The 118,990-nt window shown below is 39.8% G+C and overlaps 5 protein-coding genes, 3 long non-coding RNA genes and 2 pseudogenes across 13 annotated transcripts; 5 read left to right on the top strand and 5 right to left on the bottom strand.

The window, feature by feature from the left end:
* The first annotated feature begins 2,693 nt into the window (after nucleotides 1-2,693).
* On the top strand, nucleotides 2,694-5,719 carry LOC121055289. Of its 2 annotated transcripts, XR_005812408.1 has the most exons (5): nucleotides 2,694-3,230; nucleotides 3,311-3,922; nucleotides 5,088-5,178; nucleotides 5,423-5,499; nucleotides 5,698-5,719. It is a non-coding gene; the product is annotated as an uncharacterized LOC121055289 (long non-coding RNA). The 2 variants fall into 2 exon arrangements; XR_005812407.1 differs by lacking the exon at nucleotides 5,698-5,719 and having other exon boundaries at nucleotides 5,423-5,684.
* A 742-nt stretch (nucleotides 5,720-6,461) lies between these two features.
* LOC121055288 lies at nucleotides 6,462-9,928 on the top strand. Of its 4 annotated transcripts, none has more exons than XR_005812404.1 (6): nucleotides 6,623-6,647; nucleotides 6,738-6,779; nucleotides 6,861-6,955; nucleotides 7,041-8,303; nucleotides 9,182-9,256; nucleotides 9,839-9,928. It is a non-coding gene; the product is annotated as an uncharacterized LOC121055288 (long non-coding RNA). The 4 variants fall into 4 exon arrangements; XR_005812403.1 differs by having other exon boundaries at nucleotides 9,176-9,256; XR_005812406.1 differs by having other exon boundaries at nucleotides 6,633-6,647; nucleotides 6,861-6,891; nucleotides 9,176-9,256.
* A 1,146-nt stretch (nucleotides 9,929-11,074) lies between these two features.
* Nucleotides 11,075-15,017, top strand: LOC102711374. Its single transcript, XR_001551055.2, has 7 exons — nucleotides 11,075-11,178; nucleotides 11,523-11,970; nucleotides 12,064-12,205; nucleotides 12,535-12,691; nucleotides 13,258-13,311; nucleotides 13,390-13,837; nucleotides 13,913-15,017. It is a non-coding gene; the product is annotated as an uncharacterized LOC102711374 (long non-coding RNA).
* Nucleotides 15,018-24,268: 9,251 nt separating this feature from the next.
* LOC102710724 lies at nucleotides 24,269-27,771 on the top strand (annotated as a pseudogene).
* Nucleotides 27,772-37,435: 9,664 nt separating this feature from the next.
* LOC102710433 (protein C2-DOMAIN ABA-RELATED 11) lies at nucleotides 37,436-40,673 on the bottom strand. Its single transcript, XM_006660394.3, has 3 exons — nucleotides 40,354-40,673; nucleotides 38,899-38,994; nucleotides 37,436-38,081 (listed from the first exon to the last, which is right to left on the bottom strand). Exons 1-3 carry the CDS (start codon nucleotides 40,483-40,485, stop codon nucleotides 37,794-37,796), a joined length of 516 nt encoding a protein of 171 aa, XP_006660457.1. The 5' UTR covers nucleotides 40,486-40,673; the 3' UTR covers nucleotides 37,436-37,793.
* Nucleotides 40,674-48,150: 7,477 nt separating this feature from the next.
* Nucleotides 48,151-60,888, top strand: LOC102710147 (protein ROS1A-like). 2 transcript variants are annotated; one of them, XM_040527840.1, is made up of 18 exons: nucleotides 48,151-48,462; nucleotides 49,513-52,379; nucleotides 53,012-53,102; nucleotides 53,197-54,712; nucleotides 54,855-54,934; nucleotides 55,842-55,926; nucleotides 56,016-56,107; nucleotides 56,190-56,258; nucleotides 56,332-56,368; nucleotides 56,447-56,529; nucleotides 57,071-57,505; nucleotides 57,608-57,644; nucleotides 57,740-57,797; nucleotides 57,881-58,020; nucleotides 58,270-58,335; nucleotides 58,444-58,558; nucleotides 59,315-59,353; nucleotides 60,175-60,888. In XM_040527840.1, the coding sequence occupies exons 2-18, from the start codon at nucleotides 49,628-49,630 to the stop codon at nucleotides 60,309-60,311; spliced, it is 5,832 nt and encodes a 1,943-aa protein (XP_040383774.1). In that variant the 5' UTR covers nucleotides 48,151-48,462; nucleotides 49,513-49,627; the 3' UTR covers nucleotides 60,312-60,888. The 2 variants fall into 2 exon arrangements, with proteins under 2 accessions (XP_040383774.1, XP_040383773.1); XM_040527839.1 differs by having other exon boundaries at nucleotides 48,151-48,687.
* A 1,882-nt stretch (nucleotides 60,889-62,770) lies between these two features.
* On the bottom strand, nucleotides 62,771-65,846 carry LOC102709868 (probable L-type lectin-domain containing receptor kinase S.7). The gene is made up of 2 exons (XM_006660392.2): nucleotides 63,864-65,846; nucleotides 62,771-63,138 (listed from the first exon to the last, which is right to left on the bottom strand). The coding sequence occupies exon 1, from the start codon at nucleotides 65,844-65,846 to the stop codon at nucleotides 63,864-63,866; it is 1,983 nt and encodes a 660-aa protein (XP_006660455.1). The 3' UTR covers nucleotides 62,771-63,138.
* A 6,285-nt stretch (nucleotides 65,847-72,131) lies between these two features.
* LOC102707801 lies at nucleotides 72,132-79,069 on the bottom strand (annotated as a pseudogene).
* Nucleotides 79,070-86,295: 7,226 nt separating this feature from the next.
* On the bottom strand, nucleotides 86,296-90,506 carry LOC102709589 (pentatricopeptide repeat-containing protein At4g14850-like). The gene is made up of 2 exons (XM_006660391.3): nucleotides 90,000-90,506; nucleotides 86,296-89,369 (listed from the first exon to the last, which is right to left on the bottom strand). The coding sequence occupies exon 2, from the start codon at nucleotides 89,283-89,285 to the stop codon at nucleotides 86,652-86,654; it is 2,634 nt and encodes an 877-aa protein (XP_006660454.1). The 5' UTR covers nucleotides 89,286-89,369; nucleotides 90,000-90,506; the 3' UTR covers nucleotides 86,296-86,651.
* A 4,884-nt stretch (nucleotides 90,507-95,390) lies between these two features.
* Nucleotides 95,391-109,430, bottom strand: LOC102708920 (protein ACTIVITY OF BC1 COMPLEX KINASE 7, chloroplastic). The gene is made up of 18 exons (XM_006660390.3): nucleotides 109,283-109,430; nucleotides 107,955-108,582; nucleotides 107,581-107,724; nucleotides 107,155-107,280; nucleotides 106,542-106,629; nucleotides 106,068-106,161; nucleotides 105,495-105,588; nucleotides 105,131-105,185; nucleotides 104,158-104,249; nucleotides 103,890-104,060; nucleotides 103,674-103,730; nucleotides 103,510-103,593; nucleotides 103,331-103,415; nucleotides 102,966-103,027; nucleotides 102,655-102,729; nucleotides 97,161-97,265; nucleotides 96,539-96,680; nucleotides 95,391-95,793 (listed from the first exon to the last, which is right to left on the bottom strand). The coding sequence occupies exons 2-18, from the start codon at nucleotides 108,564-108,566 to the stop codon at nucleotides 95,720-95,722; spliced, it is 2,160 nt and encodes a 719-aa protein (XP_006660453.1). The 5' UTR covers nucleotides 108,567-108,582; nucleotides 109,283-109,430; the 3' UTR covers nucleotides 95,391-95,719.
* Nucleotides 109,431-118,990: the final 9,560 nt, after the last annotated feature.

The raw sequence follows: 118,990 nt of genomic DNA, 5'->3' as shown, positions 1-118,990 counted from the left end.
GGGGCTCCATAAGCCGGTGGGAAGGCTTGCTAGGGGAGTTGATGGGCGGCGTGGAACTGCTGGGCCAGCGGTGCTTGTTGCTGTGCCTGTTGTTGCTGCAGGCCGAGGCGCCCCTGAGGAAGCTGGGCCAGGGGAGGCGTCCGAGGACCGGGCCACATCTGGATGGACCCGGTCCACGGGTTGTAGACGGAGGGCTAGGACCAGCCATGGAGGAGCCGGTGGAGGGAGCACTGCCGCTAGGGGTGGTGTTGCCGCTGGAGGAAGAGCGGCGATCCTTCTGCTTCTTTTGCTTGGAGTCACTGGACCGAGGAGCGCCACCGTTGGTTGGCGTAGACTGGTGAGTTGAGGTAGAGTCAGTGGCGACGAGGATGGTGGAGGGAGCAGGGGGTTGCGACACCATGTTGATCTCCTCAAGAAGGAGCTCCTTGTAGCGCTCGTTGAGCCCGCGGATCACGTTGAGGACCAAGGTGCGGTCAGTCACGTGTTCATCGAGGTCAGCGAGGTCGTCAGCCATCTCTTGAAGCGCTTGCAGTAGTCGGTGATGGAGAGATCACCTTGGACGAAGGTGCGAAATTTGGCATCGAGGTGGAGGGCGCGGGTCTCCTGGTTGCCGAGGAAGTGGCCCTCGATGGCAATCCAAGCTTCATGGGCGGTGGTGCGGTGATCGATCACGGCGTCAGCAAGGTTGGCGGAGATCGTGTTGTAGAGCCATGACTTGATGACGGTGTTCATCCGAGTCCAATCAGGGAGTGCAGTGAATACTTCGCTATGGCGAGGAGGAACTGCACCCGCCAGCGTGAGTAGTTGCCGGAGGAAGTGTCGAGGACGACCGGCACCAGGCTGCGGATGTTCTGCACGGAGACAGCCTGGGCGTGGAGGTTGAGGACGGCGGCGCCCTCGTGGAGAAGCATGGCGTGAGGGACGTCCATGTCGTCGGGGCCACCGGCAGCTGGGTCGACAGGATCGGCGGCAGTAGCGGTGTCGGCCCGGGCTTTGGCCGCCTTGGCCGTGGCAGCGCGAACGCGTTCCGCGCCGGTGTCGTGTTCGGCAGAGGTAGCTACAGTGTCCTGCTCGGCCGCCTGGGCGGCAGCGAGAGCAGCAGCGCGGGCGGCGTGGCGAGCTTTGGCATCCTTTGGCTTCTCGGCGTCGGCGTTGTGGCTGGCATGCTCGATGGGGTCGACAACGAAGGCAGCGGGGGTCCCGACCATACCGACGTGGCTAGGGCACGCAGGGGCAGCGGAAGGGTGAGAGGGAAAAGTCCTGGTCTCGTGATACCATGAAAGACAGTATGGCTGGGAAATAGATTGATTGATTATGGAGGAGCCGGGGGCTCAAATACATATAGGCAAGGATATCCCTAACAATAGGAAAGCTATAATCTAGGAGATCCTTGCCAAACATAATCAACTAACCAAAACCAGGGGGAGGCAGCAGCTGCACCCTATTAGGGTTGCGGCCAAACTTCCCTGGGCCCATGGGCCTAAACACATCACGCTAACAACTATTAATAATAGGTGCTGGACAGCCGATCGTTTGGCTACGAGGGGGCTGCAACACTCAACTAGCTGTCTCCTTTGTGATCAAAGTGATGAATCCATCCAACACATTTCGATCTCATGTGTTTTTTCTCGCGAAGTCTAGACTGCAATTTTCCTATGGCTAGGCTTAGCCGAGGTTGCACCTCAGCCCCCTACCGATCGCTTCCTAAGGTGGTGGAGCCAAGTGACCAAGAATCGATCGAAGGAGATGTCAAAGGGGATCAACTCTTTGGTGACTCTAGTGGCTTGGGAAATTTGGAAGCACCGCAATGACTGTGTTTTCAATGGTGCCAGCTTAACAGTTGAGACGGTCTTACAAGTGGTAGAAAATAAAGGATATCTTTGGTGTATTGCAAGAGCTACTGCTCTTCAAAAGCTCCTAAGTAGGATGGCAAGTCTATTCATCGATCTCGCTATGTTTCAGCTGGTGTTTTATTTGGGTTCTAGAGTTTAACCATGCTTTTCGCAGGGATAATACAATATTTGGATCTTCTAATACGTTCCTGCTTCCTACGAGCCATAAGCGCACTCGTGGTATGGCCAGTTTTCCTGATGTTTACTCCTAATGTTCTACATAATAATTCTATGTGGCTACTACTCTTGATGGTTTATTATTAAGCTCATGTATAATGTCCAAACTTACTTTGTTGCTGACAGATGTTGGATGCAGCAGTGATGTTCGTATTCAGGGTGCACACCGGCATATAAGGATATTTACTTCCCTAAAGGTTTTAATTCAGTTCCACTGCGTTTTGTACGGCGACAACAATCTATCCAGCCTACCGGTACAACACATGTAGACTTACTATACCATTCTCTTAGAAACACCATGAGATGCATCTTTACCATAAATAATTCTCGTTTCATGGTTTTATTTATGCGCATGATTCCCTGCCCTATCTAACATATTTCTGTTATCCTAGACCAATTGGGGTGACATTTATTGTATAATTGTACATATTTCTCCTGATCTACCATATAGTGCACCAAGTGAGGTCCTCGTCGTCACTTCTACATCCTCAAATCCAACAGCCCATATCAGTCTATCTAGGAATCAACGACTGGGATCATCTGCGCCGCCCTCACCCCTCGCTCGCAGACGCCTCCACTGCGCCGCTCTAACCTCTAGGTCCTTCCCTCGCCTGCAAGCGCCTCTACTGTGCCGCCTCCACCGATCCCCGACCGACGCTGCTGCTCCCTCCACCGCACTTCATTAGTGCCGCCCTAACCAACCAAACTTGGCACCACCACCACCACCATCACCACCGTCGTCGTCTCCCCTCGCGATTCCAAGCCACCCATCCCCGACCACGGGCCACGGCACCGTGTGTCCGCCGCTGCTGCCGGTGAGGTCGCCGGGGAACGACGCACGCGCGTGCCCGCGCAGGCCAGATCTTGGGAAGGAAGGGTGACTGGTAGCCAGGAAAAGGATGAGGAGGGGAAGGAGGGAGGATGTCGCGGGCGTCGCTCTCGCCGTCGTCGCGAGGGGTGAGGACGAGGGCGTCGAAGGGTACCGCAAGGGCGGGTACCATGCCATCCGCCCAGGGACCAGTTCGCCGCAAGCTGCTACGTCGCTCGGCGCAAACTCGGCTAGGGGAACTAAATACATCCACTCTGAATCACCTACTTCCCATTGTCCTAAAGACTCACATTTGGTTACTTCACCCGCTTCATGCCTTGTGATTTGTGTTGGTACCTAGCTTCATACATTTTCTTTGTTATATTTTAGCTAGATTTATCTCTTGAAATAATTTGAAGTTATGGGTGTGCAGGAGCTTCGAGAGTGCAATGAGCAACTTTGGTTTTGGTTGAAGTGCATGATGGCTTTCCAACATCCAAGTTAACCATGCAAATTTATCTGAGCCGTCGTACAGGTCCCATGGATTCCCAATGGCAGCAGCCTCTTCATTTTTATTTAACAACTGATTTGGTCACTCTTAACTCATGTATTGGTAGCTGTTACAATGGATTGACAGAATATGAGGCAAATTTGCTAAGGCAACATGTGGATCAGCTAGATATATTAATCTGTGGTAGGCATGAATAAACACAAATGTAATGAACACATATGTTTAATATCTTTAGGTAGATTATACCATTACATTTTGCGTCAATTATAATTGATACAAAACATGTATTGATTTAAATATTGATTGCATTTTTATATAAAAGTAAATTTGACAAATAATACATTATCAAGCATATTCTGTCACCATGGCGTTAGCACGGGCAAATTACTAGTGTTGAATTATGCTCATACTAATGTTTCCCTTTTAAATTAGCATTGTTCAATCCTGTGCTGAACAAAGATGATTATTTTCCTACAAGCTTTCATTTGCCATCTACGTGTTCAGTTCGATGAAGTATGTCTATTCAACACCTTGGTAAGGCTACACCAATGTATCCACTTTGTACTTCCTATATCCATTGTTACCTTTGACAGCCCCATTTGTGTGCTTGCCTATGTAGTTATCACCTATTAAGGAAATCCTTATTTAACATGCTATATTCCGGTTTCACCTGTCTAGCCTCATTTGTGAAATTAATTTGTGGCACTTGCCACTTAATAGCATTATTTAAAGTATAGAATTAGTTCTGATGCTACCACTTTGCTTCTTTACTAGAGCAACAACAGCTACATAGTGCATCTATTACTCTAAAATGTCGGAAACGCCCACCACTGACTACCACCAGTGACTTTCGTACTGATTTCTAGCTCTCAACTGGTTGCCTGGGATGAAGCACCAGTTAATCATAAGCACTGCTTTGAAGCCGTTGATATGACATTTAGAGATATTCTATTTGGAGGCATCACTGTCGTACTTGGAGGGGACTTTAGACAAACACTTCCTGTTTTACCCAATGCTAAAAAGAATCAGATCTTCGATGTTTCAATCACTGTCGTACTTGGAGGCATCACCTAGGAAATATGTTAGGCTTATTTTCTATACCATAAAAATTGAAATTCCAACTGAATAGATTTCTGGTCTACATATTATCGGTACTTCTGTTTGCCTTTTTTTTTATATAATCTGACATCTAAGGAATTCTTTTCTTAGATCTTACAACTATAGTCATGGTACATCTTCGTGACCTTATGCGTTTTTACTGTTCTTGCATGTCATTAATATGATTATTTACATAATGTCATTTGCGCATGTTGACTTAATCTACCTTATAAATATGGATTTTAATCATGTCTCACTTCTTTTCCTTGCCTATTATTTTCCTTTTGTTGATTTATAGTAATAATTTTATTTTGTGGGATCTCTCTTAAAGCTGCACCCGTACTATAAGGTTATATCCCCTTTTAAAAAGATGACTTAGTTCAGAAAATCTACTTCTAACAGTACATGTCTCGGTAATTATTATTTGTATTTGTGGTGCTTAAGCAATATACATTTTTTTCTGTTTTTGAATTAGACTTGGCTCAACTTTAGCTATACCAACAACTTATATAACATATAGTATATGCAATGCTTTAACACTCCGATTTCATTGTGTTAGTGACTAAATTGACTGTTTTGGGACATTTGGTTTTGCTTTCAGCTTTCTTCTTCAAAATGCTGTGAGCTCATGGACACCACTTCCACCAAGTCTATAAGCCATTGAACATTGTTGGGAACTTTGGCTGCACCAGGTTCAATCATTATTCTGAAACCTCCAATCTTATGTTTTACTATGCGTCATTTTCTCCCATTTTGTTAAGTCGTGCTGCAATGCTAGATGAATTTTCAGATGATTCAGTCATTCACATGTTACCTTTTAATTTAATAAATGGAAATGGAGATTAACGTCAATAGAGATGCTGGATAGGGATTAAAGTTCTGAATATGTACCTTCTCACTGTTTGAAGTCATCATGATTTGAATTTGAATTTGAAGGGACATTTAATATGAGTTTGCCTATGCCAAAATGGAAATGGAGATTGATCTCAACACAGATACTGAGCTGCTTACAGGTATTTAAGTTCGGTTGCTTCAACATGTAACTAAATTATACCTGAACAACATTAATCTTCATGTGTTCCATCGCCAGTTCAATAATTTTAATATATATTCCATCAATTGACTTACTAAACTATATACATCAGCCTACTTCCAAAAATATTTTAGATTAACAGCAACAATATTACTCATGGTTACCTTGAATAGCGCAGGGTAATATTGAAGACAGAAGAACAGGATACAAGATTGACTGTTGCACTCTATTTGTGAGATGAATTTTAACCATTGCCCAGTTAAGCCTCTGTTTAGAAAAAGAGCCTGTGTGTCTGTTCAGACTATAGTGTAAGGCGATTTGGCATCCTTTTTTGTTTTGGGGGGGGGGGGGGGGGGGGGCACGAGTTAAGCTCTATTTGCAATTTGCATCTATTGTGTGGTCAAGTGAACTTAGTACTCAGTACTAATGAAGGTGTCTACAATAATCATACATGCAGATTCACCATTTTGCTTGCAAATTTGGATCTCTACATGGTCTTTATGTTTTTCTTGCTCCTGCAGCAACACGCGGTTTTTTTTTCTAGTTTTCTTTTGTTTTCCTGTAGAAAATTAACTTGAATTTTGTTTTGTTAACTCTTTAAATGCCATGTCAATGCAGGTATTTCTAGAGATGGACCAGTTTTATGCAGCCATACAGGTTTGCTGCTGTTTCTTTCATGCTTTATTACAGTCAGCTTGCCGCGTGAACTTAGTGCTCAGTACTAATGATGGTGTCTGCAATAATCATACATGCAGATTCACCATTTTGCTTGCAACTTTGGATCTCTACATGGTCTTTATGTTTTTCTTGCTCCCGCAGCAACACACGGTTTTTTTTTCTAGTTTTCTTTTGTTTTCCTGTAGAAAATTAACTTGAATTTTGTTTTGTTAACTCTTTAAATGCCATGTCAATGCAGGTATTTCTAGAGATGGACCAGTTTTATGCAGCCATACAGGTGTTGCTGCTGTTTCTTTCATGCTTTATTACAGTCAGCTTGCCGCGTGAACTTAGTACTCAGTACTAATGATGGTGTCTACAATAATCATACATGCAGATTCACCATTTTGCTTGCCACTTTGGATCTCTACATGGTCTTTATGTTTTTCTTGCTCCCACGGCAATGCGCGGGTTTTTTTTTTTCTAGTTTTCTTTTGTTTTCCTGTAGAAAATTAACTTGAATTTTATTTTGTTAATTCGTTAAATGACATCTCAATGCAGGTATTTCTAGAGATGAAGGACCAGTTTTATGCAGCCATACAGGTGTTGCTGCTGTTTCTTTCATGCTTTATTACAGTCAGCTTCCTTGTTTGTCTTCATCTAAGGATGCTTACCTCTTAACAGACAGTTGCAGTGATACCTGCCCTTCCTCAAGGTAACATAAGTCTAACAAATTACCTACTGCACTGAAAATCTTCTGTCATGCATTTGTGTTGAAGGTATCCAGTAGCATTTTTTCCTCTCTATATTTTCAAAGTATATATATTTTAGTTTCAACTGATAGTGTTCGCATATAATTTATAGGTACTTTGTCTGGGAGAAAAACTGAGGAAAAGCTCATGATACCATTGCATATTTCATAAGTTTTCTTTTACTTTGTGAGGTAATTAGTTTTTTTTAGTAAATTAACTATTTTAATCCCACCTTGGCCTTTGCTTTTTCTTTTGTGGGAAGATTTTATGTTCTCTGTCCTGCAGACTACTGTTGATTGGTCTTTTTAGCCCTTAGCGTCTGACTTGTCTTTGGGAGGAACATGTGACATGTTGTGTGCAAGTAGCTACTTTTTTGAAGCGATTATATTAGCTATTTTTTTTTGTTTAGTCAAAACTTGCTCCCTTTGAACAATATCAAGTAGGCATATTTAAGCTAACATAAGCTGACATTGTGGGTTAATCATGCTTGGATAAAGAATATCAAGGATCTCAAAACCCTGAATAAACTCATTCTTTCTTGAGACCACGCCAGGAACTCCATACTGATTTATTACCAGAGTCATGTCTATTTATTATGTCTTTTCGAAATTTTTAACTTTACTACCTAAGAGCAGTTGAGAACATCTTACGTTAGTGCTGCTTGAGAATGGAGTCATCATCTTTCTTCTAACTTTACCAAGATAATTCCTCATTAAATTGGTTTGCTTCACCAATTAGTATCGGTTTCTATTTACTGTCAATTGTACTAACCATGGTTGTTACTCTTTCAAAAAGCGTGATAACCATTTCTGTCTTGAATATCTACATTTCTATCAGTAGAGTTGTGTCCTATTGATGGCTCGGTCGTTAGGTTCCTCAGTTATTTTGCTTAAACACGGAATACCTTCAAACTAGAGCAGCTAAATGGTGGCTGTTTGTACAATTAAGTTCAAGCAGCAGTAATGGTGTTGATGTGTTGGTCAAATTATTAAAGAGTATTGTAGTGTACATCCATATAGAATTAATATCGTTGACAATTTGAATTTTTTAAAAATTAACAATGGGTTTTGATGGACCTGTGCATTGAATGTTTTATACAACCTCCATCCATACTATCAACAAGAGGAAACTCCTTTTGACATCATCAAAGGCTGCACGTCAGCGGCAGATGTGAATGGTGCTTTCATACCAATCTGCCACTACTTTATGCTTGCAGAGACACAAATTCGGATCAGTGTTTTATTAATCTAATTTTTATATGCTATTGTCCCTATTCTTGAGCTCTTGAAACCCTACGTAACAGTATGGTTTGGTCTTTTCGTCCCTGTTTGGTGCACCAGCTGCTTGAGGAAACCCCGTGCAAGTGTGAACTCATGTGAGTATTGACCGCTCTTTCTTCCATAGTTGATTGTATGTTGCTTAAGCAAAAGATGGTACCTGAAAAACACATTGGCAGGCTGGCTACAATTACACTGGTAGTCTTAAAAGTATTACTCCCTCCATGTGCTAATGTTTGACGTTGGCTAGCCAACATCATACAAAAAAGTTTGGAGGCAGTATAAAAGACTGGTTTCATGGTTTTCGCTTCTAGTAACTTCAAGCTTTTTTCCAGTTTAACTATATATTGTGATACATTACACATGATTTAAAAACCATCATGAAGTTGGCATCATTTATTAAGAGGAAATGGTTTACAAATGCTTTGAAATCAAACCATCATGGCAGTATCACCTGGACTTGAACATCCTAGATGATAGGTGAAAGTGTACTTAGTTTAAACTCTTTCCTCCTATTTTTAGTCCTATTCCTATATGTCAAAATTAATTCAGCTAGAAAGAAGGTTCTATGTGCTATTTAGTTGGTAGTGCAACCTCTAACTTTCAGTAGATACAAATTTTAAATGCAGCAGAGGATTGCATGGTTTTATTCTTAGACATAAATAGAATTGTCATGTAAGCAGTAAATTTTATGATGAAAATCATGTAATCTTGATGGCAAATTGTAACAGTTACTCTGATAGATCTATTTACCCGTCCCCCCTCCCCCTCTTTTATTTCTGCACAGATGCAAATACAATGCTGCTTGACATACTTCGATTAGAGACCGTATCAATTGAGCATATATGGTTACTATTTGATTAACAAAATTCATTGGAGATTGTCACTTGGTCATTACTGTTTGAAGCATTTTTGCAGATGCCTGCAATTTTGTATCCAGATCATCCTGGCTAATCATAGTGTTTTTTAGTTGCAGTTATACTGGTTTATGCATGAGCTGATTTGCTTTTGAACACTTCTATTTGCCATCTTGATGTACATGTTTACATACGTAAGTTTTCTTAATCATACAATTTTAATAAATTAATTGACTGAATTGCATGTTTTGAAAGCTCATTGCAGTTGCTTGTTTTGAAAACTCATTACGGTGGTGCCATAAATTACTTCAAATGGAATTAATAAATATGAAACTTACATATCCGTTAATAGATAGCATTTGGTCATCTATGGTGGGTTATGTGTACTTTCAGAAATTCTAAAGAGGATGTTTTGACAAAGATGATATTTCACTGTGCAGCTTAAAAAGATGAACATAATTTTGTGCTTGGTTTTATTTCATATGGATCAAAACGTGCCTTGCACGTGCACAATTACTAGCCTCACGTTGCTCGTGGCCTGTTTTTAACTTAAACTAATCCTTGTGTCCGCTCCCTTGTATCTGCTCTTTTTTTCATCTCTGGACTTATGTGCATAAGGATAGGGTTCTGTTGACATCGACAGAGGTGAGGCAATGCGAAGATAGAAATAAACACAGGATAGTTTATTAGGCATCCTGGGCAGAAAGCTTTTCAATTGATGTTCAAGAATGGTAAGACAGACAATTTTGACATCCTTTGCCTTACAAATTTTTTAGGTCCACCTGGCTGTGGAAAGGGTACACAGTCACCGTTGATTAAGTATGAATTTTTCTTGTGCCATTTAACTGCTGTGGCTGCTAAAACTCCACTTGGGATTAAGGCTAAACAAGCTATGGACAAGGTACGGTTCAAGAAACACAGAAAGATAGCAAATTATAACCAGAAGAGATGGGTTTCTTGATTCCTTTGTTTCTTTCCTTATCTTCTAGGCAGAGCTTGTTTCTGACGATTTGGTTCTTGGGATTATTGATGAAGCCATGAAGAAAACTTCATGCCAGAAAGGTTTTATCCTTGACGGTTACCCTAGAACTGTTGTTCAAGCACAAAAGGTGAGTTCTGTGGTCAATATGCATCACTAGAAAAAATATAGCTTCCTTTTATTATTAGCGCTGTCTAAATAATGGATAGATTCTATCATTTTATCACTTATTGAAAAAAAAATGGGTGCTTGATGAAATGTTGTCCAAACTTTGCAATTGATGATTCAATATTGGAAGAACAAATTACTGGTCGTTGGATCCACCCATCAAGTGGTAGATCTTACCATACAAAATTTGCTCCTCCTAAGACTTCTGGAATTGATGATGTAAGTCACACCAGAATACTTGGTCTCGCATGCATGTCAGATTTGTATCATTTTCATTACTTCTACTAGATTCGGTTCATATATTGTTTGATTGCACCATGCGCCTGTACCATAATTTCCCTTTTTGTTGTTATAGTACTCTGCTTGTTTCAAAATTAAAAAGCTCTGTTTGATAGTAGTAATCTGTTTGATAGTCAGCTTAAAGATTGCACCATGCGCATGTACTCTGCTTCAGTTCATACTTGGTCTCTGCTTGTAGTACTCTGTTTGATTACGCATGAATATTTTGTTCATAGACATTATTTTTGCCTACAAATTCCACATCGTTTAAAATTCATGTGTTAGAGCTCTTAATATTTCATACTTAATATGCATGACTGTATAATGCAGTTATATGTCTTGCCTGACGTTTCAATCTGGGAACTTTAACTTCCTGATTATTATTTTTAATCCTGAATTTTGTTGCGGAAGCTCTATTGTTTTTTATCTTTCATTATGTAAAGCAGTTGCTGCCTTTTCAGTTTTAATTTTTGGAATGGTTTCCTTACTCTAGGTGTTTGACTACTACACCAAGAAGGGCATAGTCGCAACTCGCAAATCTTCATGCAGAAAAGCCCCCAAAGAAAGTGTCTGCTGAGGTGCAGAAAGCCCTGTCATGAAGTGCATGTTCTTCAGCCTAGACATGAAGTGACTACTTCTGATGATCCTCCAGTTGTGTTTGGTAGCTTGGACAATGAATTCATTCAGAAGGTACTGTTGTGTAATGCAGCTTACATTAAAAAAAAGAGTAATAATCATATAGGATTCTATGTCTTCATGGTTCCCCTATCTTTAAGGGTCTAAGTCTGCATAAGAGTTGCTTCCAGATGGTGCTCCTAGCTTTTGTTGTTGATATTAAACCACTGCATTCGCGTAAAAATCTTAAATCACTGCATGATTAGATTCATTGTGTACCCTTTCTGGAAGTGCTATGATGTTATGCTTATGTAGTAACATTCCTATGTAGTAACATCAGAAGTGCCTTCCTGCACTGTAAGTCCTTCCCTGAATTAATCAGTTCGAAGCATTAACTTATTTGTTACATGGTTGAACAGTCAAACCTGCGGCCAGGGAATCTTCTTCACTTTGCTGTCAGAGATGGAAAAGTGAAATGTGTGGATGGGAAGATGGAGATTAGAGCAGGTACAATAAGGCTGACTCATCAGCTCCAAAAATTGCTAGCTCATATTATTCCTATGTGGCAGTGTAATGATTGAGGGGGGAGAGAAGAGTGGGCGACTATATTGTCGCCAGGCTATAACACCTTTTTTGAGGGGGTAGCGCCGGTTTGTAGCTGGAAGAGGTGCTAGAAAACGTGTAGGATGTTTTAATCTCTGACATTTTACAACCAACCTTTTGTACTTGGTAAGCTATAAGCTAGCTCTTCCTGAGCTGGACAAAAATTAGAGATGGTAGTGGGCTCTCTATGACCATGCTCTTAGTGAGCTGCAGTTTGTTGGAAAGCCCAACCGTGCTCGTGCTTTTGCTGACAGCCACTCGAAAGTAAGTGGGCACTTGAGAATGCATTTTTCTTGGGAAAAATACGATCTCATTCATGACCTGAAGCCATGATTTTATCATGTTTTGTATATGCAGGCCTTGTTTCAGTATGCTGCTAGGCATGCTCCTCTGAGAATTGAAGATCTTGTTGCCTCCATTCATTTAGTTTTTTTAGGAGAAGTCCGAGCCGTTGCTAGGTACTATGTGATGATCTCTAACAAGTCAAATATGGTGCAAGGTATTAATTGTGGCATACCTACTTCTGGCACTGCCATATATTGTTTTGAGCAAATAGACGATAGCTATCATATTTTCCATTATCGCATCTGCATCGTGTTTTATGTTACTATTGCTAATACTTGCTCATGTTCTACTCTATGGTTACTCGTGCTAAATTATATTTTATAATTGAGCAATTCATATTTGAAAAGATACTTTGAATGTTGTTATTTTATAATATATTATAAACACATTATGGTACCGTAGCGTTAGCACGAGCACATTACTAGTTATTCATAGTAAACTAATTCAAAATACGGTTCTCTAATTTCATTGCATTTGGTGTAGTGAACACTCAAGGCAGTTCAAAGATTCCCGAATTGAAGTTCTGCAAGCTCAAGATGATTTAGTGAAGCCTATGTTGGAGGCAACAGGGAAAGAGCTGCTGTACATTAGCCGAGATCACCATGCATACGAGAATCTTCTTAGGATACATATTGTTCAGGTATGGCACAGTTGATTTTGCATCTGTTATTTTGGACATCGAGCATGAATTTGTGCTTCTGCTGCATTCGTTTTTTGCAATTTTGAATGCACCAACAAACACATGAGAACACACATGCTGCAAAGGAAAGGCAATATGGAGAACAATATTGTGAAACAGTAATTAAGATAATTCCCTATGGGTGATTCATAATTCAAATGATTGTCTTTTGGGTTTAAGTAGTCAGTTCCAGCACTTACTATCAAGCCTCAGGAACTCACTGTTTTTTCCTCCCTGAAGAAATATAATGTCTATCAAGTGTTCTTTCCTGTGATGGGACTAAATATTATTCATCAATATATTCCCTCATTTGAGGTGCTGGCAAATTGACTTGGCATGGAACCTAATACTTAGCTTGGACTATTGATTTCTTTTACATATCAGTAACCTGGAGATCAAGATTAAAATTACTGCTAAATGGAATCCATGGTATCATTTTTATGCCAAATCTACATATTGCTGAACTCAGAAATGCCATCCTAAGAAATTTCAGCAAAAGCTTCTCTTATAATTGTCTTTACTTGCAGCCAAAAGACTGGCATGAGGAATATATTGAAGATCCGGATGAAGTTAAACCAGAGGTCTGCAATTTCATATTTCCTGGTGTACATTGATTATAAACCAAGCCTGTCGAGTAATCTTTCACCTACCTTTTCCAGGCCACGACTCTATTCCAAAAGAGATTCCTGATCCAACGGACAAAAAGTTTTGTACTTAGAGCTATCCTACAAATCCAGCTTCTAGTATTCAAGAATTTCATTGACATATTAATTTATTGAAATGCATTAATTAACATTATTTATATGGAATCATATGTTCTTTATATTATGAGAAGAACCGAGTGCAGACAAAGGTTACATCTTACCTATTCAAGCTTTTTTCATTAGGAACATCCTCACACATTCACATTTCCTATCTTCTATTAGCAATATTGAATCCACTATGACTTTAATGGCTCTATGATGTGTAATAAAAATAACATAGTATGACATGTATTTTCTTTTTTTATATATTAAATCAGCCTGAGTCATGGGATGATGGCAACGATGGTGTATGGAAACCTAGATGATACCAAACCTAGAGTACAGGGGACGATGGAAACACAAGGTATGTTTTTTTTTACTGATTAGCTTCTGATTGCCACGTTTGGTAGTAATTTTTCTCACATGCTTCTGTGTACAGAAAATTAAGAACCCTAACTACAAGGGAAAATGGCAGGTCCCATGGATTGATAATCCAAGTTAGATATAATGATCATTTCTGTGAGCACTATGTTAATGTTTTTCATGTTCCTGTGTACCTTGCCTAATACTGTTTGTATCAGGCAGTTTAATCTATATTTGATAACATTAATTTTCATTTCTCACTGCATATCTAACTTTGAGCTGGACCTCACTTGCTCACCAATGTTGAAGTGAAAATAAAGTGATTTATATGCATATTTCACAGAATTTAGGGATGACCCAGACCTATACGTGCTGAAACCTTATTGCTGATTAATAGGTGTCTGTAAGTGCATGCACACATGGTTAGTAAATTAGATATGCATGAATTGTCATTGTTTTTTTCCTGGTAGCAATGGAGTGACTTGTCACTGGTGAGAATGGAAGTATAATAAAGTTTGTATGGAACCCAGTTAGCTTCTCATTTTAATTATATGATGTCCAAATTAATTCAATCCTGTTAAATTTTGTACCATATAAATGGATAGCAGGAAAAAAAATGATATACACAGGTGGCACGCCACTGGTGCCCCTAATATCTAGTAATACATAAGGGTGGCGGGCTAGGGAGGTGGATGGATGGATGGATGAGAGTCCCTCCACTTGTCTGCTGGATCCCACCCCGGAAAAAATATCGCGTGCACCCAACCCTCACCGCCCTCGCTTTCCTCTCTCCGCACCCGACCCTACCTCACTTTCTCCGCGTTGCCGATGGCCTCTAATGCCAACCCATGGATCCACCTGCCTCCACCAAGGATGAAGATAAGGAGACCGAGCCCTAGGAGGAGGAGAAAGCGGAGTCGGAGATGGGAGAGGAGGAGCATGGTCAGGGGCTTAGGGCGGAAGCATGCGTGGCAGAAGAGGAATAGGGAGGGGAGGTGGAGAAAAGTCAGCGCCCTCCCGCTGTCGAGAGGGTCTCTAGGGAGAGAAAGACGGTTGAGCGCAACTCCGAGCTCGCCTCGGGCGTCACCCTCGCTGCGAGCGCTAGCCGCCGACCTCCTCTTCGTGTTGACGCTGAAAATAACAACGTATCACACACGAAGGCCTGGGAGTTACTCTGATACCACTACAGTGCAGGACCTAAATTCTTGGATTGCTAGGCGTGTCAGTCTGTTTGATCCTGTAACTGACAAGATATAACATATAAAATTAGTTAAACCAAAATCGCTATTGGCCAGATAGCCGATACCGCTTCAGGACCCTAGCCGATGAGCTAGACAATCAGCTTTATAGGAATTTCGTGATGATGAACAAAAATATGCCCGATCGGCTAAATCAGGAGTAGGATAATCACCAAATAGCTCAATCGGCCAATTAATCTTAAAAGGTCGGACTTAATCGAGACAGTCTTAAGATTAACCAGCCGATCGGATCGATCTGATGCTTATTCACACAACCAGCCGTCGATAGGAGACTAAATATGGAATTTAAGGTAAACTGGATTGATATAGTGGCTACTAGTACCAAACAATATTAACTAAACACAAACATGCTCGCAGTAGACCTAGAAGATCGGACTAAACCAAGACAGTTCAGATCTAAATGTAACCATGCATAGAATCAGTAAAACATTGCAACGCATGAGTAATCAAATACCAAACCAGCATAATTTGTTAATCTATATACTAATCTTAGCCAATCAGACGTGTTCCTATAGCCGGATCGAACCAAACGTACATAGATCGAACCTAACCGAGACAGTATGCAGTTAAGCACGATATAACTATAGGAAGCGTAAAGATCGACAAGTCTAACAAATAAACCGACATATTACTTGGGATAATGCTGGCTAGAACTCTAGCGATAAGCCCTCACGAGTACTCAACCCAATCTGACAATACAAATTTGGTCAACTAGATTGATCGGACCAAACCAAGACAAAATCAAGTTGAACAAATTCATATTGATAGATCGAATAAAGGAACTCACGAGGACTTGATCGAGAACCTATCACTACTTCAAACTACGAATAGATCAAAGTAATAACAAGAACTCAGATAAACCGTCGACTAGCTAGGCAGGAGATCGAACTTAATCAAGATAGTCCTGTTCTATTCTAGCCAATCGACGGATTTGATGAACACGAACTTACATTGCGAAGCTAACAAACCTTGCAACGAGAGCTCGCTTTGTTGAAAAGGTTGGCGATGCGCCGAAGTTGAATTGATGAACTGGTTGTTGTTTTTACAAAGCTACGGGATCACCTATTTATATCCCAAAATCTAACTAACCTAACTAGATATGGATCCGCATTAGCAACTAACCTATCACACTCGGACTCTAATTAGATATAAAATCCTAAACAAACTCTAAGATAAAAACAAACTAATTTACACGGACTCTGACTAGTATCGAATTTATCTCTGTCTATGGTCCCAATAGGACTCCAATCCTTGTCCGATTCAAACTCTATCGGTTGAATTCGTATCGTCTTCGGCATGTTCTTCCGGCCGATTCTCTTTTCCTGTCCCTGTCTGATTCGACCTCTAATCGCGCATTAAACCATAACGACAATTACCCAAAATCTGGTGTTAACACCGTGCTAGCCGGCCCGGGCGCCATGGCTCATGTCTCGGTCGTAGAGTCGGCGCGCCTGCGTTCCAGCCTCCGGTTCCTCTCTACGGTCGTCCTCGGCGCTACCTAGGGGCCTTCTTCTTGAAGGGGCGTGAGGAATGTTCTTCTGCAATGCTGAGATACGGCTCAGGCGGGTAGGGTAAGATGGTGATGTGGCCGCCGGCCCCAGTAATGGAGTCGTTGATGTTGAAAATAACAGCGATCACACACGTAGGCCTGGGAGTCGTTTCTCAGAATGCTCTAGTGCAGGACCTAAATCTTAGAATGCGCAGCCGCAGTCAATTTGATCCTGCAACTGACAAGATGAACGGTAAAACAAGCCGATCGACTATCTGTTAACGCCAGATTTTGGCAAATTATCGTTATGGATTGAAACACAACTAAGGACTGAATCGGACAAGAAAGGACGAATCGGCTAGAGGCAGGAAATTGGACGTGGCATGGATGCAACCAATGGAGTTTGAATCGGATAGGAACCCGAGTCCGGTTGGGCCCTGGGTGTAGAGATAGATTCGGTGTTAGTTGTGAGTCCGTGTAGATTAATTAGGCTTTATTTTAGAGTTTGTTTAGGATTTTTATATTTAATTAAAGTCCGAGCATTACTAGTTAGTAACGGATTCTTATCTGGTTAGGTTAGTTAGATCCGGAGTATGAATATGTGTGCCCGGGGTCCTTATAAATCATCTTCACATTTATACCCTCGGGTGGATGCTAGACCGTGTTGGACACAACATACGACTTCTACTAGATAAAAAGAAATAACAAACTCCTATGTAGATTCTATCTCTAACACACAAGTCCCGATCGGAATTACACGGACTCTGATTATTCCCGAATCTATCGGTAACATTCTAGACCCAATCGGACTCTATTTCTTATCCGATCTAGACTCCATCAGCTGGATTCGAGTTGTATTCCACCTGGTCTTCTATCCAATTGCCCTGTTTCCTGTCCGATTCGGTCTTTAATCACAGTTTAATCTCTAATGGCAATTATCCAAATTCTGGCGTTAGCCGTCGACTCTGGCGGCTACCCCGCTTCCATCCACCATGCCCTCGACCCCATCATGCTGCCGGTGAGCATTCATTTATCTTGTTATCCTGTGAAAATATGTGAAAATTCCTTTCTATTTTGCCTAGTTTTTAATGTGGTACAAATTATAATCCTGAAGTGATTTCCCTAAAAACTTCTAGAGTGGAAATTTGTTAGGTGCTTGACATTCAGGAGGCGAAGAAGAACAAATGCCAGCTCACAAGAACACCATATGGGAGGCGCTTTGCTAACAAGGTGTAGATTTTTACTCTAGATGTACATGAAAGATATGAAATCCTTTACATTTTGGTTGAAATTATTGAGATCACATCTTTGTGTTGTCAACAGTACATCAATTCAAACTTGGCGTTTTTGTTCGAATTGATTGTGGCACAAGTACAATTAGTGGGATTTAATGTATCACTTAGTCGATATGATCTCTTCCACGGGCACCTCTTCCTTGCTTCTAGGACATGAAGGCTCGGAATTCTGTAAGTGCTATCAATTACTCTACGATTTGTGCCCAACACTCTCTAACACTGACTGCTCCGATTTCTTATGATTAAGTATCAGAGAGAAGTTCTATTGAAATTTATGATTAGAATGGATGGTAATAGCACTATTTACTATATGTTAAATGACTATGGCATTTGCTATGAAATGGAAGACATAGAGAAAACACTTGGATTTGGTAAGAAGGAACTCACCGGTAAGCTGCAATGATTTATCCTGCCTGAGTTGAATCTATGGCATCTCTTCTGAACCAATGTTTTGACTTTTTCATCTAATGTGATGTAACACAAATAATAAAAAGAAAGCTACTCCCTTATCTAATCCAATCACAACCATTTCTTACTTAATTTCTCCACCAATCAGAACCATCCTCCATTTAATTTCACCTCTCTTCTTAATCCCCATGAACCACCACGCCCCCCCCCCCCAAAAAAAGACATATAAGAGGAAGTGTCAAATCAAATATTCTTTTAAGAGTAGACTGTTCTGCGGTTAGAACAATGGCAAGTGGCTGCAATTTTCCGATTTTGTACAAGAACATGCAAGAGAACAACACTCATTAGTCATTTCTTTACTCTGACATCACAAGAGATGAAGAGAATATGTCAGCAGACTCTTAAATGTTTTTTGGTACTGATGATCATGCATTAGTGTTAGGCTGTCTCTCACCGGAAGTTGCATCTAAATTAAGATGACTTGTATGATAATATGTTCTTCATAGTCCTAGGGGTATGCAATTACAATAACAGGATTACATCTCCCACCAACATCTAATTGAATGCCTCTTTTGTTTGTATGAGCTCTAGATTCTCATGAGTTTTTAGTACAACTAAAGATTGGGGCGCGCTATCGCGCGCCGCTTATGGATAAGCAACAACCAAATCACTGCAACTCTTGTGAGAAAGGAGGGTTCAAAACAAAATAAAAATATAGAAAAGTAACAAACAGATAGAAACCAGGTATACTAAAATATCATCAATCCATTTCCACAGCAACAAAAGACTGGTATCTTCAGTCACATTAAATGAGAACTCAACACTCTTAAAGAAACCTGGAACAACTTGATGTCTTAGTACAAAATATGTTGGTTGAATTCTGGAAAAGAAATGTTTCAAGAAATATGATTACCACTGGGATCAGCAAATCTTAGGCATAAATAAACATGGCTGGCTACACCAACGTTTCCTTTAAGCAGAAACTGTCACTTCCAAACCATGAAACTGATAGATTCATGTCCATGTTCAGACATATTCTTGACCAGAGATAGTGAGATAGGGACATCATTCTTGAGGAAAGAGCCAGCCAGTAAATTTTGCAATTTCAGCCCTTAGGCCCTCAGCACCTTCAGATGCTTCCTGACAATTGTTGAACAACACACGTTTGAATGTAATCACTTTGATATCTGGTTCTTCTTGAGGGAACGATGGGAGCTTCTCATTGAGATCAGAACAAAGCTGAACGTACATTGGACAGAAGGTGGGTTCAAAAACAACCTTCTTAAATACGAGGGAAATAACATCCTGAACCAAAAGCAAAAGATAGATTAATCACAAAAGCTAGCTAGAAAAGGAAGCTTGAGACCAGAGAGTTAAAAGCCAGTGAACCTTTAAAATATCAGCAGTAGTAAGGCCAACCTCCATTAGTTGGGTGGCCCTTGAGTAGATCGAAATTTTCTGGTGTCAGTTTGTTTAATATACTGCATAAGCAAGAGAAGTAAGCAGATTGTAAGACAACTTTCAGAGAGTAAATTTCAAAAAACTGTAGTTATTCTGTCAAAACTATCAATTCGCTACAACTTTATATTGGCATTTCATAAAACTGCAATAATAGCAAACGATTTATCATAAACTGCAACTTTATCCCTTTCGTATGTATGATATGTGGGTCCAACTTACAACATCAGGTTTGTATGACATGTGGACGCAAAACTTTTTGAACAAATAAAGTTGCATCTTTCTGATAAATCATACACTATTGATGCAGTTTTCTGAAGTTTCTATCTAAAGTTGCACCAAACTGATAATTTTGGCACAATAGTTACATGTATCTGAAACTTAATTAGTCCATAAACAAAGAAAAATAAAAACATTAAAAAAAGGAACAAAAAATAAAAAAGATTGCATGATAATTATGTTACCCTTTGACTGTGTTCAGGACTCTATCTTTCTCTGAGACATTGCCTCTTTGGGCACACCAATGTACTTCAGCCTTGATAAGAGCAGGAGTCGGACCAACCTTTAATAACAAAAATGACATGAAATGATGATAATATATGAAGAAAAATATAACTGTATAAAAAGGCATACATCAGCAATGGCCTGATCACAATAAATAAAGTATACAAGTTGCCAAAAAACAACACATTATTACATGTGAATTGATTGTATAACAAAATAATAGAATACTGCACTTCTAAGACTTATTGACATTATTCTGTAGCAAAAAAATGTTTATAGGCCGATACTTCTTTAGTGGTCTACGTTTCAGCACTGATTGGAAGATATGGTAAAAATTGTATGTCAATAGCACATGCATGGCACTAACAATCAATTTCGTATTACAGGGAGCAAAACATGCTTAAACAACACCATTCAGTTGGGTCGATCATCCCAACAGCTGAAGCGACTGCAAAACCAAGTTGCTCTACTAACTTGATGAATAATCATAGCCATTGATTAACCAAGTAGGTTAAATCAGTAAATCACACATGGTCAACGGAGGGAGGCAACCTTAATTCAGAATCAGTGGCAACCAGAAAGCAAACCTACTTCCAAAGTAACATTGTTCAGCGCAGCACAAGAAATATGAGCTTATTCACGTTGCAAAAATAGGAGTAATAAGTACGGTCAAATGGAACAACAAAAATAACAACCATGTAATTGTTGTCTTAACATACTTAGGTTTTCAAGCAAATTGGTGGTTTAATTGATCCTGCCTGTTAACGTGTTCTTGTTGCCGGCCACTTGAGGCAAGTGCTTCTTTAGCTTCACGAATGTTGTCCCGGGACATCTCTTCATTAGCTGCCGGAGGCGGAACTGTTCGTGTACGTCAGTCACGATTATCTGTCTCACCATACCGATTGTGTGCTGGAGTTGGAGTTTGTGTCTACACTTGCACCTGAACAACAAAAGATTACCATTTGAGACAGAATTGGAACCGGAAGTTGAATGAATCAAAAACACGAAACGTGATGACAAGACAGGAAGTTTGTTCAGCTCTAAGATTGTCACAGCTTTTACTGTTGTTCTTTCAGCTTCCTAAAATATTGTACAGTCTGAACACTGAAATGACATAGAAAGATCAGCTTTGCAATTTCTTATGATGGTTTACAATTTTACATACAAATTTTGACCTACTGGGCCTTGTAAGTGATTGTCTTCCGTTCATAACCTTCAATCTAGACATATGGCATTATCAAAATTTTAAGAATAGAAGTTACCTTTGCTCGTGGGCATAAGCTCATTATAATATAATATGAGCACATCAATGAAAACAAACTCTCAAGGGTTCTTAATAAGCAGTGCCGAAGTTTGGACTCAGGAACTTGAGCGCAAAGATCACTATATGTAAATCTGGAAAGGAAATGAGAAACATATTAGAGAGGTGAGTATTCACGAAAACTTGTATGTTTATCCTTGTAGTTTGTAGGCACAAAATTCCCTCTAGAAAGCTGAGGCAGTCTTATGTGTACAATATGTACTAAATGATACGTAGTAGCATACATCTTATACAAGTTTAGATGATCAGAAATGATGTACATACTAAATTTGAACTGGGGTATGCAGTCAAACCATGTAGGGAGCAGACAAATACTATTTTTGGCAGTAAACCTAAATGCACCACAATCTTTCTCAAAAAAACATATAACTCTACATAATAAAATCCAGACCTACCAAACTCAAAAATTTTTTTTAGAAATTATATGTAAATTATGAAGCATAACCCAACTAAGCTCACAACTTCAGTTAAAAGCCTTGACACCTATCAAACATTGAAACTCAGTCACTAAGGAGATATTTTTAGGAAATAACCCCATATAATATGTAAGCACAGAAAAGTCCATAGGTAATTTTTTTTGTCTGAGTAAAGTAATCCATAAAATTCAAAACCACGTACAGTTATATTTAAGCACAGAACACAATGAGTGGAACCAATATAAGTGCTGAGTACTGAGTACATACTTATTTCTCTCAGTATTATTTCCAATCTCCTGTAATTATTTTCCAATTAGAAAAAGGATAACATCACATATCAAGAAATTGGTCTATTAACTGGTTGAATCGAGTACCTCTTCCAACATTTCCATCATGACAAAATGAGTCTGAGAGAGTACCTCTTGCAGAAAGAAACTTACAGCCGGTCGGACCGAGAAGCAACCTAGGCGAGCAGGCCGCGGACAAGGCGACACGGTGCAGACCGCGAGGTTACTCTCCAGCAGAAGACGCCACCGGCGCTGACGCCGATGCCACCGGACGCAACGGCCGGCTCGACCGCGCCGGGGCAAACTCGTAGATCTGTCGCAGTTGCCGTTGGGATACCACCCAGTCCACCGGCAGCCAGCCGGGGCCCGTTGTGCCAACCTCCGTTGGCCCGAGATCCGCCACGGCGGCACGCAGATGTACGCCGGGGGCGGCACCGTGCGCGACGACCGCAATATTGTGATTGGTGCCAGCCACATGTAGTCGGCTGACTGAACCGCAACGCAGCCAACCAGGCTGACAGCAGACTCCACCGGGTCGGTCTCCAGTAGAAGACACCATGGCCACCGATGCAATCGGTCGCAAAGGCTGCATCGCGGTGTGGCAAGGTCGTACACCTGCCGTATCCACCGCGGGCAGACCACCCGGTCCACCAGTAGCCGGACAGGGTCTGCCGTGCCGACCTCCACTGGGCCAAGATCTGGCGCGGCGTGCCGCACAGCCTCGTCGGGGCGGCGGCATGCGACACCACCGCTAGGCACGTGCAGGCGAACCGAAGGAGGTAGAACGCAGGCAAGCAGAGCGGGAGCGAGGAGCGAGCCACAGCGGCGGACGAGGAGGGAAAAAAGAGCAGGAGCAGTGGGAACAAATGAACGAAAGCGTAACCAGAGCAAAACGAAAAAGAAGGGAACACGGCCGTAGCGAGGAAGACGAAAAACAACAGAACGCACCTGCAGCGAGGACGAAACCGACGACTGAGCGGGGAGGATCGCGCCGACGCAATGCGCAGAAGCGAGGAAGAAGCCCTGCAAAAACCAGGCCACAACATTGAAAGAACAAGAACATGACTAAAACAAAAGGATAAAAGCAACCAAGCAGCGAAATCTTGCCCACAATAAACCAAATCGCCGACCTGCTCAGCCGGCCGAACCCATCACGAAGCAAATGGAGAGTAGGGAATGGGAAGCAGAGTAAGCAAATGCAAGCAGCAAGCAACCAAAAGAACCAAACAGAAGAGCGGAGAGAGCAAGGAGAGAGACGGTGGAGGCAAGAAAAAGGCGAGACCACTGACGGGAAAGAAGGGAAAGCATAGCCGAGCAGAGCACGGCAGAGCAAAATCGCGAGCGCAACGCCAAGCAGCCGAGATTGACGATAGGGACCAGCCATTTAGGTGGGCCACCTACCAGCAGCCGCTACAAGCTACGTGGAACGTACCCCACCAACCAGTCTGAGCAGGCGAACCAATCAGATGCAGACACGAAGCAGCCCCTCCCTAGGATGCAGCGACCAAACCGAGGGAGAAAACAAATCCAAAACCGGAGACATGCAAAACCAATAGCTGAAATGCAGGACCCACAAAGGCTGGACCGATATGACAGTGGACCAACAGGCAAAGCAGCTTGTACCCAAAAAAAAGTCACTTGGGAAACTACACCACTCACAGCAGTGTCCAACAGGCAAAACAGAAGCCTAGCCTGACATAACAGTCCCCTCGCTTCTCTACCCGAGCACACGGCAATTTGGGAATGAAAAAAGATACCCCTACAGTTCCAGCCGACCGTACAGAAACCGAGGAGGCATCCAACCAGGCGAGCATGGAGAAACCAGGAAGGAATCGCTACCGTCGCGAGGAAGAGAGGCGGGTCCACAGGGCAGACAACACAGCAAAGGAGCGAGTGCATGGTCAAAAACCGGCACTGTTCATGTCCTACTGGCACTATTCATTTCCGATGTGGCTGGCATGCGCGAGCGGCTGCCCAGCGCGCACTTAATGTTTTCTAACAAGAGGCAGGAAACCCCACCCAGCAGTCACAGGGAGCAGCGTGGACCAAGCGCACGCAGGAGCGAAAAGCACCACCAACAACGTGGCAGCAAGGCGGCAAGGCCACGATAGCGTCGAAAGCTCTGTAAGCGTCAAAACAGGGGTGGCTTTAAGATTTTAAATAATGCATAAATGTTTATCAGATTTTTCGTGAATACTTCCCAGCTTGCCAATTTTTCCAGATATCACTTGCAGTGATCCTTGGCAGTGACTTTTTTAATGGAGTTAACGGTTTTGGCCCAGTAAGTACAAAAAGGCCTTCATTTTCGTTATCTTAGTATAACGTTCATCTATTTTTTAGGATGTAAGGAGTTTATCATTATATTTGAAATGGTTATCTTTTAAATATTCCAGGAAACAGCATGCTGGCTTGTTAAGTCTGTAGGGGACAATTAAATTCTTCATCAATTTTTGTCTAACGAGGTTAAAGCTACAAGAAAATGTAGGGGGAAAATATTGGAAACAAGGTGGATGACATCTGCCCCAAAGCAAGTTCCTACGGTAAAAAAAATAATCTGCTGTGGTTTTTGCTAAAATTATTTAAGTAGTTAGCTCTGTTGAAAACATGTCATGGACAGGATAAGAAATTTTCATTTATGCACTGCCCTTATTTTACAGAGATTGGAATGACCCAAGACATTGATGGTCAATTTCGTGATGTAATAAATGCATACCTGGAGCCAAAATGTCACTCGCCTTATTCGGAAGCTGTACAGAGGTAAAAGAGTTTGTGGAAAACTACTTCACCATATGGTTTATTTGTCTCAGATAGTCAGGTTCACATTCAGCCCCAATTGTTAAAATGATGCTTTGCTTTCAGTATGTGTTTGCCTTTTTTTTCTTGTCACTTTTGGGTGATTCATGGGGAAATGATAATAGGCAGTTCATGGGAAATGATAATAGGCAGTTGCTAAATGGTTTTGTGTTGAAGATTTGTTTCTTCTATCTCCATAGGGTACGTGGACAATATCCATTTTTTTGCCCACAGCTTCAACAAATATGTAAGGAATATTTTGATTGGAGCCTAGAGAAAACTGGTATTTATGAAATCATCAACTGTTATGATCAGCTTTATTAGTTTATGCAATAGGAAGGGAGCAATATAATCTAACAATAGATATAGAATGTCCAGACTTGTTTTCTTGTATATGTCTCCAGATCAATATATACTTCCCAAGATAACTCTGAGAGAACTTCGGAGGTTTTTAGACCTTCTCTCTGCATCGTCAGCAGTAGGAATAAAGCCCTTGTTGAGTGAGGTAAAAATCTTTGCTTTGTTTGAAGCAAGCACTTTCCATGTACCTTTCTCAAGTATAATTATCTAATTTACAGTTTCTAATATACCATGGCTTGTATCTGCAATTGTAAAGCAGAGAAAAGTTCATGGGAAAGAATGTTATGAGGTTTCGTGGAGAAATATAGATGGGCTCCAAGTTTCAGTTGTTCCTGAGGATCTTGTTAGAAGGTAATAATAATTCTCCTCTCTAATCCTCTCTAATCTTGTTAGAAGGCATGTCACAGTTTTGTGGTAATGTGGCGGTCACTGCCCTCTTCTCTCTCCCTTTCCATCTCTGGGCTCCCCTCCTCTCCCTCTTCGCCCTCTACATCTCATGCTGCCACCCTGTGGCAGATCTGCACAGGAGCATCGGGTGTGTGGGGTCAACCAAGTTAAGGCTAGGAGGCTAGGGGAGTACGAGGGAGAGCGATGGCTCAGTCATGACTATGATGACGACAACGGCCCATCGCAGTAGTTGTGCCAAGGTTGTTTTTTCTATTGGTACTCTTTGCCTTTTTGTTCTCTAGGAGAGCCAACCCATCGCTTAGGTCATTTCTGTAAGTGAACTAACATGAGCGACTGTTAATGCATTACAGTTCCAGCAAGTTACCCAGAATAATTGTCCATTCTCTCTCAGCAATATGCTTAATTAGTTTAGATGCCTAATATATACTTGGTTTCAGTTATCTCCTAGCATTCTAATTTATGACTTTTCCTATCTGCATGTCGAAGAGACGGGTACGAAGCAAGAATGCATAAATGGATTTTTGCAACATATCATCAGGTAAATTTCCCATGTCTGTAGAGATATTTTCAAGTCCAATAGGAGATGTATCCCTCTTCAGTACAACTTAACTTAAAACATGATCTAATTTAAGAGTCGTTGGAACAACTGTCCCTTGGATTGCATGACTAATTACATACAAAATAGTTCCATCTACATTACAAGATCATATAATAGTTTCAACATCTTTGACAAATTACAAGGACAATGCTATATTTTGTACTCTTTAGTGGCCACTAAATAAGTGTTTCACTTCTGTTTAGCTCACTCTTTGTGATTTACATAGAAACTCTTTAGTTAATAGATTTATTTTATAGTAACCTACAGGAACATTATTTGACCTGCACTTGTAGTCGCACTATCTTTGTGAGTTTCCGCGGGGCAAAACACGGTCAAAAATTGCATCTCTATTTTTTTGGATTTCATAGGGCCAATAAGGGTGTTGTTGTACATCACTGCATGGTCCAAGAAATGGGGACATGTATTCCTCGCTGCTGTCGGCGTATCCTGTGCCGCAATGGTCGCCATCACTACTGACAGGGGGCCTCTTGTTCGCTGGCGCTATGCCAGGGCAGCCAAAGGGAGCGAGCTACCTGTGGACTTTTCATGCCAGAGTGACGAAAACTCTTACCACGTGTGGCTGGTAATTTTGTTAGAAAGCCTGCTATTCAGTTTTTTTTTTTTTGCAGTGGATAATCCTATTTGTACGGGTTATTTGATTCACTAGAGTTTGCCTTGTTTGTTTGGAACTTTGAAAAAAAAAATTACTGGTTTTTTAGGACTCTATTATTACCAATTTAATTATCCTCATTTGGTTGACAAACTAGAATGTGTCACTTATGAGAGTGTTCCTACCTTCAGTGCTTGGCTTTGAAAATTGATGTATTAACTCCTAGAATAATATTTGATCTTTTCATCGAAGTTTCTTAAGTTGTTGGTTGTACTCCATAGGCCATACTTCTCTTCATTTTGTATGTGTGAACCAGCTGGTAATCTACTAATGTTAATTTCTATAGATAAACTGTTAATTTAGTGAATTACATGGGCCGATTTATTTTTGCAGTCGATGGAGTTTGGATGGTGGATTTTGCTGGGGCCATTCATGGGATTCATTGGAGTAGCGTTTGCGAATTTAGGTGGCGGTGGCCGGTGGGTTCTTCATGAACTTGATCGTTGGTTTTGGTGCAAGAGTGGTCGGTGGCGATATCTAAATGTGAGATTGGTTCCTAATCTTACTACATTTCATCAGTTCATGCATGGATTATCTCAAAGAATTATGTTGTAAAACAAATGTTGTAAACTAAAATTACATAGTATTTGAATTAGCTAGCTCCTACGTTTTCTTGGGAATTTTAAAATAAATCTAGGCATTTTATGAAATAGTTTGGCAGGCACCCTTTTAGACTGACAAATTTGATTTTTTTAAACCTAATTTAAGGATTAAATTAGGTAATTTTAAGTCTCTTATGTCCCATGTGTTCAGTTTTGGAATCCATAAGAGTACAATTATAGAAGTATTCGTCTTTAGATTATTTTTTATTAAGTTGGGCATGTTTCTGCAGCTTTAAAGCTGCACACCCAGTAAAGTCACCCACAGAAGCCCACCTGTGTCATGCCTAACCTTTTTTTGTCCCATTCAAATGTGCCTTTTAGATCAAAATTTAGGTGACCATTCAAGAACTGAGGACCATGAGTTCTTATTTACGATGATATAGCCTGCCTCAGTAATAGTGTACAGCTGTGATTATTGTCTTTGCAGAATCGTTGTGCGCCCTATCCTACCTATACCTCTCTCAATATGAGTAAGTACCCATTTTAAATCATGCATATGCATTCAGTTTTGGCATTTCTTACTCGATTTCCTTTTATTATTTTTGAATTCTATAATTTTCTATTACCCACTCCCATATGTATTCAGTTTTGAGAATTGTAGATGTTGAATAGGTCCATAGTTCAGTACTTTCTGATTTGCCAGAGTCTTTATACATGACTGTTTTACAGCCATTATATTCGATCATAGGTAGGGGAGGCCAATCAATTACTTAAGCTGAAACATTCATAAAATTGATGTCAATCTATTTTCTAGAAGAATGGTCTACTTCTGAAAATTGATGTTTACAAATAGACGTTTTAGGGCTGTCAAATTTCACGGTATCAGTCATCAGTGAAATGTGTAAACAAGGTAGCTTTCTGTGTGATGCTCTTGCACTAATTAAAGGTGTTAGCTGTAAGCGAGTGAAGCTTTACGGTTGATGAGACGTGCACACCTGTGATTTCTGTGCTACTTTTAGCACGTTAGTCAAATTGGCATGCTAGATTCCCTGCCATAGAATGTAAGATTAGTCTTAATATTTGCATGGCCATAAGATAAATAAACATGAGAGACAGATAAGTAAAGATGAGTTACAATCAATTCTCCTGGAAGGTGGCTAGCGTAGGCACTTAGACTTTTATAGCAGCAGGCTCGTAACTGGATGGGAGGGATGAAAACGGATTAAATACGGTTGGAAACTAGCTCTATCATATTCGTTTTTATATTTTTTTTTGGAATCGAAATCGGAATCGAAAACTCAGATATGAAAACGGAATCGAATATTATCGAATACAAATACGTAGTGAATACGAATCGAAACGAATATGGTAACAAATATTAGTCGGAACATAAAAACCTCTTAAACTAAGCTTCGCATATCAATGAAGAAATATAACTTGCTATTTTTTAATATAAGTATATAACTTATCAATATTTTTAAATATAAGTGATTACTAATACTATAAAAAGAAATACCCGTGACGGTTGTGTGGTCATGGACGCCTAGACTGCTTGAAGCCAGTTAGTCAGAACCAGCTAAGGTTAACACTAGTTGGGCCGTTGAGATGGACTTCTTTACGTCGAGTTGATTTGATTGAATGGTTAATGCATAGGTTCGGATATCCGGAAAAAAATCCTGATAGTATCCGACGGATATCACCCGTACCGTATTCGTTTCCGTATCCGAATTCGATTCCGAATCCGAAAATTTTCGGAACTATCCGACCGAAACTATCCGAATCCAAAAAATGATCTGGTCGGACGGAAATTGTCCGAATCACTTTCAACCCTACTGGATGGTATGTTCCAGGCGAAGATTTCATAGTGAAAAATGTCTGTCTAGAAGGACTTTTGGGGTGATTGTTTCGCTTTTTCTTCTTCATGAAAAAAGCCAAACGACATATTTATAAAACAAAAATAATTTATGAATAAAACTTTTATATATGTATTCTTTGTAATCTAAAGGCTAATGCTGAAAAATAAGCTTCAGTGAAAAACCCAAAATCAACTCCAAATTTAAAGTTGAAAATCTAACTTTTCGATTATAAGCATAACTGTTTTTTTACCTTCTGTGTACTAGAGCATATAAAGATTGCTCTTTTGTTTTGAGTTGCGCGCTATGATCAACTAATTGACATATACTTTTAGAGTTCTATCCGTTTGAAATGTTGACCTAAACTTTTCCACTGCATATATGTAAGATTCATGAACGATGAAAATCATCAAATTACAATCCATTGTTTTTATTACGTTCTATTCATTATTGTGTGGCAATATCTACATCTTGTGACTAAAACAGTCCCAGTTTCGAATTCTTGCTGCTGTAACATTTGGAATAACTTTTCTTCTCCAATTAAGTTTTTGTTCTGTTCCATGAAACGAAATTTATGTGAATAAATATATTTCATTGGAGACTATATTGATTGCAATTGTGCCTAAACTTGGAGATAACCAAGAACTTCTTCACATGTTGAGTTATATATCCACCGTTAATTTGTTTTAGCTATCTGCTTCTAATTTTATCAGTTTCATTCAGGTTATATGATTTGGAGTCAAATTGGTTTTGTTACTGTGTAGAGGTGTGCTCTATTGTTCTGTTACTACATTAATTTGGCTTTTGAACATATATACTAAATCGTTGGTTTAATTTGTATGAATTGTATGATTGGGTCGATGTTGGTAGTTTTAAAACATTATTGTACTGGTGCCTTTCTTTGTATCCTCTGTTCTCAGACATCATCATTTTATTTCTATTTGCATGTTTATCATCAAGGTCAGCGTGTGGATTTCAGAATGTACTTGGTTGTGAAAGTTTATCATCTTTGTAGAGTTTTTCAGATTTTAGGCCGAAGTGAGATGCTATAAAAAAAACTGCCTTCTAAATATTCAGGCTAACAGTCTACTACTAAATTAAAACTGAACATATGCCTTCTAGCATTTCAATGCTATGGTTGTTTAGTGTATAGGAAAAGAGGTTGGAATTTGCAGTGCCTAAACATGTTGGGTTAGCAAGTGGAGCTGATATTTCAAATGGTATTACCCATCGAATCTTTATTCCCTTGCATGCCACAACGCCCATGGTATATGAGGCATGATAGCACATGAACTTCAAGCTTTAGTTCACCCTCCACTTCATAGAATTCGAATGCACATAGACCACCTGCACTTAAAAGGTTCTTTCCATCCACTTGTTACTTGGAATAATGGCATTGCTTTCATACTAAATAACACACTATTGCAGCAGAATTAAAATTACATACTTAATCAAAAGCATTTCTTATATTTATCTACTCTCTAAATAATTTTAACGTTCGTTAAATTTGCTTAGAAATCAATTAAGCATAATTATAAACTCTCTCAACAATTTTCACATTGGACAAAATTGTTTAGAAATAGATGCTAAAATTGTCAATGCTTAAATTTAAAGACAAAAAAACAGAGTTCTTTGCTTCTCTTCGGCCCCAAGGGACCTACTTCCTTCCCGTCCTCCAGCCGGTTGGCCCACAGCCGCTTTCTCGCATGCTCGCCCGCTCACGTCGGGTGAGCGGACTCGACCCCAGGAGGGAGTCCCGACTAAGGGGACCCAAGAGGGGACCTGACCTCGGAAGCGAGGGTCTAGGCAGGGGAGCCGGCCTTGGTCAGAGCTTGGGTGGCCTCGAGCCCTAGGTCCCGGGCGGAGGACCCGACACCGGGCGGTCCTGATCCTCGGAGGAAGGACCGACCTTGGGTAGCCCCAAGCCTTGGGCGGAGGACCCGACACCGGGCAGCTCGGGGTAGCTTTGTGTGGGATTTACGAGTGAGCGTATTAGTTCTTAATCCACATCATACTACTATATGGCTTCTCGGCTGCATCCTCTAAAGATTGACAATATTTTAGTATACCCTAATTTCCATCTATTTGTTATTTTTCATATTTTTAGTTTGTTCTGCCCACTCCTATCTCATAAGATTTGTAGCAATTTATTGGTTGCGCCTGTCCACATGGCGCGCAATAGCACACCCCAATCTCTAGCAATAGGGAGATGGTCCATATATATTAATGATGTACTCCTTTCGTCTTTTATATGTTATCGTTGACTTTTAGGTCTATGTTTGACCGTTTGTTTTATTTAATATATATAAATAATTAACTTTTTATTATAATTTAATTTATTATTATATGAAAGAATGCATATTTATAGTCAGCTATAACAGAGAGAGATGGGCTATATATATTAATGATGTAGTATATATTTATGTATAACTACTCACTCCGTTTTTTATATAACGTCGTTGACTTTTTAGGTCATGTTTGATTGTTCGTCTTATTTAAAAAATTATATGATTATTAATTATTTTGTTATAATTTGATTTATTATTATATGAACTTTAAGTATGACTTATAACTTTTCATATTTGGATTTTTTTTAAATAAGATGAACGATCGATCTAAAATTAATAACATCATATAAAAAAAGAGTATTATATAAGTTGCTTCTATATTAGCTTCTGATGATATATAAAGATTTTAGAGCTAGTATCGGTCACTTCTAGTGACCTCGTCGTTATTGGGGTCGCCAAGTTTTCATGTGACTAGAAATAATCAACAGCCTTTCGGAGGCGAGAACTCTCATTTTATGTTGTGCTTAATTATATGTTTTTAGTAGTTAACCTCTCTGAACCTTGCTACTCAATGTTTACATAAGCACGATAATTGGCTTAAGTGGTTCTCCACCCACATGGGAATGAAATGACAGAAGCATAGAAAAGGATAAGGTAGCGAGGAGACTAAGTCATCATGTGTGGTAGCAATACCAAACCAAATACATTCAGTGGGAACCTAAACTAACCCCTGACTAAACTTTTATTTAGGGTTACCAGTGTTATCCTTTAATAATATAAATAATAGGATAGGGGCCAAACAGTTTCCTCGAACTTGACTAGATCTCATTGGTTAGAAAGCAGTAAAGTTAAAATTCACCTTTATTTTGTGAAGATAAGGATACCAAAAAACTTGAAGCTCACGAATAACTCAAGATTGACTTGTTCTAGGCTCGACTCGAGCTTGGCTCGAGCTCCTAACGAGTCCGAGCTAAGCTTGTGCCAAAGCTTGCGAGCATTGTCAAGCCGAGCTCCAGCTCTAAATGAGCCTGACTACTTACTTTATTGTTTATTTACTAAACTAGTATCAAATATGTCATTTGTATACATCCACATGCTGAATTAACTTTGGTTGACATCATATTTTTATCTTCATTTTTCTCATCTTTCATTAACATGGCTAATCAAGATATTATTCTTCAAATATATGTTATATCACTTATGAGCAGAGTGTGATAGTCAAGCTCGAGTTGAGCCTGCATCAAAGCTCGAAGGTTACATAGGCTTGACTCAAACTTGTGTTGAGCTCGAGCCTAGGAAGACTAGATCATTTGAGCTCGACCCATTGACAGCCCTAAATAGAGGCAAGAGAACCTCAAAATCGAGCTACTTCCTTCTTCCTTGTCTCTATCCATTTCTAGTGCAGTTTCTGAGAACATCTTCAAGAGACTTCCTATTTGACTTGTCATACCAAAATTTAGCAATTATGTTGAAAAATTATCCTTCAAGAGATTACCTATTTGGCATGTCATGCCATTTAAATAGCTAAACAAGCTTATTCAATGGCTAAATCTGGCAAGTCATTCTTACATACAACAGGATTGCTATATATGGATCCCACATGATTAGGCTCACAAGTCATTCTCTCGGCCTTTAGGATTGAGTGGGGATGGAGAGTCTATTAGAGTGCATATCAATTTCGAGATAGAATTTTTTACATAAATGACTAAATTAAGATTTGGAGAGTTAAATTTTAGTTATTCTCTTGGAGATGCTATGAGTTTAATAGAAGAAGAGCACTCCCCTTCATAACGCTTCTTCTGCAAGTATTTTGCTAGTGATATTTGGGCAAAGCTGGTAGGGAACTGCAACCAAAGATAGTTCTAGTGAGTTCAGACTTTAGACTCTTCCTTTCATCCATTAAAATGAAGCACTCATACTTCGCACCTTCGGTTGATTGTTTGAATGCCTTCGGAGGGACAAGAACTTGTTAGTTGTAGTTGTTCCAAACTTCCAATGAGATAAGTCGCTTCTTCATTTCCCTTAATCTGTCAACCCAAGCTCTATCGGGCATGGCTTAACTCATCTCCCTAGTCTCATCATCAACAAAAGGTTCTCCAACCTACGCTATCCATTCTAGTGCGCCGTCTTTCCCAACTCCATGAATCCTCAAACATGCACCAACCAAAATCAAGTGCAAGAAGCCAACTGAACATTCTTTAATTCCTTTTTAAATTGAAAATACTAATGTCCATGGTCCACTAAACTCTGACTTACTGTCGCATTGTCACATGTCCTCTAGGTTTGAAGGGATGTAATGCATAACTACCCGCAATAGCGTTAGTGCGCTCAATGCCTCAATCCATTGCTTGTTATCGGGCAATCTATTGGGTTTCAAGGATAGCATGTTATGTCCATCATATTTCCTCTGTACTCCTCCTGCTTCCATAGACCCCCTACCTACTTCCTCCTCTTGCTTCCCTAGATTCACTACCATTGTCATTGTCATCTTCATTGTCGCCCACCTCAATCCAGCATCATGCCTTCACGCTGCCTCACCTTCTCCGTCTCCGATGGCTCATGATGTCAGATTCATTGTTGCCACCTATCTAGTTGCACAACCTTGCCCTAGCCCCACCTCTCATCCATAGTATCAAGTGGCTTTCGCCAACGGATTTGTTGCTACCACCCCAGTCTCCTAACCAATTGGGTCATCATGCCCTAGGCATAGGCCCTGCCTACTGCCTCCCTCCATCTTCGTGGCTATGTTGCTGCCACCTCGCCTCCTAGCATTTCCGCCTCCCAATGCCAATTCAGCCATCGCCCTTCTTCCTTCCCGCAACCCCTCAACATCCCGAAACATAAATCCTAAGTTTTTGTACCAAAGTTTCATCATCGTCGCCACCACTAGTAAGTCACCATCATTGTCAGCACCTACCTATGAGTTAATCTTCTTCGTCTCCTCCGGCTTCTCCCTCCCCTTTCCGCGCTCCAGTTGGAGCTTTAAGATGATTCCCTAGACATTGGATTTCAATCTGACAACTAGTAATTCCCTTTTTCTATAATTTTTTAGGCAAACCTTTTTCTATACATCACACTGGTGATTTTGGAGAACAAATGAAATGCATTTCTTGCATTCATATCTTCTTCATGATTTGTACTCTAGCTTCATCTTCAGTGACCACGAGTGATCTCTGGTGAGCCTCGAATTCTGACTAAGAAGCTACGTATTATATTTCTAGGGCTAGGGAAGATAAGAAAGGATTGGGAATTAAGGAGACGTGCGAGATGTTCCCCGGCTTAGGCCGTGTTATTACGTGGGGTAAGTAACCGGCGCATAAAACATAGCAGATGATTAGCATATAATTAATTAATTGTTATTTATAAAAAAAAACTTGAAAATGGATTGATATGGTTTTTTAAATCAACTTTCTTATATGTAATTTTTATAAAATACACACTGTTTAGCAGTTTGAGAACGTGCAATCAAAAAACGAGGGAAACTAAATTACAAAATACATGCACATAAAAAAATAAGGAAATCTGGATTAGTTAATCTTGGTAAAGAACAGGAGGGATGGCCAGGGCGGCGATGGACCGAAGGTGTCCCGGCCATGGCAGGACAGCGAGGCAATAAACATCGCATTGCACGCATAAACCTTTACCACTGAGCTACGTGTGTTTATTTTTATTTACTTAATACTTATATACTAGTTACATAGTAATTACATGCAAGTTATATTATAATTGCATATACTTGTATATTAGTTATATTCGTATGATTTTAGTAAAAAAAATTTGGGTGACTTGCCCTATTCTTTTTATTCAGTAGCTTAACACGTGCTTTATGAAATGGCTCAATCCTTTTAGCTTAGTACTCCTTCCGTCTTTTATTGACTTTTTATTGACTTTTGAGTCTAACTAGTACCGTCTTTTTAAAAAATACGTAATTATTAATTATTTTATTTTGATTTAATTTATTACTAAAAGCACTTTAAGCATAACTTATATTTTTATATATTTTTTATAAAAGGATAAAATAAGACAAACGGTCTAATGTAAATTTAAAAGTTAATGACGTTAAATAAAAAGATTGAAGGGAGTGCATTTGAAAAAATAAGATGGTGGCAAATTTTGGCGGGACTAAAGTGAGGGATGGGGATATACAGTAGATTTTGGCATAGTAAAATGTGTCTGAAGCTACAGCATGAAACAGTAGTGATTTACACCGTACCAAAACATTGATTGGTCTTATGGTACTCGATCGATCTGGTACGTCCATCCGAGATCGGACGGTTGAAAATACGCAAAGCTGGCCTCTAAAGGCATTTGATCCGGATTCAAATTTGTTGAGACAATGAGCCGGCCAAACACTTGCACAGATTTTAACGTTTCAAGCAGCCAATTTTGGGAAGGCTAGATTTTACCAAATAAGTAACTTTTATTGATATTTCTTATAAAAGCTGTTTTTTTCTGATTATTTGAAGATACGCACATACAGTATTATTATGTATTTTCACGAAAAAGCACATGCCCGTAAGTAATATCGTCTGCTACAGAGGTGAAGTTGAGCGATTTACCTGGCCTTTTGTTAAATACCTATTGAAAGCAAGAAGAAATCCTCCGTCTTCCCTCACCCTCTCGACCAAACGAAAAATAATTTATGAATAAAACTTTTACATGTGTATTCTTAGCGATCTAAAGTCAATTCTGAAAAATAAACTTCGGTATAAAAACCTCCAAAATAAAATCCAAATTTATGATTGAAAATATAAATTACTTATAAGCGTAAGCGGAAACAAAAAGATCAGGGTGCTCGTGTGTTTACAACTTCTTCCTTTTTGTTTGCAATTATCTCTTGTTTAAATTCCTAGCTTGCCCTAGAATACTAGGAAATCAACTAATTTGAAAAACTTGGGTTCCAACCTAGGCAGTAGGCTAGATTTATTTTCCCGCATTTAAGTTTTAAATGTAACCCTGTTATCTATAAATATTCATCCTTGCTTTATAGCAAAATAGCATCAATAGAGACAACCGTACTTCTTTCTTATTCCATTCCCAGTTTCACGCCAAAGGGACCAACCTAATCTACTATCCATGGAGGCGATGTTTGGTGTTTCATAGAAAAAACAAATGATATATTTATAAACAAAAAATAATTTATAAATAAAATTTTTATATACGTGTTCTTAGCATCTAAATCTATAATGAAAAAAAAGAAAATCTAACAAATAACATTGACAAACACTTAATTCTAAGAAATGCCATCGATGAGTGTGAGTTATACGAAATAATATCATACAAACAAATTTGTCTAAGAAATATTATCACCGTTATGGTTCCGTCAACTTTTTCCGTTAAGTGCTATATTATGAACAGTGTGTTTAACAGTAAAAAAAATAGATGAAAACCTAGCGACAATGACATTTCTTAGATAAATTCGTTTGTATGATGGTATTTCTTAGAACTCGTATTCGTTGATGGCATTTGTTAGACTTATACGTTTATCAATGGTATTTTTTAGATTTTCTAAGAAAAACTCAAAAATCAACTCTAAATTTAAGGTTAATAAAATAAAGACTTATAAACATAAACAAAAGAAAAAGAAAAGCCGAGGATCTAGTACTCTCGTTAGAAATACATAACTTTCACATGAACGATACAACAATTCAGAGTAAACAATTCAATGCTTGCATATATGTGAATTGTAGAAAAAGAGTGTTGTTCTCTAGACTGGGCCAAAAAAAGAACCAAAAAAACCATGATGATTACATTGCTGTTTCAAGCATTAATTAAGGTTTACTACTTTAACGGCCGTTGACTAACAAGCAGAAAAAACACAAAAACATTCTAAACATGCACACACACGCTACTGCCTACTATGTCTGTTAGTAGAACTGTCTGAGAATTGCCGATTTAGATCAGAAAGCGGAGACACATTCACACAGAGCACTGGCATAAGCAGCGCCACAGCACCTTGGCCATCTCATCCACCTGCCGGCCAAACACAACCAACGTGTGCCACTTCCTCACTTGGCGTCGGCCTCGATCCACTTGACGGTGACGAACAGCTCGCCGGACTCGACGTCGCGCAGCCGCAGCCTTGCGTCGAGAACGATTTCACCGTCCGCGTACGTCACGAAACTGTCGCAGAGCAGGCAGTTGTCGACGCTGGCAGCAACCTTCCGGAGCTTGGTCTCCCCCGTCGTCAGCCGCAGCGCTCGCCGCAGCTTCGCTGCCGCGGCCACCGGCTGCAGCTCAAGAAATGCGTTGCCCATTTTGTCGTCGTACTTGAACCGGTCCCAGTCGAACACCTCCTGCCAATGATAGCATAATTAGTAAAGAGCTACAGAGTTGTTCAAATAGACCAGACAAACGTGTATTTAATTACTCTTAGAAAGCCCCCTAAGTTGTACTTGTAGATATTAATTAACTGCACAGAGAGATGTGTGCTCGTGTTCTAATTTCGCTCCAATATTTAAATGTGGCGTTCAGTCACAAGTAGAATAATATCAATCACAACAAGGGGGCCATCTGGGGTGAAGGTTCAGTACAAGATTGCGAGGTTGGATTACTTTATAGGACTGACATCAGCTTGTGGAATAGTTGCTAGTATATTAGAGCAAGTTCAATAGTATAGTCAACTACTAGCTCCAATTCATCTATAGTTAATCTAATAGTCAATTCATACAATAGTTACTTACAAATCATTAGTATATGGTCTCACATGTCATACACACACTTTGTCTTGGAGTCCATGTGCAGCTGGCTACAAATTAGTAGTCCACCTCTCTTCTTTCTCCCCTCTTATTTCTTTAAAATATACTTATAGCTGGCTTATAGCCTGCTATTGTACCTGTTCTTAGCACCGACAAGGTGACAAGGCAGAATGTTTATGACCATTTCTCTTCTTGGTCAAGGTATCAGCAAAAGGATCATGCTGAATCATAGAGGAAAAATGTTATATGACCATTTCTCTTAACATTGGTCAAAGTATGAACAAAAAGAACATAGTGAATCATACATGAAAAAAATCATGGAAAACTAAAGGCCTGCTGAATACCATCTCCAGATGAGATCAAGGATCTTTGTTGAAATTAAATTTTGACTGGGTGAAGGAACATAGAAACCTACAAATTTGATGACTCCAGCTGGTTCTTCAATGGAGAAGGACATCTCTTCGTTCCAAACTGGATTTAGGCAGCTGTTGATGACTTTTGTCTTTGCATTCTGTAGGGCCAAAATAAGAAAGAATTACATGTCATACATGGACCCTTCAAAGACAGTAGTCAGTCAAGCACACCTGCTTTGACAGATTTCACTAGTGCTAAACCAAATTACCTGCTGGAAGTGAGCTTTCAGCATAACAAAACAAAGGTCAGAGAATGAAGGGTTAAGAACACTCGGTTTTCATAACAAGCAATAGAGATAGGAAATTATTCTTAACTCGGTTTGAATTAAACCAAGATCTATTTTTAATGCCAGGGCTTCAGTGGGTAGGGCTGCAATTTGATTAAAAAAAATTTGTCCTCTCATAGACCATTTCAGCTTAGGTTTTGCTCAACAAACGAGTACTATAAAAAAAACTAAGAGTATAGACTACCTCAAGTCAATAACATCTATTGCTTTTGACAAGTAGAGGTGTTGTGTTCAAACTAATCATATCTGGGAAGAGAAATAACACCAAATTTCATAGGGAGGAAAAGGACATAAATTTAGCTATAAAATATATTTCCCTCTAAAAGAGAGGCCTGAACATTCCAAAAGTGGTCCTACCGACAAAGACAAACGGCCAAAAGAAGTGCATCCCTGTCACGTTTAATCACAGGCAAATATCATGGCATGGTTAACATGTGACAGGGGGTGAGTTTGGCACTAATATTCTCTAATACCTGACGTTGAAAAGCACAAGCGAAACTAAAGAGGATGGTCAAAAAGCAGGGAAGTAATTAAGTCAGCCGCATCACGCCACGGCAAGCACAATCTCAGACGAAGTGGAGCAGTTCTTGTTACTTTTAGTTGTCCTATCCTTTTTTTTTCCAAAAGACCCAATTTCACCTGCACTATCAATGCAATACATATTTACTGTTCTTCAGAGCAAAATAGAATAACCGTGTTCCAAAATTATGTGCAGTTGTGTTGCATATCCTTCAAAGAAAACGTTTTCGGTATGCCTAGATACAACAAGGTTAAAAATAGCAGTTTGCTTGCGAAAGGTCCGTAGCCTAGTGGTTCAAAAAAAATAGCAGTTTGTCTCAATGCAATGAACAAAAGACACTTTGTCTGCAGCGAAGAGAAGTGCACACTCATCATCCATCTGGTCTCTTTCAAGACTGCAAAGAAGCCAAAGGTAAAAGAAAGCACGTGCTTGGACCATGGACCGCTGGACACAACACAATAGCTGAATCAATCAAGCTATCAAAGTAATTAATCCTCACTAAGCAAAGATCAATTTCCTCCTAAGAATAATCAGCCCAGCTAAAAAAAAAGAACATATGTAGTAGCAGCAGCAGCAGCTAATTCGACCGAGAAAAAGGGGAGGGCGAATGGACGCGGCAGCCTGGCGGGGATTAGAGCGGCGGGGCTGACCATGCCGGCGAGGCGGACGACGACGTAGGGGTCGCTGGAGCTGAAGTCCCGGACGGCGAGGTTGGTGCCGGTCGCCACCACCACCTTGAGCACGCCGCGGCGCGCCATCCGCACCGCCTTCTCCTCCTCCATCGCCCGGCCCGCGCGCTTAAGAGAAAACGGTCCTCTCGTCCTTGCCTTCTCCGAGAGGGAGAGGGGGAGGGAGTGGATGGCTAGCTGGCCTGGGGGAAGGAGGGAGAGGGAGAGGGAGAGGGAATGGGAAGGGATGAAGAAGACGGAGAGGAGGAGGATGGAGGTTTGTGCAGGCTGGCAGCAGTGGCCCATGGACTGGGGGTGGGGGGCGAACGCGGTGCGGGTGTGGAAGGATGACCCGGTCGGTCCGACCTGTGCGGTTCCGTCGCGTCACTGTTCCGTTCCGTCGCGGTCAAAGCCCGTGGGGTGGATTCGACATTTCGGCCGCGGACGGTTTTTTCATTTAAAAGATCGTAACGGTGTCGTTTGACTGTTGATTTTTTAACCGTTTGTTTTATTTAAAATTTTTTAAAATATAAAAATTTATATATATATATAAGTATATTTAATAATAAATAATTATGTAAATTTTTTGAATAAGACGAATAGTCGAACGTGTATAAAAAAGTCAACGGTATTAAATATTTAGGGACGGATGGAGTATATTGCTACGTCGGTCCTAATTTTAATGTATTCGTAGATTTCCTATCCCAATACTTGACTATTTATTTTATTTCATAAAATTATAAAAAAATTTAAAGATAGTCATGCATAAAGCATTATTCATGTTTTATCATCTAATAACAATAAAAATACTGATCATATTTTTTAAAAAAAGATGAATGATTAAATGTTAAATATAAACGGTGCAAAAAATACGTTCTTGATAGGATGGATGGAATAGTAAACATCAAGGACAGCCCGTCCTTTATAATTTTGATTGACAAAATTTCGTAGAACAAGTCCCGTAAGCATATAAACACTAGTTCAAGAATATTAAGTAGACTTAAAAATGATATACATAATAGAAACAAAGGCTCCCATTATTTCGTTTTTTTGGAGGAATAAGTGAAAACGCGTTTTTGCAAACGAAAAATAATTTGTAGATAAAACTTTTATATATGTGTCCATAGCGACTCAAAAGCGAAATGTGTAAAACAAACTATGATGAAAAAACCACAAAATCTAGTTAAAATTACATTCTAAAATTTAAATTTTGGTTTATAAGTAGTTGCAACTGTGAAACAATAGAGCCAAAGAGAGAAGAGGAGAGTTATTCCTCGTACAAAATACAACCTCTACGTAGAATGGGGAAAAAAAAGTTGAATGACAGGAGTGCACTGGGGCTGTCGTATAAGAAGAGGAGTAATGTTTTAAATTTATGAAAAAAATTCGAGGTACCAACCCACCTCTCCCGTAAAACTTGCTCCCATTTAGAGATTTTACTACTAAATTCGTTGTCTTTGAATTTTCCTTTACCTTTTTTTACTTTTATATACTAGTGATCATGCACAACATAGAATCCAACATCAATTAAACCGGACATATTCTCTCCAACTAATATAAATCAAACTTGCCATATTGCAAGAGTAAGCAATTATAGTATTCATAAACTATATTACTCGTGCTAGTAAAAATATCATCTAAGGCTACTGAATTAATTCAAAAAATAATTTTCATGTTGTTTGCGTAATACATGGACAGTTTCGTCAGCTGTTGCAACACAAATAATAACTACATTAGCTTGTGGAGTATTTTTTTTCTCTAAATGGCCATGATGAGCAATTTTTTTGCTGAACCAACGTATAATATCATTTACCTTGCATTAAAATTAGCATAGTTCCCATACCCATACAACATATCAAATACAGTAATCAAAACTTAATTGCACCATGAATTATTAATGCTGAAAAAATATCATCCTTTGGATTGGAGCTGAATAGAAACATAACCTATGGAGCACCAACCCCAATAGCTTATATCTTGTTTCACAAATTTGGTTATCTTGTAGCTGCAAATGTAATTGAATTTCTTTTTAACAAATTGAAACCAAGCTGCCAAGCATAAAGCAAAATACTAAGTTTCATAATTCTTATATTTACTACTTTAAAAGGAAAGTTTCGTCCACACGTCGTACATATCTGCTGCTATTCAATCCGGATCACGTGACAGGTTAATTCAATTAATGTTCAGTTTAATATCGAGTTTGCTTCATAGCTCGGTAAATAAGGTTTTTGGGTTTCAGGGTTTGATTCTCTACAAGGGAGGTTTCTGGGTTCGATTCTCCTGTGAAGCATGTTTTAAAAAATTTTAGCCCGTGTGTGGTTAGCTGGCAGTCGTCATCCCATACAACTAATTAATTATTAAAATTTAGATTTTCATCCCAAATTTCTATTGTTGTCATATTGTAAAATTAACACCAAAATGTTATTACCTAAATTAATTCACATAAATCATTATTATTCTAATTTTAGGGTAGATTATTTTGGTTACTGTACAAAGTTGACAAGCAAAAAATTCTACATATAAATATTTTATTTATGTTAAAACATTTGGTGGAGGAGGAAGAGCGCCAAAAAGCTGAAAAGCAAAAGTTTCAACATTAGCTCAACCTCGCCAATGCTTCTAATAAAGGCAAAAGAAAGATGCATCAAGAGGAGAGCTCCAACAGCAAGAGGAGCAACATCGACCATTCTCAAAACAAATGAGGAAACAATGGTTCTACTTTAGCTGATCCTTCTTATCCAAATCCATACTGTAAATTTTGTAAGGACCATGGACATTGGCAAAGAAAATGCTCACGCTTCAAGGGGTGGTTATCTAAGAAGGGTATAACTAAGAGTATTTAATTCCCTAAATAAGCTAATTATTTTCCAATAATATTTGATGAGCTAATTCAATTGCCATTGTGCATCTTAATGACTCATCATAGGAATCGAGCATTGTCCAAATGGCGGCAGTAGGATAGGGAGTGAGAACTCAGACAATAAAGAGTAGCTAGTCAAGTGAAGATTTTGAAGTGAAGGCTAATTGAACACTCCACGATTAGACTCCATAGCAGCATAATTCTATTCACTCTTCTATTAAGAGACAATTTTTTTTTGAGTTGTGTTAGAGTTAAAGTTAGTTAAAGTTAGTGTTTCTTAAACAGTGTTAGTCATGTTAGATGTTTTAAACAATGTTATATTAATTTAAATTGAGTTGTTGGCCTCATCTTCATGTGAGACAAGTTATATTAATATATCATGTGATAATTATTATAAATGTCTGTAATGATTAAAGTAAGACAATGCTAAGTTATGGCATTATTTAGCCAGACTTCTAAGGGAAAGACTGAGGTCTTATTAGTAAAAGAGACATTTTCCCTAAGATTTTATAATATTTTGTTAAGAAAAAACCAACTGAAAATTTGGTTATCTCAATAAGCAATAAGTGAGGTAACATGTTATTTACTAGGTGGAAATTGTATTATGCTTAGTAAGTGTGTGTGAGAGAGAGAGATTAGAAAGATATTAATATATGTCTGCATTATTAACTGAGAATAAAGATTTTATATTTCAGTCTGGATGCATACAAACTTGACTTCATTCGCAACAAGTTTAGCCATGCTTCGGCATGGGGAGCAATTTTGATATGCAGATTTGATGAATAATTATACTATGAATTGCGCAATAATATATGATTTATGTTCGAGTAACGACGTATGAAGTACGTTGTGAAAGATAGGTCCTAGGATTGGATTACTGACGCTTTCATTATTGATCCATACTCTGGAAGATCCTAGATGAGAGGTATAAATTTTCCAATCAATATCCCACTAAGATTGAGTTTATTTGAGCACTATAGTAAACTATAGGTCTTGTAGTCTCGGTGATGCAAAATGTTATTATGACACATTGTCTTGGAGAGCTATTTTGTTTAAATTTACTCGTTTGCTAAACTTCTAGATCAAGGGGAGAATGTTGGTTGATTTTTTCGGTTAGACACTAGATAACAGAAATAGAGATAGAGACCGATATATATAGAAATTCGAAATCCACCATGACTCTATTTACTGTGTCCTTACCTAACAAGATAACAGATTAGAGACAAGGAGGAGTTTGTTTTGGTGATCGGTACAACCTAAACTCCCTAACTATTATAAGATAAACTCTCAATTCCTACCGGCAATATAAATACAGAGGAGGAGGGGACACCCAAATCCACTGTACGGAATTCGTAACCCTAATTTTTGATCGCTTGAAATGCTGGAAGAGAATCATGAGGAAATCTCAGGGCAGGGCAGGCACGGGCGAAGCCAGAACGAAATATAAGGGGGTGCCACCCACCTGCTTTTTAGTGCTTTGAACTGGGTTTGAACTATTTTGGGTGCCTAAATTTAAATTGAGTATACATGGTGAAAATAGATGAACTCCAGTTAAAAAATTTTTGAAGCGGGTTCATGGGCACTCCCTACATATAGAGCAGCTCTGCCCCTGAGTGCAGGTATAGACCTGAAGGTCGTCGATACCAGATCAAAGAAAGAAGACATACTGCTATATCATCTGCATCTACGACAAGAAAGAACATAGAAGAGGAGAGGAAAGAACAAAGCAAGAAGATCGATTTAAATTCAATGGCTTCTCAACCAGGCCAGTAGATCAATTTAATTTTGCATTAGCAAAGGTAATCAATATTAGGCTAAGATTAGAAATTAAAGTTGGATTAGATAAACCAATAGGTGGAACAAAAAAGAAAAGGACCATCTATCAGAGATGCAACTGATGATGGTAGAACAAATAAGAGAAGATGGTGGAAACACAAGATTTCAAATCCAACCGTAATTGTTCGCCTAGCTGCCATTACGACTAAGGGGTTAATTAGAGATAAAATAATGAGATAATATAGTTCAATAGAATATGTAGAGATAAAGAGAAAATTCTAGAGAGAAACAACGGTATATTTGCCTTGCATTCCAAGTATATATCTCTTATGTACGCTATATACACATCCTATAAGGTATAGGCCAGTGCAATATACAGCAAATCTTATAATTCTCTCCATTCAATATTTTTTCACAAGGCAAACTAATTTTATAGCTCCACCCCGATATTCAATATGATTAATTGAAGGAACTATTAGTTTTATATAATCCATGAGAATGAACAAACTTTCAATCGACAGTTCACATGCATTTCAGCAGTTCCCTAGAGTTCAAATGTATCTGAGCAAGTTCACTAGAGTTCAAATATACTCTTTCAACCACCTAGATTAGTACAGCGACTAGAGCCAAATGCAACCTGCTTTTGATGGCTTGGGAGTTGGGAAACACATGAGATGGCGTGCCCGGTGCTCCCCTGAATGTTTGTGCAACTCTCTCCTCATTTCCTTTATCTTCACCACTCATGGCCTGGGTAGATGTCATGAAATTCCCTATGCGTACTTAATGGGTATTAAGATTGATAGGACCATGAATTCAATTGGCACTACGGAATTCAACTGTACCGGCATAAGGTTACATCTACTACAAGAAAACATAATTCATGTGTTAAGAAAAATACCCTGCATTAATGAAGGATTCTGAAGTCACGTACGAGCCAGGATCAATCTTATAAGAATTGCAGCACGTACCCCTTGAAATACTGTATCAAATTTGAACTAAAAATAGTAGGAAAAAATGAAAGAGAAATATCCTGTGAATAAAACACTATCGCATAATTGGGACACGTACGAAGGACTCTTATTGCCGTATCTATCGATGCATATTCACTAATGTGGAAGAGAGACGATAGGAGAGAGAAAATGTGTTGGGTTGCATGGAGTCAGCAAAACATCGACTCTTGACGCATAAAACGAGGAGACAACCAGAAAATCTGCTTTGTACGCCGACCATATGGAATGCAAACAAAGAATTAATTAGTTTATAATTATAAAGAGTCAATTTGAGAGACTGTCATTTATATAAGGAGTTTTTTCTGCTGCCGTGGCTTAAGATTCTACTATTGAACATGCTCTTAAGGGCAATTTATAAATATTTTTTTCTTTCGAATAACAATAAACTTGAAGTAGTAAAATGAAGGCTCGCCGAACTACGATAATAGTAACAGTGGTATAGTCATATTTTAAGTTTTTTTAAAAATTGACAAACGGTGTAAAACTTTTATAATAATTTGCGAGTAAAACTTTTAGATATATGTTCATAGTGCTCTAAAAAGCTCAAGCTGAAAAAGAAACTACAATGAAAAAACTCTTCAAAATCAACCTCAAATTTATGGTTAAAAAAATAAAATTTTGGCTTATAAACATAAGCAAAATCCAAAAGACGAGGATGAGTACGTGATAATCGAGTACTATCTCACAATAACTCTAACATGAAGTATGGTTTAGTCCTAAACTAATACTCTTTCTGTCCTTTAATTTAAGGGATCGTAGGGATGAATATTGACCTAACTGTGATTTGCATACTAAAGTCCACAACTCACATGTTAACAAATATAGCCCAGAAAAACGTCATGGTTGGTCTTCTAATAATTAAATAGTTGAATTAGTCAACATAGGATGCAATTTTATAATTGTTATATATTAGTACAAACTTCAACTTAAAACCCAAATGTTTTTATTACTTTAGAAGAATTAGTATTAAACCGTTGAAACTTAAACCATGCCGGTAAAAGAGCACGTGTTTTATGTCACATTTCTAACGGTCGAGAAAACATGTTCGTAAAAGCACGTGTACTTTATAAGCGTAAGGAAAAAAAATGTTACACGTGCACAAAGACTAGTATATTTGACCAGGAGATTTGGAAAGAGACGCGAGATCATCTGTGGCTGTGCTGAGTCGCACGAGAGAGAAAGTTTTAAGGCCATGTTACACATCCCCAAACAAAACCACCACCAGAGGTAATCCTCACTCCCTTCGATTCACACATTTCGAATACCAAACGGGAGCCACATAAGGGCTAGAAATAAGGTCAGCCGCACCGAATCCCGCCCTGTGAGTGGTCAATCACTCCACCCACTCTATCGCTCAGCAGGCCACATCCTCTTCCTCACTCCTCTTTCTCTCCATTTTTCCTCGTTCCATTCCCTAATCATACAATCACTTCTCTCCCCTCTCTCTCCTCACGCGCGCGCATGCACGCAGAATCCTACCAAAAATCCTAAACCCTACTGCTGGCTTCTCCGCTGTCCGTCCCCCAGGATTGCTCGCGAAGACGGATCTGACGCACATGTTCGTCTTCGGTGGCGGCCTATACGGTAATCCCCTTTCGTTGCCACGCGCAGCTGACTGATGCGTTTGTGTTTTTCTCTCTCTTTTGCGTACGGGATTGCAGGGTCATGTGCATGTACGGCAGCGATGCACGATTCCAGGTGAGAGGGTTAGTAGAATCAATGTGGTGGTATTCGTCGTTGGGCGTTGCGTGTCGCTAAGATGGCGAGACAATGCTAGTGAATTTATGTTGTGTCTACTGCTTGAGAGCCAACGTTGTTTCGATGGCACACCTGAGGGGAGAATGACAGAGGGGCGTTTGATCACCGTTTCTGGCAGTTAGGGGAGATTTTTCCTGATAATAATTTGATTGATGACATGCCCGTTGAAGTATTAAGTATGTTTGATTGCCTTTACCTAGGTGGCTTATACGAGAGATACGTAAAAACGTTTATTTGGTTACCTGGACAGGTTGCTATCCGCATGCAACAAACCATCCGGTGGCCAAGCCGAGGAGAAACGGTCAGCGTGAGCATCTGAACTGAGCCTGGCCCGTACGATGCCCCGCACTGCACCCGCGCGTGCACTCCCTTTGCATCAGAGGGGTCATCCGAGCTCATTTCTCCCCTTCCCCCAACTTCTAGGGTTTGGCCAGGCACCCCGCCGCCATCCACCCCGCCGGCGTCTCCTCCCGACGCCAGCCAGACCGCCGCCGCCTCCTCCCGTCGCCATCCACACCCGCCGGTGCTCGCCAGGGAGCCGCCGCCGCCTCCTCCCGTCGTCATCCACACCGGCCGACGCCGGTGCTCGCCAGGGACGCCGCCGCACCTCCTCCCGCCGCCATCCACACCGGCCGACGCCGGCGCTCGCCAGGGACGCCGGCTGAAGAAGTGATTGTTGTGTGCCTGGTGCGTTGATCTATAGTTGTCTGGTTCTATGCTCTCCAGCTACAATCGTGCTCTGCCGTCCCTGAAAATTATGAATGTAAAATATTGCAGTCCAGAATAAAGCATCGAAATCATTTCTTACAGTATGAGAGAAAATTTACTATTAAAGTGAAAGATGTGTCTCGTTACTCCCAAATGAGCTGCACATGGAGAAAAGATGAAATCAAGAACACAGTGATCATTGCAGTATGTACAGTTGCCTCAAGAACTATTTGAAGTTTGCAGTAGCCTCAAGCTGTTTTTTCCCTTGAGCTATTATTGTGCATGCATCTTTTTATTTGTGCATGCATCTATTTTATCATATTAAGAATATGCACCAAGTGTTTAGGTACAGTCCTCATAACTGAACTTTCATCAAATCATCCAACCAAACACCATCTTCTGCATACAGCATCCAGGGATACAACCAACCAAACATGATCTTAAGTCATCCAGGACAAACTCATACAGACAACCAAACACAACCAATTGCATGACTGTATCTAGGCTCGGAGCAGCCAGGCTAGAGTATACGGACCAGGCTGTGATTATAAAGGCAACCAAACACACCCATTATGATTATGGTTATTTTATCTAAAAGAGGGTAGAAAGGGGATATGATATCCATCGGGGCTGTTCGTCTTGTTTATATGGTTTCAGGAAATTATTGCTTAGTTGGATATAAAAGTTGACAGTGTACTTGGGAGGGAAGTTGTGGGTGCACATGGGGTCCCATTTTTATTTTTTTGCACCAATGCACCTTTAAGTATATTTCTTTTGCGCATAAGGACAAGGGCGCTATTCGTAATATTGAGAGAGGTCCGTCCGGTGAGATTTATGTGTAAAGGACCTGACCGAGAAAAACATGAAATTGCAGATGCATCCTTTTTTTTTTCTTTTGTTTTGATAATGGCTGGTGACACTTGTCTCATTCATTGTTTGGTATATTTTGGCTAAACACAATTTTTTGGTGCTTGGTAGTTTGTATTTGTCTTGACACGTTCTTCATAATTTGGGTCATCAATTCTGTAGGTGGATGCTGGGAGGCCACACAGGAGTCCTGTGTGATCCAACCGTGCTGCTCCTGAGTTGAAATTGCATAGACAATACCAAGGTGTAAACTTGAGATGGAGTAGTGGAAGGAAATATGCAGGATTTTGGACAATGGCTGCCTCAATCTCAGATCACTGCCGATCTATATTTCTCGAGTATTTCAATGCCACCACAGTTGGATACTTCTATAGAGACGCAGACTAGAACCTCTGCTGTTGTACCGTCAGTGAAAGAATCTGCTAATTTGTTTGTCACTCATGATGGCACTGAGCTTGTTGAAGGCATGAACAATGCTGCTGGGCTAACTGAAGTCATTGGAAATAGTGCTGAACCAACTGAATGTATTGACTTGAACAAGACGCCAGCACGGAAACCCAAGAGGAAAAAGCACAGGCCAAAAGTGTTAAAAGACAATAAACCATCGAAGACACCTAAATCTGCAACTCCAATACCTTCAAATGAGAAGGTAGAAAAACCGTCTGGAAAGAGAAAGTATGTCCGTAAGAAGACATCATCTGCAGGACAACCTCCTCTAGAAGAGACTAGCAGCTCACACTGCAGATCTGAGCTGAAACCAGTTAGACGAAGCTTGGATTTTGGTGCGGAAGTACTGCAAGAGAGTGCACAGTCTGGATCTCAAGTTCTGGTGGCAGAACTATCTCAATCAATACCTTCTACCAGCCAAAGAGATTCACAAACCCACTTGGCTTGCCATGTGGTTTCTAGCACCAGCTCAATTCACACTTCAGCTAGTCAGATGGTTAACACACAATTGTTTCCTTCTGTTAACATGCCAAATGGAGTATTGCTTGACCTCAATAATTCTACGAGTCAGTTACAAAATCATGCTAAATTTGTGGACAGTCCGGCACTTCTTTCTCATTCCGGGATAAGAGAGACATCAGGAACAAATTCTTTGCTAGAAATCTATGCTGGTATGTCAGATAGAAATGTACCTGATCTCAACAGTTCAATTAATCTAATGCCGAGTATGCCTACCGATTTTGCTCAATACTTGCTTTCATCCTCACAAGCTTCTGTAAGGGAAACACAAATGGCCAACCAGATGCTTAATTGTCAGAGGATACCAGAAACTACAATTACACCTAGTCCTTGTATAGAAAGCCCTGCATTCAAGGGACATTTGGATCATATTCCTCATGCAACAGAAGCATTTATAAATGGCCAAATGCCCCATGGTTACAGGTTGGCGCAAAATTCCATCCTACCTCCAAAGCATATTGAAGGGCATTCAGTGACAGGAAATTTGAATGAATTTGCCTCCACAAATGATTATTTAAAGCTAAATGGTATCAGTCAAACCGGAGCTGCAATTGGGCAGCGTAATATTGGTGACTCCATGCATATACATGCAATGGATACCAGAAGAGAATGCTATGCTTCCAGTGGTTCTCGGATATCATTAGGTGTGAACCTGAACCAACAGAATAGTGGATGGGCATATGTAGATGCTGCCAATACTGTGAGCTCTCAGTTAACATATTTTTCAGAACCTCACAAAAGAATGAGAACAGATTATCTTAACAATTGTCCAACTGGAGTTGTGGGACATTTGTCTACCTCATCTACACATTTGTTAAACAATGAGAATGCAAATGTGGTTTCAGAAATCAACTCTAAAGTTTTTACCCTTGCTGAGGCACAAAGATTGATAGCCCATGAGAAATCACGAGCTTCCCAAAGAATGATCAGTTTTAGATCATCTGTAAACGATATGGTTAACAGACCAGAAATGATCCAACAATGTTGCAGACCTACTCTTTGTGGCTCAGCATGCAGGGATTCTATTGAAGTACCTGACAAACAGTTCAGGCTCATAGCAGAAGAATTCACACAATTGCCTAGTATGCCAAATAACCTACAAAGAGAAAAACATATACCGCAAACTGGAAGTTGCCAACTTCAGTCTTTGAAACATGACATATCTAAAGGGACAAACTTGTCTCGTGAATTGCATGAGCATACAACTTCACCTCAAGCTGTTACTCAGAGCAGTTTCTGTGTTACCCCTCCTGATGTGCTTGGCAGAAGCACCAGGGGGGAGCATTTAAGAACCCCTATAGCTCCAACACACACATCAACTTGTAAGGACACTCTGAAAACTTTAAGTTGTGAACTGGAGAATTCTAGGGAGACTATTAGCCCCCCTGTCAATCCTATTGGAACATCCTCTGGCAATGATGTTCCAAGAACTGGTAACCATCAAGTAGAGGTTTCTGAAGAAACCTTTACAGCTAAACTCCCCGAGAAGAGAAAAGTAGGACGCCCCAGGAAAGAGTTAAAATCTGGCGAGAAGCCAAAACCTAGAGGTCGTCCAAGGAAGGAAAAGGTTGTTGGCGGAGAGCTTGCATCAAAAGGTAACCATACTAATCCATTGCAAAACGAGGACACTTGTTCTTATGGTCCTTATGCAGGGGAGGGTTCTGTTGGAAGAGCAGTTAATTCAGATAGTGTTGGAGAAAGCATTTCTGAAGCTATAGTGCCCTTACTGAATTCTTTAGATCGTATTATTCAAAAGATAAAGGTCTTAGACATAAACAAATCAGAAGACCCTGGGATAACTGAAGCACATGGTGCTCTTGTCCCTTATAATGGAGAATTTGGTCCTATTATTCCTTTTGAGGGAAAAGTGAAAAGAAAACGTTCTCGAGCCAAAGTGGATCTTGACCCTGTAACTGCTTTAATGTGGAAATTACTAATGGGACCAGATATGACCGATAGTGCTGAAGGGATGGATAAGGATAAAGAGAAATGGCTAGATGAAGAAAGAAAAATATTCCAAGGGCGTGTTGATTCATTTATAGCTCGAATGCATCTGGTTCAAGGTATTCCTACAGTTTCGAAATTATTTTCCTAACATGATCTTCTGCATATTATAATATATACTCCCTTTGTCATGAAATAACTGCCATCCTAGAACCCTGATGCCGAATTAGCAGCAATAGCAAATTACATGGATTCCCCTCATTCATATTATAATATATACTCCATCTGTCACAAAATAACTTACCGTCCTATAACTCTAATCCAAAATTAGTGGTAGTAGCAAATTACATAGATACCCTTCATTTAATGAGGGTTGGTTGGGAGTGGGAAGGCGGTTGTGGGTAAGATAATAACAAATTTGAATGAGGGATGGTTGGAGGGAAAAGTAGTACTCTAGGATTGCAGTTATTTTAGGACAACATTTGAACTCTAAGATTGCAGTTATTTTGGGATGGAGGGAGTTTTTGAGTGTATATAGATAGAATTCCAAAACCTGATATGGTCCCATCTTATGATTGCTGCTCTCCTTTTAGTGGGATGGTCTCAAATCTTCAATATTCACTCTATGTACATGGCCTATTTTTTTAATTCTGTTATTTCATGTCTGTACTCTCTTAAATTGTCTCATTAGAGTTGCCTGTTGCTTTGAAGATCAACACGTTTACTTTTAGGATTACCTCTATGTTTGCAGGAGATCGGCGTTTTTCTCCTTGGAAAGGATCAGTTGTAGATTCTGTAGTGGGAGTATTTCTTACTCAGAATGTTTCGGACCATCTTTCCAGGTGAAACAATGCCTAGAGCCTCTACTTGAAAACTGTGCTGGACTTGCACCATGAGGTTTTGTTGTTTTTCTGACTGTTTTCTTTTTTTTTTCAGCTCTGCATTTATGTCTCTTGCTGCAAAATTTCCTGTGAAGCCAGAAGCCTCTGAAAAACCTGCACATGACATGTCTCATACATTTTCAGAAAATGGTGGCTGTTCTGGGTTATTTGGTAATTCTGTCAAACTTCACAGTGAGATCCTTGTTGAAGAGGCCAGCAATACTGCAGGCTCTCTTATCACAACAGAAGATAAGGAAGGAAGTGGTAGTGTGGAATTGCTTGGAAGTTCTTGTGGGAATGGAGTGGACTGTGCAGCAGGAGTTTATTCTAATACTTATGAGAAGCTGCCAGCTGGACTGCATGGTACAAGGCCACCTGCCGTTCGAACAGGAAATGGTATCGAAGTTGACGATGGGTCACTGGAGGATGTTGTTTCATCACAAAACTCTGCTATTTCATCTCAAAATTCGCCAGACTATCTATTTCACATGTCTGACCATATGTTTTTGAGCACATTGCTAAATTTTACCGCAGAAGAGATTGGCAGCAGAAATATGCCCAAAGCAACAAGTATTTCAACCACATATACAGAACTTCTACGAATGCAGGAGCTAAAGAACAAGTCTAATGAAACTATTGAAATGCAAAACAGTGGTTCAGTGCTCAATGGGATACAATATCCCAGCAGTAAATATCAGCCTTTACATTCCTCTGTCTCGTATCACCAGAATGGCCAAGTTCATCTCCCAGAAATACATGCGAGTGTTTTGGAGCAATCAGTATACACTGGCCTTAATAAAGTGCTTGATTCTAATGTTACACAAACCAAATATAGTTATTATCGTTCACCTCATCCTGGGACTGCCTGCAAAAATGAAACAAAAAGATCGGACTCTTTAAGCAGCCTGTTGTATGGTATAGATGGATCGACTAAGACTCCTTCCCCGCCTGAGGCTACACCAGAATATGACGTAATTTCACCAGAAATTGCTAACCATTGTGAACCATTGTGTTCAGAGACACTGTCATTTGCTAAGGAGCAGTCCTCCTGTGAAAAATATCTTTCAACGAATGATATTCAAGCTGCATTTGTGAAACAGCACGGAACATCAAATTTGCATGGGGATTATACTATCGTGACAGAGCAAAATGGAGGTGAACATTCTCAATCAGGATACAGCCAACAGGATGATAATGTTGTATTTCAATCAGCAAAAACCAGTAATCTTTATTCTTCAAACTTATGCCAAAACCAGAAAGCAAATTCTGAAGTACTGCAGGGAGTTTCTTCCAGTTTGATAGATAATTCTAAAGATGCCAAGAAGAATTCCCCTGAAGTTCCAATCAATGGATCAAAAGCAAAGAAGCCAAGGGTTGGGGCTAGTAAAAAGCGAACATATGATTGGGATACGTTGAGGAAAGAAGTTCTTCACAGTCATGGTAATAAACAAAGAGGCCAGCATGCTAAGGACTCAATTGATTGGGAAACAATAAGACAATCAGATGTGAAGAAAATATCAGAAACAATTAGAGAGCGAGGAATGAATAACATGCTGGCAGAACGGATAAAAGTATGGCATAAAACAGTTTACATTCAAAATCGACATAACTCTAGCCATATGTGCATTCTTGTGATTCAATGTAGATTTGTTTATTTGTTGGAATTCCGAGTTCTCGATCAACCATGCTCATCTTTAGCAATTCATGTTACAGGACTTCCTAAATCGATTGGTGAGAGACCATGGGAGTATCGATCTTGAGTGGTTGCGCTATGTCGATTCAGACAAAGCAAAGTAAGCTAACTAAATTTATTTGAGCAAACATTCATAATTCAATTGAGCATTCTATATTTTGTCCCCATATTGCTTAGCAACAACTGGATGTAGTGTGCATGGGTAAATTATGGAACATGCCTGTGTTTACTGGTTTTTTTTTTTCAATTGCATATCAGCGTATATGCTTATCACCTGTGACATGCATGATTTTTTGCCCAAGATTATCACTGGTAGCCTGCTAGGCTGTCCATTTGTCTTAGCATTAAAGTAGGAGCTCTTTGTTCCATGCCTAAGAAATCAATTAGCTAGAACATATTATAGTGCTGAATACTTCCTGGTGCTAAAGATTTCAATGGGTAGAACAGCCTAGAGGATAAAGATCAACACACCTGCTCATGTTTGTATCCTACCTAAGCCATCCTTGCTTTTAGATAAAACCGCCATACAGGTGTGGTGGTGGTGCCATGCATATGCGCATAGAGGATTCTGGAAGTTAGCTCAGTTGCGCAACTAATTTTTTTATGGATTGTTGTCACTTGCTTGTCATGCCAGGACTTGATGGTCAGAGATCAGGATGAGCCTTGTGTGACCATTCCAGTTACTTGAGAAGGCTGGAGCCTTCAATTGATTCGTCATTGAAAAATAGTTATTCAGTTATTCACCCATGACCCATGCAATGTCGAGTTTCCATGAGACCATGAATCTAGTCCATCCTTCTCTGATCGAACTGTTCATATTTATGTTGGGGCATGCTGGCTGTAGTCGCACCTGCACTGTAGCAGCCAGCAGCAATGCAGTGGCTACAGCCCCAAAACACCACAGTCAGCACTACCAAGCAGTCATGTTAGAGTGTTTACCAATGTAGTCCTACACATTTTGTACCTGCTTTTGACATGTAAATACATCCTATTTGTGTTTCTTCCAGGGACTATCTCTTAAGCATTAGAGGACTTGGACTTAAAAGTGTCGAGTGTGTGCGTCTCTTGACACTACATCACATGGCTTTTCCTGTATGTTCCCTTTCACAATTACTTTTAAGGATCTTCATTCTTTAATTCTGGAGAAGTAGAGATTTTATCTGTATCTGTTGATGTTATAGGTGGACACAAATGTTGGTAGAATATGTGTGAGGCTTGGATGGGTGCCGCTTCAACCCCTACCTGAGTCTCTTCAGTTGCACCTGTTGGAGATGTAAGTATCTTCAATCTACTGGTTGGCTTGAGTAATACTGGACAACGATAGGAGTTTGATGAATGATAATCTGCTATTGAAGGTATCCAATGCTGGAGAACATACAGAAATACCTCTGGCCTAGGTTATGCAAGCTTGATCAGCGAACATTGTGAGTTTTAGAAACACAGTTTAAAAAATAATGTCAATATGGGAGTGTATAACAGGCTCTTGATAATGTGTAGGTATGAGCTTCACTATCAAATGATAACTTTTGGAAAGGTATGAGATAAATTTAATAAAGTGAATGCAACTCAATTACTTTGTGCTGATGGACTATCTGCTTTACTTTCCTTCTAGGTATTTTGTACAAAAAATAAGCCAAATTGCAATGCATGCCCAATGAGAGCTGAGTGCAAGCACTTTGCAAGTGCATTTGCCAGGTAATTGTCAAGATGTGTGTATTCTATGTACTCCCGCCATCCCAAATTATAGCTAAAAAGATAGCTATATTTTGGGATGGAGGGAGTACATTCTACTAGGCTAATTCAACTTATTCATGCTGCATATATGTTAGTTTGATTCATAAAAGATTATATTTGCTGTTGAGCCTACTTATTGTGTTGTATAGAACTAAATATTGCAATGAATTATATTTTAGTTTTAGTTAACCACTATTTTATCTACATTTTAAGTAAATATTTTCTGGACATCAATGACTATGGTATACTTCCCCTGTAAATGGTTGACTGTTGCTGAATTTCATTTCAGTCCAAATAGATTTGACAAATGCAGTGGGCCTATTAATTAGTTTAAGAAAGAAAGCGCTAACATTTGTTGACTTCACTGCTTCATTTCCATTTGTACTTCAAGAAACGGAGTAAACTATTCTTATGTGACTCTTGGAACTGTGAGGCATGCAGATTTAATCTAATATTCCTGGATGACCATCTATCAGTAATGATAATTCTTTTTATGATACAGTGCAAGGCTCACTCTTCCTGGACCAGAAGAGAAGAGTTTGGTTACATCTGGAGTCCCAATTGCTGCAGAGACCTGCCACCAGACATATATAAGTTCTATGCCTGTAGGTCAACTTGAGTACGCCTGCCACAATGATATGAACAATCGTCAGCCAATCATCGAGGAGCCAGCAAGCCCAGAACCTGAACATGAGACCATAGAGATGAAAGAAGATGCAATAGAGGATAGTTTTATTGATGATCCAGAAGAAATTCCTACTATCAAACTTAATTTTGAGGAGTTTACACAGAACCTGAAGAGTTATATGCAAACAAATAACATTGAGATTGAAGATGCTGATATGTCAAAGGCTTTGGTTGCTATGACTCCTGAAGTTGCTTCTATCCCAACTCCAAAGCTCAAAAATGTCAGTCGCCTTAGGACAGAGCACCAAGTGTATGGCCTTGTCCCTCTTGCAACACCAATCTTATGAATAATAACTTTGAACCCTCGTGTTTTGCTTCATTGCTTACTTCTCTATTTTCTACATCTCTGTAGCTATGAACTGCCAGACTCGCATCCCCTTCTGGAAGGAGTAAGTTCATATTGTAGATCGTTTGTACTTCATTAATCACCAACTTAGAATATATGAGTAGAATATGCTAATGCTTATTTGCTTACAATGCACAGTTTGACCAAAGAGAACCAGATGATCCTTGCCCATACCTTCTCTCTATATGGACGCCAGGCAAGAAGTGCATAACAATAATATAATATAATATAATTGGTTCCAAATATTTTTTCGATGCTTATTGGTTGAATACACAACAGGTGAAACGGCTCAGTCCACTGATGCACCTAAGTCATTCTGCAATTCGCAAGAGAGTGGTGAACTATGTGCAAGTGATACATGCTTTAGTTGCAACAGTATACGAGAAGTGCAGGCCCAAAAAGTTCGAGGGACACTGTTGGTAAATACTTATTTCTGCTAATATATTCTAAGTTACCCTCAGCTTGAGTATTAATTACCTGACTTTTTTTATTGTATGAAAAATCAAGACGTGCTAGCCAAGCTCTTTGTTTCATATTCAAACAGGCGTTCTAAATTGTCTCTAAGCTAAAACAGTTCTCATTCAACAGTTGGACACAAGCTAGGGAGTTAGAAATTTATCCTATAGTTTGTTGACAAACCGTTTTTCTTTGTTAAAAATTAAAAACAGGTACCATGCCGAACAGCAATGAGAGGAAGCTTTCCACTTAATGGGACGTATTTTCAAGTCAATGAGGTGATAATGGAATGTTCTTAAAGTTGATCTTAGTTTAATTATTATAATACCAATAACATATATAGTTTCTAGCATCTATCTTATCAGTGTTAAAATGTTATGGTGCAGGTATTTGCTGATCATGACACGAGCCGGAACCCAATTGATGTTCCAAGGAGTTGGATATGGGATCTCCCTAGGAGAACGGTTTACTTTGGAACATCAATTCCAACAATATTTAAAGGTATTTCACTAATAAATTTGACCAAGATTAGGATTTGGCAGCACCAAAATGTGCCACTGCCTTTCTTTTTATCACGGGAAATCCATTGTGTGATTGTAATGGATTTAAACGCACCAAGAGGACTATGCCTGGTTCGAGACATTATGAGCAGCTTTTGCCCTTTTTTTTTTTTTTAAAAAAAAAGGAAAATCTGGTTCTCCACAAATGGCTTGAACTTCTCCCAAAACTAGAAGTGTGCCTCCTACAAAGAACAAGATTTGTGCCTGTTCCCACTTCTCTTAGTTCGCAGGTTCAACACTTCCATTTTCCCAATTAAGTTGCTGGTATTTATCAGCAGTGCCATCCTCATATATAGCTGAACCCCAATATTCTTCTCCCAAAGGCTGCTTCTAGTAATGCCACATAATAGACCAAAGCTAATTAATTAGCTCACCTTTGGCTTTTGTCCTCACTCCATATAAGAGGGTTAAGGGTTAACCTGATGTTGGTATGTTTGGAATGGCTGAGCTTGTAAAATGGTTCAACTCTCACTGAACTACTGATATGGTACTAAATTCATGTATGGGAGTATGGATATAGAAAAAGGGTGCATGGAGATCTATGTAGTGCCAAGTATATCTACAAATAACCTTGTCAGAAGGGTGTCAGCAAATGTGAATAGGGAGTGTCAGATCAGCAGAAAATTTGAGTGGACAATTAATTTTTATTACCTTCTTGCAATGAAGCTGTGCAACTTATCCCATGTTTCTGTTTCAGGCTTGACAACTGAAGACATACAACATTGCTTTTGGAGAGGTAATAATCTAATTATCTGTTTGTGTACGTGTGTTTTGGTTTCCATAACAAAGAAAGATGAAGTGTATAAATACTATATTTACTGACAAGGACAACAATATTAGCAAGTATACATGAAGAGAATATCTTTATTCTACTATTATATTCTGCTTAAATAACCAGTATAAGGTTTGTGCTATTTGGGCAGTTAGCTAAATAGGGATGTTGTTCTATGTTAGCCGATGATGGCACCAAAACATCCTATTGGCAGAGGGATATAATAAAAGATGTACTCCAGTCAAAATTATTGGCATTTGTATCTTACTATTGCATCATTAATATTTGTCATGGTATAGTGGTATAGGATAAAAGGTATAAAATATGGAAGTATTTTTTCATCCGTAATCTGCTCATATATTTTTCAAGTGACAATAATAAACATCTTAAAGGATATTACTTGTCCTGTATAAAAAAGAATGTCACACTCTAGTCCACAGCGACAAGAATTTGTCTACAGGCTAGAGTGAGTAGTCTAGAAGTATCTTGAAGGAAACTGGAATAATATGCGAATGTGAATGAATAAGGATCTCAAGTATTGAACCCTCAATATCTACACACAGAGGATTGCATAAATATTTAGATGTAATTTAACAATTGTTTCATATATGGAGGATTTTCGAAATGGAAGTGTTAACACTTTTTACTAGGGAACAGCTCTATCCATAGGCATGGTTGGCAGAAAACTGTTGTATGGAATGCTTTTTTTTAATTTCTCGTGAAGGTCAGTAACATTTTCTTTCAGGAATGTTGATGCTTTACATTCTGTTTCCTAACTTTTGCAGGATTTGTGTGCGTAAGGGGCTTTGATAAGACATCAAGAGCACCCAGACCACTGTATGCAAGACTCCACTTTCCAGCAAGCAAAATTACCAGGAACAAAAAGTCCGCAGGTTCTGCTCCACGAAGAGATGATGAATAAGCCATCTGGAAAACGGGAAAGAAATAAAGAGGAGGTACATACAGGACCCTGCAAGAGTACTGACCGGAAATGGATCACTGACCAATAAGTTGCCATAGCCGATTCAATTATTTCAAGCCATATACATGTGCTGAAAGCTATGAACCCCAGTTACTCATGAATTTGTGGTGCTGGTATTCTTCGGCAACATGATCCATCATACAGATTCAATGCTTGGTTGTTGCAAGCAATTCTTATGCGGTGACAGTTGCTGCCGATAGGGAGAAAAGGCAGGTCGTCCAGCGGCTCTAACTGTACTTTTTGAGTGGAACCGATTGTTGTACATGTGAAAAGTCAGCCATTCAAAATGATAATTCATGTTAGGTCATTCATGTAGATGATGTCAAATTAATCGTCAGTTATTCGATTGATTCGTTGACAATGTTAATTGCCTCTTGATAACTTGGTGATGCGCAATGCCATAATGTATGTCGAGGAAAATATAAAGGTGGAGATGTCAGTTGTTAGCATTTGTTACTGACGAAAACAATCTTGCTGCCCTGTCATATACAATTCTTTTACACTTTTGTTGACTACCCATCCATATCTTTTGACTTCTGCTTATGTTTATAAGTCAAAATTTAAATTTTCAACCTTTAATTATGAAGCTGATTTTGAGATTTTTTTATTGCAGTTTTTTCAACTTTGACTTTTAGATCGTTATAAACACGTATATAAAAGTTTTATTTATAAATTATTTTCTGTTTGTAATATGCTGTTTGGATTTTTCTATCAACGAGTCAAAATATGACCCGCTTTGCAACGGGGCAAGGAGAAAAAAATGCAAATAAGGTACAATCGCAGAGTTAGATATGCTCCTGTTTAAGTAAAGGTTGGGTCAGGAATTCAAAGGCAGCATATTTTATTAAGATTTTCCATCTGTTTTAGATTTTGAACTAAATGATAACACTTTGAAACCAGATTGTACCTTTTTAAAAAAAAGTTCAATCAGATTTTAACTGACAGGGTTTCCATTTTTCTAGTAATAGTTGTATTCTAGAGGTTTTCCTGATTTCTTCATGATTAAAAAATATTGGTACCTCTGTTATGACAAGGATGATGTTTATTCAGTCAAACCTTGAAATCTTAGGGGCAATTGTTTGACATTTTTATGAAAAAAGCCAAACACCATGTTTATAAATGAAAAATAATTTGTAAATAAAACTTTTATATACATGTTCTTAATAATCTAAAAACTAAGACTAAAAATTAAACTATTATGCAAAACCCTCCCTTCGTCCCTAAATTTAAGATTAAGAATTTAAATTTTAGTTTACAAGCATAAGCGAAAAGATAATAACCTTAAATCGTTAATAGACAAAAATATCAGGATTTTAATTATAAAATATATATTGATAGATTTGTTATAAAAAACGTATTCATATAGTTATAATTTTTTGTCAATATAAAGTTTGAGAACATAATGATAAAGCATGTGCTTGAAGTCTATGGGTATGTCCATGTCCAAAACGTTGTCTTTTTAGAAGAATGCATGTAATAGTTGTTCCGTAACTGGTCACCCTCATCGAACACTCTTAGAATTCAATTTTGTTAAACATTTCTCGCTGCAAATTGAGACGTTGACCATGTAAAAACAGAGTTCCAGCGATCTTAAAATATAGAAAACCAGGTAGGATTTGAATATATATCACCCAAAATACTTGACGCCTTCTCTGAACGGAAAAAACTCGACAAGGGCGAACGGCCGACCACTGCTATCGTTCCCAGGTTGGCTAAAATGACAATTTTATGCCTATTCTTTAGTTATCATAAGCTATTTCATTCACGCTGTTCTCTGGAGGTTTTTGGAATTATTCGTTGATATTGTATTAAACAGAGAGTAAATGTCAAAAAAAATGCAACTACTTTTTTTTTCAGAACTATCAATTTGCTACCCCTTCGGTTTCATAATTTTACGTCTTGAACAAGAATGCGGTCAAACTATTAATAACTTTTTAAAAAATCAGTCATATTTTGATAGTAAAGTTGTAATTTTCTAATAAAATTCCCTGTTGTTATAGCAGTTTTGTGAAATATGTGGATAAAGTTGTAGCAAAGTGATAGTTTTAATAATTAGTTCTAGTTTTCTGAATTTTACTTAAACAGGCAATGGAACATAGGATATCTAAATCCCACAGGATATCTAAATCCGTTGTGTAGCTGGAACCCCTTCATGGCACTTTCTTCGTATTTTAACAATACACAGCGTCGTTGATTTTTTTAACACGTTTGACTATTCATATTATTTAAAAATTTTATGTAAACATGTGAAAATATAAGTTATAATTAAAAATATTTTTTAAAAAATAAATAAAAAAGAAAGATCAAACATATATAACATCAGGGAGTACGACCTACTTGTAAGGGCACTACCTCGGCCGACCCCAAGTGCTTAGTCAGGAGTCTTGGTGGTGCTTAATTCTAGGACGTCTTTTCGGTCTCTCCTGCGTATTCTTTTTTCTTTTATTTTTGAAGGTAACTTGGTAACTTGGTAAATGATGCAGGGAATACATAATCTTTGCTAACTTGGTAAATTATATCTCATCAAGCGTGTAAGTTCCCAGAAGATAATACCATATACAAAATACTCGCCATTCTCCCACCGAATTCAGCACGATCTTTTGAGGCCAAAAACTTAAAAGAGTTCTACAATCCTTGAGAGAAATCCATTATCTTTTTAACCAAATTTTCTTTTAGGGTGTGATTTAAATCTTGACTGTGTCAATATCTTCACAAAGCATAGGCAAATCTTCAGAGTGTCACCATGAGTAGTCCTCTCAGACGCTACCTGCAGGCAGAAAAAATAATCAAAATAGAGCAATGCAGTTAATCTGTTCTATAGATCGTTACTGTCTGATGAAACTGGGATGCAAAATATTTGGCTACTAAATGTAATATAGCTAATCAAGACACGTTCTTCTCTTTTTCTATATGAAATATTGTACCCTGGCAGAAAAAGTCTGTAATATAAAATATAAGAAGTTAATGGTGGTTGTGTTGCTGAATTCGTCCCATGTTGAAGTTTCTGATACATATATTTTACATTGCATGGCTATATGGTTAGAATGCAAATAGGCTCAAAAAGTCAAAAGCAATAGCTCAATTTTGCATTGCATCAGATAATGGTTTTAGGAACAGAAAGTTTCAAGAATTAAATTCACTTCAGGTTACTAAAATAACACCAGATGCATGAGAACATCTAACATGGACAAACCTATCTGTTGCTTCAGATAGGCTCACTACATGGAAACTCATAAGCTAAATATTCACAACAAAAGGACTTGGCATGTTACTGCTCACATTGTAGCAATTAAGTATATGCAAATTCACTTACAAAGATATAATTCCGTCAATTGTAATTAGACGAGGATATATTATGTGAACTAGAATGGTTTCTCTAGCTAATGCCAACTAGAGAAATTTTCATTTCCCCCCAAAAAAAGAACTGTCCAGTAAAAGCGGATGTGTTTTTTCTCCCCCTGAACTACTGTAATGGTATAGAAAGTATGTTACCTAGTTTAGATCAATTTTCAACTCATATAGATCACTTGAAACTGTACTTTGGTTGCACTCAGAGACTATTCCCTCAAGATCAATAGGGGCATTTGGAACAAATACAAGCAGTGGCTTCTTTCTTGGAACATGCAGCAGCCCACTATTGCCCTCCAGCATATCAAGAACGGTCCTCATGACAGGCCTCTCTTCTGAAAATGGGTTCACACAGCTCAAACCTACAAGGAGAAACCTCATCATTTGCCCTGAATCATATTGCCCATTCAGTGTCGGATCCACAGCATCCAAAACTTTGCCTTTCGAGTGCAAATTCCAAACCCAATCAACAACATTCACCATGTTCATACTGTCAGGTGCTGTCCTCTCTATTGGCCGTCTCCCTGTGCAGATCTCTAGCAGTACAACCCCATAGCTGTAGACATCACTCTTTTCGGTGGCCTTCCCCATCTGGAGGTACTCAGGTGCAAGGTAACCGACAGTCCCTGCTGCCAAGGTTGACCGAGGACTTGTGTTAGGATCTTTCAATCTTGCAAGCCCGAAATCTCCCAACCTTGGGTTGAAATCTGAGTCAAGAAGTATGTTACTGCACTTGATGTCCCTGTGGATCACCTGCTTGTCATGTTCTTCATGTAGGTATGCAACTGCACAGGCAATGCCGACAGCCACATTATACCTCCGAGCCCAGCTGAGACTGAGAGGGGCATGACTCTGTGTGTCAGAATAAGGATGGAGAGCCATATCCAAGCTGCCATTTGACATGAACTCATACACGAGCAGCAGTTCATCCTTCTCAGCACACCACCCTTGGAGCTGAACCAGATTGGGGTGCTTCAGGTCAGCAATTATGGTAAGCTCGGCATTGAACTCATTGTAGCTATCCCTGGATTGCTTCGACCGCTTGACCGCGTATGTGACCCCGGAACGTGGGCAGACCGCCTTGTATACAGTACCAAAACCACCACTGCCAACCACCAGAGAGGGATCAAACCCATTTGTCGCTGAGAAGAGATCTTGGTAGGTATACCGCCTTGGCTTACCCACCACTGCCTTTGCCCCCAAACCCTCGTTAAACCCTGACCTCCAATTCTTCAGAGACATTACCACAAACACCGTGACTGCACCAAGAAACACAATGGGTAAGGGGACACCGAGCCCCAGTGCTAGCCTCCTCCGACGCCTATCCTTGTGGCTGGTGAGGCCGTCCAACGCCGGCGCGCTGTGGATGCTGTCGGACACGTTGTGCGATGACCGGGACGCCGGGTCGACGTCTGGCAGGCCGGACGTCTGGAAGCTCCAGTTCTGGATGAGGAAGCCGCCATCGCTGCTCCCGTTGCCGGACGAAGACGTGACCTCAAAGCCGACGAACATGAACTCGGCGAAGCGGGCGGCAATGCTGTTGGCGTCGGCAGCCAGCGAAGGAGTCGGCGGCCGCAGACTCGCATGGCTCACGAACACCTCCAGGCGCGACCGGGACGCGTCGTAGACAACCCAAGAACCGACCTCGTTGCCGTTCCGCAGGTCCACTGCACCAGTGGAGTTCCCGGCGACGTCCACGCCAGCGGAGGAGGCGGACACGGAGTTCCTGAACGCGTCGAAGGCGACCTCGAGCGGGACGAGAGAGCGGTTCTTGGCGTCGTGGCCCTCGGAGGCGGCGGCGAGCTTGTCCGGGAGGAGGACGAAGGAGAGCCTCGAGGCGGGCCGAGCGGCGGTGGGGGAGGCGAACACGAAGGAGGTGGAGAAGGAGGCGTTTTGGGGGAACGGGAGAGGGAGCGGGAAGAGGGCGTGGGAGGAGGGCGACGGGAGGGAGACGGAGGTGGCGCGGAGGGAAGCCCCGCCGAGTAGGGTGAGGTTGCGGAGGGAGAAGGACGGGAAAGAGAAGGCGACCGGGCTCACCGAGGCGACCGGCATCGCCTGCGGGAGGACGAGGAGGAGGACGGCAGCAGCGAGGAGGAGAGGAGCTCCTGGTGGTGGAGCCACAGCCATCGGAGAGGTTGAGAGAGACAAAGGGCGGCGAGGTGGAAGAAAGAGTTGACGAGGTCAACGTGGGCCCTGCTGGGGTCGACGTGTCAGTGGGAGAGAAGCGCGCGACGTATAGGACTGGAGAGAATACGAGTCTTTTTACCCCTGCTAGACCGTAAGGCGCGCTTCGCAGCGTCCTATCATGTGTAAATCATGTGTAAATGGTGATGCTATATATACATTGACATGGATAACACTTTACTTTGAAAATTTCAAGCAACAAGAATCCATGGGGTATATGAGCATGGCAAGAAAGTAATGCGGTATACATGAACTTAACACGGAAACTAACGTAGGTAGAACCATTTCGAAGTAGAATGTTATCCTAGAATACTGCTAAGAAAGGAAAGAATGCAATACCTGGCTGATCTCCCAAAGGTAGGAGATGAACGGCACACTAAAATGATATGCGACGGCATTGAGCAAGGAGACATAGGACACCCCAACGGACACCATCTCCTCGGTGGTTGCAAAGCCAAACTGCAGATGGGAATGTAAAGACGATAAAGGAGAAGACAAGGAGTAGGAGTAAAGAACAAATTAGGGACACAAAACCTAGATCCTCTACTTGTGACGTTGTAGAAAACAGTCTACGCGCATTTTACATAAGTGGGTTGTACTGTATATTTATTTCAAATTTTTGCCCATGTGTGCAAGCGCGCGCAGCTAACTAATTGCGCAACAACCACACCGAGAAAGGAGGGAAAGAAAGACAATAGCGAGCAGTAAAAAAATACTCAGACAAACAATGGCAAAAGGGGAAAACATAGCAGTATAAACTTTACAACCACGGAGGAGGGGAAAAAGAACAAACGCATCGCACTCTGAAGGTATGAAAAAAAGGGAAAGAAAGAGGAATCGAACATTACCTCGCAATGACGAAGAACCGACGCCCAAAAGCTCTACTGAGACCGTCCTATTGCTGGTCGAAGCTGAGAGCGGCAGCAAGATCAAAAGCCAGCATCAACCATCCTCGCAAGCGAAGCAACTATGTAGCAAGAGTTAGTCAACCATAGCAAAGAATCGGAGAAAATAGAGGAAAGAGAACGACAATGTAGCATAAACCTCAAGGACTGCATGGCTGCTGCTTCGAGTGCTCCGAGCGTCCCTCTTCCACAGGTAGGAGGCGGCCCGGGGATTGTAGCCTGTCTTGATGGGTCCCGCGTGCTTAGTGCTAAGCGGTGCTGCTCGGTTACCGGTGAACGAAAAAAAACACTGATTTTGCTAGGCGGTGCTGCTTAGTTAGAGATGAATGGATGATTAACCAAAAAAAATACTTATCTTGCTAAACAGCGAGCAGGTTATTTTTTGTAGGATCGTGGCCATGGATTATTGGATGGATGCTTAACCCAAAAAAATACTGGTTTTGCCAAGCGGTGCTGGTTAGTTAGAGGTGAATGAAAAAGATATTGGTTCTGCTAAGCAGTGCTGCTTACTTAAGGATGAATGGACGGTTAACCAAAAAATACTTAATTTGCTAAGCATCTATCGGGTTATTTTTTTTTTAGGCTCGTGCCCCGGGATTATTTAATAGTAGCTACCATGTAGACACACTATGCTTGGCGTCACATACTATAGAGGTGCAGCCCATAGCCACCGGACGTTTCGCCCTCCCATTGGCTGCACTCATCTGGATTACTGTGTTGTCACACTTGCAAGTGGGTCCTTTCAGCTTCATACGCATGGTTCTGATGCATTGTACTACTAAAAGAAAAAAACACACGCCTTGTCACTTCTGCCTCCTCTTACCGCATTTAATTTAATCCATCCTCACAGTTTAAAAAACTTTTCTAAAAAACATCTCATCAATTTTTTAGACACAAATTCGTCTAATTATAAAACAAATTTATGATTCCGTCCGGAAACCGCGAGCAAGTCTTTTGAGTTTAATTAATCCGTCATTAGCATATATTGGTTAATATAGCACTTATAGCTAATCACGTCCTAATTATGCTCAAAAGATTCGTCTCACGATTTTCTTCGTAACTGTATAATTAATTTTAATGTTCATGTATATTTAATGCTTCATTTAGATGTCTAAAGATTCAATGTGATGTTTTTGAAAAAAAAGTTTTTTTTAACTAAACAGGGTTTTAGCCATATCGCTCAAGAAGTCATCTGGCGTAAAAAAACGTTAAAATATATATTAATTAATTATGTTAGTTCATGATTAATTATTTATTAACTATTAAAAATGTAAAATAGACTAATATGATTTTCTAAAGCAACTTTCCTATAGAAATCTTTCGCAAAAATACACCGTTTCTAAATTATTTAGCAATAAATAAATTAGCAAACTTGGTAAAGAAAGTTGGAGGGGAACGCAGACTAAGGGGCTGTTTAGTTCTCAAAATTTTTTCTAAAAACATCGCATCGAATTTTTGACATAAATAAAGCATTAAATATATATAAACATTAAAACTAATTATACATTTATGGAGAAAACAGTGAGACGAATTTTTTGAGTCTAATTAGGACATTATTAGCTATAAGTGCTATAGTAACCAACATATGCTAATAACGATTAATTAGACTCAAAAGATTCGTCTTGTGTAGGCGGAGGCGGAGTCTGTAATTTGTCTTATAATTAAACTAAGTTTAATTGTTTTGATGTGACTTTTTACTAAGTTTATTTCAAACTAAAGCTGCTACGCCTGGACACACGCAATGGCAGGCCATGAAAAAGAGCAACACGCCGGCGCAATGAGTACGTGGGCCCCATCAAGGTAGACTACGAGCTCCCAGCCGCCTCCTGCCTGTGGAAGAGGGACGCCCGGGCCGCTCGAAGCAGCAGGAACCGGGCCCACGGCCAGCCCAGCCTCACACGCGTGTGAGAATGTGGACGCAGGCGGAAGAGCACGTCGGCTCGAAAACTGGCCGAGCGTCGTGGGGAGGTGAATCCGCCCTCATCTTTAATTTTCTCCGATGCCATTAAAAAAAAAAGAAAAGTTGATGGTTACATGTGGCTTTTTTTTTCTACACGCTATTTTGGATGGATGAAAACTTAACAGTGTCAAATAAAGATTAAAAAGACTGTGTTATCTTTGTTAGTAAAAAATGACAAACATAAATTTAAAACAGGAGGTAAATATGAAAAATCAGTAAAAAGTTTAGAAAATTACAGAATTAATTTTAAATCAAGAAATATGTAAGAAAAATTCGCAATTAAATTATAAAATGTCTAGAAAATCAGAAAATTCAGGAAAATTGGCTCATAAATCCAGAAAATTGTAAAAAAATGAAAATTCGTAAATAAATCCATAAAATTCGCAGAAAATCTAGGTAATTAAAAAATCAGAACAATGCCTAGATTAACAGTCAATAAATATGGAAAATTAGTAAAAATTTAGAAAATGACAGAATTAATTCTAAATCAGGAAATAACTTAGAAAATTCGTAATTAAATCATAAAATGTCTAGAAATTCACAAAAATTCAGGAAAATTCCGGAAAATTTTAAGAAATAAAGGAAAATTCATAAATAAATCCAAAAAATTCGTTAAAAATCAGGATAATTCAAAAAAAAAATCTGAAAATGTCCAAATTGATTAGTAAATTATCAAAATAAATCAGAAAAATATGAGAATAAATTAGAAAAAATATGGGAATACAATAGATAAAATACATGACATTAGTACTACATTACTTGGGTCATATCATGAACATTCAAGCAGTGCATTCAAGCAGGTGCATTCAAGCAGGTGCATGACTATTGCATACCTATAAAAAACAAGGGCATGACCATTATATCCATAGCAACAAGTTTATATGAGCAACATTTAAAGTAGTTCATCAGCAAACTAAGTCCACACATAACAAGATCAGCAATATTTAAAGTAGTAGTTCACCACACTAAGTCCACACATAAAAAGTCCATACGTGTCTTAAATTACATCAAAAATAGTAGTTCCTCCGCATAATTTATTTAAGCTGGAGTTTCTTCTTGCTTCTGGTATTAGAAGTTGGACTTGATGGGTTGGCCACTTCAACTGGAACCCTCCTTGGTGTACACTTCTTTATAACAGCTTGCTTCTTACTTGGTGTCATCATTGTCTATGGAGAGACTTCAATGGATGCAATGTCTTCATGAACAACTAGAGGGTGCTCAATATGGAGAGCAAAGGGGTCATTTGAGCTAGTTGCAAACTTTGTGTGAAGTGAAAGTGAGGTTATAAATGAGATCGGTGAGGTTGCAAATGACAAGATCAGGAGAAGTGAAAGTAAAAGATAAAGAGATCACCCATACCTGCTAATCACCGAATTGTCAATACTTGTTGGTGGCCCCTTCTTTTTGGTAGCTTTTTTCGCTCTCTTTGGCTTATGTGCAGCACTGTCCACCGCCTCATTGTGTGCGAATACCATGCCTGATCCAGGAGTAGCCACAACAATGCTAGTCACTGTGTGTTACTGGAAGATGCTTTCTTCATTCTTTTCTTGGGTGGACCCTTGAAATAAAGTATGGGAAATTGTTATTTTGTATAAGTAAGTATGAAGTTTTGTCATTGTGTAGCTATGTTTAGAAATTCTACCTCTTAGCCTCATATACAGCTATGTTATCTGGATTGTCATTCTTACATGTGTACTAATGGTGGCCTAATTGGTGGCATATTGGACACTCATGTTGCCTTTATACCTCCTCCTGTGCCTGATTTTTTTTTCCTACTACTACCTCCCTCCAAAGTTGATCTCATAATGTTCATCCTTCCTCCACTTCATCTTCCTCTACTTCAGATTGACTAGTGGGAATGGGAGGTGCTCGACTCTCAGGACCAATGTCAATATACAAGCATTCATCATCAACATCCACATGCTCATATGATGGGTTTGGGTTTGCAAGGGATTCACTAACTGTTGTTCGATGTTCACAAACAATGAATAAACAAGACATGATTCAATTTTGCTGCATATTAATATCCATTATGACAGGAACTCAAGGACCAAATTAGTTCATAACTTAGCTAATTTCTAAGTCTTGGCATTTAGTCCAGAAGTATTTAAGCTGTTTTCAATAAATGTTACAACTTAGATTAAGCACGATGATGTATAAGGATCAGCTTTTGAGTCTAACCGATTCATTTTCCTAGTTTCTTTACCGGCGACTATTGCGAGGTCTCTTTTGCTTGTCACGTAAGCAAATGCTGAGAAGTGAGAAGGTAAACAACCAGAACATTAACCACACGGGAGGAGGAGGGCTGGCACGGGAGAGGAGGCCGCACAGGAGACTGGGAGAGGAGGGCCGCACCCCCTTGGCTGGCGCACGGGAGAGGAGGTCGCGCCGCGCCGCCCCGCTAGTGCACAGTGCGCTGGCCTGGCCGCACAAGCGCGCCGGCTCCGCCAGGTGGCGCATGGGAGGGACAACGATGATTCAGCGGCGGTCCGACGAGGCGGGGGACATCGGATCTGGCCGGTCCGACGGCGGCGGTGGCTAGGGTTTCACGAGCGGGAGGAGGCGCACGGGAGGGAGTAGCTGGGCATGGGCATGGGGAGTTATTTTCCTTAGGTGGATCCCATATATAAGAGGTTATTTTGTAACAGAAGGTAGACGGAATGGTATGTAGGTAAATGAAAGTTTGTCTCAGCATAGAGGTGTCTACAAATTTTTTATGGCACACATGTAATAGCATAGGGGGTAAAAGACTCATATTGCTGTGAAGCGTGTGGCCGCCGTATGTCAGTTGCATCGGAATTTATTCGCTCGATTTCTACTATTTAATTTAATAGCAAAATGCTTGGAATGGGCTCATACAAAATTTGGAAGCATGAAAAGTTTGTTTCTACTATTTAATTTAATAGCAAAATGCTTGGAATGGGCTCATACAAAATTTGGAAGCATGAAAAGTTTATTTCTACTATTCAATTAATAGCAAAATGCTTGGAATGGGCTCGTACAAAATTTTGGAAGCATGAAAAGTTTATTTCTACTATTTAATTTAATAGAAAAATGCTTGGAATGGGCTATGGGCTCATACAAAATTTGGAGGCATGAAAAGTTGATCGCTATGGATGAAGAGGTTTATGGCTCCACCAAATTAAAAGAGCACATCGTTGTAGCCAAGCAAGAATATTTTCATATGCTGCCATCAATTCGATGTGAATTTACCGTAAGCTGCAAATGAATTGATAGCTAATGCATTTGCATAATCTGAGCACATTGAAGTTGCATATCCGTTGATGGGGACTGAAATTCTATTAAAAACACACATGCATAGTGTAAAAGTAAAACATATCCCAGGTTAATTCGGAAGGCAACTTTTGAACTAATAGTTATCATTAATAGCAGTTACAGCCAGGCAATCATAATAAAATTAAAATCAGACTGGAGCGTAGATGTCAAACAAATTTACAGTCACTGCAGACAAATAACTTTCCAATTTCTGAAGGAATACCGACTCCTCTTGATTATTCACGCGATAGTGAAAAATATCATAATAAGAACATCCAATCATATTGCAACTCCTTTCTGCCCCTTTTATGTTCTTTTGGGCAAAATCAGAAGGGAGTATGGTTCTTTGCCTTTATTTTTCACATGTAGATCAGCAAAACGAAACAATCAAAAATATCATTCAAAAAAATGTTAGGCAGCTAGCTAACAAGGTATTTTGTTATCACTTCGGATAACTGTAGTGTGATGCAGTCACAAATTAAAAGTCATGCAGCCACTAACCACGCCAAGATTATCTCTTGTGAATCTTTCTGGCGGTCTGGCCACTCTATTATAAATCGTTCGATATAATGAAGCATGAAGAGAGTAGCATTTAATCTTCATGTGCGTTTACCTGATCCACAATCTGTTCAACAGCTTCATCAGAAAGGAGCAGATCCGATTCATTCAGAATGGCAAGCACCATTTCGTACAACTGATTTATCCATAAGACAACGCCATCAGTGCTAAAGGTTAATTATGCAGTGAAATTACTGTATGTTGTCATTTGCACAAAGTATAGCCAATTAGTGACACTGTGTTCAATGGAAGGAACTAAGAAAATTGTTCAGACTTTATCTAAAAAAATGGAAGATTGTTCAGTAACTCAAACATACCTCTTCGCGTTCAATGTATCCAGTTCCTCTTAGATCATACAATCTAAATGCAACTGCAAGAGGGAATACTGTCAGATGCCAAACACATAAGTAACATATGAAAAAAAACAACAGAAAGTTCATATAAACATATGAAGAAAATACTACTCTGCCCTGTTGCCCACAAATGAAGAAGAAACTAAATGTGAGCACAAATAACTGCAGCAGGTTCACAAGAAATACTCTGACTGATTGACTGACTCCAGTTTGACTATATCCTTTTAAAAAGTCCTTCACTCACAGGAATTTTTAATTTTTTGTGGTAGATTTTTTCTGAATTAAAAAGAATATATGCAGAGGTACATTACCTAAAGAACCTACTTAATGTTAATGACAAGACCATTTCTTAAAAGTACCGAAAAAGAAGACTGTATAAGTAGTAAATACAAGGTTGCATATGCAATGAGAACGAGCTGGAGTAGGTTCCTTACAGGAAATCTTCTCTGCCAAAGGCATTACCGGGTGAAAAATGTTCAGGGATCGAACGAACTCCCCGAAATCAAAAACACCATTGCGTTTCAGATCAGAGATCAAATATCTGCTTGAAATAAGAAACCGTAAGATTTTCACACATCTGAAACCATTTTAAAGTTCAACCAAAACACAAAATTGTGCCTAGTTTAGAAAAGGTTTTGCACTGAGACAGCAAAGTATTCAGAAAGTTAAAAAGCTCTTGAATAACATGCTGAATTAAAGGCCATGGAAAGAAATAGATTACAAATCACTGAAATGACTAACCCGATCGGCGAAAAGGTTCTTCTTGTTGCTGTTCCTGAAGAGGGCTAGCTGGAACTCCTCCTGTTTGTTTGGTGAATTGGACATCTATTCCATGGGCCAAAAAGGGCCAATAATATATGTGTATAAAGTGCAGAAAACACCCTCTAGAAGGGTAAAAACACAAACACAGCTAGCTATATACAATACATCTAACACCCCCCTCAAACTCATGGTGGATCAACCACACTTAGTTTGGAAAGAAAATAACTATGTTGAGCTCTAGTCTGGGCCTTCGTGAAGAAATCGGCTAACTGAAGCTCCGAAGGAACATACTGAAGAGCTACAACATTATCTTGCACCTGGGAGCACATGTATGAAGCATCCATGCCTATATGCTTGGTGAGCTTATGTTTTACTGGGTCTCAAGCAATGCTGATCGCACCAATACTGTCTGAGAACAGGGGAGTCGGCGGGGAGACACAAACTCCAAGATCCTCCAAGAGCCAGCGCAACCAAGTGACCTCGGCTGTCAAGCCAGCCATGGCTCGCAACTCAGCCTTCACACTCGAACGGGAAACTGCAGTCTGCTTCTTGTCTTCTAGGCAATAAGAGAGGAACCAAGAAAGACACAATAAGCACAGAGAGAGCGACGATCAGCGTGATCACTAGCCCAAGTCGCATCGAAGTACGCCCGAAGCTGCAAAGAGCTAGAGCGAGGGAAGAAAAGGCGATGAGAGATAGTACCACGAAGATATTGGAGAACACGTAGAAGGTGGGCATAGTGGAGCTAAGTAGGAGCAGAAACAAACTGACTCAGAATGTGAACTGAGCGAGAAATGTCTGGACGAGTGACACCAAGATAGACAAGACTCCCAACGAGGTGGCAGTAGCGGGTGGGATCCTGAAGAGGCTCACCATTAGTGGGCCGAAGATGTAGCCCAAGCTCCATAGGAGTGTCAACTACACGCTCATCAGTGAGACCAGCGCGAGCAAGAAGGTCCTGGATATATCTCTCTTGGGAGAGATAGAAGCCGGTAGACATAGAAGATACCTCAATCCCAAGGAAATACCTTAGAGGACCAAGATCAGACATCAAGAACTGGTCACTGAGACGTTTCTTCACAAGACCAATGAACTGAGAGTCATCACCAGTGATAATCATGTCATCAACATATAGTAGAAGAAGGGTCCGACCACGAGGAGAAACGTGTGCAAAGAGAGCAGGATCAAGCTCACTAGCCTTGAAGCCAATATCAGTGACAACAGCGGAGAACCGCTCAAGCCAAGCACGAGGGGCTTGTTTGAGACCATAAAGAGAATGACGCAACCGGAAGACCATGCCTTCCGGGATAGAATATCCTGGAGGGCGGCTGCATGTAGACCTCTTCTCTAAGCTCACCATTAAGAAATGCATTCTTGACATCGAGCTAGGAAAGGGACCACTGACGAATAGAGGCAACAACGAGCAAGGACCAAATAGTGGTCATATGAGCAACAGGAGCAAAAGTCTCATCATAATCACGACCATGCTCTTGTTGAAAACCACAAGCCACAAGACAAGCTTTGTAACGCTCAAGAGAACCATCAGAGCGAGTCTTTATCTTGTAGACCCACTTCCAAGTGATAGGAGTGATATGAGCAGGTCTAGGAACAAATCCCAAGTCCGAGTATGCTCCAAGGCAACAATCTCCTCGGCCATCGCATGCTGCCACTCCTGGTGAACAACAGTCCTCCCGGTAAGTCACAGGCTCAGCAATAGCTGCAACAGTGAATCCATACTTAGGCTCAGGATGGATGGTACTGCGATCACAAAGATCATATCGAGGAGGAGCTAGACCAAGGATAGATGGAGGAGACAACTCAGCTGAAGGGCGCGAACGACGAGAGTAGTGCAGCGGAAAAGGAGAGATCTCATGGAAGGATCCACAAGAGTAGGAGGTCGTGACGGTGGCGTGGGGGATGGCGGAGGTGGTGGTGGAGATGGCGGCGGTGGCAATGGAGGCGACGAAGGTGGGAGAGATGGCGGAGAAACCAAAGGAAAATGTCACGAGGGAGACGTGACTGACGTTGGAGAAGGAAAGGACCAATCTGGAAGACTCAAAAATGAGAGAGACTGAACAGTGGAGGAGTGGTTAGTAGTGGAGATCGGGGATAGTAGGGACGAGACTCATCAAAAGTGACATCACGAGATATCCTCATACGCCGGGCAACAGGATCATAGTAACGATAACCCTTATGCTCCAAGCTGTAACCAAGGAAAACACACTCAACAGACCGCGCAGTCAACTTGGTAAGTTCGCAGGAAGAAAAACTTAACAAACACACCCAAAGCATTGAAGGTGACTATACCGAGGAGCAGTACCAACAAGGTGTTCATATGGAGTGCAACCATGAAGAACAGAGGAAGGCTGGCGATTAATAAGAAAAACAGCAGTAGAGACAACCTCAGCCTAGAAGTGAGGCGAAAGATGCGAGGAATCATAAGGGCACGAGAAGTCTCGAGAATATGGCGATGCTTGCGCTCAGCAACTCCATTCTGAGCATGGGCACCAGGGCACGAGAACTGAGGAAGTGTTCCCTGCTCAGCTAGAAAACGGCGATGCGATGCCGAAATGTACTCACCAGCAGAGTCAACACGAAAAGCACGGATAGTGGAATCATACTGAGTGTGGACCATAGTGGCAAACTGCAGATAAATAGAAAGAAACTGACCACGAGAAGACATGAGGTAGATCCAAGTAAATCTCAAATAATCATCAATAAAGATCACATAGTAGGAATGGCCACCTTTCGAGACGAAGGGAGCCTGTCCCCATACATCAGAGTGAACAAGATCAAAAGGGCGTTGAGACCTAGACTCACTAGTAGGATAGGGGAGTTGCAGCTGCTTTCGTAGCATGCAACCCGTACAGTGTAGAGCAGTATCACCAGAAACAGGTCCTAAGACCCCACTACCAACAAGAGTGGACAATCTAGAACCAGGAAGATGACCTAGTCAGCGATGCCACTGAACAAAAGTGGGAGTGGATGAGGCAGCTAAAACCAAAGCAGTAGAACAAGTGGACTGGCTAGCAGAAGTATCCGAAGGAAGATGTAGCCAATCAAGCTCCCAAAGACGCTGAGAATCATGACGCCTAGGACCAGTCCCCACCAAGAGCCTTGTGCGACGATCCTGAACACAACAGGAGTCAGCCTCAAGAATAATCCGACAACCATGATCCGTGATCTAACTTGCAACAGGAAGAGAGGTGCCATCTGCCGTCTAAACTGTGAGAGAGGTATCATGAGGACTCATAGAAGAAAGATGTGCGAAATTAGGTGTCATATGAAAAGAAGCACCAGAGTCGAGGAACCACGAGGACAATATACCTGAAGAGGAAGGAGGTGGTGGTGGTGGTGGAAGACTAGAAGCCTGAGCAGCAGACCCGTGGGTAGGAGCTGTAGTGGTAAGGCGACGAAGTAGTCTGAGGAGCTCCTCCTCAGTGGACGAGATCTGCTGAGAGCTCGACTGAGAAGAGCCATGTCGAGAGCCCTGAGATGTGCGGCGATTCTGATCTCTTCTTCCTGTAGCACACAGAGGCATCGTGACCTGTCTTGTTACAGTATCCACAGACAATGCCTGAGGGAACACCAGGAGGACCAGCTGCAACAGGTAATGGTGTTGGCACCGCTATAGCCTGTGGCACCACCATTGACAATGGCACCTGAGAGGGTAGACCACGAGCAACCAAGACAGAGGGAAACTGCTGACTAGTGCCTATCCCAGCCTCACGACAACGAGTCTCCTCAGCCCGTAGCATAGGTAAAGCCTCCAACAGTGATGGCCGAGGGCGCTGCGTCAGCAACTAAGCACGAAACCGACTCAAACTCAGGCCGCAAACGAGATAAGAACTCGTAGAGGCGTGTAGTCTCAGTCTGGTCCCTCTAGCGTTGGCAACAGGTACAAGTACGACAAACATCAGCACCCTATAGATCCATCTGACGCCATACGGTCGACATCTTGCGAAAGAACTCATCCACTGTGGCATCAAGCTGACGAAGGGACTGAGCCTCATTCACCACGGCAAGGAACATGGCATCATTGCGAGGCTCATACTGCTGGCGAAGACGAGACCACATCAGCTGGGAGCTCGCAAGGCGCGCAATGCCAAGCGAGATGTCAACGTACATACTCCCAACCAAAATGGCCTTAGCATAGGCCTCCTCCTCTAGCCAGGTCTCATAGAGGGCAAGATCCATCTGGTATGCCTCCATAGAAGTGTCAAGGTCATCCAGTAGGCCATGCTTGGCATCGTCATCAGCATCAACAGGGATGGCAGGCTCAGTCAGGAAGGTGGGACAAGGCGGGCAAGGTCGATCACTGTTGAGGTAGCCCCACAACCATTGGCTGCACATGTGCATCTGCATATGTAGTGCACACTCCTGAAAGTTAAGGCCATTGAAGATGACCTGGGGCTTTGGAAGTGAGATAGCACCTGGTTTCCCTGAGGGCGCCATGTTAGAAGTTTTCCTTTTTTTTCCCTTTTTTCTGGTGTTTTTTTCTTCTTTCCTTTTTTTTTGGTGAATAAGAGGAGAGCAGGGGAGGCACAATTAGTAGCAGCCGAGGAGTGCAGCAACAGCACCACCAGCAGCAACTAGCCGCAGTAGAGCAGAGGAGAGGAGAGAAGGAGCAGCAGCGACCGGCGGAAGGAGGAGGAGCAGGAGCAGCGACGGCGCCGGCGGCTGTGGAGCAGCGACGGCGGCCGACGGAGCAGCAAGCACGCACGCGTGAGTAGAGTGAGGAGAAGAACGCGAGCAGCTCGAGCTGAGGGAGCAGAGGAAGAAGAGGCGCGCGAGGAGGGCGATGGCCGGCGGCGACGGCCAGCGACGGAGGCCGGCGGCGGCTGTGAAACCCTAACCCTAAACCTGGCTCTGATACCATGTTTGGTGAATTGGACATCTATTCCATGGTCCAAAAAGGGCCAATAATATATGTGTACAAAGTGCATAAAACACCCTCTATAAGGGTAAAAACACAAACACAGCTAGCTATATACAATACATCTAACACTGTTCAAGAAAATGGCAATTTAGAATTGACAAAAATCAGAATTTCAATACCGTCACTTTGTCAAAACATGGCCCCCACTAGAAGTGAATTAAGAGAGGTACCTTGTGAATAAGCCCATCTTTGAATATGGAAAAGCTTATCTTCCTGAACAGCTCATACAGGTCCTCCACAGAAACTGAAAGTAGTAATGATAGAACAAAAGCAACAATTATTCTCCATTTCTGAACTGAAAAGATTTCCTAAAGGTGTATTGGTGCGTTCTTACAAGTGGTCTTCTTGGCTAGGATAAAAGGATCCTCATGCTCTGCAGCTCCATTGAACTACTTTGATAATACATAGCCCATACAAACCACTCCTTTATCTTGTGTGGTTAAGAAATGGCTTTGCTGGAGAAAGTGATAAAAGTCACTTCAGACGATAGGATAAAGAGGGTGCTAACAAAAAGCGAACTAAACTAAAAAAGTTTAGCAAAACATTAAAAACCTGAGGAACACAACAAACATTAAGACCTCCTTTGGAACCGAGGAATGTCAAACGCTTTCATACTTTTTTATATAAATAATAGAGATCTACAATTATATTATTTATAGTCGTTTATTCTATTACCACATCATAACTTCCATAACTATTACCACAAAATTGCAATCTCTATGCATTTCTTTTGTTCTTCTTCCCAGCAACCAAGAATCGGAGGGTTCGGTTACGCATCGATGTCATGGTGGTAGGCCTGTAGCTTCAATAGATTAGTACGCGGCGACGCCGGAGGACGCTACCGGCGGCTGGAGAGGCGGTTGAGCCAGGCGTTGCGGAGCTGGAGTTTGAGGTGGTTGCCGAAGCACTACGCCTTGGCGAGGCAGAAGTGGGTGCTGACCCCCGCCGACGAGCAGGCGTGACAGCCGACGAGCAGGCGCGACAGGTGTCGAGCGCGTAGCACAACGCGCATTCCATCCCGCGGGCCTGCACAACCAGGCCCCACACCTGCCGCCCCGTCCTCGACCGCCGTGTGGGCAAGGAGAAGGATGGGGCATGTCGGGCAAAGGTGGAGTATAGTGGCTAAATAAAGGGTGTTTCAAGTAATGAGATCTAAGTTATTTTGAAATCTTCATGAATTTCTTGAGCTCTTTTGCATGTGTCCTAGTTTAAATTCTTTGGGTTTTGATTTCCTGACATATATGCCTCTTACAACTCAAAAGATTTAAAAACTCTTTTAAAACTTCAAAAGTTTTGCCTCCATAGAAAAATACCAACTTCCATCCATCTTTGTCACCAAAATACAAGTTGATCCTTGCTCTAAATGGCAACTACCATTCCATGATGCCAAAATTCAAATGTCTATATACAAGTGGCGTCATTCCATACACAATTTGTTTCTCAACAAATGGTAGCATCTCTTGATCATCTTGAACTCGACATGTGCTTATCATTTCCACTCATTGTTGAGATTATGCACTTGAGTAAAATCTTTCAAATTTCCTTGACCAAGCTCATCTTACTTTTTGGTTTTCTCAAGAAAACCTTTGATGAGGACATTTGTTTAAGCAAAAGTTCAAGTGCTCAAACTCACCCCTCCTACATATGAAATATATTCCAAATTCTTTATCCAAATACTAGTCTCTATGAGTAAGGGGGAGTTTTCCCAAAGTGGTCATTTCTAACGTTGTTGCATTGTGCTTCCATAAAAAAAAAAGTTATTTGGCATTGTAAGTGTTTGTCCCTATTTATCTTGTGAAAGATTTTCTATTCTTTTGTTTTTTTTGGGTGGTTAATGCCAAAAGGGGGAGAATATGTGAGGATCCCACATTTGATCAAAAAAAGTAGAATACTTGTGGATACCAAATATGATCAACTCTATAAAAAGGGGGAAATATTCTAGGATCCTACACCATACGCAAGAGCATGTCATTGTCATGTAATGCAATATATTTTCACATTGGCATGCATGGGTATAAATCACATGTCAAATTATCATATCATGTTGATTTATATCATCGATATTTTCATTTATATCCAAATGTGGTTCCTTATAATGGATTTGTCATCAATCACCAAAAAGGGGGAGATTGTAAGTTCAAGTGCCACTAAGTTGGTTTTGGTGATTAATGACAAGACTAATTACTTAAGACTAATGTTTTCATGAGCTTATCTTTGACTAGTCTCGTTTGGATATGGAAATGAAAATAGTGAGAGGCATGTACTAAAATCCTTGTATTCTCATTTAATCTCTCGTGGATCCAAAATATAGAGTGACCTCTCCTTTGATCTTGATTGACGTTGAGTGTGTGTTTCTTTATCATTCATATGTATGCACACCTTTAGGGGGGGCTCATCTATATTTTGTTTCGTATATAGTTGATGAATTGTTTATTTCACTAATATATGACATATTTATGAATCTTTCATCTCATCTCTATATATTTAAATTGGGTTATCATCTATGACCAAAGATATAAAATATTGAAATATTTTAGCTCGATAATTTGTCTAATTGTTGCCTTGGTGATAGATGATAAATCATGTTTATGAGATTAACATTTTCATTGTTTAGTGGTGGATCTAAACTTCGACAAGGATGACATACATGGAGATAAAGAAATATGTATCACTTCTTATCTCCATAAACATATTGAGGTGCTATTGTATATGTTTTCATGTTATGGATATATGTGTGTGAGGCGATAGTCATATCTTATTTAGTCTCTTTTACATTGGGAACATGGAATCATGAAGGTATGCATATATGTTCATCCATATCAATATCACATTCCTTCTACATTTGTATAAGATAAGCTCCCATTGATCCATCTTTATTATGCACACACCTGCTTTTCATATATATTTTGAGTGCATATATTTAGGGGGGGCAAATCATATACATTTTGCATGAATGTTCTTGATCCATGTCGTTCACATACATTTCATTTTGGATCTTTAAATTGAGCATATATTTGTGTATATGACATTTGGTGCTAATGGATATTCAACAGTTTAGCCCATATCATTCATATTAAACCGGTTGGTCATCAAGTGTAGAATGACAACTGATTTGTTTGGGCTAATGTTTTCCTTGAGTTGCCTAAAGAAATAGGTCCTACCATGATGATACTAATGGATGACACCATGGTTTGATGGTCATCAAGCCAAGCGCATCGTCATGTCGACAAGGATGATGTCAAGCTTTTGATAAAAGCAGAATATTGACAAAGGATGATCAAGATCCTGACAACAAGATTGTTCAACCATATGGACACAAGTATTGATCATAGCTCAAACATCAACCCTGATATGGATGGCCCAAGGCAAAGGTACAATGAAGCTAAGAGTATTTTTCTTAGTCTTTTACCAGTCTCGGTGTTTAGAGTTAAGACTGGGTTGCTAGATAGGTGTCGTACTATCAAGAGGGGTCTATGATGTGAGCATGCGGATGATTTTGTGCCACGTTAGTTCACTTGCATATAAAAAGAGTGTCTAACCAAGTATGGTGAGCCTTTTCTCAAGTCTCATGCATAGAGAGAGGTGGGCATATCAAATAGGAATGAGTGATCTCTTATGGGTATGTCCACTTGAGTGCCCTTTAGTGTTCAGGCCATATATCCTTGAGAAAACTTATGATTCTTGGAGTGATTATTCATGGGTTAGATAGCCCTTTAAATAAGCTTTCCATAGAGTCCAAGAACATCAAATTCCGACACACTAGACATGAGATATATCATTTTATTAATGGTTAGTCATGCTGAAAAATAACCTGCGGTCTGACCGCCCCCTAGTCAGTGGGATATTTTTCTCCTGGAGGTGTCGATACAGAGCCACCAGAGGCGTAGTCGGTCAGACCGAGCTGATGGCAGTCTGACCGAGCCTTAGTTGGTCTGACCGGCCTCTCAAGTACGGTCTGACTGGCCAGGTTGACAAGGGTCAATTATTGGCTTCTAATGGCTAGTTTTCTAGCTGTTATATAGTTACCCGGTCTGACCGACCATGTAACTGCGGTCTGACCGATAGCACGCTGTTTTGAGGGATTTGGCCCCAACGACTAGTTTTGGTGTGTGGGGGTATAACTATCCCTTCACCAGCAGCAGGAGTAGAGGTTTGGCTTTCCATTGCATTATCTTGAGCCCTTGCAAGAACTCTCACACCCTTGTGCACTTAGATTATCTAGTGAGGTGTTGGAGAGTGAGTTGAGCCAATCAAAGTGCATTTGCTTCATTGTTAGAGTTAGTGTGACATTTGATCATCCTCAACAAGCATCCTAGTCTTGTTACTCTTGGAGGTTGTCACCTCCTAGACGACTTGGAAGAGTTTATCCGGTGACCTCTCCGAGAAGATTGTGGAGGAGGTGTTCGCCATCTCCGGAGTGGAGGAAGAACAACCCTAGTGATCGAGGCTTGGGTAGTCCTCTCCTTGGACTAGCTCCCGCCTTGCCCACCCCTTGACGAAGGGGGCATGTGGTGGCTTCGTGGTTGAGTGGTGGAGTTGGGCTTGCCTCAACGGGGATTAGGAAACCGGCAAGTATCCGAACCTCGGTGAAAAATTCCTTGTCTCTTGTCTCATTTACTTTATTGTATTTACTTTGAGCAAGTTTACATACTAGAGATTATTTGTGCCAATATCACCCTAGGCTTGCAAACCTCAACATAGGATAGCTTCTTGGTGCACTTAGTTGAGACTAGTTGTTTTAGGTTTTTGAATTGTGCAAAACCGTTTTGATTTAAATCTCAGTTTAGCCAAAAGTTTTTAAAACTGCCTATTCACCCCCCTCTAGTCGGCCTCCTTGATCCTACAACCGACACCACCCACGCCTAGAGATGACGTTGCACTCCCCTCTGCCGCGTGGGGCCCATGACAGACCAAATTTTAGCAAAATCATTATTCGTCTTTAAAATAGTAAAGATATGTTATCTATTTCATATTTCCCACGCTTCATATTATAAGATTTTCTAGTCTTGCTTAAATTTATTTCTGTGCCAATGAATCTAGACACATATACAAACATATACATTGATACATGGATATGTCTAAACAAATTCAAAAAGTCTTATATAAGGATTTTTAATGGTGTTCTTCTATTTTATTTTATTTTATTTTTTGCTTCTACCTGCATTCGATCATCGTTCACTCTATTTACATAGGAACAATACAGTTTTTTTCTTCTTAAACTTAATCTCTCCTATATATAATCTATAAATGTTTGTATTTTAAAGAGTAAAGTGCACCAGCGGTCTCTAAACTTGTGTGCATGTATCATCTAGGTCCCTGAACTCTCAAAATGCATTTTTGGGTCCTTAAACTTGTCTGGGGGTGTCATATAGGTCCAATCGGGCTCCGACCCACTCTATCCGCTGACGTGACATGCTACGGTGGCGCCTGCGAGAAGGGAGAGAAAAGAATAAGGAGGAGAAAGAGATACTGATATGTGAGACCCACATGACCCCAACAACACGTAGGCACCACCGTGGCATGCCACGTCAGCGGATGGAGCGGGTCGGAACCCGATTGGACTTATATGATACCCTCGAAAAAGTTCGGGGACCCAAAAATACATTTTGAGAGTTCAGAGACCTAGATGACACATGCACACAAGTTTAAGGACCGCTGGTGCACTTCACTCTATTTTAAAATAGAAGCAGTGAAATTTTGTTAACAAAATAGTATTAATATAGATTCCCGCAGAAATGAGACTTGAAAGGCTTCCGGCGACAATAAAAAAAGTACTAACAAAGTGTCACGACATTAGTCAAATGAAGGGCTGTAGTAGGTGGTGAGCGCGTAGAGCGACAACTTCACAGTCTCATCTTCTTGCTTCTGCTTATACTTATAAAATAGAATTTGAATTTTCAATCTTAAGTTTGGAGAAGATTTTAGGATTTTTTAAATTATATTTTATTTTCAGCCTCTGGCTTTTAGATCGCTAAAAACACATATATAACAGTTTTATTCATAAATTATTTTTCTTTTGTAAATACGTCGTTTGTTTTTTCAAGAAAAAGTCAAACAATCAGCTCAATAAAATAAAAATGATGGTCCGATGAGGCTCCCTCTCTAAGGTTTATGGAAAGAAAAGTTCGCCACGAATATATGGACATACAAGAACAAGAATAGTTTTAAGAATCCAACTTGTAACTAGTCCCTCCGGTTTTGTTTATTTTGTTTATTTGATGACGTAAAAAAGGGAGAAGGGCTTCAGAAACTGGATCTCATATCATTTTAGTTCGGAATATTTTAGACAAAATTTCATCACATGATACTTCACTGGAAATGAAAACTACAATCTGAAAAGTTCATCATCATAGTCTACCTTCAATAATAGCAAATCCGGTTCTTCTTTGTGTACTGGCGAATATGTAGAAGAACAAAAGCAGGATTCCCTGGAATAACATGATGACAGGTAAAATAGAACTTTAACAGTTCAACCCGAGAACTTTTTAATATAACAAAAGCTCTTCTATGATGCATGGACAAAATCTTTTGTAATCAGAAATTTGATTCAAGATAGAAAAGGTATTAAGGTAAGAAAAAAAAAAAGAGATGTCTTTATGCTCCTATTAGTAACTTATTTAACAGACGTGTGCCCATTTCTCCTCAAAACACCAAAAATGAACCATTAAGTTTTATTGTGTGGCATCACCGGTTATCTCAGCTCTCAGGAGAAAACAACAGGCATAAGGTTAGAATAATGCACAGAATTGATAGGCACGATATATAGATGATGTGACACTGTAGCAAGTACAGAAAAACATGAAGTGCTGTTTAGAATAGAGCTGATGTCTACAGGAATTGAAAAGGCAAAGAAAGCACCTGATCAAGACTAGCATCAGCTATTGGCCAACCATCAAATTATGTGAACATAATTTCAATTGGGCAACACATTTTTTCTCTACAAAAGCCTTCCATTTCTCAGCAGAAGATGCAGGTCCTCTGTCCAGCACAAAAGCAAATCGGAATACATCAATGCAATACATATATTTTCTTGGTTGCGATGAACTGTTTCAACTTTAGTTTCTCCTCTATATTCTTCTCTTGTTGCTCATCATTACGGTAGCAATATTACCCCAGCATTCATTATTACCAATTTACAAATAAATTTACTGGAGAATCATTACTTACAAGTAAGAAGAATACAGATAGTACTACAGCAGTGTGAGGTTAATAGAAACACAGTATAGTTAAACAAAAAAGAATTTGGTGATATGTTAACACAAAAAAAATACCTGCAATTTTACAAGCTCGTCAACAGTTCTGTTGAAAGGAGATCAGATCTTGTGGAAGATAACTTCCAAGCTTAATAAAAATTGGGTAAAGCTGCAATAGTTGATCTCTTAACCATCTTGCATTAGTCTATGTGTAACAAGGATCTTTTGGTTTTAGCAACCCAAAACACTGTAATCCAATATAGTTATCACTCCTGAAAAAAAATAGGAGAATAAGATAGAAGGAACCTCTTTATATATTGTATCTGTTTCTGTCTTTTATTTGATTCATGCATTCATAAACTTCAAATTTAAACTCCATATTAAACAGTACATTTAGAATATGAATACTGAATTTGTACAAAAGTACTTCTAACTGATCAAATTGCTCATCAAACCAAGGTTCATCGTTGTTTTCCCTGTAAATACTACTGATTATATTTTACAGCTTATTTTTGTCATACCGAATAATGATTAAGAATGTTTAGAAAATAATGTACTGATCCTCCATAACATAACAGAAAGAACAAAATTATGGACCTTTCTGGCTTAGTGCCAAGTGTGTTGTGGATTCAGCTGGAGAAACCACAGAGCTTACTGAATTTGCCTAGAAGAATGCACGTCACTACAGTGGCTAACTGGCTACAAAATTTTCTAAAGTTAATCCTCTCTGGGCATTTACATAACTTCTCTAACCACCAAAATTCTTGAACAAGCTACAAAAAAGTCCTGTCCCAAACCATTTCTACCAGTAATCACCGCAAGAACATGAGCCATCTCTGAAATGATGAAACCGGTTGATATCTCTGATGATAATTTCCCTTGAAACAATCTTTGAAATGAACTTAAAAGCCACATGGCAATCTCTGCATATACGCAGATTTTTCTTGACCCTAATGGGTGCCCCATGCGGGGTGCTAAGCAAGGCGAATGCGACAGCAAGCCTTTCACTATGATGAGAAAGAAGCAACTCTTTTTCACCCCTATCTAAATCATGGAGATCAACATCTGTATTTGGAACATAGCCAGCTTTGCTCATCAGATCTCCCAATTCAGCTAGCTTTGCATATATCTCTCTTGTCATTGGGTGACTCTTGTCACCAACAATGAAAGTATGCACCTTTTCCTTAACCTCAACCCAACTCATGGCAGGCTCCTTCTTGATATTACTCTCTTTCATTAGCTTTCGAACCTTAGCCACCTCATCCCACATGCCTGCTGATGCATAAGTGTTTGCAAGAAGAACATGTGTACCAGATTTCTCAGGCTCTAGGCCAAAGAGCTTTTCTGCTGCCAGCCTTCCCAATTCTGGGTCTTTATGTACTCTTGAAGCACCTAATAGTGCCCCCCAAACTGAGGCATTCGCTTGGAACGGCATGCTATTAACAAGCTCCATTGCATCGTCTAGTTTACCAGCACGGCCAAGCAAATCAATCATACATGAGTAATGCTCCTCTGTCCTGTCAATGCCAAACATCTCCTTCATCGAATTGAAGTACTGCTTGGCCTCATCAACAAGCCCTGCATGGTTGCAAGCACAGAGAACACTAGTCATGGTGATGTGGTTTGGATCAATGCCCTCATCAACCATCCTGTGGAACAATTCCAATGCTTTCTTCCCATGCCCATGCTGTGCTAGCCCTCCGATCATTGCAGACCATGAAACAACTCCCCTCTCTGGAAGGCTAGAGAAGGCCAACTCTGCATCCTCTATGCTCCCACACTTAGCATATGTGTACACAAGAGCATTCCCTGCAAACACATCTGACATGAACTGTCGCTTGATCAGATGAGCATGCACTTGCTTCCCTTGCTCATAAGCTGAGAGGCTAGCACAGGCATTCAGTAGGCTACTTAGCACAAAAGGATCTGGCTGAAGCCCCTTCCTTAGCATCTCCATGAACAGCTTTATTGCACCCTCACCATGGTCACACTGTGAGAGTGCTGTGATCATGGATGTAAAAGCTATAATGTCATCAGAAGAACACTTTTCAAACACTGTGTTTGCATCATTGAGGCAATTACACTTCCAATATGAATCAATAAGCCCATTGACAACATGAGTGTCAGATATGAATCCTATCTTCTCTGCAAGAGCATGAACCTGTCTTGTCACACTAATTGCCTCCATGCTCGCTGTGGACTTGAGAACAGCAGCCAATGTCGTCCTATTGACACCGATACCCTCCTTTATTAACTCGCAAAAGAGAGATAAAGCCTCACCATGCCGTTCTCCATGAGAACAACCTGATATTAGTGCATTCCACAGAACCAAATCCCTATGGGACATCCAATCAAACACCTTCCTCGCATCATCCAAAAATTGATGCTTTGCATACATATCCACAAGACCAACTCCTATATAGTCATCTGAATCAGCATTGGCTTTGATCATGAACCCATGGATTTGCCGACCCAAATCAAACGCACCAGCACCAGAACAAGCCTTCAGAATGCTAGACAAAGTAAACACATTGGGAACCAGCCCTGAGGACTTCATCTGCAGCAACAACTCTATTGCACGGTGATCGTGTCCATTAAGTACACACCCAGAAATTAAAGCATTCCAGGACACCACGTCTGAATCAGGCATTTTCTCAAAAATCACAGAAGCAATATCAACACGCCCCACTTTCACATACATGTCAACCAATGCATTGGCCGTGAACACATCCTTGTCATAACCCGTCCGTACCACCATACCATGCACTTGCCTTCCAGCCTCTATATTCCTGGAACCCGTGCAGGCATTCACCACGCAAGATAAGCCAAATTCGGTAGGCCGAATCCCGCTCCACACCATCTCACCAAAAACCTGGATGGCATCGCTGCACTGGTCATTCTTGACGTACGCCGACATCAGACCATTCCAGGAGACAGCGTTCCTCTCGCTGCAACCCTCATCGAACAGCTTCCTTGCATCATCCATGAAGCCAAATCCGCCGTACATGGACACAAGCGCATTGGTCACATAGACGTCACTGTTTAACCCCATTACCAATGCCATGGCATGCACCTGCGCACCGAGCCGAGCATCTGGCAAGCACTTCAATACAACAGGGAGCGCGAACTCATTGCAGCATACACCCCCCTCACGCATGGCGCAGAAGGCCTGGATTGCGCTCCAGGGCAGACCATTGTTGGAGTAGGCAGTAACGAGGGATGACCAGGAGACGTGACACGGGTCAGGGATTTCGTCGAACACCCTGCGTGCACAGTACGGGAGGTGGCACTTGGAGTAGAAGGAGATGAGGTGATTGCAGAAGGAGACGAGGAAGCCAGACTTGAAGAGGTGGGCGTGAAGGTGCGCCCCCGGGAGCAGCGCCTGTGCGGCTGCGTAGCGGGTGAGCTGCTGGCTGATGGTCCCTGCGATTCTCATCGTGAAGGCGTTCTAAGTTGTAATACAAGCAGCGGCAGCCAGGAGAATGCTCTAGGGTGTCAGGACCTGGACAAATTTGAGAACCTGTAGACAGAATTCAGAAAATTTGGGTGAAGTAGCTACCTAATAGGAAGGGAAAATTGGTAAATTACAGAAAATTGAAAGGTAAGAGTATTGGTTGATTTTTTCGGTTGGACACCGTATAACAGAAATTGAGATAGAGAGGGATAAAGAATAAAATCCACCATAACCTTCTCTAATAAGAAAAGAGCAAGAAGATCAATTTGATTTCAATGGCTTCTCAACCAGGTCAGTAAATCAATTTAATTTCGCATTACCAGAGGTGATCAATGTTAGGTTAAGATTAGAAATTGAGTTGGATTAGATAACCCAACATTGTGGTATCAGAGCTTACTTAGCCTTATTTGATCCCATCATCCCTAAAAGAAGAAACTGAAGATTATACTGATTCAGTTTCATCAAAAGATTTAATTCAGATCGGTTCATGTATGTTTTAGCTTCAATTTCAGTTTTTTATTATGCAATTCAGTTCGAATTAGTACTAGCAGCAGTAGAGTTTGTAATTTTTTTGTGCAAAATTTATTGAATCCTTCAACCAGCCCTTAATTTAAGAAACCCTAATTCAAAAGAATCCCAAAATTTCCCCAAAAGAAATTGAGAAGATTTTCAAATCAGATTGGATTAGAAATTTACCAAATTGAAGTAGCCACCAGAGGGTACTTCACGGCATCATTCTCGCCGAGCAAACCCACCGGGCAGCTGCCGCATCATCATCGTCGTCGTGCGGGCATCAGTGCTGCCCACACTCGCCGGCGTGCGGGCTCGTCTCCTCCCTCCATGGCCACGCGGCTTTGCCACCTCGGCGCCGCACAGTGGCGGTACCAGGATGTCTAGACGCATAGGGCTCAAAGTAAAGGCAAGAACTATCCATAGAAATTCATTACAGTGACAGTAAAATGATTTTATAGTTCTGCTCCTCCTCATCTATTATACATCAAAAAAAATTTCTAATTGACCAATTGATAAGAAACTAAGAAAGGAAAGGGGTAAAAATTGAGAATAGAAAAAAATACTTGCATTTGGGATTGAGAGAGCAAAACAAATTGCTGGATTTGCTGGCCTTCACAGTTCACGTCGGCAGTCCGGCGAGCACTGCGACCGGCCGCCGCGCCCCTCCGCCTCAGCCTCGCGCCCTCGCCGCCTCTGGCCCTCCGTCTGGCGCGTTGCCCCGCCGCCGCGCCGCGCCACCGCCTCCGGCCCTCCGTGCACCGAAGGGCGCAGCGCCGCCGCGCACCCCGCCCCCGCTGCCGTCGCGCGGCCCGCGCCCACGCCCACGCCCGCGCGCCGCAGGCTGCAGCACTGGCCGCTGGCCGTCCGCCGCCTGCCCGCCGCGCCGCCGCGCACCCCGCTGCCGCCCGCCGCCAGGAGTGGACAGAGAGTGAGAGAGAGAGAGATCTCAGCCGTTGATTAGATCCGACGGCCGCTCTTCACCCGCATTAGGCCGCTTTAGGCCCCGATTATCTTTACCAATATAAAAAAAAGGTGTTGTAATTTTTCTATGACCACCCAAAAAACATACATAGGATTCTCCCGATCAATTATTAACCATCGGATGAGTCAATCTAATAGCCTGTAACTGTATATAAAGTTTCTCTATTGCAATCCTACGTATGACACATCCTTAAACCACTCCATGGCACAATCAATCTATGTGTGAACAGCTCCACCGTGGAAACTAAATCCACTAATACTCCACTGCGCCATCGTCGCCACCGCGGAAACTACGTTTGCTCAAAAGAAATCAGTGAAAAGCTGTGTTGTCATTCGTCGTCGCCACCGCCCTGTCCGCCGTTCGCCGAGTCAGATAGGATGGCCCAGATCGCACTCGATCCTAGCCATTGTCTCCTTCGACGAGCCCGCCGCCGCTTGCTTTGTCGGGTGCATCGACACAACGGAAGGAAGCAGACGAGAATTTGGTGGTGTCTGGACACTGCTTGCTTCTTCATTTCAGGACTACTACAAGGTGTGGTCGCTTGGTTTAGATGATCCTGATGTATGGTTTACTGATTTTGTAATTTCATTGGCATGATTTGGTTTGGTTTTAGGCTTATAGCTTTCGTCAGTGAAAAATGGAGCTAAGATAGCTCTAAATGTCGCGTTTTTTCTGACGTGATAGGTATCACGGTTTTGATTGGATGATCTTGTGTATACTTCGATCACAACTATTATTTTTTATGTACCAACTCTATTTTGACTGTGGTAGTTAGTGGTTAGTACAAATATCTAGACTTATACTAATAGAATGCTAATTAGAAGCAGTAGCCACTAATGTGATTGTTTATTAGTTATAGTTTTTCAACCGGATAAATCACTTCTGAATTAGAGTGCCATACATATCTATGCGTTACAGGCATAACAAATTATTCCAGAAGAAGAATGGAGTGTGACTTCATGGACATGCTCTGAAAACAACTGCCAGCCACTTTCAGGATCAATGCAAGGTAATGTTGCTTGCTCTCTAGCATCAAGGTGGCATCCACATGTTTAGTGTAATAATTTTTGTGTTAATTGGTTGTGACTTATTAAATGACAATGCAGTTGGCTCACTTATTAACACACCATTATTGCAATACAGCAACACATGCATTTTAAAGAAATCTCAGTTCCTTAAGTTCATTGATAAATCTTCTCTGCTCTTAAGTTTATATACCTATTTGGTGCATTTGTAAAACAATAATGTTTAGTACTGTGTGTATAACCATCTAGATTTCTACCTCACATATTTATATCAGTGTATGTTCATAGGGGTGAAATTTGCACCTCAACTTAGCCTCTACCGCCTTATGGTGTTCTTTTTTTTTACTCACATAAATTTGAAGATAGCTGCAAGTTGAAGAGAGTACACCGCCTTATTCATACATGGCAAAAGGATTTTTTTTGTCTTCGTCAAGGCTGCAGTAATGTGATTCAATCGTGACAAATTTTACTCCTTCATATACTTATTACTCACTCAAAAGGTAAGAATTTTCCTTCTTAGTATAATCTCTGGCTTAATATTTCCTTGATTTGGTTAGATGTAAATTTGATTCCAGAGAACATACATTTTATGTTCATGCTGAGCATGAGATCTTCGATATAACACTACTTAGTTGTAAGATTATTTTAAGGAAAACTATTGGTACTTAGGTGTAAGATTATTTTCTAGAAGACGTGCTATTTAGGTGTAAGAATATTCTTCAGAAGAACATGCATGTTATGTTGGCATTCCCAGATCATGTTGCTTATATGTGCAGTTTAATTTTCACTACAGACAAAAAGGGTTTATGCACATGATACTAAGCCTTATCAATTACTTACAAATCTATGGAGTATGGAATGCAGTTATGCCTTATGACAGCTGAAATGAAATCCAACTAACTATAGATGACTAGCCGAGTACCCATACACACGTGATTAGAGCTAGAAAAGACCTCAGGTACCTTTTAATAAAGTGAGAAGTTGACTTTTTAGAAAAAAAAATATTGATGAGATATGTGTTCAGAAATTTACTTCTTAGCTTATCTCCGTAATTAATTGTACTGTTCACCCTTCAATGCCAAGAACAATACCTTGTCAGCTTCTTTTTTATGACAAATTTCAGGTTTTTTTTGGATAAGTAAGAACTAGAGTACAAAAATATTTTTAGGAATCTATCTTGTGATTGCACATCATATTTCCATGACATGTACTTAAAATCCTTTTTTTCATAATTGTATGCAGGTTTTAATCGATCTCGTAAATTTTTTGTTGCAGTCTTTGAGCAAGATCACGGTGACTGTCCGAGGTCAGCATCAAGACGAGTCCATCATCCTCTCTTCCTCTTCCCATGCTGCACATGTAAAATATTTCAGTTCGTTTGTTCAGTTACAATAATCGAAAGTGTTCTAATGATCAATATCAGTCGAATCCTACATGGGAAATTATTAATAAATTTGGTGCTGTTTTCCAAGTATATAGAAATCTGAAGTGTTGCTTTTCAAGTATATATAGAAACCAGAAGAGTTGTTTTCCAAATATATAGAAATTTTGTGTTGCTTTCCAAGTATTTAAACAGGTATCATAGGAAATCGTAGCAAATTTCCATATATTCAGTTTCCATACTTATAATATATCAAATATCTATATATTTCTTCTAAAATATGAGACAAACCGTAACATGGGAAAGCATATCATATCACATGCATGTAGTCAATTTTCATAGTTATAATCTATTCAAGGTATATATAAACAAGCAAAGGCAAGAATATTGTTTATAAAGACATCCTAGGATGGGTAGGTAATGAGAATGATTTTTTTTATTTATATGCAATGCAAAATATAAAGTCCATGGAAGCTGAAAAATTTAAGTTTGTAATGCAAAAGTATGTTTATAAATTTGGAGCTAACCACTATTATTTCTTGTTTTAGGACGGTGGTTACTTTGTGATGACCATTGACATGTCGAATATGATGCGAGTGCATCAGTTGTGGTATACCTACCTATGACACATTTTCGTATATGTCGCTTTGTAACAAATAGATGATAACTATCATAATTTTTCTTTTATCATTTTTGGACTGTTCTTCGTATTACTCTTGCTAATAATTCTCTCATCTACCGTTCCGTGAGTTACTCATGCTAAATTATAATGATATATTTTTATTATTATTTGATGTGTGGCTTTATATTTAAAAATGATACTTTATATGATATTATTTTATAATGAATTATCAAATACATTATAATACCGTAGCGTTAGCACGGGCACATTACTAGTAGTTCGCAAAAACATGAGATCAAATCTTTGGACACCTAAATGAAGCATTAAATATACATGAACATTAAAACTAATTACACAGTTATGCGGGAAATCGTGAGACGAATCTTTTAAGCCTAATTAGAACGTGATTAGTCATAAGTGCTACAGTAACCAACATTTACTAATGACGGATTAATTAGACTCAAAAGATTCGTGTCGCGGTTTTCGGACGGAATCTGAAATTTGTTTTATAATTAGAGTATGTTTAATACTTCAAATGACTGTCAAAAAACTTGATTTGATATTTTTGCAAAAACTTTTTTAAACTAAACAACCCCTTAGTCTCCAGGGCGGCCCATTGCCCCCGCGTCCGCACTATGTGCCGTCTTCCTTGTTGCTGCACGGTTGACTGAAATGTTTCACGCCATCCTAAGTTAACTTATGCCCCTCGTTTTCCGTGTGCATGTTTACTAAACTGCTAAACGGTGTATTTTTTGTAAAAATTTTTATATGAAAGTTGTTTTAAAAAACATATTAATCTATTTTATTTTTTTATAATTAATAATTAATTAACATGTAATAATCTATTACTATATTTTCTGTATCAGGGATAAGTTTACTTGTCCCCCTCAAGCCGAACGCGGCCATAGTAGTCTAATTAACGTGTGGCCCTTGCGTAAGTGTCATCATATCATCCTGAATACTACACCATGCATATCAAATATAGCTAACTAGGACTAGATTTAACACTATCTATTACTATAAATCTCGATATACCCATGTCCAAAAGTCGTAGTAGTAATAATGTTAAATGTAGTAGTAATAATGTTAAATCTAATTCTAGATAGCTATATTTTAGGTCGTGTTTTTGTGTTGTATATGCTTGGTTAAATGAAAAAAAACTAAAACATATTATTTTGTGTCAAAGAAGATCTTAAACGTGAGGTTTTGAAACTCATTTATATTTTAAGCCCACCGAGAAGATGATAAAATACGAATGAATAGGAACGGGTTCAAGTGCAGTCGCTATGACTTGGCCCTTTGTCAGTTTTGCGTGATCTGCTACGTCTAATAAGGATGTGAGTTTAGACCGAAATTTTCGGTAGCACCTAAAACGAGTTAAGATATTAGCGCATGATTAATTTAGTATTAATTGTTATAAATTTTAAAAATAAATTTAGTTTATATTTTAAAACACTTCTATATAGAAATGTTTTGCATGAAATATACCACATTCTAAAAAGTGTGCTCACACAGAAAACATGCTAAAATCTCAAGCGAGTAAGCTGAAAAGAACGCCAGCAAAATAGAATCAAACGGCCAATGCGGGCAAAATAGGTTTTGAATTCCAAGATTTCCCCTTTCAACTGGTTAACCTGAGAGAGAGACCTTGGCTCAAAAATGATACATTTGTACAGATTTACAGGCTGTAACAAGTTAATTCCATCGTTTTTTAAAGAATGGCATTTCCTACCAAACTACATATGTATGGCTATAAAGGGATAAACTCCCCATGTATTTTTTTTTACAGAATAAAAGAAAACCGATCCATTGTCTTGCCATGCTCTTAGCACAAATCACGCCTCCAGCAAAACCAATAGAATGAGCCTTCTAAATGACACGAGAAGTTGATAATCATATCATCGTCTCGAATTTGTCGAGTTTCTTCACTCGCTGCATAGATCTTATGAGTAATGCCAAGAATATGCCTGCATGATTTCATTTGAAACAATCATTAGACAGATTCAAGAACGTCGTACTTATTTTTCCAGAATAGCAAAGCCTGCAGGAAGTAGCTTGATCAAGTTGCACACCTGCGTATTAAAAGGATCAACCTATGTTCTAGTAATGTACTTCCTCCGTTTCGCAATGTAAGACTTTCTAGCACTGTCTATGTTAATGAATCTAGACATACATATAAATTATATACATTCATCGATGAATGAATTTAGGCAACGCAAGAAAGTCTTACCATATTAAACGGAGGTAGCATCACATAAGAAGTAATAAAAAAAACACCAACAAGGGAACGTATCATATGCACACAAGCTTTCTTTGTACATACCGTGCACATTAACTAACGTCACCGAAACTTCTAAAAAAAATTATGCACGTACTTTCAATGGATTACATCTATGTATAAAGTCTCACTTTTAAATCCATTAGGCATAGCGAGCAACAACAAAGATACAATTCTGATAGATTTATACTTTAAAAATAGTCAGGTTTTTCACTTTTTGGTTACAGCTAGAATATAAGGAATTTGAATACGAGACTTTGTACATAGGTGTAATACTGTTGAAATTAGATATATATTTTTTCCTAGAATTTTCAGTAACATTTGTTAGTTGGTGTGTACTGATATGTTTCCAACCAACAGAGCACTAAATCCATGACGTGATGATGTGGAGAATGTATCAAACAAATTTCACAAAACGAGAAAGAAAACCTTACCTGCACCAACGAAAGACCCATTTGCGATCATTTGGTTCCCTTGACTACTTAATGTGACCCCAACATTCAAGAATGTACCACCCATGGCTGTATACATGGTCGCCATCTGAAGTATATTGGCCTTACGAGCAGCTCTTTCAGACTGAAAATGCCATTAAGTTCATTATATTTTCAGATTCAGGACAGAGCCAAAAAGAGCACCACTAGTTTTCTGAAAATTGTAGGTAGTGATACTAGAAAAACGAATATATGAGCTTTTAGTAATGGCCATTATGGGGACTAAAAAAGGAATAGTTCTGTAGTCAGTCTATCCATCAAGAATAATGGTCGCATTTTTGTAGTTCAAATTACAGAAGATCTATGTATGACAACCAGGATAGCGATTAACATCATGGAAAATGGGTTAAGCATATTGTTCTTTTGGTTTCTGTCAATCTCCAACCTTAACAAGACACTACTAGCTCTGTTTCAAATTAAAATATTTTGACTCTCACTGTATTCATATGGATGTTAATGAATCTTCATATTCATTTGTCTATGGATGAGTTTAAATAGGACGAAAACATCTTATAATATGAAACGGAGAGAGTAGATAGTAAAACAATTGCTAGCAGAATCTTACCTCAAGTACTCTGACTCTAAGTTTCAGGTCACCAGACTCAAGTTGCCCAACAAAATCCTCGATTCGCTGTATTCTGTAGGGCATTGAGATAGTAGAGTCACGAGCCTGTCATGTTTAGCCAGCAGAATACTGATTAGTGTGCTATGACATTGTAGCTCACAAAAGACAGAATATCAAAAGGCGGAAAATGTACATACACCATAATGATTTTGCTAAAATCACATGAATGTAACTACAGTACACAATTATAGTGTAATTACAATGTAATGGCATATAATTTTAATGTAACTAGCACTAAAATATGGGCAATTTTTTTATTTACATGAGATTTACATGCTAGTTATACTAGTTACATTTGTAGTTACTGTTAGTTGTATCGTATAGCTAGCTGTGTAATTGCCCTATTCTAGAGGGTGTTTTCTGCACTTTATACAGTTAGTGTCTTGTATATTGTTGCCCCATTTTAGCCCATTTCAATATGAGGTCCAATCCCAAACATGGTACCAGAGCCCATGGTTTAAGGTTAGGGTTTCCCTCTCAGCTTCTCGGGGCTCGCCGCCAGCGCCGACTGCCTCTCCTCCTCTGTTCTCGCGCCGCCTCTGCTCGCGCCACCCGCCGCCGCTCCTCTATCCGCCTCTGCTCGCGCCACCCGCCGCCGCTCCTCTACTCGCCGCCGCGCCTGCTGCTCTCGCACTGCCACCGCCGTCGCCGCCAGCCTACTACTCACGCCGCCGCCCCTCTGCTCGCGTGCTGCCGGGAGACTCTCCTCTGCTCAGCCACCTGCTGCTTTGTTGCTGTTGCTGCTCGGCTGTTGGTAGTGGTGGTGCAGCTTGCGAACCTTCTACTATGGCGCCCTAGGGAAACCGGGTGCTATCTCACTTCCAAAGCCCCCCCCCCCCGGTCATCTTCAATGGCGCCCTAGGGAAACCGGGTGCATATGCAGATCCACATGTGCAGCCAATGGTTGTGAGGCTACCTCAATGGTGATCAGCCTTGCCCGCCTTGTCCCACCTTGCCACCTAAGCCTGCCATCCCGGTTGATGCAGATGATGATACCAACTGTGGCCTCCTTGACGATCTTGCCACTGCCATGGAGGCGTACCAAACGGATCTAGACCTCTACGAGACCTGGCTAGAGGAGGCCTATGCTAAGGCCATTTTGGTTGGGAGTATGGATGCTGACATATCGCTTGACATTGCCGGCCTTGAGAGCTATCAGCTGATGTGGTCTCGTCTTTGCCAGTAGTACGAGCCTCGCAATGACGCCATGTTCCTTGCCGTGGTGAATGAGGTTCATTCTCTTCGCAAGATGCCACAGTGGATGATCTCTTTCGCAAGATGTCGGCAATATGGCGTCAGATGGATCTGCAGGGCGTTGATGTTTGTTATACCTATTGCTAGTGCCAGAGGGCGTTGATGTTTGTCATACCTATTGCTAGTTCTAGAGGGCCCAAACAGAGACTGCATGCCTCTATGAGTTCTTGTCTCGTTTGCGGCCTGAGTTTGAGTCAGTCCGTGCTCAGTTGCTGACGCGACGCCCTTGACCGTCATTGTTGGAGGCTTTGCCTTAGCTACGAGCTGAGGAGACTAGTCATGAGGCTGGGATAGCACTAGCCAGCAGTCTCCCTTTATCTTGGCTGCTCATGGTTTGCCCTCTCAGGTGCCATTGTTAGTGGTGGTGCCACACGTTGTAGCAGTGCCAACACCGTTACCTGTTGCAGCTAGTGCTCCTGGTGTTCCCTCAAGCAATGTCTATGGATACTGTAATAAGACAAGTCACACTGCTTCTGTGTGCTACAAGAAGGAGAGATTAGAATCACTGCACATCTCAGGGCTCTCGACATGGCTCTTCTCAGTCAAGCTCTCAGCAGCTCTCGTCCACTAAGCAGGAGCTCCTTAGGCTACTTCGTCGCCTTACCATGACAACTCCTACCTCCACCCACAGGTCTACTGCTTAGGCTTCTAGTCTTCCACCACCACCACCTCATTCCTCTTCAGGTATATTGTCCTCGTGGTTCCTTGACTCTGGTGCTTCTTTTCATATGACACCTGATTCCAAACATCTTTCTTCTATGAGTCCTAATACTTCTCTCATAGTTTAGACAGCAGAGGGCACCTCTCTTCCTGTTTTGGTCATGGCACTATCTCTACTTCTTCGTTTCGAGTTCCTACTATCTCTCATGTTCCTAAGTTGACTATGCAACTTATGTCTGCGGGTCATATCACTGATCATGGTTGTCGCATTATTCTTGAGACTGACTCCTGTTGTGTTCAGGATCGTCGAACGGGGCTCTTGGTGGGGACTGGTCCTAGGCGTCATGATTCTCAGCGTCTTTGGGAGCTTGATTGGCTACATCTCCCTTCGGATGCTTCTACCAGCCAGTCCACTCGTTCTACTGCTTCGGCTTTAGCTGCTTCATCTACTCCCGCTTTTGTTTAGTGGCATCGCCGATTAGGTCGTCTTTCTAGTTCTAGATTGTCCACTCTTGTTGGTAGTGGGGTCTAAGGACCTGTTTTTGGTGATACTGCTCTACACTGTACGGGTTGCAAGCATGGAAAGCAGCTGCAACTCCCCTATCCTTCTAGTGAGTCTAGGTCTCAACGCCCTTTTGACCTTATTTAGTCTGGTGTATGGGGACCGACTCCCTTCGTTTCGAAAGGTGGCCATTCCTACTACGTGATCTTTATTGATGACTATTCGAGATTTACTTGGATTTACCTCATGTCTTCTCGTGGTCAGTTTCTTTCTATTTATCAGCAGTTTGCCACTATGGTTCGCACTCAGTTTGATTCTTCTATCTATGTTTTTCGTGCTGACTCGGCTAGTGAGTACATTTTGACAGCGCATCGTCGCTTTCTAGCTGAGCAGGGAACACTTCTTCGGTTCTTGTGCCCTGGTGCTCATGCTCAGAATGGAGTTGCTAAGCGCAAGCATCGCCATATTCTCGAGACTTCTCATGCCCTTATGATATCCTCGCATCTTTCCCCTCACTTCTAGGCCGAGGTTGTCTCCACTGCTGTTTTTTCTTATTAATTGCCAACCTTCCTCTGTTCTTCATGGTTGTACTCCATATGAGCACCATGTTGGTACTACTCCTCAGTATAGTCATCTTCGATGCTTTGGTTGTGTTTGCTACGTTCTTCCTCCTCGCGTATGTACTAAGTTGATTGCCTAGTCTATTGAGTGTGTTTTAAGTTGATTGCCTAGTTTATTGAGTGTGTTTTCCTTGGGTACAGCTCGGAGCATAAGGGTTATCGTTGCTATGACCCTGTTGCGCGATGTATGAGGATATCTCGTGATGTCACTTTTGATAAGTCTCGTCCATACTATCCTTGATCTCCCACCTGTGACCAGTCCTCGACCATTCAGTCTCTCTTTTTTGACTCTTCCGGATTGATCTTTTCCTTCTCCAGCATTTGTCCCGTCTTCCTCGTAGCATATTCCTTTGGTTTATACACCATCCCTCTCCCCTTTGTCGCCGCCATCACCAACGCCACCGTCACCACCTCCTACTTCTCTTGTGGATGATTTCCATGAGATCTCACCTTTCCCACTGCACTACTCTCGTTGTTCGCCCCCTTTAACTGAGTTATCTTCTCCATCTATCCTTGGTCCAGCTCCGTGATTGCAGTACCATCCAACCTGAGCCTAAGTATGGATTTACTGCTGCTGCTATTGTTGAACCCACGACTTACCAGGAGGCTACATGCAATGGCCGAGGAGATTGCTGCCTTGGAGCGTACCCAGACTTGGGATATTGTTCCCAAACCTTCTCATGCCACTCCTATCACTGGCAAGTGGGTCTACAAAATAAAGACTTGCTCCGACGGTTCTCTTGAGCGTTATAAAGCTCGTCTTGTGGCTCGTGGTTTTCAGCAAGAGCATGGTCGTGACTATGATGACACTTTTGTTCACATTGCTCATATGACCACCATTCGGACCTTGCTAGTTGTTGCCTCTATTCGTCAGTGGTCCCTTTCCCAGCTCGATGTCAAGAATGCCTTCTTTCTTAATGGTGAGTTGCGAGAAGAGGTCTACATGCGGCCGCCTCTAGGGTATTCTATCCCAGATGGCATGTTCTGGTTGCATCGTTCTCTTTATGGTCTTAAACAAGCCCCTCGTGCTTGGTTTGAGCGGTTCTCCACTGTCGTCACTGATATTGGCTTCAAGGCTAGTGAGCATGATCCTGCTCTCTTTGTCCACGCTTCTCCTCGTGGTTGGACCCTTCTACTATATGTTGATGACATGATTATCACTGGTGATGACTCTCAGTTCATTGTTCTTGTGAAGAAGCGTCTTAGTGACTAGTCTTTGATGTCTGATCTTGGTCCCCTCAGGTATTTCCTTGGGATTGAGGTTTCTTCTACGTCTATCGGCTTCTATCTCTCCCAAGAGAATTATATCCAGGACCTTCTTGCTCACGCTAGTCTCACTGATGAGCGTGTGGTTCTCCTATGGAGCTTGGGCTACATCTTCGGCCCACTGATGGTGAGCCTCTTTAGGATCCCACCCGCTATCGCCACCTCGTTGGGAGTGCTGTCTATCTTGATGTCACTTGTCCAGACATGTTTCTACTCCTACTCAGGTCCACTATGCTCACCTTCTACGTGTTCCCCGATATCTTTGTGCTTCTCAAACAGTAATGCTGATCTCACCAGTACTATCTCTCGTCACCTTTTCTTTCCTCGCTCTAGCTCCTTGCAGCTTCGGGTGTACTCTGATGCGACTTGGGCTAGTGATCACGCTGATCATCGTTCTGTCTCTGCTTACTGTGTCTTTCTTGGTTCTTTTCTTATTGCCTGGAAGACCAAGAAGTGGACTGCAGTTTCCTGTTCAAGTGCGGAAGCCAAGTTGCGAGCCATGGCAGCCTTGACAGCTGAGGTCACTTGGTTGCGCTGGCTCTTGGAGGATTTTGGAGTTTGTCTCCCCACCGACTCCCCTATTCTCAGACAGTACTGGTGTGATTAGCATTGCTTGAGACCCAGTGAAACATGAGCTCACCAAGCACATAGGAGTTGATACTTCATACATGCGCTCCCAAGTGCAAGATGATGTTGTAGCTCTTCAGCATGTTCCTTTGGAGCTTCAATTAGCCGATTTCTTCACGAAGGCCCAGACTAGAGCTCAGCATAGCTATTTTCTTTCCAAACTCAGTGTGGTTGATACACCATGAGTTTGAGAGGGGGGGGTGTTAGATGTATTGTATAGCTAGTTGTGTAATTACCCTATTCTAGAGGGTGTTTTCTGCACTTTGTACGGTTAGTGTCTTGTATATTGTTGGCCCATTTTGGCCCATTGCAATCTGAGGTCCAATCCCAAACAGTTACATGCTATTTATATTGTAATTACACTACAATCATACTATAATTACATTCTTCTGATTTTTACAAAAAAAAAAACTATGTCGAGTGATATATGGGCAGTCCCATATTGGAATACTAGAAAAGGTTGAGAGAAATGTTCATTGCACGCAATGCAAGATTGTGTCCTTACACTGTTTGCTTGCTTTCTGATCTCCCGAACTAGTTCAGGTCCACTTGTTCGTCTTTGTTTCAAGTCTAGCAGTTCCTGGAATTCGAAATAAATTATTCATTAGCATTGCATGCACAGGCAAAATCGGAAGATATTGACTCCGCTGCTAAGATAAACGAAAGAAAATTGTCTCAGCAAACATAACAAAGAAGTGTGCACGAATTATTAGCTAATTTTGAGATACATTAACTGTTCTATAATAGTTGTCAATGTATCTCCCAAATACAGAATATGGATACAGGAACAATAAAAGGTTGGCAAATAATTCTAACCTGTGCATATGGTGCAGCAACTTTCACAAAGGAAAAGTCCGGATCCAATATATATCCAATCCCTATCAGACATAATTAAAACAACAAAGTCATTGACCTATAAATAAGTAAACTTTGTTGTGGTCAATCACATACATAATAACATTATACCAATATAGAGATGTCACATTCCGAGGGAAGTTAGAAAAAATCAATCGCTGAGAAGATTGTTGAACAGACAATCAAATCTTATTTACATCCCACTTTTCCATCAATTAACCATTATAGTTTCTAGCATCAGATAGATACACATTTGTCTTTTATTAATTTATGATGAACATTAAGCAGAAAAATGCAGATAATCATGATTATGTATAAAAGAGGACCTTCGAGAGTTGAGAAGGCCCTTATGACAAATGTAAATGTGGATGGGAAACGGAAAGGTTGATCCTGTGCTATTGCAAACAAGTCCTGCAAAAGGGGAAAAAAACAAAATATTAATTAAAAGGGATACACCAGTTTATAGTTGTGATCTAATCCTCACAGAACTGTAAGGCCAGGCAACCTCTCCAATTGTAGCCAAAGTTTGCTGTTGGTCTGGCGTCTGACTCAGAAGATTGTCCAAGAAAAATTGTATGGACCTTCTAACCTAAACAACGCCAAAAAAAGAGAATATTAAATGCAATTTTTGCACAAATTCCTATCTGAGAACCAGAATGTTTTACAAACCGGTGAAAGGTCTCCTGTTGCCTGGAGAGCTTCCAGGTCAATTAGAGCTTTCATAACCTGCAAGATAGAGCTGAATGAGAGAAAGATGAAGTGCTTGGGCCCTGGGGTAATGGGCAACTAAACTTTGCAATAGCATGCAAGGTAAAATTACAAGCAATAGAGAAATATTACTGCATATATGTGCTGTTCAAGTGTTCATTTAAAACATTGAGATACCTTGTTTGCATCCTTCTCATACACAGCATAAAACAAGGAGAGTAATCTCTCTCGAGTGAATGATTTTATTTCACCCATCATTCCGAAATCATAATATATAAGAGAGCCATCCGTGTCTATAGCAAGGTTTCCAGGATGTGGGTCAGCATGGAAGAAACCGGTCTTCAGTATCTGTGTGGTAAAATAAAGAACTTTAGAGGGAAACCATCACATTAAAATATATTCAACTCACTTCGTATAGGAAGTCAAATTCTTGAAATATATCTACCTGAATTAGGTAAGATTCTATTGAACGAGATGCAATCATGGAACGACTATAGCCCCGACTGTCCAACAGACCCAAGTTGTTTATTTTAATACCTGCAAAAGTTAAGAAATTGAGTGAAGCCAAATAGTTAAAATAACGTTGTTGTAATGGCACATTCTTCTGTTCACACAAAAAAACTTCTTAATCACAAAACAAACATATTCTACCAAGTTGTGATTGAAAGGACAACCATCCTTTCACAGTTGACACCAGATCTTAATCATATATATTAGAAATAAAATATGTATAGTGGCAATACTTGAGTATGAAAATAATCAGATTAATGAAGCATAAACATTTATATTGTCATATTTTACTAACAAGAACCTGACAATATGGATTTAACTATTCGGTGTGCAGTTCTATTAACTGAGCAGAAATGCCAAAAAAATTATAAAATAGCAAGAAAATATTTCGTATCATTTTCTGATTGACTATGACATCCTTAGATGCCAAATCTTCCGTATACCATCAAGACAAGCAAACATTCTCTTCAGTGTTGTTTTCTACCAGTTGAGAAAGGAACTTGGAGGGCTTGCTTGTCTACTGTAGGCAGAGCAGCTGATTCACACAAGAATACCAGAAAATCCTCTGTCATTTCTAAGTAAATTTATTCTCATCAAGTCCATCTCAACCATATCATCTACCATATCTCACACAGCAGTCTCTTCCATTGACATGAACAAAAAAACAAAGGCACCAATTGGAAGAAAATTTCCAACCATAAAATGGAGGAAGTATAAGAACAAATATAATTTTGAATAGCATCATACTTTATTTTTAAGAAAATAGCAATTAACAAATAAAATTGAGATAATTTATTTACAAAATGGCTACACAGTGTTATGTAAAAACTATCCAAAGAACAAAAGTTAGTCCAATTCAACAATACTATACATGTTAATTTCTGTTACAAGAAATAATTAGCACATACCAGGAACGTACTCCAGGGTTAACACCTTTTCAGTTGTGTAGTCCCACATGATAAGCTAGAAAAACAACACAATGATTATCCTTGTAATACTTTACAAAAAATGTCAAGACAAAATGGCAGTTAGCTGGGTATTGCTTCACTGCTCCACTTTGCTTATAGTTTAAATTTACTAAAGTGGAATGAACATTGCCAAAATATAGACTATTAAAGGACACAATAATCATGGCTAATTCTATATATGGAGGCATATGGTCTCAGTCGGATCAAATATTGTCATTAGAATCACAAGTTTATAGATATACATGAAGCACAGCATGGAAGAAAACCCAAAAACAAGTTGCATTTTGAGGTCCAGGAAACATACTGGCACACGGACCCACTTTATATTTCTGAAATCTCGACGAAATCTGTCTGCGTTCTTTCCTTCATTGATATAATCAATTTCTTCATACAGAATTCTGAAACCACAAAAAACATTATGGTAAATTATTATGTCAATCTCAGTGAAAGCTTATTGCCTTGAGGAATCTGTAAATGAACAAAAATAGACAAAGCTGAACTGATTTTGCAAAAATTCTCCCTATCACAACCAAATATCTTCCATTTATTAGTCCTTATACTCAACCTATGAGGTATTTCAATGTAATCGTTCCCCTCCAAAGGAAGGCTCCTTTGTAGATGTAAGTAATAATGGATACACATGACAAACCACAAAAGCAAGAGAGCTTTTATTTGAAGAACAATTGCGGCTGCAATATCAGGTTATACGGTATGGAACTAGTTATTCCATTCCACACAATGCCAACAATTTTTTTGGCAGAAAGAGTTGGAATTCATTCTAGAGGTGCAAATAAATAAAATATCAGAGAATAATTCAATAACCAATCATCATAAACGATACATTCAAATTATCCAAGAAGACTATGTTGCAGCTTACTTAGAACACTCCTCATAAATACCAATCCAATCCCTTGAAGGACCACCAAATGTCTCACTTCTCTGAAAATACTCAGCTACTAGTTTTAGATTCCCTACAAGTTTCAAAGAATAATCAAGACGGGTATCAACACTAAACAACTTATGAATTATTCCATATCAAAGACATCTAATTATTTCTTGAAAGATAGCCAATTTAAATAATGTTATCATCGTATTTTGAAAAATTAGTATGCAAAATAGTAAAAGGATAACAAAGAAAAGTGAAAATATGCAATTATGCCACTATTATGTAATGACTAGTATGCAGAAGATGAAGAGGAAATAAGAACTAATTGAAAAAGATATCTTGAGTTCACCTATTTCATCTGGAAAAAAGACAAAATTTCTATCAAATTCAATGAAACTAAACAGAATAACTTGAAATCTGAACCTTCATCTGTCAATTTCTCAAATGGAAAAAATAATCTCTTACTTAGGTCAATGTCAAAAAGTTTTCTGAGCCCTGGTCGCTGCACTTTAACTGCCACTCTCTCTCCATTGTGAAGCACCGCACGATGTACCTGAACAACATATATGCAGTAACCCGTAAGCAGATTTTATTAGAAATAAAAAAATAATAGGATGAAGATCATAAAAGGCACCAGATTTCGCAAGGTATTAACAAACATCGTTTCTTGCCTCAAAAAAGAACATGGACCATTAAGGTTAATGGTGTGAAATCAGCAGTTATTATCACAGGAAATGTCAACTGGCAGCAGGTGGCAACGGGCAGGAAGGCATTGATTGGCACATACAGATTTGAGAAACATGTAGTTGAAGGAAAGATTGGCATATACAGATGGAAGAAATATGTAGTGAAGCAAGGGTTGACCTATACATATGTGAAAACATATATTGAAATGCAATTTTACAACTTGAAATAAAAGTATGCAGTGGACTAGCAGCAGCTATTGGCTTCAAAGAGAAATTGAACAGGTAAAATGGATACAAAAAGTCCTTGAGAAAAAGGTGATATAGTATGATATAATCTTACTGATTTTTACTGAGAAAATCAGATTTATTTGCTGAAGTGTAAAACTAAGCACCTGACCAAGACTGGCAGCAGCTATCGGACGATCCTCAAATTCCTTGAACACAACTTCAATTGGGCAACCCATTTCTTTCTCTATGAAAGCCCTTGCCTTCTCAGGAGAAAATGCAGGTACTCTATCCTGCAAAACACAAATCAGAACTTACAGCACATATACTTTGCCGTGTTAACAAACTGTTTCAATTTTAAATTACTCCTCTAGATATCGCTCCTGTAAATCATCATTGTGATATTAATTATGTCCCTTCATTCATCATTATGAGTTTACAATCTGTTTATTGGCTAGTTGAAAAATCAACAAGAGGAAATGGGGAATATAGACAATACTAGAACAATGTGAGGTTAACAGAAACACAGTAGAGATAGCAAATAATATATGAATAATTTGATGATATTGAATCACACACAAAAAAAAAAATACCTGCAATTTTGCAAGCTCGTCAACAAATTCCCTTGGAAATAGATCAGATCTTGTGGAAGATAACTGTCCGAGCTTAATAAACGTTGGACCAAGCTGCAATACTTGTTCTCTTAACCATGAAGCAGTTTTCCTCCTACGAACTTTCTGTGATATATGGGATGATTCAGTCCACATGTACTGTAAATAGGTATCTCTTTATTTTTGCAACCCAAAACTCTGTGATCCATTATAATAACCACCTACTCCACCCGAAAAGTATTCATATGCAGACAACTCAAGTGCATGACTTTGGTCTAAGCTTTTGCATAGGAAACTCTAAAGAGATGGTTGCAGAATTGTTAACTTGATTGCTTATCTATATCATAAAGGCATACCTGTTTTTCCTCCAAGAATCCACCTGGATAGGCCCATTTTGCATTGTCGAATAGAACACGGATTCGAAGAGAAAGAACAAAAGACCAGATATCTGCGCTCCTCTGCCAAGAGTTGTAATTATCTTTTGCCCAACTGAATCCTTCATCAGAAGGCAATACCTTCAGCTCCTCTTCAAAGGGCTCATCATTGGGTCTCATTCGCTTTTGGGTCACTAGAGCAGACGTTTTGCTTCCTTTAACCAAACTAGTCCCATTAACTGCCAATTTTGGAGAACCATTAACTATCGCTTTGGTCGAACCATTGACAGCAGCCGTAGGAGAACCATTAACAGTCACCTTGGTCAAGCTATTGACAGCTCCATCTGGAGAACCATTAACTGTGTCTGGCCTTACTCGGACACCACTCTTGCTCCTTTTCAACTCTGTTGTGGGGACCATCTTTATCACACGGCCATTGGAACCATATTTCTCAGTTTCGGCTGACCGAGCTTCAGTGCGGAACACCAGAGATCTCTTAACCAAAGGCGTCTCATTCAACGATGCCCTCAACCATTGGAGCTTCGGATTGCAGACAGATCCTGAGAAGCTGAGGTCAGGCATCATCATTGCCATGACCAATCAAAAGCCCCTGTTCATACAACTTCCCATCAGTACCAACAGGACAAAAAAAAAAGATGCAATTGCAATGAAGTGCCAGCCTACTCAATCAAACTAAAACCTTGAGAAAATGATGCAAAGATCCCAAGTTATAAATTTCATTTCCATTTCTAAGAAAGTAAGGACTTGATTACATAAGTACCACGTGGCTGCATATTGGCTACACATATTCAACAAACGTTCCTAGAGAACAATCTAATATCTCCTTAAGAGTGGATTAACCAAGAGATTTATTCAAATTTAGAAGTGCCCATAATGGACCCGTCACTCGACAGAATACTCTACACATATTCGAAGTAGTACAACTAGGGAACAAGAATCAAACTTTGATTCCTAACCAGACTACTAATTTAGTTCTCGAAATGCGAATCTTGCTTCTCCAAACTGCTTGACAATTTATCTATAAACACGAATCGCTAGAGCAGCTAGAAGCAGCTAACAAACTTGCCCATTCTTGCTATATCTCCCAAGAATCCAGAAAGAGAACCCAAGAAACAACACACACATCAACAAGACACCAACTACTCCTTCACTAAATCGACTCCCATCCAGGATGTCTGAACCACCAATTCGCACTCAGATTCCAAAGGGCCTTTTCACCTGGAACAAAGAACACGGGAAAACGAGTGGACGCGGAACGGAAGCGGGGGAGTTTTGCAAGGAAGGGTCACCTCAGCTCAGGCGGGCTTCTGATTTCTTGGCGCGCCCCGAAACGAGAGCGAAACGGCGAAGGGAGCGGCCAGGGGAGGAAGACGGAGACGGCCCCGATTCTCGCTCGTATGCTTCTTCAACTAAAACTTCTCAGCTCAGTCCTGGTTGGGAGGAGGACACACCCCACTTCACGCGCCACACAAAAAAAAATAATAACAAAATATATACGAGGCACACGACACGAGGAGCATTTTATACTGCTACGTACTCCCACCCACACGAAATTTAGGCCAGGTTTATTTCTTAAAAATTTTTTCTAAAAACATCCCATCAAATCTTTGAACATCTAAATAAAACATTAAATATACACGAATATTGAAACTAATTACACCGTTATGGAGAAAATCGCGAGATGAATCTGTTGAGCCTAATTAAGTACATGATTAGCTATAAATGCTACAGTAATCAATATTTGCTAATGATGGATTAATTAGACTCAAAAGATTCGTCTCGCGGTTTCTAAACGGAATCTAAAATTTGTTTTATAATTAGACTACGTTTAAACCGTACGCGTCGATGTGACATCTCTTAAAAAAATTTCAATCTAAACACAACCTTAGGTCTTGTTTGGAAGGTTAAGGGTACTCCCCGTGGTAAAAACTAAATTGGTTTGTATATTACAGAATATCGGGTTAAGAAACTATTTTCTGCGGTATAACTTTTCTATCTTGATATCACATGTTCCACTCGTCTCTTTTAGGGACAGTCTTATTTTACATGAAAACACTGGATCTTAATCTAGAACTAGTTTCTTCATTTTTATCTCTCTCTTAAATAAATAACTTATCACATCAGTAAATTGCTTCCCTAACGTAGCAATAAATACATATAGAAACTATTCTCGTGTCTGCACTGTGAATGCCGTAATGGCTGATAGACAAGCAGAAGTAAGCTTATTAGAATCAGAGAAAGTTGAGTTTCTAGCTTCCGGTTCCAGTTTATTTTATGGATTCACATGATATTCCGAGAAGAAGCTGAGTGCTTGGGGGAGTTTCAAACTGCCGCTGATTCCGTTAGAAACTGTTGCCGGCAGAAACTCGTTACACTGTTAGAAGCTTCCTAGATAGAACCTTACAATGTTTTAGAAAGATTAACAGTTTCATTCTTCCGAAATTAAACATAAGGGGATATTTAAGAATTTGTCACTGACAGACAGGTAGGGACCTACATATCACACAGACACACGGAGAGTGACAAATTACTTAAACGAGATATTGTGGTGGGTGGCATGCAAATAATTAAATGCCCCAAATATAAGCAAATCAACTTATTAACGATTAAAAAATAATCTTACAGGTAAAACTTTTATACAAGTATTCTAGGTGTTCTAAAAGTATTGTGTGAAAAATAAACTACGGCAAAAATAATCGCCTAAAACTAGCTAAGAAAAGGTGTGACAAGAGTTATAATATGTTTCATTAATACAATTATATTTTGGAGAGAAAATGGTTGGTAAGTATGATATGGTGGTATAATGGATATAATATTACTAAAATAGCTAAACTTATCTATATTTCGGGATAAAGTTTTGATGCTATTGTACTCATGCTAACACTACGACTCAATTTAATATTAAAAATAAGATATTATAAATTCTTTCAAATGCAATTATATATAAAGTAAACGTTCGGATTTGTTTTCTATCAATCATATATTAATCTGATTATTTAAACAAACTCCGATAAAATAACATTAAACCACTAATTAACAGTGACTATTGTACTTTGCATTAATTAATTATAGGTTGAACCGTATTATAATTAATTACAAGCTTTCAAGTTTTGACGGTAATTATAGAAGTTGCAAGACCAAGTTTATATGTTAATTTCAGAACATTTCAACAACAAATTAATATACAAATTTCAGAATCACTACATTATCTCACACATTGCATGATAATTTTAATCAAATAATTTATAGACTATCTAATATTAACCTAAAATTTAAACTCTATAAAACTAAATTTAATAAAAATCACTTTATACAACACATGAGTTGCATCACATAAAACTTTTCATCTTCTTATAATAAATATTTTTTATCTAAATTTATTATGAGTTTAAAAATAATTTTCATCTTGCCTTACATAAAAAGATATTTAAATCAAATATTAAGTGATCATATAAAACCTAGCAAATATTTACCGCACGAGTTCTTTGAAGTTTTAAAAATATATTATAGTTTTTAGCAAAATCAAATTACTAACAATATTTTTCCTTATTTGAGTTTTCAGTTCGTTATTACTGGGAGGTGAACATATATTTCAATAATTTTAAAAAATTTTCTATAGTGATGCATCATTTGACATATAAAAAATTATTTATTTTATATAGAAACATGGTTTTAACAAAATATTTCAAGAATATTATATACTCTTTCCTATTTACTATACATTTGTCTCCGATATTACTATTAGTAATTTGACTATTTGAGTGTCTAACAACCAACAGTGGTCTAGAGCCTTTATCGATTTTATGTTTAGCACAACTGTAGCGTTGAAAAAAACTTTATTATCTTCGTATTATTATCGGTGTTCTAACATTGTGATTAAAAAATTATCGTTAAAATTTGATTCTAAAGATTACATATTTGTATAAAATTTACGGTTACAACATTTGTATATTTATCTGTATATAAAGTCTAATATATAAAAAAGTGTTTCTATTTGAAATTTTTTTTAACATATAAAAACTCTATAATTGTAAGATATTTCTAATTTAAAAAATCTTTGATATATGAAAAGTTTGCATAAGGAAAGGTAAAGGCGGTCCTAGCCGTCCGATGTTACGAAAATATTTTTAGCCTTTGGATTTAAAAATAATGAATAAAAGATATAGACTAAGTAAAACATGTTTATGTACTGTAGAGCACAAAAAAAAAGTAGCACACTGCACTTAATACTCAAAGATTGGCTTAAATTGGCCTGAGCACCAAACGCTAGCTCGGAATATTTCTAATGAAAAAAAAATCTCAAGAATTGCTAACCTTTGAACGAGACCTTTTTGCAAGAGATTCTCGTCTTTTTGTGGCAGAGGATGAGAATAAGCCTTCTTGGTTCATGTGTAAAAAATCGCCTGAAAACCTGAACCAAATTAAACGGTTTTTAGGCGAATTAGAAGAAGCGATTCAAATTTTTTACACATGAAACAGTCGCATCCCACCTTAATACAACCAATGCTTGTAAAAAAAAATACAACAAAATACCTCTCACTTGTATCAAAAATTACCTAGGCCGCATTCGTTGCGGTGAGTGTTGGAGTAAGTTATCCGACACGAAAACGTACTTAATAGACTAATACATAATTAATTAATTATTAACTATAAAAAATAAAAATAAATTAATATGATATTTTAAAGCAAAAGATTTTCATACCAGAAATATGGTGCCGAATGGGGCCCTACTTGTGCATACCCATCCCCTCTTCAGTTTCTGTTTGTCCATGCACGGTTTAGGGTTTACCTGCCGCCGCCGTCCCGCCTCCACCAGCGCCGACCGTCGTCCCGGCCCCGAGCGCCGTCGCCGCCGCTATTCCTGCGTAGAAGCGTCGTCGCTGCGCGCTCTCTGTACCTGCCGTCTGTAGAGGTATTGTTCCTCAGTGGCTCTTCCTTTCTCTGCAATTTTACAGAGTATATTGTCAACATCTCTGAGTATATTTGGCTAATGGATGAAATCCAACTGATTTATGAATGACATTTCTTGTAAGCATTATCTTCCTGATGTGGTAGCACATAATATCTTGATAAATGGGTTTCGAAAATCAAGTAAATTGGATGAAGCACCAAAAAATTGTGGAGGAGATGTTAGAGAAGGGTCTGTTTCCTTCAGTTGTTACCTACAACCTTATTATTGATGTTAGTTGCAAGGCTGGTAGGATTGAGAAATCAATAGCTTACTTAGATAAAATGGTTGATGAAGAAAAGCAACCAACAGTAATTACATGTACAAGTCTGATAGATGGATTCTGCAGTGCTGGTAGGGCTGATGAAGCCATTAAGTTGTTGTGCGAAATGAGGGAGACAGGTTATGCTCCGAACCATATAGCATATACTGCTTTTGTAAAACGGGTCGTGCAAGTGTGGCCGAACTGCTGAATAGATACTGCACTAACCTACTTTGAGGATATGGTGGCTTACTTATGTAAATATATCAAAAATTTGTTTGTTTATATGGTAGATAGATCTCAACTGATCGAACTCTGAATTTTCTTGGAATCGATGGTGATATGATTTTGGATTTTGAGTAGATGTTTTGCTGTGCAAGCATACTAGCTAATTCTTCCTCACTTCAGTTGAATTTGTTACAATCTAAATGAGGAAAGGGCTGACTCTTAGCAGCCAATAGGTTACTCTTACTCTTTTTTCGTGGAGCGTGCACTTCTTGGATTTATACTATATTGTTTTATGTACTTGCCAGTTTTACATGAACCTCACAAACTTGGTCAGTTTAGATTTGTACTTGAACAACTTCACTGGTCCAATACCAGATTCACTTGGTACTTGGAAATTATCACTGCAATACATATGTTTTAGCTGTTCATTATTTTTGGACTCCCAGCTTAAGGATTCTGAATGTTCAGAACACATTATCTTGGCATAGTGCATCAGATAGAGATGAAATGGACCTATATAGGAGGATAGAGACATAGAGTATTGGTTCATGATATTGTGTTGAAAAGGGTGTTATGAATACATCTAGTTATCTTTATAGTCTTGAGGAAGAGATGCAGACGGCGGTGTCCACGGCTTACAGACTTACGGATACCTCTAGTTATCTGTATAGTTTTGAGGAAGATTTATTTTTTTATGTTGATAATGTGTGGATCCCATGGTTTTTTTAAGTAGGATTGCCTTGTTATCACAATGTCAGCATGGACAGAGCAAGTCACAGGGCACTGCTGAGAAAATAGATGACTAGAATGCTAATGTCACACAAGTGTCATGTAGAAAAAATCAACGTAACAAAAACACCAGGGGAGGCAAAATGAACCAATTTCAATAGAGGGAGACAAAACATGCCTGGTTTTGCCATTAAGGGAGGTAAATCAGACCCGGTTTAGTTGAGGGAGGAAATATGGATGTTTTCCTATATTTTGGGCAGAGGGGAATCTGGTTCTTTTGTTTTGACTCTGCCACCGAACCCCTATCTGGCCCAACATATCAAAATCGAACAGGCCCGGCACCAGCAGCAAGTACCAAGGCCAAAGTCACCAACCCTAGACTCCTCTTCTCTCACTCGGTCACTCCCATCTCCGGTTGACCGCACGACCAGCCTCCTAGCGCCGATGCCTACGCCAACCACCAGCCACAGCGACAGACGCCGGCTTGGACGTTCTGTTGCTGCGTCGCGGGGCTGCAGCCCTCGGGATTTGGCGTCGCCCCTTGCAGCCTCGCAGCGAAGCCCCCTCCACGGCTCAAGTCTCCTAGTCACCTAGCCCTCTGTACGGAAAGAGGCAAGAACTCTGAAATGTTGCTCCTTATCTACTTCTCGAAAGTCAAATCCTCTAATTCAATGCCTTTTTTAGTTGGAAACTGAATTGTGCACTGAATCAATTGTAGAGAGCTTGCAATTTGGATGATTGCTTAGTTACCTTTGTTGAGCTTGATTCTTTTTTGTTTCTGCAAGTTAAGTGGGACAACAACATACCTTGATTCTTCTAACGGTGGCAGGGAATTAGTTAGTTGTCTCCCATTCTTGGAATCAGTGTCTGTGTGATGAACGGTGGAAAGAAGTTCGGAGGAGGCCAGCTGCCAACTGGGACTCCATCGCTGGCCTGGTCTTCAGTTGTGGTGGTCATCTCCCTGCTAGCTGGGGCATCCATCGTGCACAACATCTACAAGCCTGACATGGTATGGCTTCTGTATCCATTCATCAGTCTCTGTATAACGTGTTCTGTTATTAGCATGCTCATTTCTCTGCTCTTGCAGACCATTCCACTAGTGGAGAGTGCAGAAGGGAACAAGGAGAGCTAGAGATGAGTTGAAAGGTTTGTCTTTGAGTATCAAACCTTCCATTTCTTTCTCAGTATCCACCATCTTGTGAGATGAGACTCATGGTATTACACTAGTACTAAACTCACAAATCTGTTCAGAATTTTGAGAAAATTGAACCTGTAGTGTTGCTTGCTATTTTTCAACAAACTGTGCTGCATTGCAATTTATTTTTCCTTGTACTTGCTTGATTCGTCTTTCTACTGAACAATTATAGTCTAATTTTCGCAGGAATGCAACTGGGAAAAGGGGAATGAAATAATTTAACCCATTGGTCTATGGGAGAATGTAATTGTTTGTTTTTTTTAATTCTAACTAGTAGTTATGCACGTGCAAGGCACATTTAAAATATAAATTTAAAGAACAACAAAAAATAAAATTAACACTACATGCAAAATCTAGGTTGTAACACTGAGCCATGTTCATGCACTGAATTCAGAAACATTGCGAGGGCATATTTATCCACTGAATTCCGATACATTCAAGCATGTGCACAAATAAATTTGGATTTTACAAATACATGTATTCCAACTCTAATTTTAATTCAAACAGTTTATGTACATCGAATAATACAAATTCAGTATGAAGTTATAAAGAACAAATTCTAAACTTGAAGTAATAAACTGTGTGCACACATTGTATGTTCTTCATATGGTGAATTTGTAAACTTCCGTTACTTGAGCTACAAATAAGAGGAGGAACAATGAATAGAATTGAGATGCTTGTGTAAGTTCTGGTCCAGACAGAATTCAGATATATCACAAAAACAAGTTCAATAACTAATATGTCAAATGTTCAAACAATAATCCAGGAGATGTTCATACATTGATCTTTATGACATAAGAAGGGTTTGTACACCAATGTAGCAATGAATTTAGCAGTTGCTGGCAGCAATTTAGTTTGTAGTCTATGAATTACTGAACACCATGAATCGAGTAGCAGGTTTGAGGTCCCCTGCATATAAAAAAAATAAACAAATTGTCATCCAAATGCTAGGAAGACAACTTTTTTAGAAAAAGAAATGGAGCACACAACATGAGATTTGACATGCCATTTTTGCACAGAGGAAATTTATAAAAAAAACAATACATATAACGGTAACAATAATCCAAATAGTTAAAAATTGTCATAAATTATTTTTTTATTATAGAACCAAATAATTTACAAGGAAAAGATGATTTTTTTTCAGTACTTTACATGTTGGCACATAATGCAAGAGGCTATGGTCAGGCACTAAAGTTTGAACATTGTCAAGCCAAGTTCATAAGCAATTTATGATCAAGTTCAGACATTATAAAACTAAATTCAAATATAGAAGTATGCCCACAACATCCAATAAAGCCTCCTGATTTTGGATGGAGCAAAAGCAAATATGGCTGGACAGGTCTTCATGTACCGCAAAATGAATTTTGTTACAATAATTGATTCATCCGCAAACATGGTTTTTGGTTGGAGCTACAACATAGTTGGGTACTTTATTAGTTTATCAGTTACTAGATTACATGAAATGAGGCTGAAAATGACAGAAGCAAATAATTATAACCCATAAAATGCCCTTTAGAAACACACAATAGCCTTAACATCATCAGTGCAAGAGTTTAACCTCTAGAATTGGAAATTGGTTATTTCCAATGTCACCGTACTTGGAGCAGAAATTTGAACCCTGGAAATGGAGATTCAAAAGAAAAACATGGTCAATGACTCAATGATGTGTCTTTGGTATAAGGAAGGAAATCAAGCGCGTTGTTTGAGAAGGAAATAGGGTAACTAGAGAGAAAAAATCCAAATAGGCTCTCCCTGGACTCTTTGCAGGACTTCTTTCTAAGTCTCACATAATTTGAATTTCTCTGACATAACTCTTTAAGTGACTGAGATGGCATCTCCTCTCCTTCAATATACTAGTAATCGTGTTCGTGCAAGGCACATTGTAACCAATATAAATGAAATGTGAGCATGAATGTATATGTTCTAAAACTGTGTTTCTTGTAATAGCGCAAGGCATGTTATGAACAATATAAATTACATACGGCCATAAACATTTAGAAACATATGCTCTTTACAATTTCTAAAAATACACGTAACTCATACTGGTTAATCAAATATCTCACACACGTGAGCTTCAAAGTTATTGATTCCAACACACTCATCATAAAGTTCAGATTTTTTGATTCCATTGCCATGATAATCGACAACCTTGGAGTTCTATGAAAAATATGACAGCATAGAAACATGACCTAACTAATCATAAAGTTGAAACTAAAACAGTATGCAAAATATAATATCCTAAGTACAACAATTAGTTAAAAGTGTGACATATATTACGGTCCAAAAAAAACATTATACTATGTGTTGCTAACCAGGATGATCCGCAGGTTAAAAAATTACAGCCATCTACAAAAAAAAATTGCTTCAGACAGTAATGACAAGATAACCATCCATTCCAGTGAACTGTCTTGATCTGATCATCCACGTGGAGGTTAATTTAGTCATTTGGTTGTATATATGCTTAGTTGATGCATCTCCAATCAGTCCATCAAGAAGGAATGTGTTTTCATCTCTTAGAAATAAAAGAAAGGAAAAACATAGTCAAAAGATCTATCAGAGCAACGGCTACAATTTAGTGAGAGGACGACAATATCAGGCTAGAACTGAGCTGCCTTTAGAAAGGTGCCTCGCGTAACCGCTGATGGACACAACTTTGTTTTACTTAATTAAATGTAGCTATGCAATATTTTAAAGTTGTTTTCATAGTGAATGTGTTGCACACAAAGCAAATAATTCATGATCTACCCTCTATTCAGGGATTCTCGTAGTAGCACATATACTTCTGTTAGCAATTACAAGTCTGAATATTTATATGAAAATGTCCAGCAACATTTCCACATGGAGATTAATACTTTTCCACACAAAAGAGAATCTGCAGTCGACATACATGAAGAGATCAATGTGTTCTAACTTGGCACTGTGCAATACAACATGGTATCTTGATGTTAAACTCGTTCAGAGATCCAAAAAGAGTTACAAGTCACTGTAGTCCAGTTGATGTTACAAAGTCTCTAGACAACACATTCTTCTTAAACAGGCATGTACCCTAGAAAATTGCTTGGATGACCATTAGTTCAGAAGGATTTAAAACATTACTTTTCTTTCCCTAATTACAATACCAATCTGACTTGCCAGCCACAAAATTTATGGAACTGGTATGATTGAAATCCTAGAGTCCATAGGTGTAGTCATTCTTTATTTTTGGTGGAGCTATAAATAATAAATACTTCTAAAATGAAGAAGGAAATGATTAAAAACATATATAGTAATCTTGGAACGGACCAGCCAATTGGTTAAAAGCATATATACTTGTCATATTGGGTTTTTGCTCTTCACGAAGCTGAGTATTCACAGAGATCAAGACAAATTGCATACTATTTTTGAAACAAATAACTTTGTCTCTTAGTTGATTAGTAGAAATTACCTGTATTACCTGAAAAGAGAACATTACCTCCAACCTTAGCTAGTTAGTAGTGGCCAATTAGTGTTCTGTTTGACTTCAATGCAAGAGCTTAAAATAAGCACAGCCGAAAAGTTTAAAGACGATGCAAAGAAAAACAAATTGAAGCGAAGGGATCAGGGAAGGGAAGTGGATGGTAACAACACATACCTTCAACCTTATTCTTAAGAGCAGG

The sequence above is a fragment of the Oryza brachyantha genome, chromosome 9 (genome assembly GCF_000231095.2).
Source record: "Oryza brachyantha chromosome 9, ObraRS2, whole genome shotgun sequence".
NCBI lineage: Eukaryota > Viridiplantae > Streptophyta > Magnoliopsida > Poales > Poaceae > Oryza > Oryza brachyantha.
Note: the sequence above shows the minus strand (reverse complement) of the source record. Positions and strands in the feature narration are given on the sequence as shown.

Excerpts from the sequence above, each read along its gene's own strand:
- LOC102708920 (XM_006660390.3), bottom strand. The coding sequence starts at position 108,566 with ATGGCAATGATGATGCCTGACCTCAGCTTCTCAGGATCTGTCTGCAAT. Across the intron at positions 106,630-107,154 it reads CTGCTGCCAGTCTTGGTCAG|GTACATCGTGCGGTGCTTCA; the intron begins GTGCTTAGTTTT and ends TATGTTGTTCAG. Across the intron at positions 103,731-103,889 it reads ATGAGAAGGATGCAAACAAG|GTTATGAAAGCTCTAATTGA; the intron begins GTATCTCAATGT and ends TCTATCTTGCAG.
- LOC102710147 (XM_040527840.1), top strand. The coding sequence starts at position 49,628 with ATGCAGGATTTTGGACAATGGCTGCCTCAATCTCAGATCACTGCCGAT. Across the intron at positions 57,645-57,739 it reads CGCATCCCCTTCTGGAAGGA|TTTGACCAAAGAGAACCAGA; the intron begins GTAAGTTCATAT and ends TACAATGCACAG. Across the intron at positions 58,021-58,269 it reads AAGTTCGAGGGACACTGTTG|GTACCATGCCGAACAGCAAT; the intron begins GTAAATACTTAT and ends AATTAAAAACAG.
- LOC102709868 (XM_006660392.2), bottom strand. The coding sequence starts at position 65,846 with ATGGCTGTGGCTCCACCACCAGGAGCTCCTCTCCTCCTCGCTGCTGCC.
- LOC102709589 (XM_006660391.3), bottom strand. The coding sequence starts at position 89,285 with ATGAGAATCGCAGGGACCATCAGCCAGCAGCTCACCCGCTACGCAGCC.
- LOC102710433 (XM_006660394.3), bottom strand. The coding sequence starts at position 40,485 with ATGGAGGAGGAGAAGGCGGTGCGGATGGCGCGCCGCGGCGTGCTCAAG. Across the intron at positions 38,995-40,353 it reads TCGTCCGCCTCGCCGGCATG|AATGCAAAGACAAAAGTCAT; the intron begins GTCAGCCCCGCC and ends TTGGCCCTACAG. Across the intron at positions 38,082-38,898 it reads CAGCTGGAGTCATCAAATTT|GAGGTGTTCGACTGGGACCG; the intron begins GTAGGTTTCTAT and ends TATCATTGGCAG.